At 35.7% G+C, this 142,213-nt stretch overlaps 12 protein-coding genes and 5 long non-coding RNA genes across 46 annotated transcripts in view; 7 read left to right on the forward strand and 10 right to left on the reverse strand.

Moving 5' to 3' along the window:
• The window catches only part of LOC112291166 (uncharacterized), a 3,505-nt gene extending 47 nt beyond the window's left edge, over window positions 1–3,458 (reverse strand). The window contains exons 1-3 of one of the 3 annotated variants that reach the window (XM_024538246.3): window positions 1,911–3,458; window positions 1,542–1,649; window positions 1–1,333 (exon numbers count right to left, since the gene is read on the reverse strand). The exon at window positions 1–1,333 is cut by the window's left edge and continues 47 nt beyond it. In XM_024538246.3, coding sequence (XP_024394014.1) covers window positions 192–1,333; window positions 1,542–1,557 — 1,158 coding nt within the window. In that variant the 5' untranslated portion in view covers window positions 1,558–1,649; window positions 1,911–3,458 and the 3' untranslated portion in view covers window positions 1–191. The other 2 variants (XM_024538247.3, XM_073538553.2) reach the window with 2 other exon arrangements.
• Window positions 3,459–16,606: 13,148 nt separating this feature from the next.
• LOC141046169 (uncharacterized) lies at window positions 16,607–19,726 on the reverse strand. Of its 3 annotated transcripts, none has more exons than XR_012218902.2 (5): window positions 19,591–19,726; window positions 19,285–19,333; window positions 17,918–18,697; window positions 17,574–17,817; window positions 16,607–16,909 (listed from the first exon to the last, which is right to left on the reverse strand). It is a non-coding gene; the product is annotated as an uncharacterized LOC141046169 (long non-coding RNA). The 3 variants fall into 3 exon arrangements; XR_016506425.1 differs by having other exon boundaries at window positions 16,608–16,891; XR_012218901.2 differs by having other exon boundaries at window positions 16,608–16,896.
• Window positions 19,617–24,757, forward strand: LOC112291623 (uncharacterized). 4 transcript variants are annotated; one of them, XM_024539302.3, is made up of 7 exons: window positions 19,617–20,270; window positions 21,500–21,734; window positions 22,841–22,880; window positions 23,245–23,340; window positions 23,568–23,785; window positions 23,957–24,043; window positions 24,179–24,757. In XM_024539302.3, exons 1-7 carry the CDS (start codon window positions 19,904–19,906, stop codon window positions 24,543–24,545), a joined length of 1,410 nt encoding a protein of 469 aa, XP_024395070.1. In that variant the 5' UTR covers window positions 19,617–19,903; the 3' UTR covers window positions 24,546–24,757. The 4 variants fall into 4 exon arrangements, with proteins under 4 accessions (XP_024395070.1, XP_090112133.1, XP_090112134.1 ...); XM_090256007.1 differs by having other exon boundaries at window positions 20,175–21,115; XM_090256008.1 differs by having other exon boundaries at window positions 20,175–21,115; window positions 23,583–23,785.
• Window positions 24,758–38,578: 13,821 nt separating this feature from the next.
• On the forward strand, window positions 38,579–42,451 carry LOC112291663 (uncharacterized). Its single transcript, XM_024539422.3, has 4 exons — window positions 38,579–39,743; window positions 40,172–40,882; window positions 41,119–41,464; window positions 41,693–42,451. The coding sequence occupies exons 1-4, from the start codon at window positions 39,426–39,428 to the stop codon at window positions 41,911–41,913; spliced, it is 1,596 nt and encodes a 531-aa protein (XP_024395190.1). The 5' UTR covers window positions 38,579–39,425; the 3' UTR covers window positions 41,914–42,451.
• Window positions 42,452–42,558: 107 nt separating this feature from the next.
• On the forward strand, window positions 42,559–44,083 carry LOC149987877 (uncharacterized). Its single transcript, XR_016506424.1, has 2 exons — window positions 42,559–42,990; window positions 43,463–44,083. It is a non-coding gene; the product is annotated as an uncharacterized LOC149987877 (long non-coding RNA).
• An 8,803-nt stretch (window positions 44,084–52,886) lies between these two features.
• On the forward strand, window positions 52,887–55,450 carry LOC112291272 (acireductone dioxygenase 1). The gene is made up of 6 exons (XM_024538443.3): window positions 52,887–53,060; window positions 53,701–53,809; window positions 54,133–54,342; window positions 54,476–54,600; window positions 54,736–54,806; window positions 55,000–55,450. Exons 1-6 carry the CDS (start codon window positions 53,049–53,051, stop codon window positions 55,082–55,084), a joined length of 612 nt encoding a protein of 203 aa, XP_024394211.1. The 5' UTR covers window positions 52,887–53,048; the 3' UTR covers window positions 55,085–55,450.
• Window positions 55,451–56,459: 1,009 nt separating this feature from the next.
• LOC112291271 (ADP/ATP translocase) lies at window positions 56,460–59,404 on the reverse strand. Of its 2 annotated transcripts, none has more exons than XM_024538442.3 (3): window positions 59,335–59,404; window positions 57,324–58,206; window positions 56,460–57,064 (listed from the first exon to the last, which is right to left on the reverse strand). In XM_024538442.3, exons 2-3 carry the CDS (start codon window positions 58,185–58,187, stop codon window positions 56,768–56,770), a joined length of 1,161 nt encoding a protein of 386 aa, XP_024394210.1. In that variant the 5' UTR covers window positions 58,188–58,206; window positions 59,335–59,404; the 3' UTR covers window positions 56,460–56,767. The 2 variants fall into 2 exon arrangements, with proteins under 2 accessions (XP_024394210.1, XP_073394932.1); XM_073538831.2 differs by having other exon boundaries at window positions 59,219–59,404.
• A 2,684-nt stretch (window positions 59,405–62,088) lies between these two features.
• Window positions 62,089–65,340, forward strand: LOC112291402 (ubiquitin-conjugating enzyme E2 28). Of its 2 annotated transcripts, none has more exons than XM_024538750.3 (4): window positions 62,089–62,527; window positions 63,523–63,650; window positions 63,965–64,069; window positions 64,475–65,340. In XM_024538750.3, the coding sequence occupies exons 1-4, from the start codon at window positions 62,458–62,460 to the stop codon at window positions 64,616–64,618; spliced, it is 447 nt and encodes a 148-aa protein (XP_024394518.1). In that variant the 5' UTR covers window positions 62,089–62,457; the 3' UTR covers window positions 64,619–65,340. The 2 variants fall into 2 exon arrangements, with proteins under 2 accessions (XP_024394518.1, XP_073394759.1); XM_073538658.2 differs by lacking the exon at window positions 62,089–62,527 and adding an exon at window positions 63,101–63,269.
• A 3,463-nt stretch (window positions 65,341–68,803) lies between these two features.
• LOC149987878 (uncharacterized) lies at window positions 68,804–75,730 on the reverse strand. 2 transcript variants are annotated; one of them, XR_016506429.1, is made up of 4 exons: window positions 75,601–75,730; window positions 74,592–75,478; window positions 74,138–74,291; window positions 68,804–73,843 (listed from the first exon to the last, which is right to left on the reverse strand). It is a non-coding gene; the product is annotated as an uncharacterized LOC149987878 (long non-coding RNA). The 2 variants fall into 2 exon arrangements; XR_016506428.1 differs by having other exon boundaries at window positions 74,592–75,730.
• A 1,754-nt stretch (window positions 75,731–77,484) lies between these two features.
• On the reverse strand, window positions 77,485–83,082 carry LOC112291418 (uncharacterized). 12 transcript variants are annotated; one of them, XM_024538774.3, is made up of 9 exons: window positions 82,599–83,082; window positions 81,147–81,305; window positions 79,697–81,035; window positions 79,413–79,520; window positions 79,195–79,260; window positions 79,022–79,087; window positions 78,536–78,853; window positions 78,267–78,409; window positions 77,485–78,078 (listed from the first exon to the last, which is right to left on the reverse strand). In XM_024538774.3, the coding sequence occupies exons 1-8, from the start codon at window positions 82,709–82,711 to the stop codon at window positions 78,269–78,271; spliced, it is 2,310 nt and encodes a 769-aa protein (XP_024394542.1). In that variant the 5' UTR covers window positions 82,712–83,082; the 3' UTR covers window positions 77,485–78,078; window positions 78,267–78,268. The 12 variants fall into 12 exon arrangements, with proteins under 12 accessions (XP_024394542.1, XP_024394541.1, XP_090112141.1 ...); XM_024538773.3 differs by having other exon boundaries at window positions 77,485–78,000; window positions 82,599–83,073; XM_090256015.1 differs by having other exon boundaries at window positions 81,962–83,069.
• Window positions 83,083–85,168: 2,086 nt separating this feature from the next.
• LOC149987879 (uncharacterized) lies at window positions 85,169–86,805 on the reverse strand. Its single transcript, XR_016506426.1, has 2 exons — window positions 86,406–86,805; window positions 85,169–86,116 (listed from the first exon to the last, which is right to left on the reverse strand). It is a non-coding gene; the product is annotated as an uncharacterized LOC149987879 (long non-coding RNA).
• Window positions 86,526–87,559, forward strand: LOC149987880 (uncharacterized). Its single transcript, XR_016506427.1, has 2 exons — window positions 86,526–86,626; window positions 86,800–87,559. It is a non-coding gene; the product is annotated as an uncharacterized LOC149987880 (long non-coding RNA).
• Window positions 87,456–90,433, reverse strand: LOC112291803 (uncharacterized protein At4g15970). 2 transcript variants are annotated; one of them, XM_024539709.3, is made up of 4 exons: window positions 89,690–90,433; window positions 88,970–89,338; window positions 88,436–88,744; window positions 87,456–87,768 (listed from the first exon to the last, which is right to left on the reverse strand). In XM_024539709.3, exons 1-4 carry the CDS (start codon window positions 89,708–89,710, stop codon window positions 87,568–87,570), a joined length of 900 nt encoding a protein of 299 aa, XP_024395477.1. In that variant the 5' UTR covers window positions 89,711–90,433; the 3' UTR covers window positions 87,456–87,567. The 2 variants fall into 2 exon arrangements, with proteins under 2 accessions (XP_024395477.1, XP_024395475.1); XM_024539707.3 differs by having other exon boundaries at window positions 89,796–90,432.
• A 24,005-nt stretch (window positions 90,434–114,438) lies between these two features.
• LOC112291004 (CBS domain-containing protein CBSX2, chloroplastic) lies at window positions 114,439–117,387 on the reverse strand. The gene is made up of 8 exons (XM_024537919.3): window positions 116,982–117,387; window positions 116,519–116,606; window positions 116,312–116,376; window positions 115,844–115,892; window positions 115,591–115,643; window positions 115,314–115,429; window positions 114,907–114,964; window positions 114,439–114,714 (listed from the first exon to the last, which is right to left on the reverse strand). Exons 1-8 carry the CDS (start codon window positions 117,213–117,215, stop codon window positions 114,601–114,603), a joined length of 777 nt encoding a protein of 258 aa, XP_024393687.1. The 5' UTR covers window positions 117,216–117,387; the 3' UTR covers window positions 114,439–114,600.
• A 3,082-nt stretch (window positions 117,388–120,469) lies between these two features.
• On the forward strand, window positions 120,470–125,794 carry LOC112291167 (uncharacterized). 4 transcript variants are annotated; one of them, XM_024538249.2, is made up of 7 exons: window positions 120,470–120,602; window positions 120,808–120,874; window positions 121,243–121,758; window positions 123,472–123,578; window positions 123,811–123,931; window positions 124,310–124,655; window positions 124,923–125,794. In XM_024538249.2, exons 3-7 carry the CDS (start codon window positions 121,338–121,340, stop codon window positions 125,560–125,562), a joined length of 1,635 nt encoding a protein of 544 aa, XP_024394017.1. In that variant the 5' UTR covers window positions 120,470–120,602; window positions 120,808–120,874; window positions 121,243–121,337; the 3' UTR covers window positions 125,563–125,794. The 4 variants fall into 4 exon arrangements, with proteins under 4 accessions (XP_024394017.1, XP_024394020.1, XP_090112136.1 ...); XM_024538252.2 differs by having other exon boundaries at window positions 121,251–121,758; XM_090256010.1 differs by having other exon boundaries at window positions 120,808–121,758.
• Window positions 125,795–126,025: 231 nt separating this feature from the next.
• LOC112291168 (putative NADH kinase) lies at window positions 126,026–130,224 on the reverse strand. 4 transcript variants are annotated; one of them, XM_024538254.3, is made up of 6 exons: window positions 129,535–130,220; window positions 128,656–128,709; window positions 128,142–128,393; window positions 127,624–127,704; window positions 127,066–127,217; window positions 126,026–126,887 (listed from the first exon to the last, which is right to left on the reverse strand). In XM_024538254.3, the coding sequence occupies exons 1-6, from the start codon at window positions 129,652–129,654 to the stop codon at window positions 126,524–126,526; spliced, it is 1,023 nt and encodes a 340-aa protein (XP_024394022.1). In that variant the 5' UTR covers window positions 129,655–130,220; the 3' UTR covers window positions 126,026–126,523. The 4 variants fall into 4 exon arrangements, with proteins under 4 accessions (XP_024394022.1, XP_090112137.1, XP_024394023.1 ...); XM_090256011.1 differs by having other exon boundaries at window positions 128,656–129,010; window positions 129,535–130,192; XM_024538255.3 differs by having other exon boundaries at window positions 128,656–128,700; window positions 129,535–130,118.
• A 290-nt stretch (window positions 130,225–130,514) lies between these two features.
• On the reverse strand, window positions 130,515–131,752 carry LOC141046166 (uncharacterized). 2 transcript variants are annotated; one of them, XM_073538632.2, is made up of 2 exons: window positions 131,351–131,752; window positions 130,515–130,847 (listed from the first exon to the last, which is right to left on the reverse strand). In XM_073538632.2, exons 1-2 carry the CDS (start codon window positions 131,616–131,618, stop codon window positions 130,708–130,710), a joined length of 408 nt encoding a protein of 135 aa, XP_073394733.1. In that variant the 5' UTR covers window positions 131,619–131,752; the 3' UTR covers window positions 130,515–130,707. The 2 variants fall into 2 exon arrangements, with proteins under 2 accessions (XP_073394733.1, XP_073394734.1); XM_073538633.2 differs by having other exon boundaries at window positions 130,659–130,872.
• Between the last annotated feature and the right edge of the window lie 10,461 nt (window positions 131,753–142,213).

Here is a 142,213-nt window from a genome sequence, read left to right on the forward strand (position 1 = left end):
AATCTTTTGATGTAATTCTCTGATTTGGAGATCTATAAGCAGACTAAAATTTTAGCAAACTATCTGAAAACTATCCACAATACAAGCTCGCTGGGACTTTGATTGAGCTGCATCTGCATTAAAAGAGATCTTACACCTAACTCTAAACCCTGTAACGCCTGACGCTTCACCAGAACTTGATAAAAACGTTTTCAACTGTGCAAACCTGAGCCAGTGACTTTGGAGAAGAAACTACCGATGCTCGATTTTCCGCCTCTAATAACCATCAATCTCAAAATAGAGTCTACCTCGATGCCGTACTCAAAGAGCGTCTTGTTGTCCTCGAGCTCAACGTCACCGAAGAGCAATTTCTGCTTGTGAATTGCAATCCCTTCCTTGATGTGCACCTTCTTCTTGACATCCTCCACTGTATGAAAGCTCTTCAAATCAATCACAAGAGACTTTCCGGCCACAGTCTTGACAAAGAAATGGAAAGAGCTTCCACAGCATTCGAAACAAGGGCAGTCATGAAGGTGTTTCTGCCGACGCAGGAGGAAGAAAGAGTCGCCCCGATTGACATTGAGTTCGCCTAGAGTTGAATCGTCCGGCAAATCTGCATTGTTCATGTCTCTATTGAAGAACCCGTATCCGTATCGCAACTTTAGCCGCTGATGGTATGGTGGAATTCCCTCCACCTGGTGCAGCATCGCCTTCACGTCGCGAATTGTGTCTTGCTTGCGAACCTCCAGGGTGACAGTCCTGTCGAGAATGACGATGCAGACCATCACTGGCATGAGTCCAACGGGCTCCATAGGTACCATCCGCAAGACGCTGTCCTTGGCAATGTTGTACTCAGTCAAGCTTTTGCCATTGAGAAGCTCCTCGTCGTTGTAAATTAAACGCTGTCTTACAGCAGGGGTCCCTTCTTCTTCTTGCATCGAAGACTTGACGCTGAAGACCGATCCATTCCGGCTCACTAAGACAGGAATTGTCTCATCCCTGGGTGTGGTCACGTAAATGCGCATGGTGTGGAACGTCTGGTCAGCAGACAATGCCCGACAGGCCATGCACTTGCACCACCACATTTGCAATGTGGAGGTGTTGTCAATTTGATAATCCTCCAACGCTCTGTCATCCTTGAGCAGACGATCCCCGTAGGACAGGCGTTGCAAGTTGGATGCGATAATTTCGCTACCCTCGATGGCTTTCTTGACAGCAGCAACGGTGTTCTTAGGGCTGGCGTCGATCTGAATGGATCGCACCGCGTCACTTTGCCAGTCCCTGGCCTCGATCAACATTCCTGCGGTGAAGTAGACAGGCTTCTCTTCCTCCACAATTGGACAAGCTTCTGCAGCTGCAAAGCATAAAACCACACGAACAGTTCGAGAGCAGCAACGAGATCAAAATTCTAATGCTGTAGCTTGGCACCTTTAGAGTCCACAAGCCAGCACAACAACCTGAGCTGCTAACCTTTTTTCTGTCGTGAAGAAGAAATGTGCACACATATGAAGACAAACATCACAACAGAGTCACGGCTACACCGAGAGCTCCCTTCATCACACCTTTTACAGAGGCCATGGTTACACATGACTGCTGAGTATCCTCCAACTGGTACGAGTATTGCACCGCCTCTGCTTCGCCATTACGAGCGTAAATAACGATCACCTAATCTACTTCAGCAAACCATGCTCATTCAGAAACCGCCCCCTCTGAACTCAACAGCGGAAGAGAAATTTGCAAGTGAGGCCCCGCTGGCCGTCAGTCATGGCTCACTGACCAATTTAGTGGTCTATGTAAAGACGAAGTCAGGGTGCTTGTACCCTGATGATTTAAAAATCGACGCTAGTTGGGCTTGCATTCACTCTCTTCATGCGCGCCCCTAAAGACCATTCTCCGATTTCACGACAATTCATACGGCGGGCAGTACATACCTGCGATCGACAACTGTGTCGAACTCCTGCCCTTCCACAGACTGTTGCAGCTCACTATGCAAAGCGGTCCGCGTTCTTCGGAGCGCTTGGCACCCACATCTTTACCACGCCACACCGTCTATATGACCACCACTTCCTCCTTCAGAGATCGCCGGTTCCACATCCCGAGTTCAGTCGATCCACCTTCCTCGGCGATCAGAATCTCCCCTTGGCCCCAATTCAACACATATCCCCCCGCCAACCTCAAAATGAAAATCCACTACAATTGATCGTCCAACCCTCATCGCCTACGCTCATGAGACGATTTCTCAGTTAAGTCCCTGCTCAGTCTCTTCTGCTAGCTCCAAAACTTAACCACAGACACTGGCGCACAGACAGACAACGCATGGCCGTCCGACGACGTCCTCTTACACTGTTGACAGTTGCTCATGGCTCATGTCCCAGGAATCGTTGCCCACCACTGTTCCCGCGTTCAGCGCATGAAACCACGTCCCTGTGCTGGTCACCAACTGTCTCGCGGCGCGAGAGTCCCCCACTCCCGTCACGCTGGCACGAAATCGGCCCCCAGCACTCCACCTCAGTTCCAGGTTTAGAGCCCTCGCCCGCGATTCTACACAAACTTTCGGGTGTTATTTTGTTTAGCCATTCATTCTGTCGTTCCTTCAGGTTCACTCGCTCAACCCACCTCAATCGTGGGAGCAATCTTTCAAGTCAATGGAATCGCTTGTCCTTTTGGTTTTGGGCTTTTATAAACGCCCGTACGGGAGCGTCAGAGGCACCTACTTCAATTGCGAAAAATAGGACTCACAATTCGCACTGCGATGAGCTTTGTCCTCGAGCCTGTGGGTGCGCTTCGATTTCATTACCTATTTTCTTGCAAGTTGGATAGAATCCAACTCGGATTTACCTCTTATGCGTGGCAGGCGTTGTGTGGGAATTTGATCAAGTGAAAGTCCACGACGGTAAATAGTGGTGTGAGAGGCTGCGACACGGGAGTGCCTTGAGGTGGGGCTTGGCAGCCAGAGGGCAAGAGCCATCCAGGCCAAAAATGGGAAAAGGGAACAAGTCGCATTTTATTGGACCGTGCGGCAGAGTTCGAGGGAGCGGGGCTCCAAAAGCAGGTTCATCTCAAATTTGTCCCATGCCTTTGAGCACTGCCTCGAGATGCAAATGCTTTCAGTGTAGGTGCCAGTTACAGTGTCGCTCCAGTGTCGCTCGGAACATTGCTGTACCGGTTCCATCATGATCTGCTTTAGGGTAAGTGCGGCTTCGAACCCGCACTTATTTCCAGTTCATTATTCAGTATTACTGGTAAGCAGTATATTATAAAAATAAATAAATAAAAAAACGATAGTTACATTAATCGATACACACCAACTCTCAGTTTCAGTATCAATCACAGCAATTGAACAAAGTCAAGACAATCTCCAACTGTCGGCTCTATTCTTCAGACTGTTATTTGTCTTGAAGACCTGCGCGTTAGTTCTCCAAAGAAGGTGCGAAACACAAACCAGATAAAATTGCGACTAAACTCAAAGCCTTCTCAGTGCTCAAATCGTGAATGGCAAGCGTCTCACAAACATCCTCAATGGACAGTGCTAATCATAAGGGGGGATAAATAGCGGCGAATATAGCGGGCAATCTATCTGAGTCCATCTGTGCCAAGTAAGCAACACCCAAAACCTACCAACTACCCCTAGCATAGTCAATCCTACCCGTATGGAATATATTCCTCTAGATTTGTACAAGTTCCCCAATAGAAAATTATATATTTATATATAAGAAATCCACGATTCTCCGGAGAACTTGAATAGAACGCGAATAGAAGGGGACGATATGGCACGAAAAAACTTCCGATGCGATATGGAACAGGTGGCACGCATCCAACCGCTGTCTCTCATGCCAGAGCATCGGGCTGCGTTCCCGATGTTGGGATTGCCGCGAAGCTTGCCTGGAATAGTTCCCACGACAGGTTTTGCAGTTGGTTCCCCCGGCGAATGAGAATAATGCTGAGCACTGAGCTAGCCGAATATAGACCACCTAGATGGATGTATTCTGTTTGAATGGATGGATAGATTGTGTGGAATCTCTGACGTGCTGGTAACCCTTGACTGTATTGGAATCACGTGGAACTTGGGATCATCATGGGAACGTCCAATGAGGTCTTTCGTTCCCATGGTTTCAATTGGCACATTGGTATTCTCTTTGTTGAGATCATGAAATATAGCCGGTGCTCTCCATAATATTTATTGTAGAATACAGTAAATACCATAGCTATAATATTTAGAGTCTAGTGGAGAAGTATTGTTTATCCTCTCCCCTTTTTCTCTTCTTGTATACAAGTCACAACCAAATCAACAGATTTTTATGTGTGAAGCTCTTTCTCCTTAGAAACCCTCTTGTGTGTATGACTTACTACTACTCTTGTGTGTGTGTATGACTTATTACTACTCTTGTGTGTATGTATGACTTATTATTACTCTTGTGTCTTTCTAAACATTCTCAATACGTTATCAGCATGACTCTCTTTTACACACTATCACAATTTTTTTTGCTCTAGTCTTTGACTCTTCAAACTTGTTGCTACCTTTGCTCAATGTCTGCCTCATGATCTTGTTCTTCTTGTTGGCCCCTCACTTATTAGCTACTTGCTTAGAATACTTGTTCCACTTTCTACTCTACTTGCTTAGAATACTTGATCCAGCCCAACTCTACCCCAACTTACTCTCTACTCCCTGTTGCGTCTCGCGCCTGCCGCTGAGCAGCCTCCAAACCCGCCATTATCGCCACTGCCACCTTGTCGCCACTGATGCTACCGCCCGTCGTAGTTGCCACCTTAACGTTGCCGCCCGCCACTGCTCTCCGTTGTTGCCGCCCACCATTGCCCACTGCTACCACCTTGCCGCCTTACCACTATCCGCTGCCGCCATCTTATTGTTGTTCTGTTGCCTTAATCTACAACCTCCTTTATATATATATAGATAGATAGATAGATATATAGATATATATTGAAGTTCAAGTTTATCATTTTATTTGAATTTATATTTTAAGGTACGTTTTATTTTTCTACTTGATCTTGTATTTTCTTTACAGATTTATTTATAATGAGTGCTTCAACATCTTCAACTACTTCTACTATGGTTCCAACTATTACCATTGCATCCCAACATTTTCAAGCTCTTTTATTTCCACTATTGACTATGAATGGAAATAATTATCTATTATGGGCAATAATGGCAAAAGCAAATTTATTTACAGAACAACTCTTGAATGCCATTATGTTTGAAGAATCTCCTATAATAAGTATTTCTATACCTCCTACTATTCATTGGAAAGCACTTCTTCTCCTTCATCGTCAACTTGTATCTGCATTACAACATCAATATTTAGAAATGGAAGATCCTGTAGAACTTTGGAAGAATCTTAAATCTAAGTTTGATCATCAAAAGACCATTTTTCTTCCAGGTGCACGTCATAATTGGACACATTTACGTGTCTTGGATTTTCCAAATTTAAATGCTTTCAATAGTGAAATGTGTAGTATTATCTCACAACTATGATTATGTGGACAAAGCATTTCTAAAGAAAAATGATTGAAAAAACTCTCTCTATATTTCCTCCTGTATTTGTTGTGCTTGCACAACAATATAAGAACATGAAATTTTAGAGCCATTCTGATCTCATGTCCTATCTACTTCTTGCGGAGAAGCAAAATGAGCTACTCTTGCGCAATGCAAAAGCTCGTCCTATTGGAACTACAGTTCCAGAATCTCATATACTTAATATTTCAAAATCTAAGAAGAAATTATATAAACATGGAAAACGTGCTCATAAGTATCAGGGTAGTCATAATCAAGACCATTTCTACCCATATGGAAAGAATAAACGTTCTACTATTAATTATAGTAGAAAACAAAAATGAGAGATGCATTCTTGTCATAAGTGTGGAATGATTGGACATTTGGCATATGTGTATCATATTTCAAAATATTTTATTAAAATATTCTAAAAAAATAAGAAATTACGAGTTGAGGCTCGTGAAGTTCATACCATGGATGCGTCCATGGATTCAATTGTTGTCCATGAATTAGAGGCTTATATGAATGATAGAACCTCTAATGATGAATCAAATGATGCGTCTATTGATTCTGCAGCAATTCATATTATCTTGCGAGATAGATAATTTTTTATTAAAAAATCTTCAACTTGGCAAACTAAAAATATGATGACCATGGTTGGAGTAAATGTGTTTTGTTTCCAAGAGGGCACAGCGATGGTAAAATTACCTACAAGTTCCATTATAAAATGTAAACATGCGATGTTTCCACCCTCAGCACCTCGGAGTTTGATCAGCTACCGAGATGTGTGTATTAATGGTTATCACCTCTCGATTCCCACTTTAAATAGAAAAGAGGTTTTGGTTCTTGTGAAGAACTATAAAGTTGTTGAAAAAGCTTTTGCTACAGAAAATGGTTTATACCAAATTGTGATTCGACCTCCCATTATATTTAATTTTACATCATCTATCTCAGAGAGTCGTGTTTCTCTCTGGCATGGATGATTGGGACATCTAGGATCCACATTATTTAGAAAGATCATTCCATGTATAACTGGACACAATTTAAAGCCTGTAGACATAGACTCTATGGAATTATGTCATATATGCGTGCAAGGTAAAATGATTACTCGGCCTTCAATTTGAAAACTTCCACAAGAATTACCACCAATGCTTGAAAGATTGTATAGTGATATTTGTGGTCTCTTAATCCAATATCATGACCATTTTGTTATTTTTTAGTCCTTGTTGATGCATCAGGTAAACAATCACATGTTTCATTATTATGAACTCAAAACATAGTGTTTGTCAATCTTATATCTATGCTTATTTGATTTTGGGCACATTTTCTTGATTATCCCATAAAAACATTGCGTATAGATAATGCAAAAGAATTCACATCAAAGTCTTTTAAAGACTATTATACTACAACACGAATTGAGTTGACATATTGTGTTCTATATGAACATGCTCAAAATAGACTTGCAAAGTCATTTATAAAAGTGTATAAAACTCATTACCTGGCTACTCCTCTTTCACGTAAATCTACTTGCACATATGTGGGATCATGCATTTTTACATGCTGCAGCATTAATACGCCTCCGCCTTTCTTCTCTTGAAATTATTTCACCACTTGAGCTCATTTCGGGTCGTGCTCCAAATGTATCTTACTTACGAGTATTTGGTTGCCGTGTTTGGATTCCAGTACTAGAACTTCAACGACATATCATTGGAACTCATCGACAAGAAGGCATATATATATATTAGTTTTGATTCACCAAGCATTATTCGTATTGTTGATCCATTAACTAGCACATTATTATGTGCACATTTGTAAAATTGCCGTTTTGAAGAAAATGTATTCCCATCTCTTCAAGGAGGAGTATCCAATCAATAAAGAAATAAAGTACTCATATTTGAAGTACCACAAACATTTACAATGAATCCCAATCCTAAGACATCTTTAGCAGAAACTGAAGTTGCTAAGATTTTGCATCTAAAATGGATCGCAGATGAAACACCTGATGGCTTCAATGATGCGCTTAGAATTATAAAAGTTCCTATTAATGAGGCTCAGAATGCACCTGCTCAGATTGTAGTGCCATTGACTACAATACCTCAAGTTATAACAACAACAACCAAAAGAACTCGTGGACTAGATAAACAATCATGTAAGAAGAAAGCTATAAAATTGACTAATCCTGATATTATTTTTTAAGAAATTACCACACATCTTGCAAGACTATCAATTAATGATGATATATCCATACATAATGTACCTTCAATTCCTATGAAAAACAATCTTGGAATTGAAAGGAATAAGAACAAGTTGAGTAAAGAATTATCTATTCTGTATTATGCTACAGATGATATTTGGGACAGACCATCTATTATGGTAGATGAATCATTTGCATATATGTTTATAGAAGCCCTTTCTTACGAGGAAGACGATCTTGAACCTCAAACCATCGAAGAGGCGATGTGCCGCTTAGATTGGTCAAAATGAAAAACTTCTATTGAGGAAGAGTATGCCTCTTTGCGTAAGAGGAAAGTCTTTGGTCCAATTGTAGACACTCTTATATCTCACCCTGTGGGATATAAAATGATATTAATATGCAAGTGAGATGCTCAAGGCCAAATAACTCACTATAAAGCTTGTCTTGTTGCTTAAGGATTTACTCAACAATTTAACATTGATTATGAATCCACATATTCTCCAATCATGGATTCAATTACATTTCGATATATTATTGGAATGATAATTCATGCCACCTTTTAGATGCATCTGATGGATGTAGTAATTGCATATCTATATGATTCTCTTGATGCAAATATTTATATGAAAGTTCTACCTGGCTTAGAAACAGGAACTTTAAATCGACCCGCTCTAGGAAAATATCATGGTATTAAATTATGTAAGGCCTTGTATGGTTTAAAACAATCCAGACGCATGTGGTATCAACATCTTCGAGATTATTTAATTACAAATAATTTTATAAGTAATCCACTAATTCCTTGTTTGTTTATCAAACGAGATAAAACTGATTTTGTAATCATCGCTATATATGTTGATGATCTTAACCTAGTGGACACTACATCTGCATGTGTTATAACTACAAACCTACTTATATGCGAATTTGAGATGAAAATGCTAGGAGAAATATCTTTCTGCATTGATCTTCAGATTATGCATCTAATAGATGGTAGCATTTTTTTCTACCAACTAACGTATATTAGACGAATATTGCAAAGATTTAATATGATTGATGCTTATCCATTATCCACACCAATTGTTGGACGTGGTCGTAATGGTCATGATTCATACCGTCCATTCGAGGAGGAGGAGGAAATATTGGGAGACCAATATCCATACCTTGCAGCAGTTGGAACACTTTTGTATTTAGCTACATCTACAAGATTAGATATTGCATTTGTAGTTAGTGTTCTTGCAAGACATAGTGCACGTCCAACACTACGACATTGGAATGACATCAAATATTTATTACATTATTTAAAAGGTACTGAAGACTTGGGATTGTACTACACACAATCCGCAGATCCAAAATTGATTAGATATTGTGATGCAGGATATAAATCTGATATTGTAACAACTAAATCTCAAACAAGATATGTATTCTTAAGACATGGAGCTGTAATATCATGGAAATCAGTGAAACAAACAATAACTGCAACTTCATCCAACCATGTAGAAATTATTGCCTTACATGAAGCATCTCGAGAATGTATTTGGTTGCAATCAATTGATAAATTCATTCAAACAACCTGCGGATTTTCATATGATTATTTTTCAACTATATTGTATGAAGATAATAGTGCTTGTATTGCATAGATGCAAGTTGGTTTCATTAAAGGTGACAGAACAAAGTATATTGATCTAAAATATTTCAGTTATACCCATGACTTGATTATTGATCAAGTACTTATAATTAAGAAAATTGAATCTACAAATAATCTTGATGATCTCTTCACCAAAGCTCTCTCATTAAGCAACCATCGTCAACTTACTTATGGCATTGGTATGCGGCGACTTTTTTTTCTTGAATAAGAAAGTTAATGAGCTCTTTAAATAATTAAAGAAAATAATGTTGTATTCTTTTTCCTTCATCTATGATTTTGTTCTTAAATAAAATAAGGTTTTCCTAGATAAGGTTATAATGAGGCAACAATTGTTGATCTTGCAAGACCAGAGAAAAGTATAGATTATAATTCTATACAAATTTTATATTATGTAAATATTGTCATGAGCGAGGAGGAGTATTGAGATCATTAAATATAGTTGGCACTCTCCATAATATTTACTATAGAATATAGTAAATATTATAGCTATGGTATTTAGAGTCTAGTGGAGAAGTATTGTTTATCATCTCCCCTTTTTCTCTTCTTGTATACGAGACACAACAAGATCAACAGATTTTTATGTATGAAGCTCTGTCTCCTTAGAAACCGTCTTATGTGTATGACTTACTATTACTCTTGTATCTTTCTAAACATTCTCGACACTCTTCATTCTTCTTTGGAATTAGTTTTTTGCAATAATAAAATAAAATAAAACTATAAAATCTATAGAAAAACTAACTAACTAATTAACAGGCTAAAATTTGAATTTATCTATACCAACCAAAGTATTAGGCAACATTGTACACTCTAATAGAAAATTCTATCATTTGTACGACTCAGTATTACTTAAATTTGAATTAATTTTGTATTAACATCCATTACTAATATGTGTCCATATTTTATTTTATAATATATATATATATATATATATATATATATATATATATATAATTTAATTAAGTTATAGTAAATTGGCTAGTTGTATCCTACAAACCAAATTATATAGTGGCATGTAAAAGGGTTTCTAAATAATTTTGGAGGGGTTATTTAGAAACAAAATTAAAGTCTATGTTTTTTGAGAAAATATTTATCTATTCAAGTAATTTGGAGATATTTAATTATACTATTAAATAAAATAAAAAAAAAAAACATCACTTCTTAATATGGAATTGTATGTTGATCATCCCAACTTATAACCAATTCTAGTATATTGTATTATTTTCTATTGACTTATAACAAAAAATAAATTATATTTTTTATTTGAATTATTTTTATATTTTTTAAAAATACAAGATAAATATATAAGAATTGTTTTTTTATTTTCAATATTCATCTATCAAATAAAACATGCAATTTTTATTTTTTATAATTTTGGTTGTATAATATAAATTCTAATAATTTCATAGTAGATGAGATCATGATCTAGCAAAAAAAAAATTGGTTCAAATTAAAAAAAAACTTGTAGATATGGCAATTACAAAGTGTATTTATATTTACATTATAAATTGTCATATTTTTTTACCTTGGTAAACCATGAATATTATTTTTTGGACCAATACAATTTATTTATCTAGTAACTTGGTTATATATATATATATATATATATATATATATATATATAATTTCTAATATTATAATTTATTACATTTTTTCTTTCTTTATTACATTGTGTAGTTATATTTGCTTTAAACATAGGAAGTTGTTAAAGCCACATTTCGATTGTGTTAATGCCACAATCTCCCTTCCCACTTTGTGATTCATTATGTATCCATCCTCTGTCTCCTACCCTCTTTCTAGATCCTATCTCCCATTCCGAGCTCAATTCCCTTGTCCTCACCCCATCACCACCCTGTCCCTACCCAATCTCAATCCCACCCTGTCCCTACCCAATCTCAATCCCACCCTGTCCCTACCCAATCTCAATCCCACCCTGTCCCTACCCTATCTCAATCCCACCCTGTCCCTACCCAATCTCAATCCCACCCTGTCCCTACCCAATCTCAATCCCACCCTGTCCCTACCCAATCTCAATCCCACCCTGTCCCTACCCAATCTCAATCCCACCCTGTCCCTACCCAATCTCAATCCCACCCTGTCCCTACCCAATCTCAATCCCACCCTGTCCAAGTTATAACTTTTAAAGTAACAACATGTATAAATAATATATAAAATAATTATGTATTATTATTTTGAATCCTTTTTATCATAAAATAAACTTGTTTATAAAGATATCTTTTTGGAATTATTCTTATTTCTATTTAAATAAATAGTTTTTATTTATGTTGATTGATAAATTGAAATATTTTTTTAATTTCAAAATTAATATATGTACCATAAAATCAATTATTATGAAAAACTTGTACGTTCAAAGTCTTATCTCACAAAAGACACATTAAAAATATAAAAGATTAAATTATTTATTTTTATATTTTAAAAAATATTGTAAAAACTATTTTAAAAATAATTAAAGAGAATTTTGTATTTAGCCCAAATTTTATAAAAATATAAAATGTTATAAGAAAATAATTAAATTTTTAAATTTTTTATTACATCCAACAATATTTTATATAGTAAAAAGTATAAAATATTATTGGATGTAATAAAAAAATTTAAAAATAGTATCAAAAAGTTTAATGTCATTGAAAGATATTATTAAATTTAATTAAAATATTTTGAAATCAAGGTTTAATTTTAGATATACTTGATATTTATAAAAAAATATTTTTTTAAGAAATTTTAAATATAATTCTTATTATATTTGAATTTTTGCAACTCAACTTATTTAAGATCTAAAACCATAAATCAACTAAACATATTTCATTGATTAATATCATTTTAACAACTCATTAAATTAAATTATTTCTAATTTTAGAAGTTAAAATTTTATTTTTTAAAATATGTATTTAAATATATATAATAGCAAAGAAAAAAATTAATTTTATAATAAATATTTTAATAACAAAATTTTAAATAATTAGATTCTTTAAACATTTATTAATTAAAAAATAAATAATTTTAAATGAGTACTAACATTTTATTTAATTTTAATGGGATTTTATTATTATTTTCTAATTATTTATAATATGATATAAATAAAAAGATTAGATTAATATAAATTTATTATTGCATATAATCGTAAATATTTTTACTCTGAATTCAAAAAAATGAACTTAGTTACCAGATTTTTTAAAATTTTATATCTAAATATAAATATATTAAAAAATACATAGTTAAATTCTAAAATTAAAATTATTTATTTCTTTAATTAAATAAAAGTAATATAAGTAGAAGTTGGATTGAGATTGCATGGAGACAAGATGGAAACATGACAAAATAGGGATGGGAGGACAAGGGCCTAGAATGGGATTGAGACTGGAGACATGAAATAGATAAAGAATGAATCATGAAGTAAAATGGGAGAGGTGTGGTATTAACAAATTTGGAATTTAGCCTTAACAACTCTCTAAATATACTATATATTTTTTAATCTTTATAATTTATTATATTTTATTTATTATTTATTATAAAATAATAAAATATTTGTTATGTATAATAACTTCATTTAGAATTATGAATCTTTCTTTGATTCTATATGAGTTTGATCAATATTTTTTATATATTAATGTCTATTAATAAAAAAGTGGTTTAATTTATTTTTTATTTTTTATTTGACATATTTATATTTTATCATGTTTTAACTTTATATACTTCAATTTTATTTATAGTAGTCATATTAACTCTTTTATATTATAAATCCATTTTTAATAGTATAATAACAATCTAATCTATTAAAGAATTGTATAAAATAACAAAAATAATGATAGTAATAATTGTACATTTAAAAAACATATATCTTTTAAAAATAAAAATAAAAATAGAGTATTTTTTATATGAAAATTCAATGATTTTTTATTTTTTATTTTTAAAAATACTTCTTCTTTTCTTTGTTTCCAACTCTTTTTATCTTAGGAATAAACAATTTTTATTTATATTGATTTAATGATATGAATATTTATTTATTTATTTATACATATGCACATTTATACAATTGGTTATTATATGAAGATGATGTTTTATTTTCAAATATTATGAATGATATTATTCATAGTATTGATATTGATTGTGCTAAAACAACAAATTTATAAATAATAAAGAATCGTGATTATTGTGATTCTTTTGTCATGGACATACATAATTATCTAGATAAGAAGTATTAAGTAGAAAATAAATATAGTTAGATTTGATAATATCTTATGGCATAGCTTCTTAGAAGCTTCATGGATACAAATTTGATTCTAGATGTGTTTGCAGTTGATTGATAGGTTAGAAATTTAATCAACAAGTTAGCCATGTATTGCATGTATTGGTAGCTTGAGATACAAGCTAATTATCTGTTGCATATATTTGAAACTTATCTTGCAAGTTAGATACATGTCTTGCAAGTTAGATACATATTAGAAGTCTTATGGAATGTTGTCGTATATCTCCTAGTTAATATATATATAGAAGCAATGCCTTTCTTGTTCTTAATCTAGTTTCAAGAGTGTCTACTCTTTTTTTCTTTAGCAATAGCCATTCTTTTTCTAATGCAATACTATTTTGAATGATTATCTACTCTTGTTTAATAATAAAAGAGTGTTTTGAATATTTTATTGTTGTAATTCATGTCTTTGATATTTTATCATCTTCATTATTATGTTATGATAAAATTAACAAAAAATATTAAAAATATTCATTATTTTATTAAATTTCATTCATTTCATGTATATATATATATATATATATATATATATAATTTTTCAAAACTACACCCAATATTGTTAAAGCCACATTCTTCCTTATCCTCTTATGATTGATTTCTTCTATCCTTATCTCTATCTTCTATTATAAATCCCTCCATGTTTATTTCTCTCCCTTGTTCCATGTCTCTTGTTCTTCATTCTTTGTCTCTTGTCCTTCATTTTATGTTTTTTAGTTATCATTTTTTATTCTCCATCTCAATCCCCCTCTCCCCTATTTTGTTCTCATTTGTAACTTGCCAGATCAATCACTTATTTTTTGGTACCATATATTGGTTTAAAATCTATTGCTTCAATTAGTTGTAGTATGCTATGTTAAGATCCAAACATCACTTTTTAAGCATGTACTTTTATCTCTTATTCAACTAGGAGGCATGAGCCTACTTATTCACTCATATAGCCTTCTAGTCATTGATTTTGTCATTCTCCACAATAGCCATCTCTTATTTTTTTGAATGAAGTAGCATCTTTTATATTTGACTTGACTACAAGTATTGTCTTTATGTTTGGATCTTTTTTGGTATAAACAATCTATGTATTCTATGGATCAACATCAAATCATTATATTACAAAATAAATTTTATATTGGATATAACACACTATTAAACATTTTTGTAATACATCATTTTTATATAGTTTGGAAGTCAAAGCCTTATTATTTGGGAGTATCATATGTAAAATCAAACTTTATAGGATTTAAATTTGAAGCCAAGCAAACATAGAAGCTATGGAATTATTACAAGTTGTAATTGTTGCTATGCTTGGAGATCTCTAAGCATTACACGTCTTAAGCAGGATAAATAAGTTGGCTGGAGTTGGAATTGTAAGTATCTCTATGTTAATGACCATCCTTACAAGAAGGATGTGGTACAATGCCAACAAATATTAAGGTTTTTTTTACAAATATTAAGGCTATAGTAGACTAACAAACAAAGAAAACCATCACCAAGGCAATATCTTGCAAAATTAAAGGACCAATGAGTTAAAGAAGAAGTCTATGTTGGACAGAAAGCTAATATCATGGTCATTGTATTTGTGCTTAGAAGTAGACAAGAGGCCAAAGACTAAAAACAAGTTGTTCTTTAGCATGTTTGCATTTGAGAGGGATGCACAGAAGACTATTGATTTTTGGCTGGTTTTATTAGAATTTATGTGAATAGTAATGGCAAGGAAGTGACAGGATAGATGGTGTTTGAGTAAATTAAAAATATCAGACAACCTAAGAAAGAGTTCATAGGCTAGAAAATGGAATGAAGTGAAGATGGAGGAGAGAGAGAGAGAAAAAAAAAAAAAAAAAAAAAATGATTAGAGACAAAAAATAAAGGATAAAAATATAATAGCAAAGAAAGGAAATGATGACGAGCAACAATGAATGAAGAATGGAGACAAGAATGAGAATGATTGAAGAAAAAGATGACAAATAACAATAACTGAAGAATAGGGATAGAAATAGACAAAATCAATCATGAAATGGTAAAAAAGAGTGTGGCTTTAATAATATTGAGGTATAGCTTTAACAACTTTTCAAAATATTTGTTTGAAACCTTCAAAAATTAAGGCATAAATGCTATCTTCATTATCAATTTTATTAAAGTAGTATAGAAGTTTTAGAAAATATCAATATTTAGTTTTTATGTTTGAAATTTAATATGTTCCTATAATATTGGATAATATAAGTAGAATTGACATCTTCAATATGTTTTATAAATTTTAGTAATAATGCTTGGTATATATATATATATATATATATATATATATATATATGCTATTTTTTCAATATATCTATTTAATCTTTCAATATATCATAAACACATTTGTGTCGACCTAATCTTGACATTTTATTCAACAATTTTTTTTATATTATGATAGATGATATGTCTTAAACATGAAATATTTATATTATACTATTAACATTTTTTTGCTATTACATTATTATTTATTCATTTCAAAATAATAAAAATATATTTATATTTTTAAAAATAATAATTTTTAAATAAATAAATAAAATTATCTATCAAAAATATTTTCGATATATTTATAATTAAAAATTAACTAAAATTCCTAAAATACAAGACATAGTAATATGGAAATTAATCCTAGAGCAAAAAATTAAAGAAAGAAAAGATATAAATATTTTAATAGATCTTCTCCATATATCTTGATTAAATTGTTTTGTATTTTTAAAAAATAAAAAATAAAAAAAGATAATATCAGATGATTGCAATTCAAATCTCTTATTTATGCTAAAGTGGATACACAATAGCTCATTATTGTGGCATTCATACACAAAATACAAAAAATATAAAAATACAAAAAATTATAGTCTTCTAATTTAATGATTTTAGAGAAATTAAACATTATCTATCTTAGGATTTTTGTATAATTGTCTATCTATTCAAATATGTGTATTAACATTAACATATTTATGAATAATTAAATTTAATTGTATATATCTATGATGATAAAAATATATTTAAAATTTAATTTTTTATACAAATAAATTGTCTTTCTTTCTTTGAATGAAATAAATTATATAAATTTAAATTATATGAAATATTTTATAGGCTTAGACTACAAGCACACTTCAAGTTGCTCTACGCATACTCATTATGCCTATACACACATCTAAGGCTTTTGATTGGTTCATGCAAATCATTTTTTCTTTATCTCAGTGCAAGTATCGGTCCTCTCCTTTTCTTTCTTGCTTAAGCATAGGTTCCAACTTTCTTTCTTTTCTTCTTGCTCCAATACGGGTATTGCATCTCTTCCTTTTCTAAACACAAGTCCTAGTGTTATGTAATATAAATTCTTATTTAAAAATATATTGGGCACTTAACTGTAGAAAGTAAATATAAAATGCAACAATAAGATCCTAGCAAGTCTAATAGAATCTTAATGAAATTCTAAGTAATCCTTAACAACCCTAATCAAATTTTAACCAATTCAAAAGAATTTACAAAAGAAAAATAAAGAAGTCATAAATTAATCTAAAAAAATAATAATAAAGAAATACTAAAAAAATACAAAAATCAAATCCTTAAAGAAATAAAAATATTCTTTTAAAATACTAAAAATAGAAATCATAAATAAATCTTAAGTAAATCTTAAGTAAATCCTAATTAAATCTTAAAGTAGCCTTAATCAATTCTTAATAAAATTCTAAATAAATCCTAACATAATTATAAACAAATCCTAATCAGATTCTAATGAAATTCTAATCAAATCCTATAAAATTCTTAATCAAATTCGAAATTCTAAATCAAATCCTAAACAAATCTTAAACAATCCAAAGAAAATCCTAAGTAAATCTTAATTACTTACTAAATTTATTTTAAAATCTCAATAAATATTAATCAAATCATTGATTATGTTTTAAATTTCACTCACATTTCAATCTACAAACAATTAAGAAGAGAATTTGTGTTTTTAAATGAAGAGAATCAAACTCACTTATTGAAAGAAAAGCTTCCAAAACCTCTTAGATGTCGATTGCCTTCTTTCTTCAATATGAATGTTGATCTTCCATTAGAAATTTCTCCTTATTGAACCATTAAATTACTTCAAAAATTGGCTGATGTGTAGATTTTAAAGCCTTAATTGTTCTCACTAATTTAAACTTTAATTGAATTGGCGGATGTTGAGAGATTGCAATAACCTTCACTAATCTTAAATTTCAATTCTTTGAGACCATAACCTACAAAAACTCTCATAACCATGAATCTAATCATTTGATTAATATAAAAAATTTCAAATACATTTAAAACAAACACAATTATAGATTAAAAAAAAATTACCTATAGATATACTATATCAGTTACATAATCCTCAAATTTGTACACTTTTTTTTATTTCTCAAAAATCTAAACTCATTGAATATATTTCTTATTTTGAAAAGTCGTCAAAGCCTCAATATGCCTTCAAATCACATGAAATAAATTCTTAAAAATCCCTTCACAAGTTTGCTCTGAAATTTTGCTCTCTAATCTATCAAACAACCCTAGCATCAATGTAAGTGTACAATTTTATGCCTTAAGGTTTGATTTCAACATTGGTTTGCAAATGGTCCTCTTTGAGTATGAATTCTTCATATTTTGAGGTGTTTCTTTGTTAAAACCTATTCTTAATTCCTTTCTAAAAATGCCTATGTTAATTTTTTACTTCATTTACTTTGATTTGGTTCACCTAAGTCCTTACAAAATAAATAGAAGTTTCTTCTTCAATAAGGCAATATTAACATTTATTAATTTTTAGTATCTCCTTGTCTATTATCTATATTTCTAAGATAATTTCCTAAAATATTTTCATTTAAGCTCCTTTATAATATAATCTTTTCTTTCTTCTTTTACCATATAGAAGTATTACCACACAACAATGGTCTCTTTTCTTCTCTTCCTTATCTTGATGCAGATCTCATCTCTCTTCTTTGTCTTCATCCTCTTTTCTAATAAAGATAAGGAGGATGGCACTAAGACCTTTGATGAGAAAAGGAGGGGAGGATCAAGACTCATGTTTGGATAAAGAAGAGAGGTGAGACTTGCATCGGGGCAAAGAAGAGATGGAGGAGGTTGGGACCCCTATCAAAGAAAGAGAGAGAAAGAAGAGAATTAGGAATGATCCTAAGACAAGGAAATAGAAATCTAGATGAATCAATTAAAAGCCTTAGGTGTATATATAGACATTATAGATATGCATACATCAACTTAGGAAGTTCTTGTGGCTTGAGCTTATTTTATATTCATCCTTTCCATCAAAAAATAACATATAATTTTATATAATTATAAAATATTTTTTAATTTTAAATGAATATAATTATTATCTATATAAATCTTTTATGCAAGTGTATGTATCTATGTATGTATGTATATATATATATATATATATATATGCATCAATTACAATCATTCATAAAGTTTTTCTTTTCATTAACTAACACAATCATGACTTAAGTTTTGATTCAGCTTCTAATACAATTTTTGTATTTTGTATATATGTATTTGTAATGTAATGATAATAATAAGAATCATAAACACAAAAAAGACATGCATTAAAGAGATAGACAAGGAACATAAACAAATTTTCTCATCAAGTCAAACTTTTTTCAAATTCAAATTTCAATTTCTTTTCACCAAAGATGTCTCCAAAGCCGTATGCAAAATTTGACCTGAAATACTGACGTAGTTCTTAAAGAGTGCTCACAAAGACAGAAACATCTGCAAAGCAAATTATAATCTAACAAATCAGCTCACATCTGATTTTTCCATTTTGATTTTCCTCACATTGAATGATGCAAATTCCAACACAAGTTCTTACTACCATATGTATGTGTGTGTGTGTGTGTTTACATATATATATATATATATATATATATGATTAAAAAGAGAGAGATGTGTGTGTTTATATATATATATATATATATATATATATAAATAAAAAGAGAGAGATGTGTGTGAATTTTGAGGTACAATACCAACACACAACCGACGGTGGCAAGCCGAAGCTTCCAAAGGCATCGAGAACAGCAACCACAGCAACCCCGTTGTCGACAACGGAAATTGAGGTCAATCGCAACCGTCTTCGCGTGCCAATGTGTATGCCCATCCTCAATCGCACTCACTCACTTACCCCCACTCCCGCACTCCCCCACGGCATCCATCCATCGATCCATCCCCGGAGTCTACTCCGACAACCCACTTTCAGAACACAGAGGTGTTAGGGTTTCAAGGTTTCAGGGTTTCGGGATTCCACACCCCCCACGAATCATCTAACCTCATTCTGCTTGCATGATTCGTGAGCATCTTGCATCAGCGAGCAGGAAGGAGAGCGAGCGAGAACAAATTGCGACCCGTGCTACAAAACTAAAGCGAGAACAACGCAGAGGAAGGAGGCATAGAAGGGGCTTAGAAGGGAAGGGGGCCAATTGGACGGGTACGACACTTCCCCTGTCCCTTGGATGGATGCACCCAAGCGGACGGCCCAGATCTGACGACACCCGTCCCCGTTCTCAGGCCTCAAGGCCTCGTCCACCCCTTTACCTTAGCGATGGTTCTCTATGGCTATGGCGGCTTGAAGCTTTGTTTCTCAGACCTCTGTTCATTCCAGTGAGTGTCTCTCTCTGGGACACGGGCCTCGCAGCGTATTCCTTCTTCGGTACGTGGCACTAATCCCCCGCATTGCGTTTTCCTCGACCCCTGAGTTTGCTTGTAGGGTTGCCCTCATGTCTGTAATCTCTCGTCTCCTGAGTTTTGTCTGGGAGACAAATAGGGTTTCATGTTTTATGAACGGGTGTGCGTGCCATGAGTTTGACTGAGTGCTGTGTATGGTGAGTTCAGGGGTTTTGGTATATTTGATATTGTGGAAATTAATGGTGAAGTGGAGATGTGATAATTGTGCGAGTGTGAAGTCACGCGATAGTTGTTTGTGGAGTTTTGACTTTACGGCTCACTTGGTGATTGATGGGTTATTGCTTTTGGGATAAAGCAAACTCTGATGCTCTTCTTTGTTGAATGTACTTTTTGTTTTCGTTTGTGGTAGGTTTTTGGTTGACCTTGGTCTTGGTTGCAGAACACCGTGTTTCTACACAGTATTTCTTCTTTTTGCGTATTTAATCGTATCATTGAGCGGTGTCTTTTTTTCTGTTTCATGAAGCATGTATTGTTTATCTCTGTTGTTTGATGCTCCCTTCGTTTCCCTAAAGTTTGTATCACATAATTCAGAGATTTTGGTCATATATTCTTGGGTATTGGTGCGTTTTTGGATTCTCATTTTTTATTCACTTTGAAGTGTTTGTGAGCTCCTCCATACTTATCATTGATATGGTTGATAGTGTTTGAGCTCGGATGTTTTACTGCTGTTTCATTGGTCTTTGGGTTTTGCTCATCATATTCGTATTTTGTTTATTTCGCATACAAAGTGGGTGCACCAATGAATTGTTTAACACAGGTTTTGCTAACAAATTCGGGTTACAACACACTCGTCACGCATGGGACTTGATTGTAGGTTCTTCTCTACTGTTTAGCGTTTCAAATGAGTGTTTTTCTGCAAATATGTCGAGACTTCTGCAAATCCGTCGGAGATGCTATGTCTGTGTATAAGTGTTTCAGTTTGGTTATGTAAGGGTATTATGCGCTTTTTTTAAGGGAAGAGTAACTTTACTTTGAGCAATGTGTTTGGGAGATAAGGGTTTTTCACTGGAATCTGATTATACTTCCTATTTGCAAGAGCTGATATGGACTGAGCGCTTACTTCTGACGGTGATGTCTTTGGGAATAACATGCTGGGACAAGAATGCTAATTCATTCATTTGATTAGTAATTGACGTTTTTCTTCCTCCCTTAATTATTTGTTATCGTGTGTTTTTTTCGTGAATATTTTTGCAGCTATTGGTGTAGTACTTCCCTTTCTGTGCAAGATGTCTCGATATGATGATCGCTACAGAGGCAGCGACAGGCGCGATGATCGAGGCGGAGGTGGAGGAGGTTACCGTGGTGGTGGTGGTGGTGGTAGAGGTGCCGATACTGGCCCTGATGCTGGAGCCACTCGTTTGTATGTCGGCCGTCTTTCTACCCGAACAAGAAGCCGAGATTTGGAAGACCTCTTCGCGAAATATGGGAGGTATGAATATTACCATTTGATCCGTGTGAGGTCAATGAAGAGATCTGTTGGATAGATGCTGGAAGAGCCCATTGTGCCTTCATATTGCCTAATTAAACCCGTAATGAGGTGGCATACTGGGATTTTTTTGAAGACATATGTTTTGATGCATCTTCGTGGAGAACAACACCGATGCAAGTTTTGGTGGGTTCTGGTGTTATGAGTTGGACATATGTCAGTGATTTTTTGCCGATTGGTTTTGTTCGTTGTGGAAGTCAGCATCCTTGACCACATTCAGGAGTTTCATCGTTTTGTCTTTTTTTAGCCCTGTACTACTCAGGGTTTTAGACTTTTAGTGGTAGTTGATTTAGGGGTTTTAGGCGATTGATACACAGGATCGAGCAAGATTCAATACGTCTATTTGACTCTGCGCTAGAAATCCTCCTTGTGCTGAAAAACCTGCTGTGCATCGAGTAGAGGCGTCTACTAGTATTCTAGCAGGTCTAAAACAAACTGTCATTGATGCGGCTAGTTTTAGCGAATTTCAATGGGAATTCAACGCAAGACTCGCATTGTGTATTGATTATGCAAGACCTGAAGGAAAGCAATTGACGGGGGTTGTTCTGTGTAAGATAAGATCACTAGGTAGGTGAATGACAGAAATAACGGTAGTGAAATAATGTCATTTGCAAGCACCTTGTAAGATTTGATCTAGTTAGTCATTGTTTGTGGAGGTGGTTAGTCCTACCTTGCAGTTGCACGTTACTTGTCACTGCTGAATACTGCAAGAAAATGACAGCCTCGACAATCAAGGCAAGGTATTGGAATGGGCAGGGCTAAGCCATAATTACTTGCATGATGTTGTTGAAGGTTGGTGGGCTCTCTCACGGCCTGGAGTTCTTTGGTGAGGGGTCTTTGGTGGCACTGGTGGCTTAAGCTCGCGAAGGTAGTTGGGGAGGCAGACAGGCGCATCGTAGGCGTGCTTCCTTGTATGTATGAGTGGCCGTCTTTACACGTACATTCATGAAGTGACGAGGGGTGGAAGTAAAGTGGTGTGTGATTCGTCTGATTTCGTACAATGCTCTTGACGTGGTGCGATGCTCTTTTTTTGGCGGCCCTTTCCGCAGAGTTCGAGACGTGGATGTGAAGCACGACTTTGCCTTTGTTGTGAGTATACCTCCTAAATACGTGTTGTTCTGTATATAGCGTTGACATTCTCCTCATGTGTTTTAAATATGGTTGGAGTTTATGCTCTCAATTGTGATAATGCATGATTATGAAATGGTCTGTGTACTTGCTGCCCAACCCAAATGATTTCTTTCTTTGTAAGAAAATAACGCCTTTTCACTTGTTTTGTATTCATTCCACAACGGTGTGGCGATTTTGACCTGAACATTTTGGTTTATGTATATTTGTTGAGTGTGTACCGTTTAATTCGTTCTGTCACTATTTATGTCTGTTAGGATTTTGTGTCTTATTATGCCCATTTATAGTCAAAGCTGCTCAATTTACAGCGTATTCAATTCTTCAGGAATTCGCCGATGCTCGAGATGCGGATGATGCAAGACATTATGTGAACGGGAAAGACTTTGATGGCAACAGGCTCATTGTTGAGTTTGCGAGGAGGGTGAGTGTTACCATTGATGTTGGAGATCATCTCTTTGGAGAATTTTTTTCCATTTTTTTCTTTTGAATGGAGACCTTGATATTCCTTGCTGTTTTTTTAATGGTATTGAATTGTCTTTAATGTGTAATGTTGTTTTCTGAAAGTGTGAACAGCGTAATGTAGCGTGGATCCTGTTAATATTGTTTCTGAATGACTCTGTCAACTGAGTATACTCATTTTTACTGTAGCGGATGATGGATCAGGGACCCCGCGGTGCCTCAGGTGGTGCTCGTGAATATCTTGGGAGAGGCCCGCCTCCTGGCACTGGTCGTTGTTATAATTGTGGAAATGATGGCCATTGGGCGAGAGATTGCAAAGCAGGTGATTGGAGGGATAAGTGCTATCGGTGCGGCCAGCGTGGGCACATAGAGCGTAATTGCCGCAACAGTCCAAGGCCGACAAGCAGGTGAGCTTCTAAGTGTTTTCCTTGCGACAGTTAATCAAGATATTGCTGCGAATCAGGCCATATTTTGCGAGCAGACTTATTTGGCTCAACCTCTAATGAAATCATTCGTTCTCTGCATTTTTACAAGTGTGTGCCATGTATCGAGTTTCTTATTGTGTGTTTCTGGTGCAGTCCGTCGCGTTCCCGCTCTCGGTCTCCTCGAGGGCACAAGAGGTCGTCTCGCAGAAGTGTTTCCCGTAGCCGAAGTCGCAGCTTCAGGTTTGTTCTCTCAACTGCTACCACATTTGGTCGAAGTTCATCTACTTAATATTAATTTCTTGCGCTTAACATAAATATGAACCATCGGAAACTAGAATAAGTCATTTTTGCTGATAATCTCTTTGATTTATTCAGTCGTTCACCTCCTCGAAGGGGTCGTAGTCCTGCTAAGGCTGACCGCAGTCCCATGAAGGATGATCGTAGTCCTGCCAAGGGTGACCGTAGAAAGTCAGATCGCAGCAAAAGCAGGAGCCTGACTCCTCTGCCTAAGGATGAGAAACGTAGTCTTTCTCCCAGCCCTGTCCCCAACGGGAGAAGTATAAGCAGAAGCCCCGGAGCTCGTAGTCCGAGTCCAGAGGCTCATCGTGGTGAGCAAAGTCCTCCACCCCGAGAGAAGAGGCGTAGTATCAGCCCTAGCCCAGAGCAAGACTTGGATAAGGGTAGTCCTGCTAAGGATCTTTCACCCCTACCTCGAAGGAGTCTTACTCCCGAAGAAGAGTGAAAATTTTCTTTGTATTTATTTTAGAAAACATGGTCATGGAGATGGAAGACATGCATGGTAAGAAGGGACCAGGTTTGCACAATCTGGCGTAGTCTTCTAGTAGTTAGTATTCCTTTTTGTATGTGCATGCATTGTGGACTTTGTTGGGTTGAGATGCTCAATTTTACTTATGACATCCACCATGACCTGTGAATGAAAATACTTTCATCAAATTGAGTGTCTTATATTCTGAATTTCTAAAATATGCTGGGATGTTTCTTTGCTTGAAATTCTATGTTTGCCTGAATGCATCCTCTAAGCTCTACAGTTTCTAACGAATTTTTGTACCCTTTTATGCCATGAGTGTTATACCCTCATTTCAGTTGTCGTTGGATCTCTTTATTAGCTTCCTTTTTTCTGGAATGAAGTCAAGGTGGAAAATGAACTAGAATTTGTTTGCCAATGGTCCTTGCATTGATTCCACAAAGTTGACAGTACTTTAAAATTGATTGGCCAGGTCATTTCTAAATCTCATTCTACAAAATTCCTGCTAAATGAATGTGTTTACTATTTATGTGCAGCATTCTTCCGAGAGATTTTAGCATTAACTCTCGGTACTGTTGCCCTAGGATAAATCAAACCAGCTGCAAGTTGAACACTGTCAATTAAATAAATACCTTTGGGAAAATACAAAACAATGTCATGGTGGGCTTGGTTGGCGAGACTTTGGAAGTATTTTTAGTAGAATTTTGGTCCATGTATAGAAAACATGATGCAACTCATATTGCAACCAATAAGATCCGTATTTTGTAAGAAGCCAATTGATCTGTAAGATTATATGCTTTACAATTTTGATAACTTATAATTGATATCGAATGGAATGATGCTGCACTTATTAGCCAATTTTTTTACGGATTAGAATATGAAGTAAAGAAATCGATGTTCAACTTATCTAATCCTCAAACATTAAGTCAAGCAATTGATTTTGCTGTGAAGTGCAACAATCAACTTTTTGAATTTCAATCTGAGAATTGCACAAGTGGGCCTCAACATTACTACAATTTGATGGAAATACCAACATCTCTTCAACACATATATTTAGAAGTAGAGGATATGCAAATCGATGTGGTATATGTTAAACTTCTTATCGAGCAAAAAAAAAAACTTGTTGCTGTCAAGAAGGATTATGCTTGTATTGTGGAGAATCTAAACATACTGCTCAACATTGTCCAAAGAAGTCACAAAATTATGAAATGAGGAGCACAATTGTCAAAGAAGACAATGTGTAAAAAAATAAATTTGTCCAGCTATAATAGGAACCGTGTGGCTGAAATTTTGTACAATTTCTAATGAAGGTCCTATCTTCTCTTCAAAACCTTCTTCTTATTTTATAAAAGATATGCATTTAGGACCTAATAATTATAAAGCCTCTACCTTGATAGATTCAGGAGCCTCAGCTTGTTTCTTAGATATAGAATTTAATAAAAGTCATAAAATATCGTTAGTACAAAAAACTAAACTTGTTCATGTAGAAGTCATAGATAGTCATCTATTGTCTTCTAGAGATATTACTCATGAAACACTTCCTATAGAAGTAGCAATAAATAGTCATAGTACTTACGTAATCTTTAATATAATTAGATCTATTTCTAATTCAATCATTTTAGATTTATCATGGTTAGAAAAGTATAATTCTTGCAAAGATTGGATTTTTTGTACTCTTGACTTCTCTAAAAGTATAACTAAGAATGAAATTAATTTAGTAGAAAGTAATAAATCTAACATAATAAAACTTGTGTTTGTAGATATGAGAGCTTTCTTGCATGCTACAAAAGAATGATCACCTTGTGTCATTTATGCCACACCTATTTCTAATGATGCAAAGACTTCAAGTGTCATTCCAAGCCAATATCAAGAGTTTCAAGATGTATTTGAGAAGAAGAATGTGAATACTCTTCTAGAACATCATTCCTATAACTACTTAATTAACCTTCAAGAAGGAGCACAATTGCTATTTGGACCAATCTACAGTTTATCAGAATATGAATTAGTTGTACTCAAAGAATATATTGAAGAAAACCTAGCCAAGAATTTTATATGCCATTCCAAATTGCTAAGAAGAGCTCTAATCTTATTTGTGAAGAAGAAAGATCGATCATTGCAAATGTATGTTGATTATTGAGGACTCAATAAGATTATCATGAAGATTAGATGCATTCTATCTTTGATATTCGGACTTCTTGATCAACTAAATCAAGCTATGATCTACACAAAAATAGATTTATGAGGAGCATATAATCTACTACATATTAAAGAAGGAGATGAATGGAAGATTGTATTTTAAACTAGATATAGATATTTTGAATACAATTTCATGCCTTTTGGACTTACAAATATATTGGTAGCTTTTCAATATTTATTGAATAATATTTTTTTGAAAGTTATTGCATAATTTTTTTATCTATTATCTACACAATATCTTGATCTATTCTAAGAATACAGATCAATATGAACTTCATATTTATTGTGTATTACAAAAATTAAGAGATGTGAGTCTCTATGCTAAGATAAAAAAGTGTGTATTCTACACTACTAAAGTTGACTTGTTAAGATACATCATTTCAAATGATGGACTTATGATGGATTCTAAGAAAATTCAAACTATTATGAATTGGAAGATTCCAAAAACGATAAGAGATATTCAATGCTTTTTGGACTTTGTCAATTATTATTGGATCTTCATCAAAGACTTCTCTTGAGTTCAAGCTCCACTTACACGTTTTCATATAACAAGTTATTTTGCTTAGGAATGCACTGGGCACCTAGCTGGGGAAGGTGAGATTATGTTTCACAAGTAGCCAAAAAATTCTAATAGGTTTCACCCATACAAGAAGAATATAATCTAAATTTCAATTCAAAAGTGCTTAAAATACTCTTCTTAGTAGTCTTAAACATACATACATCCCAATTACCTTATTACTTTTATATTTAAGCAATTTAGATTTTTCTTATAAATCCCAATTCTAATCAATGAGCTTTAACAAGCTATAACATCCAATCCGACTATCCACTTGATGTGGAATTTTGCATGAAATTGTCAATATAAGTCTTCTATATGATTAAGAATTTTTAGTCCAATCCAAATTACAAATTATGAAAAAACCTCCAAAAATTGAACTAATGTCACTCGACCACCAACTTAAAAAGTGAAGCAAAAATCTCAGCAATAATTTCTCCCTTTCCAATTATTAGCTTTGCTTCAAAATTGGTATGTAGCTTGATCTTCAAGTCATTCAATACCATGCCAATTTTCACCTTAATTTGACTGATAGATCTTTAGATATCATAGAAATCCTATCCAACCTCAAACTGCCACCTTTTGAAACCCTCTTGTGCTAAAAACTAGATATCTCTAAACCACGCCATTAGATTATCAAAAAAAATTGTATACACTTAGCACACCCAATTATCCAAAAATTATCAAGTTTTTAACTATAGATGTCACACTAATTATACAAACAAGCCAAAATTGCTAGCCCTAATTATATTATATGAAATCCAAATTACTGATACAAACCCTGACTTTGAACAACAATTGCTAAGTCTTCCAATACCCTTTTAAAACGATTCTTATGTCTTTGAAAAGAACTTCAAGCTAGCTCTCAAAATCTAATCTCTAATCTTCAAATGACTCCCTATTTTGCCCTAGGCCATTATTTTAGTGGCCAGAGGTCTGATTTCGACCCTGTCTCACAAATGGTCAATCTCTGGGTATCAATCTAATCTATCCGAAGGCTTTTTTTAGCCCAATCCTATTTTCAACTTAACCACAATATCAACTATAATAATTATTTATCTCTTCTAATCTGATTTTATTAATTTATGGTCTTTCTAAGATAGTAGAAGAGTCTCTACAACCTAGAAGGTAAAATTATTAACTAACCTTCAACCTACTAACTATTAAGATAAGAAAATAACCTAAGAGGATTTTATAAAAGCCATGTTTAGATACCTCAAATTATAATTGAATTAAGATAATTAGATATTAATTAAAAATTCAACTTTGATTACAATTTTACTATATAGTCGTATTACAACACGACAATGTTTGACTTGCAAAGACAAACTTGAGTGGAGCAAAGAAGCTAAAGCATCTTTTGAAGCTTTGAAGTTAGCTTTTATTTTTGTACCAATCTTGTATCATGTTGATTTTTCTAAGGTATTTTTTATGAAAACAAATGCATCAGACTTTGCTTTAGGTGTCATACTATTAGAAATAAGAATAGATGATAAACTTCATTTAATAGCCTTTTATTCCAAAAAAATTTCAACAGTCAAGATTAACTATGAAATTCATGGCAAAGAGCTTCTTGCAATCATGGATTCATTTCAAGAATAATATCATCATGTAGAAGGTGCTTCTAATCTAGTCGCCATGTATATAGACCACAAGAATCTCGAGTACTTCATATCAGCATGTATTTTGAATCATTGCCAAGCCCATTAGAACATGTCTTTATGAAGATTTGATTTTAAGATCACATATTGATCCAAAAAATAACAAGGTTTGTTAGATGCATTTTTAAATGTTCTTATCTTATACTAAAAGAAAGAAATGCATCTTTTGATCAACAAAGAATGATTCTCTTGAAGCCAAAGCATTTTCATCTTCAAGTAATGAAATCAACACTGATTGTTGATTCCACCTTTGTAAAATAAATCCAATTAAGTATGTCTTGTGATCATCTTATTTACAATATTAAGAATATTTCTTTTAATATCCAAGGTACTTCTAAGTTTGAGTTAAAAAACAACCTACTCTATTTCAAAGGTCAATTATATGTTCCAAAAAGAGAAGCATGATTATGTGTTCTTTAAGCATGTCACAACTTTCTTACAGCAAGACATTTTTGATACAACAAGACTTTAGAGCTTATATCCAAAGATTTTTGGTAGCCACAAATGTGGTAGGGTGTGAAACACTTTGTTCAGTCATGCAACATTTGTTCAAGATCAAAAACTCTCCGTCATCTACCTTACGGACTTTTTCAACCATTATCCATTCTAGAACAACCGTGGTCTTTTGTTTCTATGGATTCCATCATAGATCTTCCAATCTTAGATTCTTATGAATCTTTATTCGTAATAATAGATCATTTTACAAAGATGGCATATTTTGTACCATGTTCAAAATCTATCATAGGAGAAGAAATAACTAAATTCTTTCTTGACAACATCTATCGCTATTATGGATTATCTAAGGATATCATATCAAATAGGAAAATTCAATTTGTATCAAGATTTTGGCAGACTCTTTTCAAGATTCTTAAAGTGGATATAAAATTATCTTTGACATTCTATCCTCAAATTGATGGATAAACAAAGTGTGTTAATGCAATTTTGGAGTAATATTTAAGATGTACCATCAACTACTAATAAGACAATTGGATAATTCTTTTGCCATTGGCAAAGTCTGCTTATAATAATACAGTACATTCTTCAACAAAACAAACACCTTTCTTTGCCAATTATGGTTAACATCCATGACTTAATACTTTTGACTTTTTAAAAGTTGATAATCTTGTGACAGAAGATTTGGCAAATCGTTTGTCAAAGTTATATGCAACAATGAAGGCGTAATTAAAAAAAGCTCAAGAACAACAAAAGATCAATGTAGATATCTATTAAAAGAAACAACCACCATTCCATGTAGGTGATAAGATATGGTTACTTCATCATAATATCAAGATTACTTATCCTTGTGATAAGTTGGACTATTGTAGGCTTAGACCATTTCTTATTTCTGTACAAATTGATCTAGTTGAAATTATCGTTTATACCTATCGGAGTCAATGAAAATCCATCTAATATTCCACGTGTTTCTTCTTGAATCATACAAAACAGTGGACATACTAAGAAGAAGACAAGTACCACCTCATCCTTTAGAAATGAACAATAATGAAGAATTTGAAGTAGAAGAAGTCTCAGATTCAAGGCAATGCCAAAATAAGTTAGAATATCTTGTTTATTAATGTGGATACAATATTAGTGAACGCACATGGGAGCCAATAAAGAATCTTACAAATGTAGCAAAGAAGGTAGAGGCTTTTCATTGATGACATCCATCAAAATCAAGATGAAGATCTTTCCTATAAAAAAAACAAGATTTAGGCAAGATAATATTCTACTTTCAATCCTTGTTTGTAGCTTCTTTTTATTTGTGACACTGAGAAGATGGAAGATCAACAACCATTGGATTCGATTGAAGAGCCTTTGTTTGCTGAACTATTAGAGAAGACATTACGATTGTTACAACCTTCAAGATGATGCAATCAAGATGAAGATCCTCAAGAATGACATGTTTTCCTTCAAATAAATGGTAAGATACAACTCATTTGATATTATAACCTTAGAAGAGACTCCTGATGTTTGGTAATTTTATTAGGGATAGGAACAACTTTTGACAGTATTTCAAATATTTTATTTGAAGGAAGTTATGAAGGCCTCAACAATGATCAAATAATAAGGTGGTCTTCCTGCCCTGGTATGGGACACTATCGATGGTTGAGAGGCTTTATCAACCATCTTTGAAGAGAAAAAATATCTAAGTATGTGGCAAATATACCTTGTCATATCATAGATTTTTACAACATATGATGACTACTTCTTATAGATCTCATCCCTAGAAGGGAGGATAATATCATGGACATACACATATAAGCCAATAATTACTTGTATAAATAAATAGAAATAGATAGAAGTATGTAAAAATAAATTAATTCTATAATATCTTTTAAAAAAACTTCTTAGAAGCTTCATAGATGGTGCTTTGACTTTACAAGTATCCATTGTTGACTTTTAGATTAAAAACTTGGTCAATAAGTTAACCATGTACCATATATATTGATAACTTAAAGAACAAGCTAACTATGTGGCAATCATAAAGAAAAACTTACCTTGTAAGTTAAGGATTGTGTCCTACAAAGTCAATACATATTGCAAGTCCTATAGAACATCGTCATGTAGCCCTTAGTTAGATAGTATATTTATAAATAAGAATGAAGTCCTCTTCAATTTTTTCCATTCTTTTCTTGCTTCTAATCTAGTTTTAAGAGTCTCAAGTTTTCTTGTCTTTTGGCAATAAGCCATTCCTGTTTCTTTTTAATATATGTACTTTCTTAATTCTATTTTGTCACTTTTTCTTTGACATGGATTTCATTGGTTTATGCATCATCTTTCAGTTCTTGTCCTTGACAGCTATTAAATTAAAGGTTGTCCAAAACGTCAAAAATCAATCACCAATAAAACAAGGCGGATTCATAGTCTTGAGACTAACAAAGTTGATAATGTTATAAAGTAGAAAAATAAAAATGTCTAGTAAAGGAGTCAAGGGCTAATACTAGAGATAGCTATTATTTCTTTGAGACAAATGGCAGAGCCTCTGATAACTATAAAAAAGATGGACTAGTGCATCTAATGAAATTACTAAGAAAATAGCCATGTCGGGTGTTTGTTGATTGTGGCTCTAAAAAAAATTACATCTCAACTAAAATTATCAACCGACTTGGAATTAAAAATAAGGTAATTAATTCAGAAAGTGTATATCTTAAAGATGCCTAAAAAAATGTATCGAGTGAATGATATGAAAAAAAAAAGTCTTCACGTTGATTGATATGTACATCTTAAGAAAGAGATTTAAGGTAATAAAGTTAAGATATGATGTTATCTTTGGTATGTTATGACTAGAGGTGGAAAATAAGTGAGTTGATTGGATAGCAAGAACAATCTTCTTCAAAGATAGTAGATACAAGGTCATTCTTTGTACCTCTACATCAAGTGAAAAGAAGAAAAAAAACTACAACTAAAGACCTACTTGTAGGAATGACCTTTATAAAGAGACAAATACAACATAATCAATTAATATATATGGTGGTTTTAAATTTTACATCAATGGTAGGAAAGACAATTAAAGGAGTAGAATAGACAGATCAATTCATATAAAAATATCGAGATGCTTTTTCAACCGACCTATCTAATAACATGCGTCTTGATCGAAGTGCCTCATTTCAAATAAAACTATTATTTGGAGCCAAACTAGTAAGTCGACTAATTTATTATGGAACACCAAATAAACTTGAAGAGTTGTAAAAGACATTAGACAAACTCTTAGAAAAGGATCCCATTTAAGAAAGCAGATCAGTATGGAGAGCACATGTATTCTTTGCATCTAAGAAGGATAGTAGACTTTGGCTTTTCATCAACTATTGAGACCTCAATAAGTAGAATGTTAAGAATGCATATCCACTTCCATGTGTGGATGATCTTCTTGATCAACTTTGAGGTGTAACCATCTATAGCAAATTAGATCTTCAAAGTGGCTATTGATACATACCAATTGCAAGAGAGGATATATGAAAGATAACTTTTGTACGTACTATATATATTTTTATCGGCTTATTTTACCTTTTGGTCTTATCAATGCTCATAATTCTCAAAGGTTTTATTATATATGAAAATATTATCAATGAAAAAAACTACATACTTGTCCAAAAGATACTAAAATAATTTGTTTATGTGACCCATGAAAGAGAGAGGTATTGCACTGGCTACAAGATAGTCACTTCTATTGCAAATAATCAAAATGTGAACTTTGGAAGTTAGAAGTCTCTTCTTTAGGGTATGTAGTGACATCTAAAGACATACTCATGGAGTAATATAAGGTGAAAGCAATGGAGGATTGGCCAACCCCTAAAGATATTTATGAAATTTGCTCGTTTTTAAGCATGCAGTATATTATTACCATTTTGTTTAGCAATTTGTATACATTATTATTTCATTGATAAATCTATTGAAGAAGGATGTTCCATTAGAATGGAAACAAGAATAGCAAATCACCTCTAAAAAGTTGAAGGATGCACTTATTACTATTTTAATATTACAATTATATGATTTCAACCTTCCTTATATACTTGATATTAATACTTCCAACTTTGCTATTGGAGTGGTCCTTCAACAAGACTTTAGTAGGGGCCTTCAACCTATGGCATATGAATCTTGCAAGCTTAGAAGGATAGAGTGCAATTACTCTGCACGTAATTGAGAATAATTAACCATTGTACGCATGACAAAGATGTGGTAATACTATTTATTAGAAAAATTAGTGGTTGTTTAGACTGACCATCGATCTTTGCTACATGATTTGTACCTAGAAAATATGAAATCACAACATCATTGTTGAAAAAAAAAATTGTAGCTTTTTAATATTGAATTTGAATACAAGCAAAGACAACAACATATTGTACTAGACAACTTATCACAAAGACAAGTCTTGAAGGTCAAATCAGAAGATAAGACAAAAGTTGCTATCACTACTAGTATCATTTCAAACTTAACTAAAGAGACAGAATGGAAAGAAGCTACACATTGAGATGCTTATTTTAAGATGGTTAGTGATCGATTGAGAATAGGTGATATACAGTATCAAGATTACAATCTTAATAATGGCTTATTTTATTTTAAGAAGCAAATTTATATACCTAATAATGTTATACTTTGGATGCACATATTTCAAGAAAGACATGAAATTCTAATATCTAGACATCTAGGGTGAGAAAAGACTTTAGAACAGATCTCAAAGACATAATTTTGGATAGATCGAAATTGTGATGTTTGAGCTTTTGTGTACTCTTGTGACTCATGCCAATGTAACAAGACATACAATATAGCATCTCTTTGACTATTGTAGCTAATTCTATTATCTATGGCTCATTGAAAGGAGGTGGCTATGGATCTCATTATGTATTTGTTGCATATGTCTTATAATCACACTACAATTTTTGTCTTTGTTAATCAATTCTTGAAGCAACTTTATTTGGCCATGGAGTATTCAAATATTGATATCTTAGTGCTTCCACAGGGTTTCTTTGATACTGTCTTTTGTTACTATGGATTATCCCGTATCATTGTTTCAAATCAAGATCCATACTTCACAAGAAGTTTTTGGCAAGTCTTATTCAAGGTACTAGGTACACAACTTGCCATGTCTATAGCCTTCCATCCTCAAACAAATGGATAAATAGAGTATACAAATCACACCTTAGAAGATATATTGCATGCATTTGTGGAAATTCATCATAATATTTGAGATGAATATTTGATGTCCTTGAAGTTTGCTTATAATGATAGTATTCAAGCAAGTATCAATCATTCACTATTTTTCTTTAACACCAATCAACATCTAATTATGCTAGCAATACTCCATCGTCCCATTAATACCAACAACCTCACAATAGAGGAGTTTATACAATGGCTTACAATGGCCTTACAAAAAGAACAATATCACATTCTTACCATATAAAATCTACAAAAGTAATATGCAAATAACCATCGACAATACAAGACCTTTTGAAAGAGTGATCAAGTGTTATTTTTCAATGCCAACTTCCTACTTACTACATCAATCCAAATCCGTAAACTGACACCTTGGTGGCTTGGACCTTCCTATATTTCTGTAGTGATTTTTGATATTGCATACTACCTTGAGCTTTCGCCATATATTTAAGTCCATTTAATCTTCCATATTTTGCAAGTAAAAGAATTTTATACCAAGCCAAAGTACTTTTCAGATTGATATCAACCACCACTATTACCAGCTATAGTTGATGATCAATAAGAATATGAAATAGATAGCATTTTGGAGCATCGCTACCTTTATTGTGGAAGTGGATGTCTACAACTTCAGTACAAAGTTCTTTGAAAAGGTTATCCCATCTACAATGCAATATAAGAATATGCACATAACCTCACCTATTGCCAAGAAATAATTTGGAGATACCATTGAAAGCAAAGCAAGGACATTTTGGATTAGAGGAAGAAAATTAACTATAACATGGTATATATAAGATATTTATATTTTGACACATAGAGATAGATAGTTGGAACCATGTTTGAGAAGTTATAGAAGTTTCTAGAATTGAAGCTAGGTTAATGGATTATATAAGATTCATCATGGAACATTCTAGAAAGAGCTTAAGGCGGTTATTTAAGTAGGGCCTTCTATAGAACCTTCTAAAAAGAATTTAGAGTGGTTATCTAAGTAGGATCCATCATCTAGAAACATTCTAGAAAGTCTAGGATAACAAAATAAAGTATAAATAGGACTCGCCAAGTATAAATAGGGATATTTGCTCAGATATAGCTTCAGTCTTTTTCTTTCAATAAAATTTTGTTTGTATTTTTTATTTTTTTCTATTTTGTTCTATTTCTTTTTGCTTTGTTTTTTATTTGATGTTCTTTTTTGTTTACTTCTGTTCAATCTTGTTCTAGTCCATTTTGTCCTATTTTGTGATGGAATTTATGTTGCTATAGATTGAAAGGATTTTAGATCTTTAAGAGAATTTAATTTCTTTTCAATGTTCTTTGCAAGGATCTTTGAAGTAAAACTTATAGAAGAAAATTTGAAATCTATACTTTATATTAGTAATTTTTTTGCCAATTTTTATAACACCACACTTTTTGTTGATTTTCATTGCACCACATCTTTTGCTAATTTTCATTGTACCACACATATTACTAGCTTTCATTGCATTGCACTACAAACTAGAAACTTTACATCTAATTTCACATCTTCTTTCAATAGAATAAAGGCAAGTGGATGTTAGTCTCTCAATTCAACTCTGCCATTCTTCTTATCTTTACCAAAGCAATCACCTTTGAGAAGATCTAGAATATAGAATTTGATTGAAGAATGATGCATCAAATTTTGTCTTAGTCTTTGTATGCTTAAATTTTTTTAGAGCTTCTTTATTTTTTAATTACAATTTTTGAATAACTTACTTAAAGAATTTTGATCTTGATAAAAGTCTAAGTTTAGACTATCACTTTATATATAAGAGAAATTTGAATTAGGTTATATATCAAGAAAATATGGTTGATATATAGGTAATAATTAAGAAAAATATATAATTTTCAAAAAATAATGAAGATAAAAAGCTCTAAAAGATGAAAGATTGTCTAGAAATTGAATTATAGGTCAGATATTCTTCAACCATAATAAACCTACTTCAACAGTAGATGAGGTCTTGAAGCCAAGTATTCTCCTCTTCAAAATAGGAGTAGCATGCATTATTAGATTCTTACAATTTTTAAGCTCAATATTATTATTTGCAGAGATGTATTCACCTCTGCGCAAAATCTCTATATACCAATTCTTGTCCATGCTACAATTATCTAGTCTCTCTTTGATCTTGTAATAAATTAGTGAAGCCTTATCCAATTCTATTAACTTTCTTTCTTATGGCAATTGCATCTCTACTTCAAACATTGTAGAATCTTGAGTATTATCCAATATAAGAGCGCCAAGAATTGAAAGGACAAAATCTTAATATGAATTACAAATGATTTATAGTACAAAGAGATGAGGTTTAAGGAATAAATTTTTGAAGATCATTTATATGGAACAAGTAGATATTTTATTAATATTTAAATCACAAAAAAATGATGAAATAATAATATTATAAGTTGAAATTTAAATTTATAGGAATTTATTAGTATGAAGGTGGGATCTTGATTAAAGCTCACATACAATAGTAGGGTGACTTTTTTTGTAGGTATTTTGTGCAATAAGTAAGTTTAATTGCAACACATGTCTTTTGTGCAATAGATGCAAATACTACATTAGCTCATATACTAAGTGAGTTCTATTTTTACTATAAAAATCTCTCTTTCAGTCACACACACATATATATAATTTCTTCTTCAAATAATTATCAAAAGTGATTTCATGCTATATGACTTGTTTCTAAGTTATGGTTGTTGTCCTTTATGTTTAATAGTGCGGAGTTGATGCTTAAGTAGTATGTATGACCTCAAAATAAGCAATCAACAATATTTATATTATATTTGAATATAAATTTTGTCTCAACTTCTTGGTACCCTCTCTTCTTCTTTTATTCTTTCTTATTATTGCTTTCTCCCTCTCTTTCATAATAAGCCTTCTTTCATTAGATTCAAAAAAAATATACAACTCATACGAAGAATTGTACAAAGACATTCAAATCCATGTAGCAAATTGTGGCTATGCTATTATGACTAGGTGCTTAAAGAAAGACTGCAGCATGTGGTACTATTATGACTATAGCAATGGCTACAAAAGCATAGTTCTTGAGTTTTCTTGAAAATAGTGGCCAAAAAAATACATATAGTTCCAAAGAAATATATGTATATATCATTTGTTTTGTCATGCATTTACAACTCCTTAGTCTTTGACATGAATTAGAATACTTGCTCAAGAAGGATGTATTAATTTCTATTTATCTTAGTTTAATAACAAAACTAATCAAAAAGCCTTCAAAAGATTTTAATTAAATTTAGAATTGATCCAAGAAGCATGTAAAATGAACTAAGTTGTGGAGCATAATATATTTTTCTCATTAATTAGCAAATAAACTATATATATATATATATATATATATACACACAAAACCAACCAAGTACTATGATTCTTTTGAAATAATTGTAAATCTTAACTTAAAAATTTAAAATATTTAGAGAATTTAAAAATAAAATCTACAGAATAATTCAGGAGACAAAATAATGATTTAAGTTCTTTTCTGTAGTTGGTACAGTATTAAATATTTATAAAAACCACATTTTGTGTAAAATATAACCTTTTTGATGCTTCCTTGGTTATTAAATATTTATATTTTAAGTCAATGTACTAAAGTTTGTAATAAAAAATAAAAAATAAAAAAATATCGTCAAACGTGTATTTGGAATAACTTCAACAAAATAAAGATACTCCATCGTCCAACATAATGTCAAGTGATTAAAAAAACTAAAAAGAAGAACTAATAAAACAACCCTAAAGGCATGGAAAAACCCTAAAAACACGCCACAAGCCCACAAGCAAACGGGGAGGAAGAGTCGCGGATCTCCAGCGTGGAAGATTGCCAAGCTCGCGAGAGTGGATTGTGGGGCGAGGGTGGTGGACAGGGATGGATGTGTGGAGAAACGAGGAGGAGGAGCCTGGACCCGGCAATGGAAAAGGGCCAAAAAGGACCCTGCTGTTACTGCAGCCATAGCTAATGGAGAAAGCGCTGCTGCTGCTGCGTTTTTCTTCCAAATACAGTGTTGGATGATACAGTAGTGCAGTTTGGCTTGGCAACCTCGGTTGGATGAGGAGGATGAGCAGCAGCACCAGAAGTGCAGATTGCGACGAGTTGCTGTGCGTCTAATCTGGAAGCGGTCTAGTCTCCATCGTTGGCAAGGCTCGGAGTGGGTTTTATAGTTGAGCACTTGGGGTGAAGAATGCAGCGGGATGTGATAGAGCTTTGCTTCTCATTAGCTCTTCCCCTTTCCACTGTCTTCATCAGGATGCTTCACAGAAGAGAGTACCTGTAGGACGTGAGGCGGGGTAGAGTTAATGCAGGACAGGGGGACGTCACAAGGAGCTAGTCTCGAGAGCAGCGTCTGTTGTAGATTACTCCTGGTACTGGTCTTTGTTTTTATTGCACTAGGTGGTGTTTTGCTCCTGGGTTATTTTATTTTATTTTGTTTCATTTTTTCTGTTGTAGGGTTAGGGTTCTTCTGATGCTTGGATGTAGGATTGGAATGCTGCGTGGGCACAGGCCATGGGAGAGAAGATAACTCATAACTTTTGAGTTTCATCGCCGAGGAAGCACAAATTTGTGTCAGATAGCCGTGAAATTTCCGTGCAGAGGTGTTTGAAAGGGGATGAGTTGTTGAGCAGACGCAGGAAGATCAAAAATACGCTGGACTTTTCTTTGTCTTTTGAGTTCGTGGTGTTCGTATCTTTGACGTCTCTGAGAAGGATAGAGTATATCTGCTGGCATTCGGGTTCAGAACAGAAGTCGATTGGTCGTGCGGGGTTTAGCCGTCGTGATGGCGGACGATGCCCGGGAACGAGGTGGAGATTATATTGCAGTGGGTAATCTGGACGAGGATTCTCAGCCTTCGAATAGGAACCCGAATTCTTCCTCACAGGGCTACTTCTCGTCGTTTCCTGGGAGTATCAAGTATCTGGTATGGAACGAATTTTGCGAGCGATTCTCCTTCTATGGAATGAAGACAATCCTTGCGCTTTACTTGGTGCAACATCTCCGGTTGAGCGAGAACGAATCCACAGAACTCGTGCACCTCTTTATTGTCGCGTGCTATGCCACCCCGATCCTGGGCGCCTTCATCAGTGATTGCTACTGGGTACACACATCACATTCTTTCCAATTGACTTTGATTCCTCGTAAAAGGAATTTGAGCCCATTATATTGAATCAGTTCGTATGAGTGCACTTAAGAAAATTCTGTAGTGCTAACAATTTCATTGCCAAGTTGTTCCAGAGGGAGACATTCACTAAATGCTGCGGAACCATTGCTATGAGCCTTAGAGCCTTGTATTTTCCTTTTTGATGACATAATGTGAAGCTCCTGCAAATGAATCTATTACATATCAGCAGTGGTATGTAAACCATGATTATGTACTATCAATTCTTCCTGAGACATGGTTTTATCTGAGATCATTATGGTAATCCTTGATATTTACCTTGCTCATCTCTCCATGCTCACTTCTCATTTCTACCAACATGTAACTGTAGTTCTCTCAGGGGCTAACGGTTCATTCAACTTGTGCAGGGAAAGTATCGCACTGTTCTCTACTTATCAATGGTGTATTGCATTGGAAACTGGCTTATGGCTGCTTCTGCCTTGCCCAAGGCCGATCCCACCATACAGCGCACTCTCTTTTGGTCCACAGCGGGTGCCTTGGGGTTGATTGCATTTGGCACTGGTGGAATCAAACCCTGCGTAGCGGCTTTCGGCGGTGATCAGATTCAATACTCACTACCAGACGGCCCGACGAAGGAGCGTCTGCACCGTCAATTCTTTTCCCTGTACTACTTCGCAGTGAATGCGGGGTCAGTCCTCTCGACCATCCTGACCCCAGTCCTCCGGGCGGATTTCTCCTATGCAATTGCCTTTGCTGTCCCAGCTGCTCTCATGATGTGTGCCTTGCTCATCTTCTGGTTGGGACGCAAGACATACGTGGACCGTCCTCCAGAAGGCAACGTCTTTGCGGAGGTAGGTGGGGTTGTTGTGGACGCCATCAAGCTTCGCAGGAGCAGGGGGGGAGGAAGCCACTGGCTAGACAGTGCTAGAGCTAAACATGATCCGGGCGTTGTCGAGGATGTGAAGGGGCTCATGCGTGTGTTGGCCTTGCTCCTCCCGACTCCCCTCTTCTGGTCCCTCTTCGATCAACAGTCTTCCAAGTGGGTCTTTCAAGCTAACACTATGGATGGCCGCGTTCCATGGCTGTTCAATATCACCATCCAGCCCGACCAGATGCAGGTTCATAGCTTAAGCTTCTCCTCTCTTCTCAATGAAGATCAGTATTATTATTATTATTGTTGTTGTTGCTGCTGCTGTTTTTATTACTAATAATACATGGCGTAAATTATTGATCACAAACCCTGATCGATTTCTCTGAGCTCAAGTGGCAAGACTGAAATATTTTTCTGCTTTCGTTTGAGTTTTTGTATTGAATTTATACTTTTTTCGTTGGATTGGTTTTGTGTTTTATGCAGGCCCTCAATCCTGTGCTCATCCTGGTCATGATCCCCCTATTCGACCAAATCATATACCCATTTCTCGAGTACCACCGTTTCTCACTGCGGGCGGTGCCAAGGATGGTCATTGGGATGATTTTGAGTGCAATTGCATTCTTGTTTTCCGGCCTCTTGCAGCTGGCCATTGATAATCATGCAGCTTCGGGACAATCCTTGTCGATTTTGTGGCAGATCCCACAGTACGTGGTGATTACAGCTGGGGAGATCATGTTTAGCATCACGGGCTTGGAATTTGCATACTCGCAGGCCCCAGATTCCATGAAAGCCGTAGTCCAGTCTGCGTGGCTCTTCACTGTCTCGGCAGGTACAGTTATTTGGAGCCTTTCTTGAGTTCATTGCATATGAATTGTAGACGAGGTTGACATCATAACCAAACCAGTTACTACTGATACAGAACTCAAAGATCTTGTTATTTACTTTTTGGTTTTGCTATATCTTGGTGATTTGTGTCAATCAAGTGCGACCTTTACTAGTCATTCAACCCCTTCATATTATTAAGTGGAACTCAGCTCCTGTACTTCTTTTGTCACAGGCAACCTTGTGACTGTCGCACTGGTGGCAATTATTGGCAACAGCCTCTCAAAAGCAAACGAATTCTTCTTCTTCGCAGCTGGATGTGTGGTAGCGATGCTGCTCCTTCTATGGGCTGGTTCACAGTTTGTCTACAAGCAGCGAAGGTCACAAAGTTTCCATGCGCCTGTGGATGAGACTCTGATAGTGCATGCTACAGACGACCGTGCCTATGTGGGATGACGTCGCTCGTTTGACAGAAAAAGCTGTGAAAATAAGAAGGAAGAAACAACTACAGCTACTATTCTCAAGTTCATTTTATTTGTTGTCGAAATTCAGGATACAGCTGAATTGTCAGACCTTGAGGCATCCCTGCTGGATTCGTTCTCTTCATCATTTTTAGTAATTTTAATGAGCCAGTAATTCTCAGGTACAATCTCCAAGCTATTCGGTATGTAGTGGGTCTTGAGAGTTGGGGAGTGGCATCTGCCTGGGAGATTGCCAGGTCAAGGACTGGGAGTCATTCCACCAGCCTTCAATTGTTTCATTGATTTAGAAACTTCATTGGAATCTGTACATTGCTGAGTCGTACTGTGAATACAGCATACAAGTTGGGTAGTCCACAAGTGTGTTGCTAAGTGGCAGATACCACGCATTCAGACTGGTCCAGCTTTAGTGTTCCATATTATCATCATTATTTTATTTCCTTATTGAAGGATTTTAGAAGGATTTCGCAACTTACATAATGTTTCTGCTTTTAGCGGGAAATTGGCTACTGTAACCACTCATTGTGCTTGTGTCCACTCGTGTATACCCACTCTTTAGTGTCTTATACAACATTTTTCTGTGATGGTAATGTATACTTCTACACCATTTGTCATTTTATTGCTAATCTTAAGTATTTGAGAAATTCTAACAATGAATTTTATCTCTCTAGTCTTGCGCCATTGACCACCTAATAAAAAAAGGAGAAAACAACTCGCAATTCGCGTGATCTTCGGCTCGAAGATCTATGGTTGTTTGGGTATTACCCCAAGCTACATGACAACATCTTAGTGTTACTTATACTCAAGAGCAGTCACACAAAAGTGTTCTTCCTCTGATTCTCTTTGTTCTCAATGAAAGAGAAGGTCATGTACCTCCATCTGAAATGCCAGTGTGGTTGGTGATCTTGGAACATGGCCGACTCTGCCAGAACTGATGTCGTTACGACCTGGCTCCGGATGAGAGGTAATGGCGACATTGGCACTGTAATCAAGCACTCTCTGCTCTCTGTTGCTGCGACACTTGGGTTCCACGTCTCGATTGTGAACCCCGAAGGTTTCCTGCCAACGATTTACAGCTTTGTGGATTATTTGTTGGTGTGTCGTAATTTATATTTAGTATTAGTCTGCCTCAACGTTCAAATGCGCACGGGTGAAGCATGAGGCTCTTTGCGAAGAAACTGTTTTGATTTTTAAATATTTTCCCTGATGAAAGGTTTTGCCTCTTCGACGTAAATAGAATCGGTCATATTTACAATGTTGGGTTTCCAATTTGGTAGGAGGATGTTACTTTATTTTTGCGAGTTAGACGTATGTTAACGAAATTCGGCTTTGTCACCCATATTAAACTAGAGATATAGCAGCACGTGCTCAAATATGCGTCGTCATGTTAAATGTTTAGAAAGATTTGTCGATTTCCATCAATCGCTCAGGCTTACTGAGCCGTAACAGGGAAGGATGTAAAGAATTATGCGCGTCCCGTCGTGGATTTGACACGAACTAATTGAGATTGTTTCTGCTTGCAACAGAGGAATTTGCCTTAGTAGCGCTCAACTCGGGGCGAGGGAAGCACCAAGTTTGTGACACGTTTTCTGTGAGTTTGCACGGGAAACTGACGTTGCAGCAGGCATGGTAGCATTGGTGGATTGTACAATTTCCGCTCGGGGTTTTAAGAAGTAAAATGGTTCACACTCGGTTTTCTTTATCATTACCTAGGGTTAAGTTTAAAGACGACCAGTCAAGCTTCACAAATTGGTGTGTCACATCTGTTTCATCACAAACCGGGATCACCACGAAAGCATGGAGAGTAATACAGCGCTCTTCCCAACACATGTTGCTCGAATCCAGGAGGTTCGCTGTCATCGTTCTGCTTGCGTCACTTTCCAATCAGACTGCAACCGCGTGTCTTCGCTTCTGCTGCAGTTAATAGGATGAGATTAATGATATCATAGAGGACTTCAACCTCCAAATTTGCTGATGCATCGGAAGAGATCGATTTATAGCCGCCGAGTCTGAAGAAACTGTTCAGATCAACGACGTGTGTTCTGTGTTGATTTGGGTGGAAGAGAATCTTCAGCTTAAACATTAATATGAATTCCATTTTTGGACCAAATTGTGTCAAAATACTTGAAATCCTCATGATTTCTATTTTCCTGCAAGTGGATACATTTTTTTCTTTTTACACTCACTGCGCACGCGAAGATGCTTAAGTTATTGAAAATGGGTTTGCTACCTTAATGGTAGAAAATCAGGAATTAAATCAGGAATTCAATGCATTAAGAACTATTAGAGTTTCAATAATAATAGGAACACATTGAAAGCATTAATGTGCTCAGCGAAGTTAAGTGCTGAAAATTAGCACAAGGCTAGGTTCTAGAATAGACATATCTGTTGTTTGTCTTGTACTGCAGTTCTGCTCAATGCTATAATTGACATGGATCCTGCTACATTTTAGTTCAAGATCATGATTTTACATCAGCTTCTTGCATTAAAAGGCTCTTATTTCCTATTCCAGTTGTTTAGTTTTTTTTGTTTATTTGCTCTCTTAGAGGTAATGGCTTCTTTTGAATTTAGCCTAGATTGATTGCAGTCCAATCTAGATGGCAAAACTATTCTACATTACTTGATTAGTAGGTGTGGTGGCATTACTGCTCAACAATATGTGTAAGAGAGTTTTATTGTCTAAACTCAACTATTGTGCAATACTTCAAGACAATTGTAAGCATCAAAGTAGAGAATGGTATGGAAAAAGATCAAAGCGGAATTGTGGAGTCAATGGAGAAGAGAATTAACATGGGAATTACCAAATATTGTATCTTACAACATGGATAAGAAGAAAATGGAGCAAAATTTGAAGGTTCAAAGGATGACTCTAAAAGTCATTGGCTCTACTTAAAATAGTTGTGTAAGTTGTGTACGTTCTTTAGTTGTGTAAGCCTATTTTTAGCATTAAATAAATTTAGTATAGATAAATAGAAGGTGATAAGGAGAAGTATGTGTTGCTAATAAATAAAATCGTCTTAATTTCAATAAAAAGACTAAGTAGAAGCATCAACAATTCTATAATCTATTCTTTAATCATTGATCTACATAGGTTTCTTAATAACATTTTTTCTATATTATTCTCCTACTTTCATGCATATAAATGTGTTACTTTTGTATTTATTTCTATAGAGACTCTCTTCTAATATCAACTATTAACTATAAAAAAATAAAAATTAACAGCAATCATTTATCACAGAAATAAAATAAAATAAATTATAGAATTCTTTTTAATTCATAATTTGTTTCTTTTGGATAAACTTTTTTCATCACTTGTTTGTTATTTAAAATATGTTAGAGATTTTTTTATTTATTTTTTAAATGTAGGTATGTTATTACATCTATATAAATAATGTTTAGTTGCAAAAAAAATTATTATAATTACAAGTAAATTTCTTAAAATAAAGATAATTTTATTAAATAATAAGGTAGAATTAAAAATATTGCAAAATGAATATAGACAAATGAGGTACAATTAGCTTTGTACTTATAGTATATTTGCTTTTGTCTTGAATATAGCATCTTCATTATTCATCTTACATACTAAATAGATTTAATTTTATCATACATAATAAAGTAAATGTAGTTATAATATATTATATATATGTAATATTTAATATTTTAAAATAATAAATACATATATATTTTTTAAAAAAATTAAAATTTAAAATAAAATTACTAATAATTATTTAATTTTAAAGATAAAATATGTAATATCTGAAAATTTTAAAATTTTGAACCACTACTTTAAAGTCTAAAAATGTTACCATTATCTAAATTATTTTATTTTATTTGGTAAATAAATAGTAATTAGAATTTTTCTTAAATTTATAACTTAATGTAGAAATTTTTAATTAATTAGACTCTACTCTTGAAAGAATTTTTTTAAATATAATACATAATAAGTCTTTAATCTCTATATCTATAGATATTATGCTTCTTGAAGTTTTTATAAATATGTATATGTATATATATATATATATATATATATATGGTTTTAAATTATTAGTATTATATATCAGAATAATTATATATTTTTAATTTATTTTAAGACATGTTATACAATGTAACAAAGCTAAAAAAAATTATATACTATAAATAACTAAATAATAAAAAATAAAATAGTATATCTATTAATATTAAATTTAGCTATAGATAAATAAATAAACATATATTTATATACATGATAATAGATATTTTACATAAATCCATCTAAACATGTATTAATATAATTGTAAAAAAAATTTACAAGGACTATCCAAAAAATGATAAAAGTCATGACTATTATCTTTCAATTTCTTTTCTTTTTGCTAAGTTGAGAGTTGTGTTTATTTAGATTATACCGATTTCAGTATTTAATGAACTTATGCTACAGCTTTCATAAATTATAGTTACATCTTTTTCTAAATTTTTAATTTTATGGTTATATTTTCTATTAAAGAAACACAACAAATAAGACATAAGTAAGTATAAAACAGCAAGGTTAGACACAAGAGAAGTGTGGAATGAGATGTCTCTCGCTTCCAACATCTTTTACTAATAAGTAGAATTTACATCCATTTTAGCTAGTATTCATCTTACTTTCATCCAACTAAACCTAAGATTCTTCTTAACCTAGCTGCCACTTTGAACCCTAGCCGCCACCTATAATCCTAGCCGCCACCTTGGTAACTTTCCTTCATCCTTTTGCTGCCCTTTCACCATTAGTAACTTATCTAAGATAATATCTTTTACCTTCTAACTTATCCTCCATTTACTTTAATACTTCCACTTTGATATTGGTCAAAGGCTAATAAACCTAATGCCTTTGTCAATTTGTAATGTCTAGCCTTCACCAATGCATTTGTGAGCAAATTAGTAAGTATGTCTTTCATTGCACAATACTTCATGTCAATCTTCTCCCGTATGAAGTAATATTGAATGTCAATGTGCTTTGTTCTTGAATGATTCTTTGGATTTTTGACAAAAGCAAGGCATCCTTGATTGTTATATTTCATTAGAGTTGCTTCTAATTGCACAAGTTCAATGTCTTCTAAAACTTATCTTAGCCATATTGCCTTCATTACACCATAACTTGCTGCCATGTATTCCGCCTCTATTGTAGACCTTGCAATTGTTGGTTGTCTCTTGCAATTCCATGAAATTGCTCCCACTCCTCAAGATCCTCTTAATGGTTGCTCAATGAATTGGTCCAACCTTTGACATGTGTTGACTCACAATACTTTTTGTATATGCAAGATCCACTCTTGTACCAACCTTTGCATACATAAGTGAGCTTATTGCTACCTTGTATGGAACATCTTTCATTTCTTCTTCAATTTCAGTAAATTCCTCATCCGTAAGCTTCATCAACTTCAAATTTTCCTCCAAAGGTGTTCCAATGGACTTGCACTCCTCCATGTTGAATGGTTTCAACACTTCTTCAATGTACTTCTTTTGGCTCAATGTAATGATCTTCTTAGCTTGATCTCTCACAAACTCCACTCCTAAGCAATAGTGGAGTTCTCCCAAATCACTCATTCCAAATTCTTTTGCTAGCTTTGCCTTCAACCAATCCATCTTTTTCAAAGTATTAGTCAAGATGATCAAATCATCAACATAAAGAATAACAATCAGCAAGAAGGCTTTTGATTGCATCACATACATAGAATGATCAGCCTCACTTTTGACAAATCCCTCATTCACTAAAAAAAGTGTCGATACGTTGGTACCATGCCCTTGATAATTGCTTGAGCCTATACAAGGATTTCTTCAACTTACACACAAGGTGTTGCTTGCCTTCTTCAACAAATCCTTGAGGTTAATCCATGTAGATGTCTTCCTCCAATTTTCTATTCAAGAAAGCCGTCTTCACATCCATTTGGTGCATCTCTAAGTCCATTGCTGCCCCAATTGCTACAATATTTTTAATGGTGGTGAATTTGGCCACGAGAGCAAATGTCTCATTGAAATCAACACCAACAACTTGTGAATAACTTTTGGCTACTAATCTTACTTTATACCTCACAATATTGCCCATTGTATCCTTCTTTGTTCTAAACATCCACTTACAACCAATTGAAGCTCGATTTGATGGAAGTTGAATCAATTTCCATGTTCTATTATCCATGAATGATTTTTACTCTTCTTCCATGGCATTCTCCCACTTCATAGCATCCGTGGACTTCATTGCATCATATAAATTCAATAGATCAGCAAGAAGTACAATATTGGCATGTTCTTCACTTACTTGATAAAAAATGTGGTCCTTCCACCATTCACCATGTTGTTTTCTATCTCTCAAAGGATATCTCCTTTCATTTGAAGAAGACTCAACTTGTTGCACTCTATAATCACCTCCAACCTTCTTTTATTTTGAAGATAGTCTTTTCTCACTCAAAGATTTATAATCCTCATCACCATCATCATCAACATCTTCATGCTCTTCATTGCTGGTCTTAGCAATTGTAGAGGCCTTCTTGTCCACCTTCTTTGCCTCTTCATCTTCATTTCTACCTTTACAACCATCATTGTCTTTGTCTTCTTCCTTCTTTGCTGAATTTGAAGATAAGTCCATAAACACACTATTACTTCCACTTGGACACATCTCCAAGTGCTCACAAGCACTCTTGTGCTCCAAAAACTCAATATCACGACTTTTGATGATCTTTTTAGTCTCCAAACACATGATTCTATAAGCCTTTGTACCTTTACAATATCCAACAAATATACATTTTGTACCTTTTGCATCAAATTTTGATCTCATACAATTTGATATCTTTGCATATGCTATGCATCCAAAGGTCCTCATGTAAGAAACATAAGGTTTTCTCCTATTCCAAGCTTCTTCCGATGTCATTGATGTAAGTGCACTTGTAGGACACCTATTTCTTGTGTACACTACATTCACCAGTGCTTCTACCCAAAACTCATGTCCAAGGTGTTGTGCATGAAACATACTCCTTGTCATCTCCACAATGGTCCGATTTGCTCTTTCAGCAATTCTATTTTTTTGTGGAGTGTAAGGAGTAGAGGTTTGTCTTGCAATACCATGCATCTTCAAGAAATCATTGAATTGCTTTGTCATATACTCACCTCTATTGTCCGTACGCAATACCTTGATTTTGCATTCACATTGCTTCTCAACAAGTGCCTTAAACTTCTTAAACCTTCTGAAACACTCACTCTTTGCTTTGAGGATGAAAATCCACACCTTCCTTAAAAAATCATTAATGAATGTAATAAAATACCTTGTACCTCCTATTGATGGCATCTTCATAGGTCTACAAACATCAAAATGGACAATCTCCAATAACTTGTTTGTATGTGTTGCAACTCCACTTGGAAATGAGGCTCTTTGTTGTTTATCTTGAATACAACCTTTACAAGTAAGTGTCATAGCATTGTGGCTTATATAACCAAGATCTAAGCGACTTACCATGAATTGGAGCTCTTTCATTCTCTTGGCATTCAAATAACCAAGATGTTGATGCCAAATGCCAAACTTATCTTAATCTTCAGAAAATTCAACAAATGCTGCCACTTCAACTCCATTCACCTTCTTACACTTGATGAAGTAGAGGTTGCCATTTCTAAAGCCTTTTGCAATATGATCTCCTTCCAATGTCTTCACAAAACATCCATTCTTATCAAATTATACTTAATAACTATATGAAACAAGTTTACTCACTGAAAGGAGGTTTTTCTTCATCTTTGGTACATGTAAGACTTCCTTCAATCTGATCCTCTTGGTTTGGCCTTTCACAACAATCTCTATAACAATGGAGCCCATTCCAATAGCTTGTACTATGCCATTATCTTCCATGAAGATATTTTTTTTTGAAATCTCTTCATAAATGTCAAATAAATACTTGTATGGAGTCATGTGCTTGATGGCACCAGAATCAATGATCCACTTGGACATGGCAGCCATGGAAGTGCCTTCACTTGCCATGAATGCATAATCATCACCTCTATATTCATCACAAACATTATTTTTACTTTCTCTATCTCCTTTCTTAGTCTTGTAGCAATTTCGAGCAAAGTGACCTAGTTTTCCACAAATGAAGCAAACTCTCACATTCCCACGTTGGTTAGAATGACTCTCCTTGCCTTATCTTGAAAAGAGAGCCAAATCCTCACTTAGGGGTTTTTTTTTTCTTTCATCTTGATTACTTCATGGGCAAGTCTTGCCATTATATAATCTATTATGAGTTCTTTTAGCTTGATGGACTCCAATGCCACAATGAGGTAGTTGTAGGACTCAAAAAGGCTCATAAGTAAGTTCATGACAATATCACTCTCTTCTAAAGGCTTGTCAATAATTGCAAGTTGATTAGCAAGGGCCTTTATGTTATTGATATGAGCCATGAGGTCTTCACATTCTTCCATCTTGCAAGTGAAGAATTTCCTCCTTGTGAAGATGATATTGGACAAGTTCTTACTGTCATATATATTGCAAAGAGTCTTCCATGCTTCTGCTGGTCCTTTGCAAGAGATGATGTGAGAAAAGTTGGCTTCATCCAAATTGATGGCAATCATGCCAAAAGCCTTCTTTTCACATCTTTTGAAGTCCTTCCTCTCTTTAGCATGAGCATGCATACTTGGAAGCTCTTCACTTTCATCTACAATATCCCAAAGGTCCAAAGACGCCAACAAAAGCTCCATTTTGACCTTCCAATGGTATAAATTGTCACTTCTAAACTTCTCAATTACTCTCAAACCTTCACCCTCACTCGAAGCCATGTCTTAAAAGATGTCTATTAAAAATATCAAGAAAAGGAGTCTCTATGTACTTAAAATCACCAAAATAATTTTGCACTAGCAAAATCTCAAAATGCCCTCTTGTGAACAAATAAATTTTTCTTCACTCTAAACACTCCCAAATCAACTTTTGAAGCTTCTAACAAGTATGTGAACTCTAATCAACCTCACCATCAAGTTCTTCCACTCATAAAACTCACTTTCTCACCACAACACCAAAGACACTATCAAGGTCTTTGTATAAGGTCTTAATCATTCAATCCTAGGAGTTAAGAACCTCAAACTGATGTTAGAGATCTATAAGGCCCAAATCAGAACCTCTACAAGTCAAAATACAAGATTAGATCATACAATCTCTAACATCAGTAAACACCATAAGATATATTTCACACAAGAACAACAACCAACAAATGACTTCAACTTACTTGAATAACACAACAAAGTGTATGTGGGCCCATAACCTATTGAAGAAAGACAATAAGCAAGACATAAGTAAGTAGAAAACAGCAAGGTTAGACACAAGAAAAGTGTGGAATGAGATGCCTCTCACTTCCAACACCATTTACTTATAAGTAGAGTTTACATCCATTTTAGCTAACGTTCATCTTACTTTCATCCAAGTAAATCCTAGATTCTTCTTAACCTAGTCGCCACTTTAAATCCTAGCAGTCACCTTGGTAACTTTCCTTCATCCTTTTGCTGCCTTTTGACCATTAGAAACTTATCTAAGATAATATCTTTTACCTTCTAACTTATCCTCCATTTACTTTAGCATTTTTTACTAAACAAGTCATATTTTATGAAGTCTTTTATCTAAGTAATAAGAGAAGATGACACAAGTGTCAAATTTTATCAATCTTAGTATTTTATAATCATATTGTTCGAACTTTCTTGCAACTAAATTAATGAAATAATTGAAAGGTTATAAAGAACCATGAAAATATGAGAAAGAAGCTAAGGCTAAGGAAATAAAATAAGAGAATAAAATCTAAAATTGGTTAGAAATGGCTAAAAATATTAAACCTTATGATGTTTATAATTCCAATTTGGACTTATCTTTAGCTTTATATGATTTTTTTAAACTATATATGCTTTTTTATTGAAAGTCCATGCAAACTTATAAAAAAATTATAGGACTTATTTATATCTTTTCTTTTTCTTTTTTCCCTTGTTTTGATTAAAATTTTGTTTACAATTTGTCTTATAACATACTTACATGTTCAAATATATAAAATATTCTTTAGAAGTTTAAACTAAAAATTTAAAAAAAATAATGAAAAGCAACAAATTTAATTCTTTTGTCAAACATTCTAAAATAAATCATAAAATTTAGATGATTTCTATATGAATGAACATGCCACACATGTACTAATTGAGTTTGATAAAATCATGAAAACGTGGTTATATACAAAGTTTTATATATATATATATATATATATATATATATATGTTGTAAAATATGGGATTGCCATAAAATCAAGATGAAACATACATCATAAAAAAAATGTTACTTCAACTAAAATTTCATTAAATTTAATACTTAATTAGATAAGAACCTTGATTTGAAAACTTATTTTTTTTGTAAAAAGAAATAAGCTGTGGTTTGAAAGAACTTCACGCTACAATTTAGGGTTATCAATTCAAATCTCAACCATCAAATACCCCACAAAAATTCATCACCACTAGTTCAAAACAAAGATCAACAAACAAAACAAACACATCCACATCTACCAAAGGATTTTTCCTAATTCATGCATAGTGCAAATCCCAAAACCCTAATTCGTTCCAAAATCTACCCCCAAAATCAGCGAAAAGTCTAGATGATGCAGATGGCCTCGGAGAGAGGGTTGTGTCCAGGTGCATGCACCTGCGAGATGTATAAAGTAAAAGTAAAAAACAACAAAAAGCAAAGCTCAGAAAAGTAAACGAGGGCGAGGAAAGTAACGCGAGGTGGGCTTCTGGGACTCGGTGTGTTAGCCACCGTTGGAAGAGCGGCGTCCTCTGCTTTGCCAATTTGCTTTTTGCTACAGAGCGTCACGGTGGGATTCTCACCAATCGACCTCTCAGACCTCAACCCCACAATTTTGCATTTGGAGATACATCACTTTTTGACTCCCGTACTTTGCATTAAAATCGTGAGCCTCGTTCTCGCGAGAGCACTGTTGAAATCCAGCTCGTGTAGTTGTTGTTGGAGTTGGGAGGAGATTGAACCTCAAGACCCAAGCTGTGTGCAAATCGTCGGGATTTTGGCAAGCTCAAGTTGTGTATAGCTGGGCTGCAGTTGGATTTTGTGCCTTTGAGAGGGTTGCGTGAAGGGACGCGGAGGGCGACATGGGTATTGAGGTCTGTTTTCTGCGCTAGAACTGTTGGTTTTATTTTATTTTACTTTGTTTTTTATTTTTTTACGTAGTGTGAGGATGATTGTGGATGCGGTGTTACGATGGGTTTATTATTTTGATTTTGATTTTGATTTTATTTTTTGCGTATGAGATGGTTTGTGCTGAAATTGTCCGCGCTAACTTCCTAGATTTTGAAGCACTGCAAACATTGTTAACCCTAAGTCTTTTTGTCCGGAGAGTCAGTATAAATTCTTGAAATTTAGAGGTTGTAGAGAGTTTTCAATCTAGAGTTCCGAACAACCCCTGCTCATAGAATTGATAACCTCCGATGGCTTATTTGGAAAGCCCTCTTTATAGTACTTGTGAGATAATGCTGTGGTATATCATGTTTTTTTATCAGTCTTGAATTTGTCGAAATTGTTTCATTTTGGCACCAGCAGAAAGCAGTTCCCGTTTTTAGCAAGTACGAGTCCAGGAGTCCTTCGTCAAAGAGTTACTACTGTCTACTTAGGTGTGATCTAGGGTTTTTCATTAGCAATCAGGACTTGTTATTGATGCTCTCAATATACTAACTATAAATTCATGGTTTCCTGAAGCTGTAAAATGATTTAAGTTGCTCATAATGATGAAATTAATTTTTGTAGGTGCATAGACCACCCATGGAAGCGTGGTACATGGACGATTCAGCGGATGATCAGCGAAAGCCTCATCATCGCAGCCCACCTGAATATGTTTCTCTGGAAAAGCTTGCAGGTATCTTAATGACAAAAGCTTAGCTCATGAAATTACGTGCAAGTTCGTACTGGTCTGAATTTTATAGCGACGACGTGTTTCAAAAATAGTTGAAAGACTGGTAGTAAATGTATGTATCTATCTATAAATTCAACTAATTAGCAGCGGATTTCAGATCTTGAAATTTTTCCTGTCATCTTTCCAAGTTTGTTCTCCCCTGGTATTTGGCGTCGGTTTTTAGAATATCTTAAGCTCTTGAAATAAAAAATTTAATGGGCATCTTGGAATGTACAGTTCTGAACTTCTCTATAACTAGACTGATTTGTTGTGCTTTGCTTTTGCAGAGCTGGGTGTTTTGCATTGGGTGCTTGATGCCGATAGTTTCGAAACCGATCCTGAACTGCAACGGATTCGAAAAGAGAGAGGGTATAACTATGAGGATTTCATAGAAGTGTCTCCTGAAAGATTAGCCAATTATGAGACGAAAATCAAAAACTTTTATGAAGAGCACATGCATACGGACGAAGAGATTCGTTACTGTCTGGATGGAAGTGGTAAGCATCTTAAATCAACGTCTTTGCTACTTTATTTGCACAACATGCCTTATGCGACTCTGATGGGCTAGGATCGATTCTTCCTACATAAACACACACTTGCATTGCAGTTGTTGATGCAGTTGTTTTACAGGTTACTTTGATATTCGCGACCCAGAAGACCGTTGGATTCGAATATGGGTGAAGAAGGGAGACATGATTGTGTTGCCTGCAGGGAGTTACCACCGCTTTACTCTTGATGAAAACAATTATCTCAAGGTACACATAGCTACCTATCAGTAGCCCCATTCTAAAAAACAGTGACTGCAGATATGAATAAGATAGCTTATTCAGTGTTTAAAATTGTCCAATCCAATAGAACTCTGAAACCCTGTATTATTATATTCGTGGCAGGCAATGAGGCTGTTTGTAGGTGAACCTGTCTGGACCCCATATAACCGACCCCAAGATGAACACCCTGTGAGGTGAGTTTCTCAATCTAAGTTGATATCTCACTTATTTGTTGAATTCTCAATTACTCAACTGCGTGTTGACCCACTGTATCTAACTGTATTTGAAACATTCCTTTGACAGCTTCTTGTGATTGTTGCTCCGCTCTTCTTCCGCCGTAATGCGTTCTCAGTTTTTCTGATAGATTTCATTGTGTGTCTACTTCAGGAAGGATTATATCAACAACTTTTTGAAGACCCATTTAGACAAGATAGACGTGTCATTGTCGACCCAACATGCAGCGACTGCGTAACTTTAGACTATTTAAGTGTTCTTTTAGCAGAGTATTGGCGCTTGCATTTTTTTGTGGACTTCTAGCTTGGTGTTGGCATTTTACAGAGGCGTTTCTCAACGTGCATGCTATGATGAGCTTTCATGTCCTTGTTCTTGCTACTCTTACGGTACCCAACACATTCAAATTTGGATGCATACATGTACCAGTCTTTGAACTTATACAATGAAGCTTAGTAGGAAGAGCGGTAACATGTCCACCTCCTGTGGCATGTAGCACAGACCTTTTGACTTCAGAATGGTCAAGGGTGGCTTGCTACTGCAGCATTGCTTAGTTGGAGTTTATGAACTTTTCAGTGATGATTTGGAGCTTACTTTTTTAGGACTACACTCGTGAATTCTGAAGATTATTATCAAGCTAGTTTTTAAAAATCCCAGTTGCTATGGTTTTCCTTCCCTCGAGGATTATGTCTCTTTGTTAGTAAGAAGCGTAGTATTATACAAAACTTAGCTTTTGTATGTTGAACCAGTCATTCTCTTTTAAGTCTTTGCCTAACGCACCTGTCATTCGTTCATTGTTTAAATTCATTTGATCCCTCGTCTTTCAAACTTCATGGCGTTTTGAAATTCGCGCAAAGCATCGACACATTATCTCAGGTTATAAACTACGTCACCCGCCTGCAATGGTAGGAAATACATATAGCATTCGGTAATAAGGTACAACGAATAATTATTTGAATTGTCTTCCTGCCGAATCAATTTCTACAAGTCAAAACATCCTGCGTCGAAAGAAGTTATATTCATAACATTTATATTGTGCCATTCAAGCTTCTGAATGTAAGGTGGAATTTATGTCAAGTGAAAACCTTAGCTTTGCCAGGTGGAATTTGAGAGGAACGTTCTTAACATCCTTAATTTGAAACGACAACGAAAAGGAGGTAACCAGTAACGACAAACGAACAAACGAGAACGTTTAAAGACGAGTATGTGGTGATTTGTGACTACTTTTAATTGTCTGGAAACATCTAAGAATCTTTTTTCAGAAACAAGGTTAGGATCTACACTTCCAGTCACCAGTGGCTTGTTATTAGAACGTGTACCTAAAACCAACACTTATATGATGTCACATCCTCTAGAAGACCCAATGCCAGAACTGATAATGAAATACATCAGTGTGATATCCCCTTCTACTGTTCCTCACTCCGTCGGTTAATTCTACAATTCCCTTCTCAGGCTGAAGTGATTAGCGGCATGAAGGCAATTTCACATAACGAACGCTCTCTTAAGAGTACGAATTAAATTCTCATGCACGGGCGTCGCTTGGAAGCAAGTACTCTATCAAGCCATGGAAATTTCACACATTCAAAATCAAGCATACAACTATCCAACATCAAAAATAAGCGAAGGATTCACAACTGTAAAAATAAATTAAGACAACCACTGCGTGACTTAACGCACAAAGAGAAAGCCACCAGGGGTATCAAACTTTCTATAAAAATAAAATTGGATTTCTATGAAGCAAGAAAAATAATCGTGTAACGTAGATGCTCCATGAGGCCTCCAGGCGCATTCAGAATAGCATAAAGCTCCACGCTACAAACTAACGTTCTCCGTGCAGAAGAACAACCAGGTCTCCTCATATCAAAAGTTACCAGCACAGGTCAATCGCCGTCAAGTAGTTATCTTCATCATCCGCTACAAGCACTTAGCCGCTGCCGCCGGAGTAAGCCTTGCCCAAAAGTAATATCTGCAACTGATCGTATCCGGATAACACTCCAGCTCCTGCCACCGCACGCAAGATATTAGCACCAGCGCCCTTGAACAATGACTTCGCTCCTTCCTTCGCCAAAATCTGCCTAAACGCATCCATGGACCCGTTGTACTTCACTGCCTCTCCGGAGGTCATCATCATCCTACGCCGAACCGTGTCGATGGGGTATGAAGCCAGACCCGCACCGATCGTGATACCCCATCCCAACAAGAAACTGGCCAAGAAGTTGCCCTGCAAATCCAATAAAACCAGTCACACCCATAGCTTCAGACGCATTCCCAATCTCGCTACATCCATAAAGCTCTATTTCGTTTCGCCACACCGAGCAAATCTATCAATTAGCAGCAATTCAGCTTACACGCTCTAGCGGCACAACATCCCTTCCCTCATTCATACACACAGCATCACCCCATGCCATCCCATGCAATCGTAAAACAGTTGAACAGATCCCAAAAATGACTTTATGACTCGGACATGTGCAAAACCCCACCTCCAAGTTGCCCACCAACACCACTGGCTTCAACGAGTCGTAAATTCCGAAGTACAGGCCCCTGTACACGATGATACCCGCGCAAGAGATCGCGAACCCTCTGTACAGTCCCGCAATACCGTCTGTCGCCAAAGTCTTCTTGTACACGTCCACCAGTCCATTAAACTGCCGCTCGCCTCCTCCTTTCTTCGAAGACTTCGCATCGTTCGCCAAACGAGTACGTGCGTAGTCTAGAGAGTACACAAACAATAGAGATGACGCTCCCGCGGCACCTCCAGATGCCAAGTTGCCGGCGAACCATTTCCAGTATCCGTCCTTGTCCTTCTTGTACCCGAACAGAGCCTTGAAGTAATCTTTGAATGCAAAGTTCAAAGCCTGCGTCGGGAAGTATCTGATCACATTCGCAGTGTTCCCACGCCACAGCGACATCATTCCCTCGTCCTTAATGGTTCGGCTGAAGCACTCGCCAATGCCCTTGTAAGGGTGAGACAGACGCCCGGACTTCAGCATTTCGTCCTGGTTCTGGATCAACAGCTTCACACGCTCGATGGGCGCAGCTGCTGTCTTAGATACCGCGGCCGACACACCCCCCATCAGAAAGTCGGTCATGAACGAAGCGAATGTCTTTTCATTCGCAGCCGGAACGAACACCTGGCTCGACATGTTCCTCCCGCCGGTCACGTCGATGGGGCACGGGGAGTTGAATCCCGTCTGCCTGGGCAGAGCACCGAGCTTGGCAGCGGCCGCGAAAGGAGTGCTGAAATCGTAGGCGGGGTACATGGCACGACTAGGTGTAAATCTGGAACCCAGGTATGATGTTCCACCCATCTTGCTCACCACGCTGGGGCAACGCTGGTCAGCCATTGTCAGAGATGCTCAATTCCTGCACGAACGGAAACTACATGTTGTCAATAATGCATTTTTTTTTAAATACCATAATGTTTCTCACTGAAGTACGAACAAGACACATCTGATTACAACATTTGGCACAAAGAATCAAAAGACATGATTAATTGCATGACATCCACGCGGCTGCGGATCTGAGCTACCAAGCGCGGATGTAAAGAGCTCGATGTTTGTCTATTACATGTTGAGAAACACGTCTGATGAAATTTAGCATAATTTTTGATGAAGTCCATGGCTAACAGAGTCAGGCACCGGTATTGCACATCAAGAGGCAGATAGATCTGAAGTTCTACCCTACTACCCGAACACGAATTTGACATCGGTATGAGAGAAGCGACCAGGACAGGTAACCGACAAGTCTCTCCAGACCAGAGAAATCGACACACCAATCCAATTCCTGCGAAAAGACGAAAGACATTCGCATCGTAACACTATGAAGTCACACAATCCTCGAAGAAGGTATTCCTAGATGTACCGAAACAATTATTCTTATTTCGAAGCCATAAACATCGCTGTTCGTCTGAACAGGAGACAATGAGCTTGCATATTCCAAATCTAGTCCAGAATCACAGCATCTCGACGATGCAATGACTGAGAACAATGACCGCGCGTCCAATCAGTCACAATCCACGTCAAAATCATCTTCACTAAGCGAAAAACGACTCCATTCACAAATTAAAAAAACCTAAACACTCGACTGAAGAACATCAACCCCCAACAACCCAACAACGTCTAACCAGCAGGACCCTCCTACACCACCCCAAAACAACCACGCGCTACAAGACAGCATTCTAGACAACCCCGAAGCACAGAAACACGCCACACCAGAAACCATCTTCACATTCCATGCCGCGATTACAGGCACCTCCTAGAACGGATCTAGATCACCCCATGCAAAAAAAAATTAAATTAAACTAAATCAAATCAAATCAAAAGTATCACAAACCAAATCGACGCCTAACTACACAGATTCTCTTGCCCTCGACAACCTGGCTGAGCGATGAAACCCCAGCATCGACCCGATCGAAGCAATCGAAACGAAGCACAAATAAGTCTAGATACTAAGAACCCAAAAAAATCGCAGAAGAAAGAAAGGGGAGAGTACCAACACGCCCTGCGAAGAAGGGCAAATGGGTCAGCTGCGGCGATGGAGCGCAAGCAGGGAGAGCAACACAAGTAGCAGAGAGAGCTTCGGCGCGTGCAGAGCTCGGCGTCAAATTGCTTCTCTCGTCTTCGCTACGCAGCTCCGTCCTGCTCGCTACTGGTCGGATCCGAGTCTGGCGCCGGTATCCGGTTCCATGGTGCGTTCGGGGCAATGCTGTCCACCTGCGGGGACCGGTCGTTATCGCTCCGATTGCCGGTGGTGGTGATTTCTTAAGGATTTCGAGCTGCACAACGACTGCGGATACGGTGACTGCCAGGGTCTGTTGAGCGTCTCCAGCGGTCCCCTGCACCGGTATAATACTGAACACCCGGCTACGTCTGTGTGTGTACGCGTGGTGGCATCGTAGAATTGAGTGTTTCTTTTCGCGTAGCGCTGGCCTGCATCGATGAGTTCCACAAAGTGCTTTTAGAAGTATTTTTCGAATATTAAAAAATAAAACCCTTTGCGCACCGTTTTCATACCGTGTGGAACAGTACATTGCGTGATTGAATCATATTGATGAATGAATGTACATTCGTTCCTCATCCAGAATGTCTGAAACCCATGGCCAAGTGTACATTTGTCCTAGACGGGAAATTAATAACGTGCTCATTTTTTTTTATATTATGTCAAGAAAAAAAACAACAATAATAATAAAAATAATAAAAATAATAATAATAATAATAATAAGAAACCAAGCTCACGAATTCTCAGTGTTTTGTAAGAAGATCTAGTTACATAATTGAGAGAAGAAGAAAAAAAAAAAAAACATTCAAAAAACAAAACAAAACAAAGAATTGTAGCATGGCTTCATAATTGAGATTGTCGTTACAATAATAAATTCTACCATTTGTCACTGGAATTCGTTGATTGGATTCTTATTATTCCTTCGACAAAAAAACATATATTTATTAAATAAAAATCTAAATGTTGAAAAAAATTACCATTCAATTTGGACACATGTTTCACTTACACTAGAGTTTTAAATAATTAATACCTGATACAGAAGTAGATTTAATGTGGCTAGCAACAAAATTGGGTGAAATGATTTATAAGATATGCAAAATCTGCTCACATGAACACAACCACAAACATTGTGTTTAAAATGTAGTTTATTATCATCCTTTTTTATTTCACTCTTTCTTGATTTGCACTGAATTACATGCTCTTCTAATATCTAACTTGGAACAGGTTTCAACTTTGTCAAATCATTAGCAAAAAGTTATATAATAGAAATACAAGAATAATATTGGTGATGAATGTTATGTTGAAACCAAACAAATCAATGCAAGTATATAGAAAATTTCATTGAATTTAGTAATATATATATATATATATATATATAGTAAGGAAAATGACAATATTTGATGTCATTTGAAGAATATTCTAAATTTCATGTGCAAAGATATTGATATGTTACAAGTTAAACTCTACACTAAACTATTAAAATAAAAGGTTGTGCACCTTCTCAAAGATAAATTGCAATACAAATTTGTAAATGTTACATCCCCAATTGATATTGCTACACTCTATGTGACCTCCACACAACTTAAATTAACTAAAAAGTGCACTTCTATGCTGAGTGGGGTTTGGCAACCTAATATTTAACACCAACATTGATCCAAAAATAGAATGATATAAAATAATAATAATAATAATAATAAAATCATTGAAATGAACAAAAATGAAAGCAAAAAAGAGAAAAGAAGCTTGCAACATATTTTTTCACAAAATATTAACTATCTCTCTCTTCATTGCCACCCTTTCTTAAAGGAAAGAAGAGAAAAAATGTGCAAAATAAAGAGGCATATTATTAGCTAGTTGTCTATAAGGACACATGGGGTGAAGAGATATCAATCAAGGAAGCATTAACTATTCTCTTACAATATTGTAAAGATGACATTTTAGCATAATATTTGTATTCTTTCTCTGTATATAAAAAGTATGCCTAGGAAGTTGTTGTGTAGCGCTTGTACATGTCCGTACAGTCTTCAAAACATATTTGAAATGAATTTGAAGTCGTTAAAGTATTAAGATATATTTGTATACTTTTCCAAGTAAAAATATAAAAAAAGAAAAAACATGACAATTACATCTAAAAGAATGACCCCCAACTTAACCCAATATTGGACAACAAAACAGATCCAACATCATATTCTTGACTATACATTCTTATTTACCTCATGTGTGTGATTAGACAAAAACCCAAAACATGATATCCACAAACAACTACAAATTGCACATGCATTTTACATCTTAATGTTGACATATGAAAATACAAAATATGGCATACACATACAATAGATTTAAAAAAAAAAATAAATCATGCACCACCAAAGAAAATCTTCATATTCTCATGCAATGAACTTCACAAGCATTATTAGCTGGAATGGAATCAGTGAGAATATAAATTAACAAAAAAAAAATTAAAAAAAAGTAGATGTCGTCACCAAAGTCCAAGAGCGCGTGAAATCGCCGACCGATGCAAGCGATCGGGGCCTATCCGACGTGGCAGCGTGCACCGGGCGGCTTGAGGGGAACGGTGAGGGGCACGAATCCCGGGGCGGACCGGATGAGAACCCACCCGCGCAGCCTCTTCATCGTCCCTTTTTGCCCTGCCCTGCCCTGCCTTGGCTGGGAGACTGCTGACTCTCGCTTCGCTGCATTTCTACGCCATCATCTCTGCCTCGCTCTCTCGCTCTCATTCGCTCGCTCGCACTCTCGTCTCCTTGCCTGCGCCCCTGCTCTTCCTGCCGCTGCTCCCCTCCCCCTCGGCCTCTGTTTCTCTTGCGCTGGACTGCACTTGCGCTGGACTGCACTTGCGCTGGACTGCACTTGCGCTGGACTGCACTTGCGCTGCTGCATCACGCGGCCCTTGCCTTATCCTTTGCTCTGGCCTCCGACGCTGTGGTGACGGAGAATTGCTGGTGTTTTGCGTCCCCTGACGTTAGGGTTCTGCGCTCTGGGAGATTTGTATCGTCCGCAGATCGGGGGCTGGGGGACTAGTTTGCTGCTGTGAGCAGTGGGTGGTGGTCGACAGTGCGGTAGGGTTTGTAGTGGTGTGCCGGTGAGTGGCTGCGCCTGATGGCCTCCAAGCGTATTCTGAAGGAGTTGAAAGATTTGCAGAAGGACCCCCCGACATCATGCAGCGCTGGTGAGACTGCCGACGTTGTTTTTTTGTTTTTGTTGAATGCTTGTTTCTTGGAGTTCTCCTGTGTTTGTTCGGTTCCGTGTGAGTGCTTGGAATCTGGACTGGAGTTGGCGTTGTGGTGGTGGTGGCGGTTTCTCTTGATCAGTGCTGGTGTCGTCGTTGGGCTGTCCGAAGGATGTCGACAGCTGCGTCTCCTCGGTTTTTAGTTGCCCAATTGTAGAGGGTAGAGGCCGAGAATTCGAGGTGCTACGAGTCATCGCTCGTGATGTACGGACTTTGATCCATAGGTCCTTTGAGTGCGGGCACGGGTCTACTTCGTCTTGGGGTTCTTGATGTTGGATGTTGCGGGTGTGGCCTACTGTGTAGGCGGGGTACGATCTTCTGTGAGATTTGGCAAGTCTGATTATGTTCGTGAGTGTCCCAGGTACGTTTGTGGGAACGGACAAGCTTGGTGGATCTTCTGGCTGCTACAGTTGATGTGGTCATGGTTTTTTGAAGTGTGTCGGGTCCACCTGTGAAGGTGTGGTTCCTGCTGTGTAGTAGTCGGGGGAATTCGTGGGGTCGGGAGTCTTTTTGGAGTGCGTAGAAACGGCGTGTACTGCCTGAAGGTGGGAAGGTTGGGCGTTTGTTTAGTCAGCTGACGTTGCATTTGTAGTGGTGAGCAGCGCGGTACTTTTCTGCCAAGGCTGGTTGCTTGGTTATGTTCATCCACGTTGATAGTTCAAGATTTCCGCATGGTTGTAAGGTACTGGTGGGTGTGGCTTGAACCGCGTAGCTGTTTTGGAATGACTTGGAGTCGTGGTGGTCTCCAGATACAGTGCTGATGAGATGCGTGAATGTGATTGTCAGCTCACTTGAGCGCAGGGTGGTAGAAGGAAATGTGTGGAATATGGGCTTGGCAAGTTTAAACATGGACGATAGTTTTGTTTTGGGGTGAGATGTAGTGGAAGATGTCATGGGTGTCGTCTCACTGGGTGGTTGCGGTTGATGTACGACAGGGCCTGTGGCCGAAGATATGTTCCATTGGCAGGCTACGATAATGGGACCTCCAGATAGTCCGTATGCGGGAGGCGTGTTTCTGGTCACTATTCACTTCCCCCCCGATTATCCATTCAAGCCCCCCAAGGTAGGTCTGCTGGGTCATGATTGGGGTTTGGTGGGATAGAAGCGTCCTCCGCCGCGCAACTATGGGCGCGTGGCAGGATTGCAACCGATGGGTGGTGTTGCGGGTGCACGAATTTGTCATGACAGTTGTTGAATACAGTTCCAGTACGGGCATGAGTGCGTCGAGAGGTGTGGCTTGAGTCGATCATGGTGGCGAAGGTCTTGTGTGGGTGGACGTGAAGGTGGGGGTTGGCGCGCAGGCTGGTAGTGTTGGAGTTTCGAGAGACGACGGTTAAGTTACGTTGGTTAATCTGTTCGTGGCAATTGCGGCTGCAGGTTGCGTTCAGGACCAAGGTTTTCCACCCCAACATCAATAGTAATGGGAGCATCTGCCTGGATATTCTGAAGGAGCAGTGGAGCCCTGCTCTAACCATATCTAAGGTGCGTTGGTTGTACACGTCGTTGGAGCTGTTGTTCCGTGAATGTTGGTCTTTGTGTAAGCGAGGATGTGAGGTTGAAATGGTAGGATGGTGGGAGGGGGGTGGGCACATGCAGCCGTGGTTGACGTGAATGTGCAGCGAAGGCGTGTGCCAGTAACCACCACGTGGTCGTTGAATTGATAGTTGTGGTGGTGATTGTGGGTGTGGTTGGATTTGTTGGGAGTGGGTCGGGATAAATTTGGTCGGTTTCTGCATGGAGTGGGTCCGGATTCTATGGCTGCATCTTCTTTACATAAGCACCGTGATGGGGTTGAGGTTGGCGTAGAGGAACACGGGATTGGGTTACGAGAAGCTGGGATGGCACGTGACGGGATGGTGACGTGGGTGTGTGAGTGGGTTGGTGCAGGTGCTGTTGTCAATCTGCTCATTGCTGACAGACCCAAATCCGGATGATCCCCTTGTACCGGAAATCGCTCACATGTACAAGACAGACAGGCATAAGTACGAGAGTACTGCGAGAAGTTGGACTCAGAAGTACGCAATGGGTTGAGAGCGGGAAGCTGCGGCTCTAAGGCTGCGAGCACGGGTGGGTTTGGCAGGACGTGAATGCGAGTATGACGTCTTTAGCATTTATGCGAAGCTGAGTGGGAGGTAAAGATGACGGTTACCAGATGGCCCCGAGGGTCCTGATGATGGGACTTGGAGATATTTGCGTTGTGGAGCCATTGTGTATGTTGCAACAACATATTGATAGGGTAGTGAATGTGTGCTGAGGGGTTAAGTAGTGAGATAAGTTAAAAACTGTTTGGTGCACGTGTGTGGCATCTTGTGGTCGAGGTCGTAAGGATCATAGGTGCACCACTGCCTTGCTGTTGCAGCGTTCATACGTTTGCCAGGTTTCATATATTTATGAGAGGAGATGGCATATCCTGTGTGTTGGTGCGCATCTTGTGCTGTTTTGGGTGGAATCAGGACCGCATAGTTGAGTGTTGAGAGAACAGAGGTTGGCTGGTCATGTGATGGGGTCTTTGGATGTCTGTCGCAAGTGTATACGTGAGGCAGGTTCCAATTGCTAATCTCAACTCCAGTGTGGACGAGGGAGGAAAGGAATTCTTCTGTTGAGGGCATTCGGGGTAGAGAATGGCGTCTTTATCCGTAGACATGGATGACTAAATAGGGAGCAGGCTGGAGGCGTGTAGGTAAGGCTATGTGTACAAGAGCTCCTGTAGTTCTTGTGCTTTTGCTGAAGTAAATAAATGCGTTGAACGTGCACTTTGTGTTGTGCTGTGGCAATGTGGCATGTAATTCGGATACATATCTTGTTTCTGAAATATGTGTGTGTTAATTCTAATTTAATTTACTACATTTATTTTTGTGTGTTTTTTTAAAATATTTGTGCCTGTATACATGCATGTATTCATGTGTATGTGAACGTTTCCCACATAAATTGCAGGCTGAGTGTTCTAAATTTAAATAATTGTTCATTGTGTGCGTTATTTACTGCAACGATTATTCATTGTGCATTTAATGTCTGATGATATCTTCTAGATTATAATTGCATTGCTTTTTTTTGGTTAAGTCAGTCTGATATTTATCTACATCGTCTGTGTAAATTTTCAATTCGAGTTGGATGTAATCCTTTTCAAGCTTTTAATTACTTTTATTAAATACACAAATATACATGTAAATCTTTCAATCTGAACATAAAGTGACAGTAGTGTGGACAAGGTGGAGCCATCAATGTCATATCTCTATTTTGTCTGTATGATCTTGCAGTTTCAAACAAGCAAATCAAGTGATTCCGTTTTTAAAATACACCATCGTCGATTGAAGTATACCCAAATTTTGTACCATTTTAGCAGTTATACTGTGATATCGGTGAAGCCTGCCATTATTATTCTGCTGCGGACGACATCGATTCCCGATTATTTATATGTACGACAAATTGAAGTGTATTGGCCCCGTTTGCGATAGGTATCTCAAAAATCAAATATACATGTGAACATAGATACATTTATTTTTATTTTTATCTGCTTTTGTTTCTGTAAACAGTGTGATAACCACAGTTTCTATCATCCAGCACAGTGTAGGTTTTAAGTTAGGATTTGTATCAAATGTTAGTGTTTAGTAACAGATACAATCATTTGTAACAAAATACTTTAGAGCTGTGTTATATTAATCCAGAAATAAATAAATAAATAAATTTCAAATATATGATGTTTATACTATTTTTGTATTGAAATAATTTTCTCTATGATCTTATTTACATTAGTTAAAATTTCAAGTTAAAAAACAATAAATGATTTTAACTTCAATACAAGTAGTAGAATCACTATCAATGAAATCTTTGACAATGGTTATGTAGGAATATAATAGTAAATAGAAATGAAATGAGCATTGGAAATTATAAGATGCTCAATATGACTTATGCCTTAATTCACTAAGTATACTCCTAAGTGACTCATTTACAAGCTATCCTATGGTTCAAACCTTCATGGTCCATGGCATTGTAGACTTGGTCATTTGAACTATTAGTTGACTTATCATATGACTACAAGACAATTTGTAACATGTGCTTCTTTTCAACAACGTTTAGAAAATATGTCTTTCTTGTATCCTTGGCAAGAATTATAGAAAAAGAGTTCCTAAACGTTCACGAACATAGATGACACACATTCTTGAGCTTAGTCACAATTACTTGTGTAGACCTCTTCTATCAATAACAAAGGATAAATACATTCTCACATTTATTGATGAGTTGTAACAATTTATGTAAAGCTAAAAGTAAAATATTCTATTAATATTAAAATATTTAAAATTTATTGTTGCAAAAGAGTTGACTTCCACTTTTGCTTGCCTACAAATAGATTAGAAAGAAGAATAATGTCTAACAAATCTTGAGAAATAATCAATTCAAACAACAAATGAGATTCTTGGTACCATTTCTAGTATGGTTGTAATATACAAGCTTCAAGTGAAATAATTTTCTAAGAATATAAATAAGTGTTGGATTAATAGTCTCAAGCATTCATTATCTTGCTTATGTTAACAAGTCCAACTTAGCCTAGAATCATTGAATAAGTTTATCAAATCTTATCATTGCTATTAATATTGCTAGTAAATAGGAAAAAGTGTTGGTAGCAAATACTTATAGATATATCATGCTCATATTGATAAGATCACACAAAAACATATATAATATTTTCTTATTTTTCAATAAAATCATCTGTTTGATCCATATTGGTTTTTCCAATAATAAGAAGAGCTAATGGATCTTTTTTAGAAGAACAATTTCCTCAAATATTTTTTGTGTACAAAATAGTATTGTATTTAATCTATTATTGCTTAAGTATAATTTTTTTTTAAAGGAATATTGAATGATATTGTGTTTCTTCAAACAAAAAATAAGAGATATAATTGGTGAATGTGAAAAATGTTCATTATTATTATTATTATTATTATTTAATATTTCATATGAATCAAGTTGTTCACAGAGCAATAATATGCATAAATTTGGAGTACATGGTTTGAAAATCACTAAATTAGAACAAGTTTGGAAGTAAACTTATCAATTGTTATCACATATGTAAAACAAGGGTCACAAAGTATATATCTTCAAATACTCTAAAAAAAATTTAATCTGTAAAAACATAAGGTAAATTATAGCATACCATAAAACTATATTTAACCTAAATTCAACCTGGATCTAGAGATGAATATTTTACTATAAGAAGAAATTATTTGTTTTATTTATAGAAGATATTGATTTGGAGACTAATACATAATATAATTAATTGTATACTTTTTAAAAATTGGACAATGTTTCAAAATCACTTCTGGATTCTTATTGGTTATATTATATGATTAATATTGTAAACTCAACTCCCTGTTTCTTATGTTTTGATTTTCTTGTATTAATCCTAATTCTAATCTCTTTATTAAGTTTGTATAATTTTAAACTTATATATATATATATATATATATACTTATGCAAATTAATTGTTCATTTTTTCTCTTAATATCTAAATCTCAGAACCAATTTATTCTATTATGCATACAATGTATGTTTAAATTAAAAGCTCCTAAATCATCAAAGAAATTTGTCAATAAAGGTTTAGTCCATTCAATGGATATTGAACCACAAATGATCACAAGAATGTTTAATCTATTTATTCTAATCTTTTTACATCCAATAATGAAAACAATACATATTTCAAACAAAATCTACCAAAGAAGATGTTTAAATCACCAAATTTATATACAACTTATGAACAATTTATAAACAAAGTAATATGTTATTAACTAAAACAAAGATTACTTTAATGACCATCTAATCAATAATTTATTTGTATTATTTAATGAATATATTATGTATATTAATCCTATCTAACAAATAAATATCATCTTCCACATTATCTTAAACGTCAATCTTGTTTTATTATCACTTTCTTTATTAGAAATCGCTTCCTCTATTTTTAGAGAGATGGAAGCATTATGAGTTCCTCCCATTAGAAGGAATTTAAAGTTAAGAAAGCAAGGCTACTTGGCAATTGGGAGAGTGATTTACAACCCCATACAGTCAATTCTACATGATTATGAAAGCTCTCTCAGTCTCTCAGTTTAGATGCTCATGTTCTAAATTCTTGAGGTTGGTGCAATAACTTAGATTTAAGGTTTGTATATTCTTCAATTTTACAAGTGACAATAAAAGAGCATCAAGATTCTTCAATAGTCATAAACAAAGGTATTTAAGACATATTATTGCACCATCTTCCAACTTTGGCAAAGATGCAAGTTTATCACATACTTGTAAATCAAATCTTACAAGAGCTAGAAAGCCATCTTTTCTACCAAAAGAAGTTGGTAAAGCCTCCAAAACATCACAATCAAAGATATTCAATCTCACCAAATTTGGAAGATGATCTAGAGTTGGAAGTGAGACCAACATTGAGCATTGTATAAAGAAAGCAGAAGAGGGAGGGAACACAAGCGGTTTGGAAGAGAAACCAACCCCCACATGAAAGCTCAAGGTATTTCGAATGCTGCTGGTCATCACTCAACTCTGGAAACTCTGGAAGTTGCCAACCATTTCCAATGAACTTCAACTTCTGGAGCCTCTTTGATGCCGTCAGCTGGGAACAACATTGTTTCCAAGGAATTACCATTCTAGACACTCGAATGTTCCAAGCCAACCAAGTTGACGAGGTCCCACACCACTAATTTCCTTCTGAACATTTTGGAAAGTCCCTCCCAAAGACTCGTTCTGAACAAATGCTTACTTCCATCAATATACAGGATTTACAACCTGGTGAGGTGAATTAAATTGGAAGGTAAGTAAGTGAGACGATCACAGCATTCAAGATACAGCTCCTCCATGCCGACCAACTTCCCGATTGATTGTGAGAGCGTCTCTATATTCGTCCAAGTCAAACTGACAGAGATTTTATGTCTCTAACATTCTTCAGTAGCGAATTGATCTCAGTCCTTAGATCCAAAACGCGGATGCTGTGAAGATTGTTGAAGAGTTTCTTGGAAATTGACCTCAAAAGATTGTCTCGTAATAGAACTTGGAGCTCTGGGGCATCCAGTTTGGCAGGTTGCTCCTTCAGCTTTGTCAACATGAGAGACAACCTGCAAACTAAAAGACTTGTCCTCCTGCCTCTGCCTAGATCCTTGATGAGCGGGAGACCAACACGCCCACCAGCCTACACGCTTCTAGGTTCGGATCATACTCAGACTTCTCTCCCACAATTCCTTTCCCTCTCTACAACGGCAACAAATCTTCGTATATCCCAACTTGGCAATCCTTTAGTCTTTGATCGATACTTCCAAGCTCATCAAAACTGAGTTTGAGTCAACTGTGCAGCCGCATTTTGTGATCCTTGTCTAAAATATCCGCATATTTTGCTTCTACAAAGACAACTCCTAAAAGCCTCGATTAGCTTCCCTGCAAACACACTGCCAATCACTTTGAGCGCCAGCAAAAGTCCACCACATTTGCCCATCACGTCCTCAGCTAGCTTTTTTAGCTCCAGAAACACACGATTGGTCCCTCAAAGTGCTTGCCATCAGAACAACTTCCAAGTGTTCTCTTCATCTAGCAACACAAATTTAAGCTTTGTCACATGGTTTTTGTCCAACACCTACTCTATGCAAGTGGTGACGAGGATTTTGCACCCCGCTCTTGAGAGGACCACAGATGCCACCGAGCGTAGCACATTTTCTTCCCAAACATCGTCCAGGACAACAAGCATGTTCTTCTTATCCTTAAGATCCTCACTTAGCTCTGTTTTCATATCATCCATGGGAATGTTTTGGCGGGCATCTGAGCAATCAGTGATCTTCAATGAGGTTGTGGAAGAGACTCCCCACCGACAAGTCTCTATTGATAGTGAACCAGAAGCAACCCCGTGTGAAGTGCACTCGTTTGGCATTGTCATAGAAGACTTGCTGAGCGGCAAGCATCTTCTCTGCCCCACCTATTGCCAAGAACCCTATCATGAGTGTGTTCTGGTCCAGTAACAACTTCTTTGCTTCTTCCACATTCCCATCTCTTCCGAACACCTTCTCCATATCCACGCCGCACGGCATGTTAGTGGAGGTGGAGACTTTTGGCAAAGCACTAGTATGTGTGGAAGTCAAGCGGATGGTATCCACTTCACTTGTGATAGATGATATCGCAGCCATTACATCCTCTGACTTTCTTTACCCGTATTGAGACTTGTCAAGTGCTAATTTGGTAGCACAGGCCAACTTCAACCTCTCTAAATGAAGATAAATCTCATTTGACTTTGTTTTTGTTCATCGAGCAGCTTCATCATATTTGCAGAAGTCTCCGAGAATACTGCAAAACCCACAATTGAAGCTTGTGACAGAATGTTGCTTAGCAGCTCCTTCTCCTTCACCAGCTATCTGGAATTAAGAAATTCAGGAATAGTGAAACAATTCCTTTTCAGGGCTTGCAACATGTGCTTCAAGCAATCTAACCTCATGCGCAAACCCTTCAACCAATTTCCCACCGCAAAGTTAGCGGTAGATGGATTAATGCTATCTACAATCGGCTTTAGCTCTATCAGCATCGTCTCCAGCTCCGCTGTGTGCTTGTTACATTTCTATTCCAAAAGCGCCACCTCCTTTACCATGTTACTCATGAGCAAACTACACAACATGGTGATGAAAGGAGGAGACATCAATACTTATCTATCTGAAGCAATGGACATCAGGAACCAACTGAAGGCGTTCAGGGAGGTAGTTGAGGACAAGACATTGAACAATATTGTTCTCAATGGACTACCAAGGAGTTACGAGATGGTAATCCAAAGGATCACGTACATGACAAGCCCATCCTTTGAAGAAGTTATGAAAAAAATCCTCACATAGACACACCAAGTGGTAGTGCGAGAGTAGAAGCTCGAACAAGACAAGGCACTATTAGTACACTTCTAGCGACCGTTCTTTCCAAGATGAAGAGGTTACTTCTAAGAAGAAGGTCGAAGAGGACGCAGCTATGGTCGAGGATCTGTACCATTCCACAACAACAACCATTATCACAATACAACTGTAATTCTCAGCTGAGAGGAAATGCGTCTGGACACCATTAGGGTAACCTTCCAACTGCTTATCCTAATAAATCTGGACAGTTTAGAAGTCCCAGAATTGTAGTATGCTATACATGTGGAAACCTAGGCCACATTGCGAAAAATTGTTCTCACATGAAGTACTATCCTAGTTCAAACTACAATAAAGGAAACTATGCAGGAGTGATAGAGTGGTCTTCACATGCAAATTTGACCAAATACCAAAATCAGCATTGGTACATGGATTCTAGAGCTAGTAATCATGTCACAAGAGTGAGAGCAAAACTACAATGGATAGAAGGGAACTCATCTGGTCACACTGTAAAAATAGCCGACAATGGTGTTCACCAAGTTGGAGCCGCCGGCTCATCTATTGTGAAAATAGTCTCAAGTAAAATAAAGTTGGGAAATATTCTATATGTGCGGACTTTGACACATAGTCTCTTATTAGTAGGATCATTGATTGATCAAGGTCATATCATAGTGTTTACCAATTTGCAATGCATTATTCTGAACAACCACAAGAAACAGATAATATTAGCCTTAGGAAGACGAGATCCATCAAATGACCTCTGTAGATTTACAAACAAATCATTGGAAGCTAAAGTAAACTCAATATTATTAAAATGAGATATACGACTCTGGCACCAAAGATATGGACATCTTCATTACGTAGGTCTTCAGCACCTTTCAAGAGCAGTAAGGGTCATTGGACTATCCATGCTTGGATACACGAAGGAAATCTGTGGAGATTGACTTGTTGGACGCCAACACACAGAGCGCTTCTCAAAGACAACATCACATAGGAGCACATAAGTATTGCAACTAATTCACTCTGACCTTGTTGGACCTGTTCAAACTCCGTCATTAGTTGGATCAAGATACTTTGTTGTCTTTATAGACAAATTCTCCAGGAAAAGTTGCGTTTACTTTATAAAGAATAAAAGCGAGACATTTGGAAAGTTTAGAGAGTTTAAATCAAGAATAGGATCCAAAACATGCAAGAAAATACTGATGCTACAAACAGACATGGGAGGGAAATACCTATTACACGAAGTTAACAACTTCCTAACAAACCATGGCATAGTAAGGCAGCTAACTATGGCAAGGACACCTCAAAAAAATGGAGTGAGTGAAAGATGGAACAAAACCTTGGTTGAAAGAGCTAGATCAATGTTGGCTGTCTACCAATTGCTCGGATTTCTGTGGACAAAAGTCATCAATATAGCCAACTACCTTGTAAATATAAGTCCCACAAGAGCTTACCATGGTACTACACCCAAACAAAGATTCTTGAAAACAAAACCTAGAGTGGACGCCCTAGCATACCTACACATACCAAAGGAGAGTAGATCTAAATTGGACAACAAAACACTACGTTGTATCTTCGTAGGCTATGATGAACACTCAAAAGCGTACAGAGTCTTTGATCCTGTAAAACGCAAACTCTATATTAGTTGTGATGTAGTTATAGATAAGAGCCAAGTAGGCTATGACAAAATAAGCCCTCAAGACTTTAAAATGGAAAAACTCGCCTCATTCCCAGATTAGGAATCTAGAAAAATTGAAGCCGCCAAACAAGTAGAATTCCCCGTCGCTCAAGACTTATCCGACAACGCACCTCCAACTTCTAGTTCCACTAATCAATTTTCAAGTGATAGCAATGATGACAGCATTGGACACCACAACCACGCGCAAAGTTCACTTGCGCAGTTTCCAGAACACAAACTGACTTAATTGAGAGAAAGATAATACCAAATACAAGAACAGAGACCAAGGAGCAGATTCATTGACAACTATTTACTGACGACAGAAAGAATAGAATTTGAACCTGAAATCTTTGAACAAGCGATTCAACACAAAGGATGGAAAACCACGATAGATCAAGAGGTAGATTCCATAACACAAAATCAGACTTGGCATCTGGTTGATCTACCTGCGAGAAAGTCACCCATATCTACAAACTAGATTTTCAAATTGAAAATTGCATCAAGAAAACAGGCAAAAAAATTGAAGGCGAGGCTCGTAGCCCGGGGATTTGAATAAGAAGAAGAGATTGACTTTGGTGAAACGTTCGCACCTGTAGTTAGATAGTCCACCATTTGGAGCATAATTGCATTAACTCCAAAGAAACAGTGGAAACTGCAGCACTTAGACGTCAAAAGCGCTTTCCTCAACGGGAAAATTGATGAAGAAGTCTACATGACAGTACCTCCAAGGTTCCAGAACGAAATGAGACGAGGCAAAGTCTATAAATTAGAAAAGGTATTATATGGGCTATGTCAAGCCCCAGAGCCTAGTACAGCAGGATTGATGGATACCTTCAAACACAAGTACTGACCAAGAGCAAAGAAGACCCAAACCTATACTTTTCTATTAGCAATGACAAGCATACTGTGGTAATATTCTATGTAGATGACATCATCATAACAACCAAAAACGACATAATGCAAACATTTGAAATAACCAACTTGGGTGATGCAAAGATTTACCTTGGAGTAGAGCTAATATACGACAATTGTGCCATTTATTTCCACCAACGAAGGTACATCCAAAAATTGCTGGATAAATTTGGGATGACCTCTTGCAACTCCTTACTAGTATCAATGAACCCGAAATGAAAACTTCAAAAGGAGACTAGAACTCCTGCAATTGACCCACACATGTACAAAAGTTTAGTTGGGGGGCTGCTCTATGCCACCATGAATCGCTGGGATATCCAATACGCAATTGGCTGTGTCTCAAGATTCATGAGCAATCCACAACATGATCATCTAATCGCAGCCAAAAACGTATTGAGATACCTCAAAGGCACGATGAATTACAAAATACTTTACCCAACAACAAATGATAACAGACTTCTGGTTTTTACACATGCGGACTGGGCGGGGGAGATAGATACAAGGAAGTCAATGTCTAGAATTCTGAATAAATTAGAATCAGCACCTATAGCCTGGACAAGTAAATTGCAACCCACGTTATTGTCTTCCAACGAAGCAGAATATCGAGTTTTGTCGGAAGCAGCAAGAAACATAACCTACTTTCAACGACTATTACAAGAACTCCAGGTGAAAATACCAGGACCAACCCCCCCCCCCCTACTCTGTGATAATTTCAGTACTATCATGCTTGTTAAGAACCCAATCATGCATCAAAGAACAAAGCACATAGAACTAGAACATCACTATATCTGAGAGAAATTTGAAGAAAGAAGTGTAGAGGTCAGCTACATCTCTTTCAGCAAGCAAATCAGTTTACCAAACCCCTCGCACAACATCAATTTATTAGAAATAAAGAACAAGAAGGTCTTGCAAAACTGCCTATAGAAAACTAAGAATCTACAATAGAACCCAACATCACCTATCTGAGTTTTAGAGAGGGATTTAACTCAGAAGGTACAAAAACCTAAACTAAAAGACCTACAAAAACCTCAGCATCCTCCAGAGTCCAAAAATTCTTATGAAATGCCTCACATTAATCCAAAATCTATTCGGCACACTCGCACTAAGATAAATAAACCCGAGGGCAAACACCTCTATTGACTACATAAAATCTCCTAGCATTTATAGTAGAACCAAAACTACATTTTTTCTTCAACACCACCGCTTCGCCTTGAAACTTTATGGAGGGCTATCCTCCAATGACGAAGTCTTCGCCACCACCAAGAAATCAACCTCAACGATTGCATCAACGAATTCATCACCACACTCAGACTCTAACTCGCATTGTGCATGTGACTCTATCAACCGTCTGAAGAAATGGAGTGACAATAAGTCACACAGTCGTTGGAGCACTTCAACGAGTATCCACTATGCAAGGAGAAGAACCTCGACCTGCGATCAATTTTTTCAACTTAGAACACAATTCTTAAGAGCTCTAAAGCATAGATTAAAAAAAAAAAACAAAAAAAACAAAAAACAAACAAATGTAAAATAAGTCGAGCTTTGCTCCTAACAGGTTTATGTTCATAAGCTTGTTTGTAACAGTTGTGCCTCAACATGCTACTTTAGCCATGGCGGGGCCTTGCAAACAGTGCTTTTGAATCATTCCTTCACTTCTAATTGAGGTATCGCAGCAGATATCGTCCTTACAACACCGACTTCACATCCTCCACCGTGCAGATGCGAGCTGTGCAATTTGAAGTAATATGTTTTTGCTACGTGTCAAGTGACTACAAAATCTCATGGGTACTGGTGGTTTTGAGTAGTGAGCTGGCGTTGTAGATTTCCTCGCATCACCGCTTCGACGGCGTTTGTGCCTGCGGTTATCGTCACAGCCTCCGCCAGTTTTGTAGATCAGAAGGCCATTGAAATTAGATCATTTTCTAATTCAACATTGAACCTTGAGTACATATGACAATCAAAGCAAGGTTTAAGCAAAGGTGACTACTAAAGCCATTAGCAGTTCTGTAACAAGTTCAGTGAATGAGAAGAGAGGATACAAGTGAATATAATTTCATCAAATATATATACATATACTGATATTGTTTATTTGTAGCATTCAAATCTGAAACGCTTTACAAGGCTAAGAATTGATTTAAATGAAAAATAGACACACACTTGTTCATTTATTTTAGTATATTTTATTCAAAATAAAAACAGATAAAGTTCATGAACGTACCAATAATCTAGCTTACTTATCTAGTATATTTTTTTCTACTGCGAATATGAGGAAAATACATGTGTGTATATATCACAGAGGGCAGACAGATGTGAAGTATAAACAATATATTTACAACTAAATTACCAGACTTGTATCTGGGCTGAAGGGAATTAGCCACCACAATACAGCATTGCATAAGGGAGGATTGGACCCGTTGGATAGTGCGCGCCAATGTCGGTACCGATAGCTACAGCCGAGAATCTCCAGATCGGACACACCCAAATTGTTGAATTCGGTAACAAGCTTCATGAAACGACCCAAGTTGCCCTCACAATTCTGCGCGCATAGGTTCGGACCACATGTCGGCAACCTTACCACACTCATATTACCGACTTTCCGAAACAGCAACACGCAATGCAGAACTACAGCCATGCAATCAAAAGCCTCGGACAGCGCACCCAAAGCTTAGAAAATGCCAGTGCAGGACTGAATTGGTAACACGTGCATGAGTATCATAATGTGGTAGCTCGACTGCTGGATCTGCAATCCAACAGGTGGATGTGGATTGAGGTATAGCTTGGGCTCTTTGTTTTCCCTCGCCTTACTTTCCCGGAGGGCCGTCAACACTTTTGTATTCAGATTATCCAAACCAACCTTATACTTTCGAACTAAAGAAAGATAACTCTTGTTTAGGCGAGGGATTGAAGGACTCGGCGCGAAAGGTCAAAGACAACAGCGTTCAAAAAAATAACTTGAGAATAAAAAAGATTCAGATATATTTAGAATGATCTGCATGGAACTTCTACCGAAAATGATGGCTTTGTACGCTAGTCTACGAGAATTAAGAATCCAAATGCGATGCCTCACCTCTACATCGGGAGAAAATGGAGGCTGCGGATATATTCGTTGAAATTCCTGCAATGATGTACATGTTTTTAAAAAGGTCAAGCTCTTGGAATAGGAAGAGGAAAATAAGGATATTCTTGACACCAATGTTGTAGGTGACTAAACAGCGGCATCTGATGCTCGGCGGTGCATTGTCCCATGGGAACTGTCAATCTGAAATAAGTTTAATTGTTCAGCGCGGAAGTCATTCATGATCTTGACGCGATTACTTGGAGTCAGATTCTGGAAGTCCGATAAGAGTTTCAACGCTGTTGACACAAGAAGGGCATTTCGGAAGAAACATAAATAAAGTAATATACATTTGAAAAAGGATAATCTCGAGTCTTGGGAGTAACCGGGAAGATAATAACGGTTGCAAAATCAGCAAACCTGTCCCTGTTGCAAGTGTGTCGACAATTATTTGTGAAGACTGATATTTGTGAAAGCTTCCTCACTAGTACAGCGAAATTTACAGTTAATGTCACTCATAGATGTCGATCACGTTTACAATTCCGCTTCAGAATTTAACTATTGACACAACTCACGATTTTTCTGCATAACTGCAGAAAATGACTAGCTAAATGATAACCATCAAGTCTCCAAGACCACCCTGATTCTACTGAAAATCCAGAATGGATTAGCAGTGTCAATAACCACTGTTTACCAGCCTAAACCCTTATTCTCCTCCATCGTCTTCCTGGTAAGATAAAATGCAAATAGACTGATTGCATGAAGTGTACACTGGCAACAACCTCTTGCAGAGTTCGCACAGCCCCATTTGCCATCCCAGAGCTCAACACTCTTCAGCTTTGTTTCATCCGATTGTGCAGAAGGGTTAAACATCTGTCCGACTCCTTATCTCAATTTCCTGAGAACCACCAAGTTACCATTTCACTTTGATACAAAGGTTGCACCAACTTGTCCGCATTCACCAGCTATTCGAGATCTATTCAAGCAAAAGCAATCAGGTAAACATTTCAAAACGACTCACAGTAACACACATCAGACTTTGACCGACTGCAGGAACAAAAATCTGCACCAGCGCACCTAAACCGTATACTAATGACCAACCAAGACAATACATTCTAGGCCCAGCTCATATTTGAAAAGACTATGTAAAGGTAACTCTCTCACCATCAATGAGGTGGGACCCCACTCATATTGGGAGCCTGCTGGTGATGTTGCTGCGGTTGTTGGTGAAGGTGCTGCTGTTGCTGTTGAAGTATAAACTGGTGCTGTTGCAACATATAAGCGTTATATTTATCTGTATTTAACGCCTGCACATTAAGCAAACAGCGGATAAGACTTAGCGCCACAGACGCCCAACAGAAATGCCAGTGGTTTACGCAGATTGCGAGAAATCACTTCAGTCACAAAGAATGCTGCCGCTTTTAAACCCTAACCTGAGTCATTGGCATTGACTGATGCTGATGAGCTGTGTAAGTATTGAAATCCATATCACCGGGTTGTTGATAGCGGAGGTCATGTGGATCAATCATGGAAGATGTACTTGCCATATTACCATTCAGAGATGGCCCTGCATGAGACTGCATAGACATCACTGCTCGTCCTTGTGCGGCCATGTCCATCATTCCCATCCCGAGACCCATTTGTACCATCCCCATAGAAGGAATTGCTCCCATCTGCGGCATTTGCATGTGCTGTAATCCAGGAGGCATAACCATTGGTGGCAACGTCATACCCGTCCTAATTGACATCATCTGCTTCACTCAAATTTAAAAATTAGTCCCTCAAATAAGCGAACGCACTATGTGCACAAACAAACGAGCCCTAAAAGTTTAATCTAATGGACGCTATTGTCACACAAGAAGCTCTCTTTACAATTCTCTATACAATAGCTTTCGTAAAGAGAATTGTTGAGCAAATACCTGGAGCTGAAGCTGAAGCATTTTTAGGTATTCAATTGCCTCATCCAGCATGGATGCCTTGTCCGTCTGCCATACACATACCACTTCATGATTATCTGGACTATGAAGAATGTAATAGAAAGTGCAAGTCATGAAATGTTGACTACAAAGAATGGCAATCAACATGTGCGCACCTTGTTAGAGTTTGGAATAAGCTCCTGCAGTGCTCTCATCTTCTCATTTATTCTGTCTCTTCGACGCTGAAAGGCCAAATCCAGAAGGAACACGATGAATGAGGAGATGGTCGAAGCAAATTCACCCCCTTGAGTTTGGGGGAAAGGGCAGCGATGTGTGTGCGTAATTATTTTCACATACACCAAAGAAAGACTGGAATTGCGAAGGATCAACTTACTCTCTCTGACTGATTGTGAACTTCAGCAGCTCTGCTTCTTTTTGTGGTACTTACACGACCGGTTGTTGCAGGTTTTTGTTTGGTGTCCACAGACTCGTCTTCCATGTCCTGTGATTTATTAAGCAAAACTACTCAGTGAAAAACAGAACGATGTCTCTATTGTAACGTGTACGTCAGCTGTCTTTGTGTTAGCAAGCATGACGTTTATGATACAACACACCATCTGAGATCAACGACTACTTGCTGCTTCAGCAACTTCAGTTTCACAGAAGAATTGTACTCACTTCACTTTGGCATTCGGGTTCTTCTCTTTCGCTTGACTTCCTTTTCGTGCCTGTAACAGGCTCTTTCGGTGGTTCAGCGCTAGTCGCATATCTACCTGAGGAGGATGTGATGGTAGGCTCCTGAATATCAAGGTGTTGTGTACAATGAGAGGCTCCCTTTTCAGAAGAGGCTAGAACGGCACCATTAGTCACACCTGATAGCCGGCAGGTTTCTTGATCAGGAGTTAAACTCTTACAATCTCCTCCAGAAACAACACAATCACGATCTTTCGTCGGTGACAAACCAGGTGCGGATGGCCATCTAGATTCCTCAACATTATTGATCTGCTCCCTTTCCAAAACTGCAGGTTGTGTCTTCACTTCCTGGTGGGATACCAACGGCCCCTGTCCTGTGGTGGTAGACTCAGCAATTGAAGACTCTGTTGATGTACACGCCTCTATGATCGGTCTACAACCAGGAAGACCCTGCTGCTGTTTGAAACGTCCACAGGGCGGGGGGGTGCAGTTCATACCTGCCAGACTATGCAAATTTGCTTTGACCATGGCTGCAGGCCTCGAAAAGTGAGAGAAATTCATGGATCCAGGTCTGCTGGCTTGAGGCGTGTTGGACGAATTCGGTATCGGAGATCCAAGAAGCATTCGAGGGGGTAACATCGGACTGGAAGGGGATGCGGACGTGCTTGTGGATACTTTTGCAGACGTCAAGTAACTTGTCGCGCATTCACTGGAACCATTTGGTGAATTGGGATTATGTGGTTGTGGCCATCTAGGAAGAGAAGAATGTTGTTGCGGAGAGTGAATTGTACGCACTTTACTGAAGGCCTCCACTCCAGCTTGAGGAAAAAAACCTGCCGCGCGGCCAGCACCTAACAGCATCGCAGCATCTGCAGTGGTCCCTCTGTTACTTCCACCATCGAGCCCTGAAGCTCCTGAAAACGAAATGCGCGGCGATATCTTGGTAGATCCATGTGCAAAGGATTCTTTAAGCAATTGCGTGTTGGCATCTGGAAGCTCCCCAAAGAAGTCAGAGCAGTAATTCCTCTCCAAGGTATCATCCAGTGGATACTGTAACCAAGACACCATTTCGTCGCTATCGACATCGATGTTGTGGGGCGGATGTGGTTCGGTGGCTGTTTCATTAGCCACAGCCTCTGGTGAAGCACCAGTCTTTGGAGTATCCGGTTTACAAGGGGTCACTCCATCTTCAGTTTCCTGTCCACTGTTCCACCCCGATGAGTAATTAACATCCCACTGTGACTTGTTACCTTTACAACCTTGACCATGCATGCCTACATGTTCATTATCATTCCAACCCACTCCCAACGTATCCTGATCGGGCCTGACACAAACACCAAATGTAACCAGCTCGTGAGACCAAACCCAATGTCCGCAATTCACACCGATAACACGAACAAGTCAATCCACGATAAGAAGGTACTTCGACGCTTACACAGGTGCCAATGCTAACTGAGAGAAGTGGATCTTCATTGACCTCACGTCCTCCCCTTTCCAATTCACTGGTCCATGAAAGTCATTTGAGGGAATCACGACATCGAGCATGTCGTTATTTCTGTCCCACTCTGGCACACAGAGACTCATAGTCCGACAACTGCATCAAATCGCCACTACAAAATAAATTTAGAAATTTGCAAGTTCCTTCCAAATATGAATCTGGCTTCATTGAAATTATACATGGTCGAATTAATGAACATCTCCAACACATGTCCTATTCATTCACACACATCAGATCTCACTGCTGGACCCTTATTCGCCATAACGTTCCTCACCAACCAGATGACCTAAACAGGCTCCCCAAGAAGTTTAGCGCCCTGCATCATTTAGTACCAAAATTGTGTTGACCATCTCCAGTACAACTATAACTCAAGAACAAGAAGAGCACAAGAGACGACAGAGACGGGCCACCGCAAATTCCAGTCACTTCGCTGTCGAAGAACTGGTGAGGTCGAAACACGGTACCGAAGCTTCGCGACTCACATTCATCCTTGAAGGAGACCCCCCCTTTAAATCACCCAAGCTACGTCACCATGAAACAAGAACCCGTCCTTCCATTTAAGTTGCAGGCTTGTGACTCTATCTGATTTGAGCTGCTAGAGTCACAAGCCAATATCTAAAATGCCACACAGATCCTGCGACCAATACTGTTCGATTTGACCCTCCACCACAGACAAACGGTTTCTCAGAAAAATTAAAAATAATTGATGCGATGACCACTTTAAAACTGAGATGACAAGTTCCGAGAGTCACCAGTTATCCTGCACCACAATCTTTGTTTTTGAGGGCACTCAAGGCGCCCTTCGCAGCGTAACAAATTTGAGCAGGACACACCACTTCGCTTACGAAGTCTAAACCAGCCAAGTTCTAAGCCCCCACGTTCAACGCTCCCTACCAACACATCACCCTAGCCTCCACACCCGACTTCCAGCCCAGCCACAACTTCACAGCCTTTTCCACAGAGCATCCCACGATACCACCCGCGCATTTACACATTCACCACCATGGAATCAAGTAATCCTCTCCCTGGCAGTATTGCTGCACTCCACTCTCCTCCTCAAGGACCACTCTCTCACCGCAACTGGTGTACCACTCCCCTCGCTGTCACACATTTCAAACCTCCGCCATCGCTCAAACCCACCCCGAATCACATCATCCCACAATCTACAATCTCTTCTCTTCTCCTATTACAATCGTCTCACGCCCCACTTCAACCCCACAGATGCATCATCGACCCACTACCCACCCACCCTCCCTAGCTCCCCAAAACGACGATGCCAATGCAGCGGCACAGCTGGCCCTCCCAACCCCACGAGACTACTTACTTACAAAGAAAGCTACGATTTAGTGACCATAGTAAAGAGGAACCAAGACTAGGCCAAATCACCACCTGATGAAGAGACGTGACCAAGAACTCAATGAACCATCATCGCAAATCACGACCCCTCTCCTCCTTCCCCCCTCCTTTCCTCCCTCTCCTCGCTCACGCTCTCTTTCATTCATTCATTCACTCACTCACTCACTCACTCACTCATTCACTCTTTTCCCTCTCTCTCGCTCTCTCTCTCGGCTTGTGCCCTCTCCCCTGCGTCGTGAACGCTGTAGAGAAAGTTTGTTTGTGCGAATCAGCAGTGGCTATGTTGAGCAGTCTCATCCCTGTCGTGTCCTCCGCTGTGGCCGTTCCCTGCTTCCTAATAGGCTTTTCCGCTTCTTCTTCTGCTTCTTCTTCTTCTTCTAAGTGCTCTGCCTCGAAGCAGATCGACATACAGCGTCCCAAATGTAGTGAGCCAGAGGACATAGCCGACGACGAAGCAGCAGCAGCAGCGATGGCGACGCTGCGCAGTCCAGTGTCCGATCCGAACCTACCCGAAGCTGGATCCCAGGCTAGGGAGTTGCCTCGGCATGGGAATAGGGTAGGAGCGACATCCTTCCAGCTCTGCGTCGGTGCCAGACCTCCCCCGCTCTATCCCCACCCAACCATTCTCCCCCCTTTCCTATTATGCCCTCCTCCTTCCATCCATCCATCCATCTACCCATCCATGTATTCATCCGCACATCCGCGTATTCGTTCACCTGTTCGTTCGTTCTTTCATCCATCCTTGTGCTCATTCATTCATCTGTGACACATTCGTTGCACTAAAAATCTGGGCTCTCCCCACCTCGTTCTCCAACTGAGGACTCATTTGGTTGTCCAAAATAAATAAATAAACTCCCTATGTTTTTAATTATTTATTTATATGTGTTTATTTTTTAAAAAAAGAACCCTCGATTCCTATAGTCGTAAAAATCAAATTTCGTTTTTTTATTACAAAAAATATTTTCTCAAATCTACATTGTGCTTTTGATTGATACTTACAAGATAATCTAAAATGCTTTTTTTCTTTTCATTTATTTTGATAATTTTCGGAACCGAATTTAATTTGTACTATTCAACAACCGCATTACACTGCCACATGATGGATGTATCAAAAGTATTACTATATATATATATATATATATATATATTCTGCTATTATCATTGGTGGAAAGTCGAAGTGTTTTTATTTCTTGCGACCCAAAAAGATACCAATAGAAAAACAGCAAAATCATTTCTTTAACAAAAGTTAAAAAATGAATTCTTGCAATTCCATACATTTAGTTCATATACCATGTATTACATAATTGAATATATATATATATATATATATATATATATATTCACAAAGTAATAGTTTTCTTTTTCTTTTTTTCAAAGTTTTCTAGAACTATATTTCCACCCTTATTTCTTTTTCTTTAAAAAAAATTTTAGAAGATCCTCAGAATACTCGTGCCTGTGGCTGTGCTTTATTCTCACTCACTTCAATCGATATGTTGATATTTCCTTGGTCTAAAATGCCTCCAGTGGTTAGTTCTGCACCACACTTTTGTTGGTCGGAAAAATAATGACCCAAGCCTCTCAATTCAAAACATGAAAATTTGTGGCACAAAAAACAAGTTTGCAAGTAAAGGACGAGAATAAATTTTTAAAATTAGAAATTAAAAAAATTGAAACGAGAAGTTTTTCAAAAAAATGATAAGTTAATAAATAAGTGAATATGTAAAAGAATTTGGTTCCATAAACAACCACTGTGCTTTATACAAGTTTTTCTTTTTTCTTTTCTTTCAAAATCAGTCAACAAAGTCCTTCCATTTTTACAAGAGTGCTTGTCATGGAAGATTTCATGTCACTTTCTCATTCCTATTCATGTCTTGTACAAAAAGAAACATTCCCACTTCCAACCCAATAAATGAAAGACGAGTAGGTGTGTAAGTTTGTAAGTGGACGTGTTTGTATTTTGCCAATTTCCCATTTTCCACAAGATAATGTGTGAAAAATAGCACTTTTATTTATTTATTTTAGGGGTTGTCCATTCCACCCACACACATTGGGAACCAATGGGGCGTGTATTTGATAAAAGACCCAAAATTCAAATGATTGTTACTTGCATGTCAAGCCACGAATATAAGATTTCCAAGGGGAAGAAAAGGTGAGATGATCTCCGGGACATGGAGGAATGTTGTTGTGGGTCATCTAATCTAATCTTAGAATATAGAAATTCAATTGAGGGGCGGTATTTAAATTAGGGCACGGTTTCTAAAGCTAGGAGCGCCGGCTCATAAAAGCCTTTTGGATGGATGTATTCATGGATGAATACAGCGTGTTATTCATTCATCGACGTGTCCGCGTTGTGGAGGAGCGGCGTGAGATGAGATAAAGTGGGGAAGGGCGATGCTGAGGATGCGCGGAAGCAAGCCATCGCCAGTGGCCGCGGCGGGCGGCGACACACGCTTGTGATGACCGCATGGCGATGAAGCAGCGATGCGGTGTGTCGCGCTTCCATGGTCTCGGCCGTTCGATGGGGGCGCGTGGTTTCGCGAAAGTGGATTTAGCGAAAGGTTGCAGTGATTTTCGGGAGGGAGAAGTGTTTTTATTGTCTCGGGGTTCCAGTGAATTGTATCCTACTGTTGTTAGGGTGCGTCGATTGGATGGACCGGACCCTCGGACTCGCCCTTCGGATTGGACTGAGAGTTAATCCGGGTTAAAAAAAATAATTACACGTGCCGCCTTGCATGTGCTGCTGCTTTGCGGTGGAAGCTGACAGGTGAGGCGCCGCAGGCTGCAATGGAACAGGATAACAGTGTGCTCAAATTTTGTCCTACTTTCTGGTTTCTATTTTTAGAACACATGTACGATGAGTTTCTTGCCACTCGTGACTGCTAGAGACACTTTGTGTTGGACTCGACCACTGCATACACATTGATGAATTGCACAGTGAAAGATATCTGTGAGTCGGGAGCTGACGCATGTTGGAGTTTAGATAGCAGGAATGGTGCCTATTCAGCGAGGGTGCGGTAATTCAATGAAGGATTGATTGTCTGGTTCTGCGCTGGGATTTTAACGCGGTTTCTTACTCCGCGCTTTACTAAAGCACTGACGCTTTTTCAAGGGCCGAGCTCATCCTTGATTTTGATTCTGCTTCTTCGAACCCCCATACCCCCTGCAGCGGAAATCGACAATACTGCTATTTTCCTTCCACGCACTGCCCACATGCCTTATTGCCCTCAAATTGGGATCCAATACAGAAAAATCTGTAAGGAGGGTGGCGTAGGGTGATCAAAGAGGCGTAGGCTTCCTCAGTGATAAATATCCAGTAGCTACTTGTAAGCGACTCATATTAAAGCTAGTGATATGGCTAGCACTGAGGCAGATCCTCGAGTGGCCAACAAAACTGCATTTCAATCACATCCTCTTGGATGAGTCTCATTGCTGAGCGGAGTCCTCTTCCCACCGCTGTGTCCTGCTACACCGAGCGTTCTCCGCCAAGTGTGTTGCGCCATGATTTCCTGTAGTCGTGGTAGCAAGAGAAGGGAGAGCCGCCATGCTCGTACCTGCACAGAAGCCACCCCTTTCAAGCATCCTCAGCTACTCATTGTTCCATTCATTAACTATGTACTAGAGGAGTATGCAATGGATAGTAGCACCAGATGGTTAGATTCGAAGCGTTGTAACTTTGATAACTACTTGTAAGTAAATTATACAACGAGGAGTGGCCCACAAACAAAAAATATATCCCAGATGCCCTGCAAGACCCTAGCCCCTGGAACTGCGAGTAACCAGAGGGACAAAAAAAAACAAAGTCGTAGGGTTGTGATGATGGGTGCAGCTCGTGGAACTGACCTGGGTATGTAGGTCCTGTAAGGAGCATAAATGGCTGCTGTAGATATCAGCAGGAGCCTGTGACATCCTGCCGGTGATGAGCTAGCGAGCGGCGGACGAACTTTGACCTCGCAATTAGCACAGGAATAGGCTTAACAACCCGATCTGGCAATCCTACACGGACCTCCTCCATCACGCCCCGATTCGTACTAGAGCGCACTGTTCTTGCCATGACTCGCAGCGTAAGCAGGGATGTGATTCTTAACAGCTTTGCTGAATAGAGTTGGGCAGTTCAATAGTCATTGGTTGGTATTCAGATGAGGATAATATTCCTCGATAGTCGTGAACAGAACCCTGAGAAAATTCCAACTATTCAAGCTGACAATTTAGAATTTATGTGGTGGGCTGTCCACAGCATCAACGGAGGTCGCTGCCGGCTCCTGACCCGTTCTGGATTAATTCGCAAAGCTGTACTTGTTCCCTAAGAAGACTGACCTCGCTACGGTTAGCGCAGGAACCTTCCAGTAGCTATCAGCGGGGCTCTACCGCAGTAGTGGGCTGATTGAGATGATCGGCTGGATATCAAAGCAGTCTCGGTGGTGAAAGGACACTCTCAGCACAGTGGGGCCTTGTGTAAGGTGCAGAGGGTACGTTACGGGAACACGTACCGCAGGTCCATGAGCCGAAAGGACGTCCAGGAATTTTCTCTGGATAATGAATTGTTCAACAGTATACACAGAATTGGAGAGCAATCATGGAATCTAGAGCATTTTCCCAGCGACAATGTTCGAGAGGTAGCAAGTTACTTCACAGACTTTATACATTCAAAACGTTTAGAGGTGGCTGCTGGGTAATTGTTGGCAGTTAGGTCGTAAGTGTCTGCTTAAACCGTGAACACTAAAAACCAAATTGTTAGTTCAAGCGGCAAAAAATCATTTAAGCAGCACTCATACGAACAACTATAAAGTGGAAATGAGGGGACTTGGCTGGCCATGAAGACCGGGAATAGCACGTGAGAGGGATGCAAGGCAAAAAGCACGATAATCAACAGCAACTAACATGATAGTCTCAAACTGTAATCAAGGATCTTGTACATTGATTACGTTGTAAAACCAGTGCACAGAAATGAATGCATGCTTTTACAACACAGTATTCCCATCATGGTATTCCCTACTTTATGACACTATGGTTTATCTTCAAACTTTGAAACAAGGCACTGTCTAGGAGCCCGCCAATATATTCTCTGATGGTATTTCATCTGTGGTGTTAAGAGCTTGAATCGTCTCCAATCCTCCATTACAAGACGCAAGTCCATCAGCTTTCGCTGAAGCCCTGTGCAGCAGTTGGCATGCATCGTGCAGACCTGCTCGAAGTTGTTGCTGATCTGGGGTGACGTCAGAAACCATACTTGAATTAATTTCTTAGAGAAAATGAACACCTATTCGGCTAGATCCACTGACATTCAGAGGTCAGTTTTACAATGAATAGAATGCAAGACTTATTCAGCACCATCAAATTACAAGTGACATCGACAAACATGATCACCAGCTGCAAGCAAAGTTAAACAGTAGTGTTTGTGTGGGAAATACTTGCACGTCGTTCAAGATCTACATGCAGAGAGCAACAAGAAGGAAAACCTATTAAAAGAGAAGCGGGGCAGCAACAGCAGCAAGCGGGATATAATAAGTAAATAGATCAAGTGAATAGAATTGAATAGGACCACACAAAACAGCTTCCATGCGCTCAAGTGTATTTTTCGAGATGAATCTAAATGATGATAGAGGTAGCAGTCATATCACATTCACAAAATCGACAACACGACGCGTATCAACTACTGCTCAGGATTATACGCTTGAATGGGAGGCAATTGGTTAAGTGATAACATCTCCAACATCGTGCAGCTGATTAAGGCTGATTCTATACGGTATCAAAAGTCAAGAAACTGATTCAAAAATTGTGAAGGCATGTATTGAGGCACTTAGTCTCATCAAATCAATCAGTTTATACAACTCCAAGAACAGATCAAACAGAGAGTTTAGTGTAAGCCTTGCCTGGCAGAATCCGCTGAATTGGAGGGTGTCCAGGAAACGAAGCTGAAGACCAATATCCAGAAAGTCTTGATCTGTCTTAATTTTACCAAGCACATCCTGATCATGCAAACCTGGATGATCTACCCTTGACATGTACCAATAGTTGTAAAAGTCAATAGTGCGTTTGTTGGACCGTGCATACACAAAACCTCCATTTGGCCTATTATTCATGTCTTCAGGTATGCCTGTGTATGCATCGCATGCTATCTGAAAGTCCGCAAATTTGTCGAACCGAGGAAAGGGGTTACGAATCCACATAACATCTGCATCCTGCACAAAGGTCACGACACGCATCGCTCATAGAGGTTCAACAAAGTAACATAGATGTTGAGCTTGACATCAAATTATCGAGTAACTTATTGTATAATCCTTAAACATCACAGATACGATGATGAACCACAAATTTCTTAGATCACCAAACCCGTCGGAGAAGAAATAAACCCAAGCCAAGCTCGACAGGACGGTACCGTTCAGTCAAAGATACAAAGTTATTACCGAAAAGACAAAGTTGAACCCCAATTCGAGGACAATTTTGAGGAAGTATATCCTCCTCCACATCATTTTCAAGTAATCCTCGGTCATAAAAAACTTCTCCCCAGAAAAGTCGACATCCTCCGTCTTCAACATGTAGCAGAAAGCATGTAGCAGTTTACACTTATCATACGCCACCAGGTCCAAAGCAACGATCACCAGGTGATCAAGGAGCTGAGAGGTTTCTTCTCCAGAACGAAAGCTCTCCAAATACAAGTCTATCATTGTGTTGGGTTGCGCCCATGCTTGATTTAACGTTGTCAAAATTATGGTCCTATCAGGCATGGCGGCTCTCTCCAAAATATTCTCCAAACCTGGAAACTCAACACTAATCTGAAGCCAGAGAAATGCAGATGATTAGTGGCGAACTTCTGTCACATCCGATGCAGGTCCTCTACAGCAGCTCAAAGTAAATTATCATACACAAATGAATTAATAAAAAATCAAGCAATTACGGATATCGCATCTTTCTTGTTTTAGATTACAGGAACGCATAACAAGGAACCGTGAATTAATGCCACATCCCGGCGTGATCCCTATCAAGAGGAGAAAAAAGCACTGAAAAGTGCAGGAAAGGCCCACACCCACAGTCTTGAAGCTCCACTACCAAATGTAGCCCTCATATGATCCACTCTGGCTCAGCTAACGAAGCGGGATCAAAACACTACACACGGCAGCACTCACCCCTGCTCCACTAAAGTTCATCACTACCAATCGTCTTGGCACGCATACATCCTCACCCAGGGACAAGCAACTCTTTCTTCAAGAAAACCTCCAAGAGCGCACATACATGGTCACCGAGCTCAGCCGGGGCGCTCTCTCTCCTCCAGGGCAGTTCATGCCTGTCGCGAACCACATCACTGCTCTGGAATTGCGAATGGTACGCTTCAAAACCGCGTCTCAGACTGTGCTGCATCCATGATCCTCCGGCTGCATACATCATTACAGTACAGGCCACAGACACAATTGCGAACCACGTTATGACGGTCCTCACCTTCCATTGACTACTACTCCACAATCCCATCTCCTGCGTCTAAACCCAACTACTCATAAACCCTAAATAGGACAGTACCACCTGCGGGAATCACCCCAGTCCACCATACCCATCTCTAACTCCATCTCCACAATACCCAACCTCTTCTGGAACTACATAATCTCCACTCCACCATTTGCAACAACAATGCCTTCGGTGACACACGCTTCTTTCTATCCCGCGTCGTGCAGTGCTTCCGCGAGTGGATCCAAACTTCGAAACTCTAGCTGTAAAGCACTACTTCGTCGAAATCATGCAATAAGACTGTATGGAAGTGGGTATCTGGAGATGGCTTTTCACATGCACGGGACATGAAACTGGCACGCGGGGCGAAGCGAAGCGGACACCACCAGCACGGATTCCATGGAACCTGAGCTCTCTCTCAAGGTGCTTGCTACGTTCTCAAAGACATCCGGATGGATTATATCCCTATTTCCCTTCACACAGGTATCTGGATAATTTACATGTCTGTTTCGTTCACACCTGCTTCTGAGAGAGTTGGTACCTTCAGTTCTGTTCACACCTGGTTGGAATACCTTCGCGATTCGGGATGCTCGCCCTGGAATTGTACATTTGGAAGGGTTTATAAAAAAAAAAACTAGTTAAACTTGTACCATTGTCACAAAAAATATGCAAAAAATTAATTATCTTCATTCAAGGAATTATTCCTAAAATTTAACTATAAAAAAGCAAAAATTGTGGTAAGTCATTTAATCATGTGTTTTATACACAGATTTATATAGAGATGGCTGTTGCTTGATAATCAACACTTGCCTGAAAATCAACAAAGCAAAAGTCTGAAAGCCATGAAGAGCTCAAACTCTAAGTGCAAGTAAAATTAGAGTTGCAATAAGAGAGACATCATTATTAATGAATGTATCATAAATAATGTAATTATTAAAAAAGATAGTGGAAAAAAGCCGCATCACTATATACTTTATTAAAGAATCCTCTCTTCCAGCAACAACTATTCTAATGCATTGTATATAAGGCTTACTCAAGATATGTTTATTAAGACAACCAATCAAAAGGCCAATTTGATTCTCTAGTTTATCGTGTTGATTTATACCTCCTTGACATTGTTGTAGAAAGAGAGATTGCCTTGAAAAACACAAGGCCTTTGGCTCCTACTAATTGCCCTAATTTCTTATCAAAAACTTTCAAAACATATAAAATACTTAATAAAACATGAATTTTTTGTAAATTTTCTTACTATTCATATTAATATCAAATTCTTTCATTAAACGTTTATAAAACAAATATAAGAAAATCCATAATCTTCTTTGATAGTCCTTAAATCTCCTTCCAAAGAATGTTATTATGTTTTCAAAATTCTAAATCCTATTTTATTTCTAAATCCTAAATCTTAAATCCTACTTTTAAGTCTTAAATCTTAAATTTTATTTTATTTGAATTTTTTTTATTTAAAAAAATAAAAAATTAGATTAAAGATTTCAAAGGATTAATATCATAAATTACCACTAACTTGTGGCTTATTCTTTTTTAGAAGAAGCTATTAAGAGGATGAAAATATAGAAGGTTTAGACATCAAGTATCATATTATTATGAAAAAATATTATTTTTTTGTCCATAGACAATAAATGCCCTCATCATCCAACTTAATCCTCTAATGTAAGCATTGTAGGACCAACCTTCTAAATATCTTGAATAAATAAATTGATGATTTTTAAAAGAATATTTTTTTCTTCCCTCTCCTATATGCCACCATGAGGATTCAAACTCAAGAACTTCTAGATGCCACCTAAGCATCTTATCATCATTCCTTTCTATAAAATCCAAATTGCTACTTGATGTCTAAAGATTTAAATTTTCTTCCTTTAAACTTATTATTCAACCTCTTTTCTATTTTTAAATCTCAATTTTTAATAAATTATAGTTTTTTATCTACAAAAATATGTACACCTATCTATAGCACTATTAAAAATATATTTATCAAATTTTACATTAAATAGATATTTTAATTATTAGTTATCTTAAGTCCTAATTCTCTTCTATAAAATTATTTTTTAAAATATTTATGATACTTCTTATTAATAAGATTTATATATCTATATCTATATATAGATAGATATATATATATATATATATATATATATATATATATTCTAAATATATTTTATTTACAATTTAATAATTTAATAATTTTTAATATCTAATTATTTTTTAAAATATTTTATTTAATAAAAAAAATAAATATTAAGGGCTAATGTATTTCTTAGTTCTCATCTAGTTTTTATATATTGTGTGCAAATACAATACAACATCTACCCCCTCAAATCTTATACATCTTTTGATATGTGCCATTAATCCTTCTCACTTTCTTCAAAAATTGTCAATATTCTTTTAAATTCTTTATTTTTTTGATTTTTTTGATTTTTTTGTTATAAATAGCCAATATATTTTTTTTTGTTGAACCTTATATCTCTTTGTTTAAAAACCTTCACTCTTTTCCTTATCACTAGGTTTTTGATAATGGTTCCATTAAATTCATGTAAAAAATAAGTAGCATTGTTATCAACTATAGTTATCACATAAAGCTCTAATCACTTCTTTTCAAATTTCTTTGCTATGTTATATTGATGGATCAATCTACTATTCTAAACTAAAGTCTAATCTCCAATTTTTATAGGTTTAGATCTTAAGTGGTGAATCTTATCAAACCTTTCTTTATTCTTTAATCAAATTGCTTTTAACATCTTTTTTGCTGCTTCTAAATCTTTTGGTAATCTCCCTACTTATTGAATTTAAAGTTCCAATAAGCTTTCTCTATCAATTCTATCTTTTTATGATAAAAAAAATCCGTGTAATATAAAATTCTTTAATTGGTATTATTGATTTTTGTCCTAGCATCAATTCAATGGGTATATAATTGATTACCATACTATGAATAGTCCTAACATCTTCCAAAAAAAATAGAAGAAATTTTTGCCATTGCATTGAATTATTTTTATAAGTTTTTACAAATGCATTAATGATACAAAGATGACATCTTTTACTATTACTTTTGACTTTTGGATTATAAGATATAATTAATTTTAATTGAATTATATATCTTTTGAAGAATTTCTTTACTTCTATTATATCCAGTTATCATCTATTTGTTCTCATCCTTCCAATGCTTTTGTATTGGCTAAAGATATTTTTTAATACAAATCAATATACTTCTTTCATAAACTTGGTCCTTAAAGTTCTTTCTTCAACAATATTTGATAGTTCTTCTTTTTACCAAAACCAAATATTTCATGCTTCAAAGTCTAGATGCTATAGCTATCAAATCAATCATCTATTAGAAATGTATAAAACGTGGATGGATAGGTCAAAATTCATCCTTGTATTTAATCTTGGATTATACTAAGTAATATTTAAAAGAGTCTACAAAGTCCTCTACATATTTGAATAATCCTTTCCACTAATACCTTTCTTTGATTTTGATATAAGTAATTCAAATTCTTTTATACCTAATTCAAAATATGTCATGAAATTCTTTTAGAATTTTAATTTTAGTTATGAAGTATTCTACTACCTACAATAGGAATTTAATACTAATCTTTGGTTTTTTCTATAAAAATCCATCTTTAAAAATATAGTTATAAGATTGATATCAAATATCTTTAAATATTTTATCCATCCAACCTTCTTGTCTCTTTATCATGATCAAATAAATTCTAATATTCTTAAGCCTCTCTTCAAATAAATCTTTCTACAAGACTTGAATCCTATCTTTAAGGCTTAATTCTTCAATAGCAAATGAACATCCATAGATCTTTTTATCTTCATCTTCTCTATCTTTATGAGCTATTATCTTCCCTTTATCAATATATCTAGTTCTAGATAATATATCTGCCATCAAATTATCTTTACTAATAATTTGTTTTAAAATTAGATTTAATATCCAAATATAAGCTATCCATCTCAACATAAAAATACCTAAAATATAACAATTACATATCACACCAAATATAGATAGATAATGCCTTTTTAAAACTACATTATTTCTAATCACATAATTTCTCGCTTTTAAAGTTGCAAGTACTTCTCAAAGTTCATGCTTAATTTATAGACATTTCTTTTGTTTATCCATAAGAATTTCGGCTCCAATTCTTATAATAAACCTCTTTCTTTTTTAATCATCTTGTCTAATAGTCTATCCAATTGCTATTGGACTAATATCCACCATCACTACTATTAGCTTTCTACATTGATAATCCATTTGTTTAAGGATGAATAGTGAAGTTAAAATTTTCTTCAAATTTTCTATAGCTTCTTCATGTTCCTCTTTTCAAATAATTTTTTATATTTTTTTAATAATTTGTATAGTAGTTTTGAAATATGGACAAAATGAAGCACTCAAATATGATAAAACATACATATATCCAAAAAAAATTTAATTTTAGTAACATCATTGTATGCTTTTATTTTGAATATAGCATTAAAATTTAATTTCCTACCATATTTTTTATACGAATGTTCCACAAAAGTAAATCAATTCCAAAATATCTTCTATAGAACCTTCATAGACAGTGCTTTGACTTTATAGGTATCCTTAATTGAATTTTTAAGTTAGAAACATGGTCAACAAGTTAACCATGTGCCATACATATTGATAGCTTGAAGAACAAGTTAATTATGTGGCCCACACGTAGAAAACTTGCTTTTTAAGTTAAAGCATATATCTTACAAGGTCAATACATATTAGAAGTTTTATAGAACATTGCCACGTAGCTCCTAATTAGATAGTATATATAAAGGCAAGAATAAAGCCTCTTCACTCTTATCAACTCCTTTCTTGCTTCTATTCTAGTTTCAAGAGTCTCAAGTTTTCTTGTCTTTTTGCAATAAGCCATTCTAGTTTTTTTTTAATATATATACTTTCTTATTTCTATTTTGTCACTTTTTTTTTAATACAGATTTCATTGGTTTATGCATCATCTTTTAATTCATATCCTTGATAGATTGACAAGAGTGTACTTACAACATCAGAGCTTTGTCTTGTCTTGATTAAGAGTGGATTATCCTTTTTCATGATAAAGCATAAGCATATTAGAAGTTACAGATTACTCTCTTCTAAACTAATATTGTTCTTAGTATTTTCTTTATCTTCAAGTCCTTTCTTCTACTTGTCTTGAGCGATATTAGATATTTTTTTGAGTTTTATTATGTCAGAGTTTTTTGAAATGAAGAGTGTAATGGCACAAATGCAAGAACAATTAAAAAAGTTGATGCTTATGATGCATGAACTTAGCTTACTACTATAATGATCAATAAGAATGGTAGGAAGTGAGGATATAGAGATGATTAGAGCTGCCTCAACATTTGCACCAAATCATATCCCTCCACCCATGGTGGAGCATCCTTCAAGTGTTAGAGAACTAAGAGTTGTCCTGCTTGAAAAGTTTGAAGGTATAAGATCTAAATTTCGAAGATTTATCAATCAAGTACAACTTGTGATTGAACTTCAACCTCAAAGCTATTCAACTCCAAGATCATAAGTTAGATTCATTGATACACTTTTTTGAGGTTCAGCACTATCATAGTTTTCATCTTTTTTTGAATGACAAGATCCATTATTAGATAATCTAGAGATATTTTTGATAAAATTTTGGTCCATGTATATAAAATATGATAGAGCTTATGTTTCAACAAACAAAATCTATATTTTATAACAAGATAATTGATTTGTAATATTATATACTTCACAATTTTGACAACTTGTAACTGATATCAAGTGAGATGATGCTGTACTTATTAGCCAATTTTTCTATGGATTAGAATATGAAGTAAAGAAATTGATGCTCAACTTACTTCATTCTCAAACATTGAGTCAAGCAATTGATTTTGCTATGAAATATGACAATCGAATTTTGAATTTTGATCTAAGAGTTGCACAAGTGAGCCTCAACGTTATTACAATTCGATGGCAATACCAACACCTCTTCAATACATACATTCAGAAATAGAGAATATAGAAATTGATGTGATACATTTTAAACTTCTTATCGAGTAAAAAAAGATTTGTCACCATCAAGAAGGATTGTACTTATATTGTAGAGAATCTATACATATTAGTGAACATTATCCAAAGAAGCAACAAAACTACAAAATGAAGAGCACAACTGTCAAAGAAGACAATATATCAAAAAACAAATTTGTTTAGCAACAATAGGGACTGTGCAATTGGAATCTTGTACAATTTCTAATGAAGGTCCTATCCTCTTTTCAAAATCTTCTTCTTATTTTATAATAGATGTTCATTTAAGACCTAATAGTTATAAAGTCTATATCTTCATAGATTCACGAGCCCCAGCTTATTTTTTAGATGAAGAATTTGTTAAAAGTCATAAAATATCATTAGTACAAAAAACTAAACATGTTCATATAGAAGTCATAGATAGTCGTCTGTTCTCTTCTGGAGATATTACTCATAAAAAACTTCCTATAGATTTAGCAATAAATGGTCATAGTAGTTGTATAATCTTTAATATAATTAGATCTCCTTCTAATCTAGTCATTTTAGGTTTATCGTGGTTAAAAAAATATAATCTTTATATAGATTGGATTTTTCATACTCTTGATTTTTGTCAAAGACAAGAACTTGATAAAGACAAAAAAAATAAGTAAAACTTCTCTCAAAGAAAGATGACAAAATAGAAATAGCTAAATATGTATATTAAGAAAGAAACTAGAATGGCTATTGCCAAAAGACAAGGAAACTAGAGACCCTTGAAACTAGACTAGAAGCAAGAAAGGAATTGATAAGAGTGAAGAGGACTTCACTCTTATCTCTATATATATTATCTAACTAGGGGCTATGTGGCAATATTCTATAGGACCTCCAATATGTGTTGACTTTGTAGGATACATGCCTTGACTTACAAAGCAAGTTTTTTTATATGTGGGCCACATAGTTAGCTTGGTCTTCAAGCTAATAACATGTGTGACACATGGCCAACTTGTTGACCACGTTTTTAATCCAAAAAGTCAATTAAAGACACCTATAAAGTCAAAGCAGCATCTATAAAGCTTCCACGAAGCTTCTATAGCAAATATTATAGAATTAATTTATTTTTCCTTACTTTTACTTACTTCTACCTATTTATATATGTAATTACTGGCTTACATACATATGTCCATGATATTATCCTCCCTTTTAGGTATGAATTCCATGAGGAGCAGTCATCACATGTTGAAGAAATCTATGATACGACAAATTATATTCACTACATACTCTGATCTTTGTTCTCTTCGAAAATGATTGATAGGGCCTCTCAATCATCGATAGTATCCCCATACCACGGCGGGAAGACCACCCTCTTATTTGATCGTTATTGAGGCCATCATAACTTCCTTGAAATAAAACATTTGGAACACCATCAGGAGTTGTTCCTACCTCTAGTAAAATCACCAAACATCGGGAGTCCCTTCCAAGGTCGTGATACCAAACGCGTTGTATCTTCCCATCTATTCAAGGAAGAATATGTCGTTCTTGAAGATCTTCATCTCGATTATGTCATCTTGAAGGTTGTGACAATCGTAATGTCTCGTCTAGCAAGTCAACAAATAAAGGCTCTTGAGTCGAATATGCTGGTTGTTAGTTCTCCATCTCCTCGGCATCATAACTACAAAGAAGCAACAAACAAAAATTGAAAGTAGAATGTTATCTTGCCTAGATTTTATTTCTTTTATAAGGAAGGTTTTCACCTTGATTTTGAGGGATGTCATCGATGAAAAGCCTCTACCGCCTTTGATGTATTTGCAAGATTCTTTACTGGCTCACATGTGCATTTACTAATATCATATCTGTGCCAATAAACAAGATATTTTAATTTATTTTGGCGCCGCTGTCATATTGTGGTTCCGCTATTATATGAAAATAATGTAATTATGTACTTAATATATAATTTATTAAGTAACATGATGAGAGCCATGTTAGTAGATTTTAGTTGGTTGTAGAATATAATTTGATTATTACTTTGAAAAGAGGTTGTTTAAAAAGATTACTATAGATTTTTTATAACTTTGATAGTGGCTTTTAAGATTGGTTTTGGTTGATAGTAACTTCTAAATATTTAGAATCACCTTTGTTAGACATTGGTGACATTTGAAAACTTATTTTGGTTCTTTTATTTGATATTTAGAGCATACATTATGTAAATCTTATAAGAAAAAGGATTGAAGAAGGATTTTGGTAGCAAAGGGAGTAATAAGGGCACTAATATAAATGAATGGAGATGAAAAATAAAAATCTCCATTCCTATTGGTCAAAAATCATGACCAATGGACTTTGAGGAGGCTGCTCGAGGCCATATTAGGGATTAGGATTAGTTTCTCGAGCCCATTCGAACTTTGAAGGCTAGGGTCAGAAGGTTTAGGTTTTTGATTAAGGTTTTGGTGCAAGTTTTGTGTCATTTGGGGTTTTTATGAAGAAGTTATAGGCGCTCAAAGTTAAGGTATTAGTTTTGGACCTACTGTCACTCTTTTGGGCATAACGCACGCGTACAGACGGCAATTGAGTATCGGCGACTGCGACTGGAGAGAGCACTTTTGCAGCTATACTTTTTATATACTACGTACTGGATTCTAAGTTGAAATGAAGGAGTTATTGGATTTTGAAGTCAGCACATGCAATCTAAGGGTAGTAAGTAAACCGATTTACTAGTGTTTGTCTCTTGAGCTATATCTTGAGCAATTTGATAAGGTTTTAGCTCAAAATTTCAAGGAATGTGTAATTTTATGTTACTAAACTTCATGCATAAGTTTTATGACATTTGGAGTTCAGGTTTTTGAGATATAAGAAAAATAGTTTTTTGGGTGCTTGTAAATTAGGGTTTGGAGTGTCTACTAGGGTTTCTTAGATGCCAAAAGATCGGATGTGAATTTGCAGTTGGTTTTTTTTTGTGGTAAAAGTTAAGGATAAATTCTACCTATCTTGTAAATTTGAAACAAACTAAACGGTTAGATCAATAGTTATGATTTTCTAAAGTTCGTAGCAAGAAAACCCCTTCGCGGGAAAAATATGTTTTGAAGGGATTTTATTATATTTGGAGTTTTATACAAAAATAAAGGAGTTTTGGAAGCTAAAAAAAGAATCATACAAAGGTTTAAGGTACACTCTCTATAGCTAGATACCAAGTGTATTCTTAGATAGCAAATCATGCCATACAACACCACCTTAAATCTAAAACTTCTTCTACTTCAAACTCTTTATTATTATCTACTTTTATAGGAGGAGGTGAAGGTTGTCTTCTTCTTGGTATATCCATTGTCTTGTATGGTTCAAGAAGAAACACATGGAATACTGGATGGATTTTCATTGACTTTGATAGGTGTAAACGATATGCAACTAGATTGATTTGTGCAGAAATAGAAAATGATCTAAGCCTTCGATAGTCCAATTTATCACAAAGACAAGTGGTCTTGATATTGTGACAAAGTAACCATATCTTGTCACGTATGTGGAATGGTGGTTGTTTCTTTCGATAGACATCTGCATTAACCTTTTGTTGTTCTTGAGCTTCTTTTAATTGTGTCTTTATTGTGCATGTAGCTTTGACAAATGAATTGCCAAATCTTTCGCAGTAGGATTATCAACTTTTGAAAAGTCAAAAGTATTAGGTCATGGATGATAACCATAATTGTCAAAGAAAGGTATTTGTATTGTAGATGAATGTATTATGTTATTGTAAACAAATTTTGTCAATGGCAAAAGAGTTCTCGAATCATATTGTTGGTAGTTGATAGTACATCTTAAATACCACTCCAAAATTTGATTAACACGCTCTGTTTGTCCATTAGTTTGAGGATGGAATGCCAAAGATAGTTTTATATCTACTTTTAGAATCTTGAAAAGAGTCCGCCAAAATCTTGATACAAACTGAGTTCTCCTATCCGATATAATATCCTTAGATAATCCATGATAGCGATAGATATTGTCAAGAAAGAGCTTAGCTATTTTTTCATCTATGATGGATTTTGTATATGGTACAAAATATGCCATCTTGGTAAAACAATCTACTATCACGAGTATAAAATCATAAGAACCTGAGATTGAAAGATCCGTGATGAAATCCATAGAAAGAGAAGACCATGGTTGTTCTAGAATGGATAATGGTTGAAGAAGTCCGTAAGGTTGATGATGAGGAATTTTTGATCTTGAGTAAATATCAGAAGATTATACAAAATCTTAGATTGCTTTTCACATTTGTGACCACCAAAAGTCCTTGGATATTAATTCCAAAGTTTTATTGTATCGAAAATGTTATGTTGCTGAAAAGTCATGATGAACTTGAAGAACACGTAATTAAGCTTCACCTTCTGGAACATATAGGCGTCCCTCAAAATATAATAGATTATTCTTGAATTCAAACTTAGAAGTATCATGAGACTTTGAAAGATTTTCCTTAATATCACGAATAAGAGGATCAAAAGACATACTTGATTGAACTTGCTTAATGAAAGTTGAATCAACAATTAGTGTTGATTTCATTGCTCAAAGGTGAAGATGCTCTGGCTTCAAGAGAATTATTTGTTGTTGATCGAAAGTAGCATCTCTTTTCTTTGGTACAAGGTAAGATCATCTAGATTGTGCATCTAACAAATCTTGTTGTTTTTTTGGTCAATAAGTGATGTTGAATTCGAATCTTGACAAAGACATACTCCAACAGGCTTGGCGAAAATTCAAAATACGTGATCACATAAAATATTCAAGATCCTTGTGATTTGTATACATGGTGGTTGGGCTAGAAGCACCTTCTATATAATGGTGCCATTCTTGAAACGAATCCACAGTTGTAAGAAGTTTTTTATCGTGGATCTCGTAGTTGATATCGACTATTGAATTTTTTTTGGAATGAAAAGCTATTAGATGAAGTTTATCATCTATTCCCATTTGTGACAATACAACATTCAAAGCAAATCCTGATGTATTTATTTTTATAAAAAATGGTTTAGAAAAATTGACACGATATAAGATTGGTGCAGAAACAAAGGCTGTCTTCAAAGCTTCAAATGCTACTTCCGCTTCTTGATTCCATTGAAGTTTATTTTTACAAGTCAAATGTATAAGTAGAGCTACAACTTGAAAGAAGTCTTTCATGAAGATCTAATAGTAGTTGGCAAATCTCAAAAAATATTGGACATCTCTTATTATTTTTAGAATCTTCTAATCTATAAGCATTTGAATTTTCTTAGGATCCATCATAAGTCCATCATAAGTCCATCAATTGAAATGATGTATTGTAAGAAGTCGACTTGAATAGTGTAAAATATACACTTTTCTAACTTGACATAGAGTCTCGCATCTCTTAGTTTATGTAACACATGATGAACATGAAGTTCATATTCTTTTGAATTCTTAAAATAGATTAAAATGCCATCTAGGTAACAAATAATAAAATCATCTAAAAACTCCCGAAAGACATCATTCATTAGATGTTGGAATGCTGCTGGTGCATTTGTAAGTCCAAAAGGCATGACGTTGTATTCGAAATGTCTAAACCTTGTTCGAAACACAGTCTTCCATTCATCTCCTTCTTTGATGCATTTCAAAGTATGTGCTCTTCGTAGATCTATTTTTATATAGATCTTAGTTTGATTCAACTAATCAAGGAGTCGAAATATCAAAGGTAGCACGTACATGTTCTTGATGGTGATTTTATTGAGTCCTCCATAATTGACACACATCCGCAATGATCCGTCTTTTTTCTTCTTAAATAAAATTGGAGCTCTTGTTGGATATTTGGAATGGCATATGAAGTTCTTGGCCAGATTTTCTTTGATATACTCCTTGAATTCAGCTAATTTATTTTGTGATAAATTATAGATTGGTCCAAATTGTGGTTGTACTTCTTCTTAAAGGTCAATTGAGTAGAGTAGAATAGGTAAATAAACTTTGTGATAAGTTATTGGTTGGTTATTGACAACCTTGAGAATTAGAGTGGTCGTTAGGTAGTTTAGCTAGTAACAGTAAGTTGTTAGTAGAATAAATGGTTAAGAATTCAAAGGGTCATAACCATTGGAATCCGCTGGCTGATGGATCATCTTTTTGGTAGAATAAATAGGTTGAAGAAAGAGAGATCGAGAGCCAGACTGAGAGTCATAAGCCGAAAGTCAAACTGAGAGTTGTAAGCCGGGGTAAGCTTGGTGCTACCTCTTTATTTTTTTTATTATTTGCTTATAAAGAATGGTGATTGGGAGAAATATTGTTGAATTGATAGTCGTAGAATGGATTATAGATTGAATTAAGATGGAAGTAGTAAGCCTCGGTGTTTTGTAGTTTGATACTTGATTTCAGATAGCCAGAATATAGTCAATTGAGACACTAACAGACCCAATTCATATAACTAGTCTTTTCCCGTGTTTGAACCCACCTCTATTAGTTCAATTACTTTGGTCTACTGAAGCTTGAACGCAACGAAAATAACATTTTGGTGCCACTACATGAGAAATGATAACAATATGAAATATTAGAAATTAATTGTATGGGAGATGGAATTATATATTGAATGAAAATGTGAGAAGAACCAATTTTAGGGTTACAAATATATAAGTTATAATTCAAGGTAGTATTGATTTTGTAAAGAAGAATGAAAGATTATGAATAATAATCACGGGGGGGAAGGATTATCAAAGATATAATCGACAAGCGAAAGAAAGACAAGAGTGATTACGTATAAGAAATAGCATATGGGAACGACAAAAAGGAATTGCAGGTCCAAGAAAAACCAAAGGAAGAAAAATTTCGATTCAAATAGTAAGGAGACCAGTGATAACACGAATGGTTGCGGGAGTGCTAGAAGTACCAATTGTAGTACAAATGAGAGCAGTAGGAGACCGAACTACAAGTGTGGTACCATTGCTTACTTTTAGTGGTTAGTTGGGCTCTGATCTCGATCATCATATATCTCAATTCTTGATAGCCTGTGTGGCTAATAATGGTAGAACTGAAGACATTTGGTTGAAATGATTGCCAGTAACTTTAAAAGATACAGCTTTTGAATGGTATATTTGGTAACCAGTGGGTAGATTTCTCAATTGGAAGGCCTTGAGGAATGCCTTTCTAACCCATTTTAGACCAATTGGATTTGAAGATTGGCTAAATCCTAAATCCTAATCCATAAACCTAAACCCTAAACGTGGTCATTGTAATATAGTGCTAAGTATTCTTGCCTATCACGCGGGTGATCCGGGTTCGATCCTCAACAGCGACGCCAAAATATTGTTCTTGTTGCGTTCAAGCTTTAGTAGACCAAAGTAATTGAACTAGTAGAAGTAGATTTGAACAGGGAAAAAGACTGGTTATATGAATTGGGTTTGTTAGTGTCACAATTGATTGTATTTTGGCTATCTAAAATCAAGTATCAAAGTACAAAACACCGAGGCTTACTACTTCCATCTTAATTCAATCCATAATCCATTCTATGACTATCAATTCAATAATACTTCTCTCAATCACCATTCTTCATAAGCAAATAATAAAAAAAATAAAGAAGTAGCACCAAGCTTATCTCGACTTATGACTCTCAGTCTGACTCTCGGCTTACGACTCTCAGTTTGGCTCTCGGCTTACAACTCTCAGTCTGGCTCTCGATCTCTCTTTCCTTAATTTATTTATTCTACCAAAAAGATGATCCATCGGCCAGCGGATTCCAAAGGTTATGACCTTTGGAATTCTTAACCATTTATTCTACTAACAACCTATTATTACTAACTAAACTGCCTAACCATCAATCTTATTCTCAAGGTTGTCAATAACCAACCAGTAACTTACCACAAAGTTTATTTACCTATTCTACAAGCAGTCATAGGATTGATGTTTCGGAAGAGTGTCTACATTTTACTTCTCAAATATATCTTAAAAAACTTGATATTGGCTTGGAATGCCACTTAAAGTCTTTCCACCAGTAGAAACAAGTGTGGCATAAATGATACAAGGTGATCTTTCTTTTGCAACATGTAAGAAAGTACTTGCACCTACAAATGTAGGTTTAATTATACTAGACTTATGACTTTCTACTTGATTAACTACACTCTTAGTTATACTTTCAGAAAAGTCAAGACTACGAGAAGTCTAATCTATTTTAGAATTATATTTTTTTAGCCATGATAAACCTAAAATGACTGGATTAGAAGGAATTTTAATGATATTAAATATTACAAAGCTACAATGACCATTAGTTACTATTTCTATAAGAAAGGTTTCATGAGTAACATCTCCTGAAGACAATGGATGACCATCTATGACTTCTATATGAACAAGTTTAGTTTTCTTCACTAAAAGTATGCTATGTCTTTTAGCAAATTCTTCATCTAAGAAACATGCTGAGGCTCTTGAATCTAGAAAGGCATAGACTTTATGATATTTAGGTCCTACAATAACATTTATTGTAAAACATGGAGAGGATTCTGAAGAGAGAATAGGACCTTCATTAGGTATTGTACAAGGTTTCAGCTGCACGATCCTTAATATAGCTGGACAAATTTATTTTTTGACATGTTATCTTCTTTGATCGTTGTACTCCTCATTTTATAGTTGCATTGTTTCTTTGGGCAATGTTGAACAGTGTATTTAGATTCTTCACAATATAAATACAATCCTTCTTGATGATGATGAGTCTTTTCTTACTCAATAAGAGATTTGAAACATACTGCATTAATTTGTATATTCTCTACTTCTGAATGTATGTGTTGAATTGATGTTGGTATTGCCATTGAATTATAGTAACATTGAGGTCAACTTGTACGGTTCTCAGATCAAAATTCAAAAAGATGATTGTCACACTTCATAGCAAAGTCAATTGCTTGACTCAATATTTGAAGATGAAGTAAGTTGAGCATTAAATTTTTTAACTCATATTATAATCCGTACAGAAATTGACTAAAAAATGTAGCATCATTCCACTTGATATCAGTTGCAAGTTATCAAAATTGTGAAGCATACAACGTTATTGATCGATTATCTTGTCGTAAAATATGGATCTTGTTGGTTGCAACATAAATTACCTTATGTTTTCCATACATGGATCGAAACTTTGCCAAAAAAGCCTCCAGATTATCAAATATTGGATTTTATCGTTCAAGAAAAGATAAAAACTATGTTAATGCTGAACTTGAAAAAAACGTACCAATGAATCTAACTTACGATCTTAGAATTGGATAGCTTTGGAGTTGGAGTTCAATCATAAGTTATACTTGATTGATAAATCCTTTAAAATTTGATCTGGAGCCATCAAACTTCTCGAGTAGGACAATTCTAGGTTCTCTAATATTGGAAGGGTGTTCCACTATAGGAAAAAAAAGACATGATTTGGTGCAAATATTGAAGCAGCTCCAATCATTTTTATATCTTCACTTCCTGCTAATCTTGTTGCCTTTTGTGGTGGTAAATTGAACTGATGCATCGCAAGCATAAATTTCCTCAATTGCTCTTGCATTTGTGCCATTGTACTCTTCATTTCAGCAAGTTCTGCCATGATAATACTTAGAAAAAAAAAGATGTCTAATATCTCTCAAGACAAATAGAAGAGAAGACTTGATAACAAAGAAAATATTAAGGACAATATCAGTTTAGAAGAGGGTAATCCACAACTTGTAATACGCTTATGTCTTATCAAGAGAAAGAAATAATCCACTCTTAATCAATATTAGACAAAGCTTTGATATTGTAAGTGTCGTCTTTTCAATCTGTCAAGAATAAGAACTTGATAAAAATAAATAAACAAGTGAAACTTTTCTCAAAGAAAGACGACAAAATAGAAATAATTAAATATGTATATTAAAAAAGAAACTGGAATAGCTATTGCCGAAAGTCAAGAAAATTAGAGACCCTTGAAATTAGACTAGAAGCAAGAAAGGAGTTGATAAGAGTGAAGAGGGCTTCACTCTTATCTCTATATATATTATCTAACTAGGGATTATGTGGCAATATTCTAGATGATCTTTAATATGTATTGACTTTGTAAGATACATGCCTTGACTTACAAGGCAAGTTTTTTTACGTGTGGGCCACATAGTTAGCTTGGTCTTTAAGCTAACAACATGTGTGGCACATAGGCAACTTGTTGACTACGTTTTTGATCCAAAAAGTCAATTAAAGACACCTATAAAGTCAAAGCAGCATCTATGAAGCTTTTAGAAAGCTTCCATAGCAAATGTTATAGAATTAACTTACTTTTACCTACTTTTACTTACTTCTATCTATTTATACATGTAATTACTTGCTTACATGCGTATGTTCGTGACACTTTCTTAAAAATATAACTAAGAGTGAAATTAATCCAATAGATAGTTATAAATCTAGCACGATAAAACTTATGTTTGTAGGTGCAAGAGCTTTCTTATATGCTGCAAAAGAAAGATCACCTTGTGTCATTTATGCCACACATATATCTAATGATGCAAAGACTTCAAGTGGCATTCTAAGCCAATATCAAGAGTTTCAAGATGTATTCGAGAAGAAGAATGTGGATACTCTTTTAGAACATTGTTCCTATGATTGTTCAATTGACCTTCAAGAAGGAGCACAACTACTATTTGGATCAATCTATAGTTTATCACAAAATGAATTAGCTGAACTCAAGGAATATATTGAAGAAAATCTAGCCAAGAATTTCATATGTTATTCCAAATTGCCAATAGGAGTTCCAATATTATTTGTGAAGAAAGATAGATCATTGTAGATGTGTGTTGATTATCAAGGACTCAACAAGATCACCATCAAGAATAAATACCCTCTATCTTTGATATTTGGATTTCTTGATCAACTGAATCAAGCTAAGATCTACACAAAAATAGATCCATGGAGAGCATATAATCTACTACGTATTAAAGAATGAGATAAATGAAAGACTATGTTTCAAACCAAGTATGGACATTTTGAGTACAACGTCATCCCTTTTGGACTTACAAATCCACCGATAGCTTTTCAATATTTAATGAATTATATTTTTTGAGAGTTTTTGGACGATTTTATTATCTATTTTTTGGACAACATCTTGATCTATTCAAAGAACATAGAGGGTACCTATTCTTGATGTGTTACAAAAATTAAGAGATGCGGGATTCTATGCCAAGATAGAAAAGTGTATATTCCATACTATCCAAGTTGACTTCTTAGGATACATCATTTCAAATGATAGACTTATGATGGATCCTAAGAAAATTCAAATAATTATGGATTGGAAGATTTTAAAAATGGTAAGAGAGGTCTAATATTTTTTAGGCTTTGCCAATTATTATCGAATCTTCATGAAAGATTTCTCTCGAGTTGAAGCTCCACCTATACATTTGATGTACAAAGACAAACTTGAGTGGAGCAAAGGAATTAAAGCATCTTTTGAAGCTTTGAAGTGAGCCTTTATTTCTGCATCAATCTTGTATCATGTTCACTTTTTTGAGGCATTTTTTTATCAAAATAGATGCATCAAACTTTGCTTTGGATGCCATATTATCACAAATAGAAACAAATGATAAACTTCACCTAATAGCTTTTCATTCTAGAAATTTTTAACAACGAAGTTTAACTATGAAATCCTTAATAAAGAATTTCTTACAATCGTAGATTCATTTCAAGAATGGCGTTATTATCTAGAAAGCACTTCCAATGTAGTCACCATGTATACGAACCATAAGAAATGTACTTCATGTCAGTACGTGTTTTAAATCATCGCCAAGGCCATTGTAGCATGTTTTTATCAAGATTTGATTTCAAGATCACATATCGACCTGAAAAGCAACAAGATTTATCAGACATTCTTATCTGACACCAAAAGAAAGAGATGCATCTTTTGATCAATAAAGAATGATTTTCTTGAAGTCAAAGCATTTTCGTCTTCAAGTAATGAAATCAACATTGGTTATTGATTCATACCTTGTAAAAAAAATCCAATCAAGTATGTCTTCTGATCCTCTTATTAACAATATCAAGAATCCTTCTTCTAAGTCTCAAGATACTTCTAAGTTTGAGTTCAAAAAAAACCTACTCTATTTTGAAGGTTGATTATATATTCTAAAACGAGAAGCATGATTACTTATTTTTCAAGCACATCATGATTTTTCAGCAGCATGACATTTTGGATACAATAAGACTTTGGAGTTTATATCCAAAGATTATTAGTGGCCACAAATGTAGAAGGGTGTAAAAGACTTTGTTCAGTCATGCAATGTTTATTCAAGATCAAAAACTCCCCATCATCGACCTTATGAACTTCTTCAACCATTATCCATTCTAAAACAACCATGGTCATCTGTTTCTATAGATTTCATTGTAGATCTTGCAATCTCACATTCTTATGACTTTGTATTCATAATAGTAGATCGTTTTACCAAGATGGCTCGTTTTGTAACATGTATAAAATCTATCATAGGTGAAGAAATAGCCAAATTCTTTCTTAACAACATCTATTACTATCATAGATTATCCAAAGATATTATATGGGATAGAAAAACTCAGTTTGTATGAAGATTTTGGCAGACTCTTTTCAAGATTCTAAAAGTAGATATAAAATTATCTTCGACATTCCATCTTCAAACTAATGGATAAATGGAGCATGTTAATCAAATTTTGGAGCAGTATTTAAGATGTACCATCAACTATCAATAAGATAATTGCATAACTTTTTTGCCATTGGTAGAGCTTGCTTATAATAACACAGTACATTCTTCTACAAAACAAACACCTTTCTTTGCCAATTATGGTTATCATGTACGACCTGATACTTTTGATTTTTAAAAGATCATAATCCTGCGATAGATGATTTGGCAAATTATTTGTCAGAGTTACATGCAACAATGAAGGCGTAGTCAAAAGAAGCTCAAGAATAACAAAAGCTCAATGCGGATTTCTATCAAAAGAAATAACCATCATTCTACATGGGGGACAAAGTATGCTTACTTTGTCACAATATCAAGACTTCTCATTCTTATGATAAGTTGGACTATCGTAGGCTTAGACCATTTCCTATTTCTGCACAAATTGATCTAGTTGAAAATATCGTTTACACCTACCGAAGTCAATGAAATTCCATCTGGTATTCCATATGTCTCTTCTTGAACCATACAAGACAGTGGACATACCAAGAAGAAGACAAGTGCCACCTCTTCCTATAAAAATGGACAATAATAAAAAATTTGAAGTATAAGAAGTCTTAGACTCAAGGTAGCACCAAAATAAGTTGGAATATCTTGTTCATTGATGCGGATACAATATTAGTGAATATGCATGGGAGCCAACAAATAATCTTACAAATACAGCAAGGAAGGTGGAGGCTTTTTATTGATGACATCTATCAAAATCAAGATAAAGATCTACATTATAAAAAAAACAAGATCTATGCAAGATAACATTCTACTTTCAATCCTTATTTATAGCTTCTTTGTATTTTTAACGCTGAGGAGATGGATAATCAACAACTAGAGATTTGACTGAAGAGCCTTCATCTATTGACTTATTGGATGTGACATTGCAATTTTTACAACCTTCAAGATGATGTAATCGAGATGAAGATCCTCAAGAATGACATGTTCTCCCTTTAATAGATGGCGAGATACAACGCATTTGACATCACAACCTTAAAAGAGACTCTCGATATTTGGAAATTTTATTAGAGGTAGGAACAACTCTTGATGATTTTCCAAATATTTTATTTGAAGGAAGTTATGAAGGCCTCAAAAATGATCAAATAATAGGGTGGTCTTCTTGTCCTAATATAGGACACTTTCAATGGCTAAGATGGCCTATCAACTATCTTTGAAGAGAACAAAGATCGGAGTATGTGGCAAATATAATTTGCTGCATCTTTGATTTTTTCAACGTATAAAGACCACTCCTTGTGGAACTCGTTTCTAGAAGTGGGGGTAATGTCATGGACATACACATATAAATCAATAATTACTTATATGATTCAGATAATAGTAAGTAAAAATAAATCAATTTCATAATATTTTATATAGAAGCTTCCTAGAAGCTTTATAGATGTTATTTTGACTTTATAAATATATTTAATTGACTTTTTAAGTTAAAAACGTGGTCAAAAAATTAACCATGTGCCACATATATTGATAGCTTAAAGAACAAGCTAATTATGTGGCCTACATGTAAAAAACTTGCTTTATAGGCTAAGACATGTATCTTGCAAATTCAACACATATTAGAGGTCCTTTAGAACATCGCCATGTAGCTCCTAGTTAGATAGTATATATAAAGGCAAGAGTGAAGCCTTCTTCACTCTTCTCAACTTTTTTCTTGCTTCTACTCTAGTTTCAAGAGTTTTAAGTTTTTTTGTCTTTTGGCAATAAGCCATTCCAGTTTTTTTTTAATATATATACTTTCTTATTTCTATTTTGTCACTTTTTCTTTGATATGGATTTTATTGGCTTATGCATCTCTTTTAATTCATATCCTTGATAATATGCTTCTTAATAAATATTTTATAACCATTTGCATCAATGGTTTTATTTCTTTCTTCATATTTGCAATCTTTTATTGATATATCATCTAAAAATGAAATGATCTTCTTTAACATAAATTCTTTTGATATGTGATTTATTTTATTTTACATATAAACCATTGAATTACTTGCATCTTGAAATAATGTACACATCTTCATTAAATCCAAAAAACTTTTTATGGTTGTAAGGTCTCTTTTTTATTTTTCCAATTGAAATTGATCATACCTTGAATATAAGCAACTAATAGGATAGATAGTATAACAAGCAAATCGTTTCATTATTTCATCTATCATTAGTCTAAATTTCATATTTTTAATGGTTATTTTATTTTAAAAAATTACTAAGAGATTTTCTTAAGGTAAGTTCAATTTTGGCATTCAAAATTTTTCTTTTAAAATATTCTTCATATCAATAGATATTTCAATATAAAATTAATGTTTATAGACAAGATTTTTACTTTTGGTCTTCTTTGATGTATCCTTTTCATTTTCTTTCTTCTTCTTTGATGCTTTCTTCTTATTGAAAAGTTTAATAGAATATTTTTGTTGAATAGCTCTACCTCTCTTTTCTTTAATCACAATACCATATGAACTATGAACTTGTTGATCTTCATTTGAAAAAGCTCTTATGATCATAGCATCAACCACATTTTTTCACCTAATTATTCTTCTAATAGTCTCAATTTTTTTTATAATATCAATTATTAGTAAATTAACAATCTTCACTTTTCTTTGTCACACTTTAATGGCATAAGACTTTTCTTCTCTTTTAGATATGATCTTATTCTTATTTTTTAGTTCTTCTATCTATTTTTTTATACCTCTTTTTTCAAAGTTGGTTCTTAAAAATTTATCAAAGCTTGAAAGTCTTATCTTTCTTCTTTTGAAATAAACAATACCTTCTCTTATCATTGCTTTATAGTTATTATATTTATTGTGCTTGTAGCCTAAACTATTATACCACATACATCTTTTCACATATCTCTTAGATTATCTTGAAATATTTGATGTATTAAGCTTTTGAAAACTTTTCAATTCTGTCATCTCTATCTTCAAATCTTTCATGCTTTTGATTAATTCTTTGGGTGCTTTATTATAAGTAACCTTGTTCATCTTTTGGATTGATCAAGAATTTTGGACAATGGGCACTAGATCGAATTGTCTTAGATAACCACAAGTCTTGAGCTTTTGATACTTAGCTAAAAGTCTAATTATCTCTTTTATATTTTTTCAATTATTAATAAAATTATTTTCAAATATCTTATCTAATAAGTAAAAGAGTAATTTATTTTTTAAATGATCATTTGTTATTTGTAAAAAATAACTCAATTTTTTTAGTGTTATGTAACTACTTTTTATATTTTAGTAATTGAACAAAATTTCTTCTTGAAATCTTTAATTAATTTTTTTAAGCCCATTTAACATCCATGCCTTTACTCAATCTATTCTAAAAATAGTTTTTTGATCATTCATTTTTTATCTTCTTTAAAAAATTATCCTTGAGATATTCCACAAATTCACTCTAAGAAATGAAGTCTTCATTTAACTTTTTTATTCTTTCTCTAATCTCAAGAACACTAAGATCAAAAGTAGAAATCATTTTTATCTCTAGAACTTAATGTACTTTCATCATACATACCAAGATCCTAAAACATTTGGTGATATTTTTTTCTTCAAATCTTCTAATCTTATCAATCACAATGTGGAAGACTTTAGTGGTACCTTTGCCACTCTTTTGAACTTGTTGTCATTGCTCCATAAATTGCATAAATGCTCAAAATAAGTCGTTTGAATCTACTCCTTTTGACATTCCAAATCTTGAATCACTATCTTTCATTACTTCTAGTAAAACAATAAGTGCCTCAATGCAATCTTAGTAGAAGTACCAATATATCATAGACAAAAAGATTGCCTTGAAAAAATATAGGGCCTCTAGTTGCTATTAATTTCCCTACTTTTTTTATAAAAACTTGCAAAATATATATAAAATTCAATAAAATATAAATCTTTCAAAAATTCTCTTGTTTTTCATATTGTCAACAAATCCTTTCATTAAATGCTTATAAAACAAATACAAGAGAGTCCAAAATCTTCTTTAATAGTCTTTAAATTTCTTTCTAAAGAATGTTGTTATGCTTTCAGAACCCTAAATACTACCCTATTTCTAAATTTTAAATCTTAAAACTTAATTTCAAATCTTAAACTTTAAATTTTATTTTATTTTATGTTTTTTTATTTAAAAGAAAAAAAAGTTGAGTTGAAGTTTCTAAAGGATTAATGTCATCACACTTTAGCTACCACCAACTTGTTGCTCATTCTTTTTTAGGAGAAGTTACATAATAATCTATGAAGAAGATACATATTTATAAGGTGTAGATGTCACACATCATATTATTATTAAAGGAGATTCATTCCTCTTACTTTTAGGCAATAAGTGTCTTTATCATCCAACATAATCTTCTAATATAAGCATTGCAAAACCAACCATCTAAATACCGTGAATAAATAAAAATTAAATTAAATTAAATTAAAAAGAATATTTAAATATATTCTTTAATAATTAATTATCATAAATCTTAATTTTCTTCTACAAATATAATTTTTTAAGAACTATGAAATTTTTTATTAATAATATATATAATATTATCTTTAATTATTAATTATTTCTAATATATAGTTGTTTTTAAAATATTTTATTTGATAAAAAAATACAAATTAAAATAGATGTATTTCATATTTTTTATCTAATTTTTATATATTGTGCTTAAATACAATACAACAATGTGTTTTATTTAATAGATGTTTTTTATTCTTAAATGTGATGAATTTAGTTTCTTTCAATTGCTTGATATAGATATTTGATTCTTTTTGTTTTTTATAAATTTTTTGTTGATTTCATAAAAGAACAATTTGGTATTTTTTTGTTTTTTTAATAATCTTTTTAATATATTTTGGAACCTTCTATAATATTTATATAAAATTATATTCACATATATATATATATATATTATAAGTTTATATATAAATAAAGTAATTAAATTGTAGTGGTTTTATTAAGCAAATTAGAATATTTTAATAATATATTCATAATCTTGAATGGAAGGAATAATAAAACAAGACTTCATTTATTTATTTATTTATAATATATCTACAAAAAAAATTAGAATATTTATTTGAATAGTCAATGATAGTTTAGATAATAAATCCTTATCTATAGAATTTGATTAATAATATAATGAAAAAGCTTATCATTTTATAAATATTAAATCTTAGATACAAGAACAAAAACAACTAGCATGTATAATAGATAATAATAAGTTTTTTTCTAATCAATTATTACATTTGTCTAAATACATAGAAATGACATGAGTGCTTCAAAAAATACATAAATTCATATAACCTCTCATTTTGAAAGTTATAAATACACATTTTCTCATTTAGAAAACCAGAAGTTGGTCATTCTTTAAAATGCAATGAAAATAAGCTATGAGTGGAGAGGACTAGTTAACCAAATTTGATTTATAAAGTAACTTCAAATATCAGATCTTGAATTGGAGCTCCTAGTGTTGTATTCGTTGTAATTTAGTTCAATGAATTGGCATTGTTTAAAATTCAGATAGTTTTTCTGCAATTTCATGTGCCTTGTCTATAATTTTACTACATTATGAGTTGGTATATTTTGACTTGTACAACTCACAAGCAACTCATGCTTTCAATGAGTATCATCTGCAATAATCACACAGTCCAATATAGATGTTGGAATCTATGTTTCAAACTTTGGGCCCCACCTGGAATACAATGCATTTCCACTATTCTTCAATCAACTTTGGTGTGCACTGTTCGATTTTTAAAAAAAATTGTTTTCAAATCCCAATCCCAATTAATAAACGGTGCATTCCCAACGTCTCTCTCAATGGATTGCACCAATTAGTCGACAATGAGTAAATAAATCCATAGCGTGCATGGACAGTGGAAGAATTAGTGTATCTAACAACCCTGAGGTAACGTCACAGTGGTGCAACACCTACAATACATTATCAGCAAGATCTTTGAAGGCTTGCTCGAAAAGAATTAGATAACATCTACAAACTAAACAATACTTATATTTCTTTGAATATATCTTCTGCAGCTTTCTTTCCTCCAAGCGCATCTTCAGCAGTTCGCTTCATATACAGTGCAGCTCTAACGACATTACCTCTTGTCAAAAGACCCACCTGTGATATAGACGAGATTTCCACTATTATTTAAAAATATGTCTGGACAACTAAGGAGGCAAGAACAAATGCTAACGAAGCTAGGCAATCCATTCAAACAAAGAACAGTACCTAGCATGTAGCTGAAGAAATCTACTGCCAAATTCATATTAAACCAGACGGTGTGAGAGGACAGGTACTAGATTCACTCACCAATTTACCATCCTGATCAACAACAGGCAAGCGCCTAAATTTGGTATCCAGCAAAACTCTGCCACATGCATAAAATCACCATATATTAGCATCTCGAGACCATTTTTTAACATCTTCGTGAGACCTACAATTTCTAACACTTCGCGACATAAAAAGCCTACTTGAATAGGTGTCACAGCTACTACTAAAGTGTTACTATGGTTTCATTTTCAGAGCATATTCCTATCCAAACAAGTTAAGATCCCTGGACTGTGCAATAGCCTACAACAGCAAAATAAGGTTACATGTATATTGGATCGTCGAGCTTCAACGACTAAGAAAAGCTTAATTTTCATACTTAATGATAGTAAAGCTATATTGCATTCGAGACAAAGAACTTATCAAACGCAGGATCAGAAATAGCTTACTTTGCTGCATCTTCAAGGTTGGTTTGTTTACGAACAACGAGGGGTGATGGGGTCATCACATCTCCAATTGTCTTTCCATTAGTTTTAACTAACAATTTCTGGATCTCTTTAAATGCCTGAGGAAGTGCAACCCTTATATAAGTTGGTCACAATCATCTGGAGAATTCTATTAACTATAGAGAGCAAAAGAGCTAAATCATAATCGATTCATTCTCAAAATATAGTAAACTCGAACTACAAAAGTGCTGGAGCACTTCATAAATTGACTGAAACTAACCTTCCACGTCCTGCCTGCCTCCGGAAATAAACTAGTTTCAGGTTGTCTTTGCCCTATCAACCACAAAGAAAGTCTACAATCACTCAAGTGCATCTTATTGAAACCAAATTCCTGCTGTGCATCAATCACCAAAACAATTTGAACCATGCAAATGTTGCCCAAATTAAAGTGCAGCATTGCCAAGACTATCTTACATAGATGTGCGCGCAACCACGTGAAGTTAAGGAAATCAGAACCAGTTTATGAGGACAACCTGATATTGAGTCAAGCGCTAATAGATCATAATCGGAGACAACCCCCACCTACATCGCACATGAAACTGTTACTCGAAGAAGCACAACTTAATACAAAGTCCTCGAACCTAACTTGATGGCAAAAACTTAAAAGTAGCATCTAAACACCCCAAGAAACCAGAGTAAGAACAAGCACAAATTTGGCGAGGTGTAAAGATACAACATCGTTCTGAAGACAGCCAAAAACAGAGCTCGGTAAAAGATTTATGATCTACCTCTCTAGACTCAATAATATCAGTACAGTTACGACTCGAAAGCTAAAGAAGACACACACAATCACAGGTCGCCAAAATATGCTCAAGGTCGTTTTGTACTACATCCACATATCATGGAGAAAATAACTGAAAAAAAAAAAAAAAAAAAAAAAAAAAAACAGGGCTACTTCCTCAGACCCACAAGATAACTAGAGACGGAGCCTGTCAACGTACCAAAGCTCCAGTGTCGTCGACCACAGGCATCCCAGTGATGCGCCTATCGACAAGGACCTCTAGTGCTGCAAGAAATCCCATTAATATTTAGTTACTCTTTCTAACTCTAGGCAAGTCTTCAAATGAATTCATCTAAAATTGAAACTTAGAGAAGCAACCAAACAACTCTCTGAGAAAAAACAAGAAAGGACCTTTATGCCTGCATACCTTCATCTATTGTGGTGTTTTCTGTTGCACAATATAACTCCGTCATAGGTGTCATGAAGTCACCCACCGTATATGACTCGTGTTTATGCTGCACGATGTGTCAGCTCTTTAGAGAACAGGTAATAAGCTTCCAATTTCAAGGTGCTCTAAACCTTCACTATCCCAATTAAATAAGTGTTGCATTACTGGATAAAGAGCAAAACATCCAAAGGCGTTCATAAAAACCCCAACAATTGAGGTATTAATACTTAATGTTCGAGACGGACTGTTGCTTGCTTGCAGTCTGGGACACAGATGCAATTCTTCAATAGCCATTCATTGATTGAAAACCTTACAACACTCTGACAGAATGCAGAAAAGAGGAGAAACGGATAGGTTGGCCGAATTGGTGGCAATTGAGAGCTTCCAGCAATTACCAACAACGAGACACATTAGGTCAAGGGTTCGCGAGGGGCCAATATACCGGAGAAGGATTCTCTACCAACGCACTCCGTGTGACTGGAAAGCTACTTTCCCTGGACCGCGCATTCACTTTTCCCAAGACCACCGACGTATCCACCACGCTGGATACATTCTTCCGACTGGGCAACTGCACCAGCTGCGGCCTGGCGGTGGGCGATGAGCAAGGACCCAACTCCCTTCTACCCACGGCAGGCATCCCCATCGCCGTGCTCGAGGCCACCACCATGGCCGCCATATCTGCTCCTCTCAGAGCTAACACCACCAACTTCCGCAACCAGACAATTCACCCACCAAGCAATCCTGAGAGCTTCGATTCGCGACCACGCAGTGTGAAGCAATCTATCCTCCGAGGACTCAGTGCGACTGCTTTTTCCACTCTCACGTCAATCTCGTGCAAGCTCGTCGTGAGAGAGCTAATGGCAGCAGCTTGTAAGCTTTGCTGGAGGATTTGTGCCACTGAAGCCTGAAACGCTTTAGGCCTATGTGACCACTAATTGCTGGACGACGGGGGCTCATATATCCGGGTGTCTCTCGGATCCGGGTATATATACTGATGACGTGGTGCACATCCAGAGAGAGCTGCAGTGGCTCATCGCAGCCGCTCATTCTTCCAGCATCCCTTCCGATCGTCTCGGATGCTGGCCCTTTTCACACCTGCTTGGGAGTTTGTCAACACCTGGTCATCCAATTCTGTCCCTTGATGGATGGATGGTGGTCTTTCATCCAACTGTCTCATTTCCATTTGATACTAAATATAGTATCGCTTTTTTCGGCTTTCTAGTAACATTCATGTTGTTTTACATATGTCATCCAAGTATTGTCTAATCGTTTTGTGAAAATCAAGATGTAAATCTTCAAAAGCATAAACAAGATTAAGTGTAACAATTGTGAAAGGACTACTAAGAAGACAATTGATTTGCGGTGAAATTGCTTGTTAAATAATATATACATATATATGGGAATGTCAAATATATCCATGAATTTACTAAAAATACCCACCTTTAATGAAGAACATGGTAATCATGATGAACATGGTTGGTTTTTATTGGTTACAGATCTAATAATGGAGAAATTAATCTAGAAATCATTAAAAAAAAATCACAATGGTTAGGATAGGTGGATTGATTTAATAAAAACTTAGGTCTATTTAACATTTATATATATATATATATATATATAGTACTCTCACTTCTTTTAACGTTAAATATAGTAAAAGTATATGTTGGGATAGATTACAAATAATTAATGACAAATCATACCTACACATGTAATTGATCTAATTTTCATTTTGGATTTCTTCTCACATAACCAATCATAAGAAAAAGAAAAAGAAAATCCTAATCAAAGATTTGTTATATAATTTTATGTATTTATAGAAAGATGAGATTCAATCTAATAACATGTTATTCTAGCATACTAGTAAATTAATTATTAAATAGTCCATCTGTCAATTCTTTTTGGTTGCAGCTTTTAAGTTACAAATATATGACTTGGTAAATGCGTGGCTAAAAATAAATAAAATACAATATTCTACAAAAAAAATATTGAATGAAAATAATGTTCTGGTGTTTAGACATAATTACTAAAAAACCAAACAAGTTTGGACAACAATACAAATACTTTTATCACAATACAAATAAGAAGAGGCGATTCAGATAATAAAAATAACAGTTCTACAATAAATCCCCAAAAAAACCCTCATTATATATTAGATATAAAAAAACTATAAAAATCATTTTATGTAAAATAAATTAACTAATTAACTAGATGTTAATATATATATATATATATATATATATATTGTACATCAAGGTTTTATACAATAAAAAAGGGTAAATTGTTGGAAAAAAATAATTAAATCACCTTTTGATTTAAAACTTTGAATTTTATCACTAAACACATAGATACGACAACATAAAGTAATTTAGAAATAATTTCTACAATATCATAATTAATTAATTAATTATTTATTTATTTTACACTTGCCGTTAACATTAAATTTTAATTTTAGATAATTATCTTTGGTGTCAAGAGTAGAAAACTTTAAAAAAAACATACAACTATTTAGTTTTGAAACAAAGCAACAAATTATTTTAAAATATGTACGTGTATTTAAGCAATTTTTTCAATAAAATGGTGTAAATATAGACAAACTGAATGTAAATTTACAACAAAACTTCTTAACATATACTATTTATTAATACAATTTATGAACAAGGATAAAATTACAAATTTCAAAGTATAGATTTTGTAAATTGCATGCAACACACATAATTTAGATGAAATTGAAACCAGTGTAAATATTTATTATATTAGTATAGGCATATAATTATTATTTCTATTTTATTATCAATCAAATTGAAATGTCCCCTTTTTTTTTTGTGTGTGTGTGTATATATATATATATATGTATATATCTAACGAATTAACCTATTCAATACATTGGTGGAGTGAACTTTGTCATAATTTCAACATATCTATTTATCCTCAACATGTCTACACCAAAGTCTACTTCACCTCCACCCACTCATTACAAAAGAGAGTAAACACATGATTTGAGGCATTCTTAAGATCCTTTGAAATTCACATGTGAATTTCAAACTTGAGAATTTTTGGTGTTTGGAAATGTTGTACACAAACCTCACATTCACATATGCATGCATACATCCATACATCTAGATGACCCATGTATCATGTATACATGATGTAAGCATGTGTCACCATAGCCACAAGTGACATGAATTCTTTTGGAACACTATCTAATATTTTTAGTCTATTTAAAGTTTGATTATTTCATATTAGTTTGGTAATTAGCAGTAGATAACAACACATTATAAAATACAATAAAAAATTATTTGATTTGATTTGATTTGATTTTAATTATATATATATTATGTTTAATTATTCAAATTATTATTATTATAGCTTATATTTCCATTTTTCATATTCTATTTGTGCATGAATATTAGTTATTAATTTTTGAGGAATATCAACAAAAAATAAAAGAAAAGAGAGAAATCATTTCAAACAGAAAGTAGAAAAAGGGGTATGTTGTTAAGATTTATTAATATTTTATTTTGTAAAGACTGTTTCTTGCAATTCATATTAAAAATTGTGACTGAGTCATTGTTGGTAATAGTTTTAAAATCATAATAGATATAAAAAAATACAATCAAATTAATTTAAAGTTGCAATAAAACTGTATATATATATATATATATCTATATTCTTCTTTGTATGTTGTATACTTGTACATAAGATTAAAACATATTATGACATTAAAATAAATTTTTGAAGTAACTGATACTCTATAATAAACAACGCAGTGCAACAACGCAGTGGATATATCCCTCTCCCGCCCTTGTCAGTGTGAATGCGGCTATCGGACTGACGTCATCTCCACGGTCGTAGGGGCGGAACCCCAAAGGCGCGGCGGTGGGGATGGGGTGGGTGCGCGTTAAGATTAGGGCAGGACGAGGGTTCCAGCTTCGCGCTTCTTCTCGTGACTGGCCCTTGACTTGCCTTCTTTGTCTCTGGAAGACTCTACACTTGTGCGTGTGTGCGTGTGTGTGTTTGTATGCGAGAGGGGAGGGAGGTTGGACTTCTATCGGCATCGCCATTGGTACGCAGCACATGACTGGGCCTCGTCGCTTTGCCTCGCCACTTCTCCTTCTTCTTTAATTCTGGCATATCATTTGTGTGGCGGAGTCATTAATTTGTGGCGACTATGGATCTGCGCGGATATGGTGGGCGGGGACTGTCATTAGGTTTCTAGTTGTGCTGGAAATCTCATCTTCGATAGCCTTAAAGTGGTTTCGGATGTACAGGATCGAGTATTGACGGCGTATCGAGGCGTCTGGGAATACCGGCAGTAGATTGCAGTGGTGGACTAAAGTAAGCAAGCACACGTATGGGATGGGGGGACGATTAGAGGTGGACAAGGGAGTTTCGGAAGAGTTGGGTTGTGGTGGATGGGCGTTGGTTTTGAGGAGGGTTCTTGATTTGGCAGTAGGCGCGGTTTTGCCAAGGGGAAAGGATTGAGGCTCTCCGTTGGAATACTATGGCTTAGACTCGGAGATAGGTTGGTTATTCGTTATTTTGGGTCAGGATTCGAAGCGGTGTTAATATGTGTTCATAGTGTATTCCGGCTTTTGATATTAGGAAAGAGGGGCTTGCAATGCTATTATTTGTCATGGGATATGGTGGTATGGGGAGGAAGTCGTGCAGGGCGACTGTCGGTTGTCATTGACGGTTTTAGTCAGGTGCACAGTTGCAGGATTGTAATCGGAAAGAGGTTCTTCTAGCAACCAAAAGAAAGAGAAGCTCGCCAAGGTTTCTTTTCCAGGTGCCGGGGTTAATGCTTGACAGTATGGGAGAACGCGACATGCAGTTCGGTATGGCTCCTCTGCATCACAAGGACTATCATTCTCCCCACCACAGCCGCAGCCGGGATGGTGTGGAGAGGAGCAGCCGCGAGTTTGACTCATATCCTGATAAGGACAGAGATAGGAGTCGTGATAGGTGGAGAGACCGGGAGCACGAGAAAGAGAGAGACCGATTCAAAGACAAGGAGCGAGGTCGTGATTATGACAAAGAAAGGGACAGAGGCCGAGAGAGGGAACCCTACGTTGAACGCAACGGGCATGGCCATATTGGGTCGGTGGGTCGGGCTGGGATGGTGGGAGGTTTCTCTCACCAGAATGAAGGGGGACCTGGAAGTCGTGACCGAGAGATTCATGGCACTCGCGACGACCGGGAAGACAGACACGGCTCTGCAGGTTTGCCTTTTATTGTGCTGCACGCATCTGATGCCAGTAGGCCAAGGTAGTGAGCTACATGTCAGTCTTGTTTTTGTGAGGAATATTCTCGATTCTGAGACGAGACGCGTGAATAGAGGACTGCGTGGACGGGTTTGCATTGAGTCACGACCATCGAGCGTATCCTCTGGAGCACAGAGATCCAATGAGATTCCTTGTATTCCGTGTATGTGTTGGGCGTTTCTGGACCACTATACGGGTAGAGACCAATACGGATAGAAAACTGGTCATAAGCTTCCAATTCATGGGTTCCACCTGTCAAGCCAGAGAAAACTTGCGATGGGGTTTGCAGCATTGTGTACAGCTGCCGGTGGGCAAGTTGGACATCATTGCTGCCCTTGCTGAAAGCTGGGGTTAAGACTACTGAAGGGGTTTGGGGCTGACGATGAACACCAATGATGAGATGGATCTGATCCAGACAATGTGTGATGTGGTGTTCGAATAATATCAGTCGAAACCTAGTACAAGTTCTGCTCCGCACTAGATTTCTCTGTCCACCTCCAAGTGATTCTACCGTAGACTAAGGTGTAACTGATGATTTACATGAGGGAAAATACGACGATTTCAAGTGAGGTTTTGCTGGCATGCATTGGTTGGGACGAACTAAGTACGACAGTGAGAGTATGTTTAAGCATCCTACGGTGGGGATATGGTTGGGGGGAAACGGTGGGGTCAAGAGGTTGAGAGTGTTGCCTTGATGAACTTCATGCACCTCGGCAATACGATTAAGATTCTTTGGAGAAGCATTCGCGGCTAAGGCATTTTAATCGGAGACCTCTTTCTTCAGTTTATATGGTTAGTCATGTGTGATTTTGCTTCGCGAATCACTTGTTTGTGGCATCACCATAAGTTCTGGACTCAAGCTAGCCATTAAATCTATTCCAAGGACCTCGTCATCTCAGAAGTCACTCTTTGGTGTAGAACCTCCGTGCCGCAAGGTCTCCCGATGTGCTGAGGTGTGGGGGCTGGAGACTGTTACATTGGACGGAATGCGGTCCAGGTTTGTGATTTGCAGGGCATACAACATATGTTCGTTGGAATAGTATTATTCAAGAACATTGGGGCATGACATAGTGGGCTTGACGATCTCGAGGGTTTGGAATGTACGTGGGTTTCAAGGATTAGTCTGTCGATTATTAAGGGGTAACTTGAAGCTATAGCTATAGCTGCTGCGATATCACGGTTACCTCATGTCTTCGATGGGACTTCAATCGGTTTCGATCTCTAGTCTTCATGGGATTGTGGAGGTTTTGTGTGGTGTGGAAGTATATTTATTGGTCTTTGGTCTAGACCATTTAGTATTGAGAGAAACCATCAGCAACACTCTTCCCTTCGATTACTTGATTGTGAGAAACGCCCCTGGTCGCATGGCTCTTGCCACGCTGAAGAAAACCAGATGTGCTGGATTCTGGCTGAAGCAAACAACCTTTGGGTACACGATAAACACCCAATGACTTCTGGAGTATCATGAACATGGGGCATTGCATTAAGTTTATTCTCTGTTTGCTCAATTTTTTCAATGTGCGAGAAAGGTTTTGGTAACTTAATCCAGTGGAGAATCAGTGCCATGTTGTTAACGTGTTCAGGAAGGTGTGCAAGTTTTTGCAGTGTGTGGATATTAAAGTTGCTGAGGATACGTTGTAACATTCTAAATTGTCTTCTTTACTTGTGCAGGGGCGACGGTGGGCCTGGAAGCAAATACGATTTATATTTCAAATCTTCCAGAGAGCGTCACAGAAGACAGCCTCGCCGCTTTACTCAGTGAGACGGCAAATATCAAGGTTCATCATCTCTATGCCCTGCTTGTGTTATCTTGGTTGCCATGATTGCTGCGGATGTGCGAACGTGTCCTGATTCTTTGCTCTCGTGTTTTGTAATTAAAATTTTCATTTTTCTTCTGTTTTTTTACCCAACTCGCAACGCTTGTGTATCTCTTGCCAGTATCGTTTCTTAGTGATTTCTTCTAAATTTTTCCTTTTTGAAAGAAGAGATTTTAATTATTGCGATATGCAGGTGGATAGGAAAACAGGAGAACCCATGGTAAAATTGTTTGAAGACAAAGTGGGTGGTCGAGAGGCAGAGGTTGTCTTAGACGATCCTAGATCTGGAACAGGCATTGTCAGCTGGTTTAATGGTATTCAACGTTGTCCCTTCCGCTATTATGATATGTATTGCTGATTCTAACTTTGGACTCTTATCCTATATTAGCTATTTATTACAGGAATACATACAATGTGAAAACTAATTTCTGGACTTATTCCCTTCTAAGCGTATTTCAACTCTTGATGACTTGTTCAAGTCAACCAATTGGTAGGCCAGCTTCATTGTGTTGCACTGGAGCTGTAGAGTATAACTCTGATATGTATTGAGCAGCCCTTCGTGCTGATTGAATTTACCCAATTTCATTTTGTTTAGGTTTGTCAAGTCCCTGCCTTCGCATGTGTCCTATGGACGCAGGTTCGATTATGCTGCGCAACTTGGAATGAATAGGTTACTGTATTGTGTATGACAGGGTACGACTTTAAAGGAAGTAAAATACAGGTTTCCCTCGGACATGCTCCCCCCCCGGTGTCCCGTTCTAGTCATGAAAGACAAGGAGACCCCTATGGTTCTCATTTTGACAGAGATAGCCATCGGTCAGGTTACCGTGGTGGCAGAGGTCGTGGAAGATACCCAGATCGCATGCCCATCCCTGGTCCAGCTCCACCCGGGATTCGGCGTGGTGCTTCAATGTTTGGGAGGGGAGGATTTGCTTCACCCGGAGGATTTAATGACTTCCCTACAGGTGGAGAAAGTTTTGGGCGCAACAATCCGAATGTTACCCCAAGAGAAGGCGACTGGATATGCTCAGAGCCGACGTAAGGAGTCTGCTTTCCTAACGCAAGCTTCAACTTTGAACTCATGATGTTTTCAAACCCAATTACAAACTATTTAAAAATATACTATGCTTTCTACGTGGATATGATTAGTACGAGCAATTCGCCACCAAATTACCTTTTAAATTCATGAAGTACCGGAAGGATTGATGTGCAAATTTTTCATCATTTTGTTCACAATTACAGTATACCCTACCTGTTAGCTTAATATATTTCTCTCTTCTGATTGGTGGGTTGAAATTTGTCCAGATGTGGGAATTTGAATTTTGCGAGAAGAACCCACTGCAACAACTGCAACAAACCGCGGAGAGATATTGGAGAACTTGGGATCCGAGTCAATGGAGGTTTTAGCCAAGGTGGTTTCGGTGGGCCTCCTCATGCCCCATTTATGGGAGGACCAGTTATAGGCGGAAGGGAGCTGCCCAGAGGTTTCAGTGGGCATGGTGAACCTCCTGGGCCTTGGGGACGTGGCAGGTCAAGCGATTTCGACCATGGGTCCTTACCCCCAATTTCAGACAGGATGTCTGATTTCCGATCAGTCAGGGATATGAGAGATCGTGATATGTATAGTGGTGGTGGTCGAGAAATTTTCCGAGAAAGGGAACGATTCCATTCACGACCCCCTTTCGAAAGAGGGGTCGGTCCCATGGATCGAATGCCTCTGGAACCTTTTGTTGATAGAGATAGGGAGCGAGGTGATATTTACCGTGAGAAAAGGATGCTAGATGGCGTGGATCACAGAGTTAGGCCAGGGAGCCCTCCACGATCACGCTGGGGACGAGATGACAAAGACCGCAGTAGCTCTCCTGGTCGGGGCTTGTATCGCCCAGACAGACACCGAGATATGCGTCGAGAGGAGAGGCGAGATCGAAGAGATGCTCCCTATTAAATGAAAGCACATACTTGTGCTGCTGAATAGCTTCCATTGTGTTTTGCCAAGATGTACGCACTAGCCGTGGATGTAGAGAAATTAGGCAATTCTTGCATCCATAACTGAGGACACCAAAAGGTTTCGGTACCTCTGTTAATCATGTGACAGAAGATTATCCTTCTCTTGTCTCAATGTTTCCAAGCTATTCTTGGGAACTTTTGAACGCCAATTCATCCAGCTCTTAACAGTCCTTAACGGCTTCGATCAAGATCCTGTCTCTAGTTACGTCTCTGGAGCCGTCGTCCCCTAAACGTGATGTGCAACTTGCAAACCCATAATATAGGCCAATTTCTTCAACTGAGGTATATGCTATTCAGTTTTTACTTCGCATAAGCATACCCTTTTTTCTCTGAAAATGAAATTGCACCTACTCAGTTAATGAAAAATCGACAAATAACTGACCTTCAACCTGAGTAGCTAGTTCAGAAGAAAATGTTGTTGGACAACAATCCATCTGTGTACACCGTTTACATTCCTTACAGTGTTCTCTACAACGTATTGGTCTTTTAATGTATCAACACCTAGTCACTTCTTTCACTGTACGAATTGTGAGTGTAAAAGTGCCTACTTCACAGCAATTCACAATATCGACCTACTTCGACTGCTTCACATAAGTTTATCTTCCTGAAACTGTCTCGCTTGGCCACATTAGAACTAACCAAGCTGCAATTTTTCAACAGGTTGAACCAGTAAGAAGAAAAGAATTGTAACGTCTACCAAGAGAATAGACAAATAAATTGCCAATCGCACAAACAATGACCGTTGGCGTCAGAAGTACTATATACAAGCACTACCTGTGAGTTAACCGAAAGCAAAGGCTTTGATTTGGTCATGTGGAGCTACGCACTGTGTAGGTGCGACATGGTTCGTATAAGTGAAGGATCATGATCCACTAAAATTTAGATGCAATAGCCGCACTTCACTTCTGAGCCCAAAAAATACGTAAAGGAGGTGCACAATTTGATACACCAATCTTGCTGCCAAAACTGATGGGATAGCAAAGATGAGACCCATCAACATAGATAATGCCTTTCCTAGAACGCCAATCAACCTGTAATACATGATCGTCTTCAACAAACCCTTTCAAGAAGCTTGTATACTTCGGGTGTGGACTGTTGGGCTCCCTTACCATATACTGCAATTTGGAGGACAGGAGAGGCATCACGGTTCCACCAGCTGATTTCATTGCTGCTGTTGAGCCTGTTGCAGTGGAAATACGTAACCCACTTGAACGCGAGTGAATGACTGGGATGAGTAGTTCCTCAGTGCTTTGCTTCTCAATACTGTACCAAGATCATACGAAAATCAATATCTCCCAGGTGTAACCTACTTCCGACATTGCCATAGCTGAGAGATTAAACGGTATCATTTTCCTTAAAATACTATCCAGACACTTCATATCCAACCAGCCTATTTCCTTGCATGTAAAAGGTAGGACCAAACACAAAAGAAGTTTCGCACCTAAAACTGCAGCGAGATATTGCAGCTGGACTTGGATGCGCAATAAGAATATCATTCAAGGCAGGAGTGTCAATCTTGACCCCATCAATGAATGTCGCAATCCTTGTTACCTCTGCTGGCTCCATCGTTCCGTTAAGAATATCATCGAGCATCTGATGTAATACCATAGATGTACTCAAATCCACCAGTTTTAAAAGAATACCGGAGGACTCATTAAATCAATGGAAATCGATTAGCGGGATAAAACTCATTCGATCCCGAAAACAAATGAACAAATTATTAAAAAGATCAAAATAGCTAACACAAAGTCCTTCAATGCGCAACAGATCCGAAGGCTATCCTAATCCTCAAAACAAATTAACACCTAGAATCTTCAACAATTCTCATCCAAAAGACTTCAAACATTCAGCTCTCATTAACTTCATTAGCGAATCTTGATGACCACACTTGATGTCCGCCAACGTTCAACAGCAATATCGCGCAATGACAATAACATCTAAACCTCGTCACCAAGAAGCAGAAAATAATGTAGTGAACTGTACAAATGTGGTTAACTACCTGCTCGAAATTTTCTGCAGTTGCTCCACAAAGGTGGCCAGAGCTCCGATTCGCATCAAAACGTCCGAGATTTTCCTCAACCTGCCACACAGCGATTATAGCGACTCGTCGATCGTCATTCATAAAAAATCTGCAAGACCGAGCAAAAGCCATACTCTTCTATTCAACACTTTTTAAAGCGCTATTAAGTAGTTTATTGAACAGAATTAGTAGCAAAATTCCGTCACTAACGAATATAGATCCTTCATGCTTATTTCAAAATATAAAGGTGGAAGGTACCAGAAGAATCAAGAGAACAAGATATATTTTACCAAAAAGCAGTAAAAAATTCTCAGGGGTGCCATAAGTTAGAAAATCGATGCATGTTTCAAGTACTAGCGTAATGGTGCCAAATAGGACTAAGCCAAATGTGAACTTAAGGCGATTTGAGACCTTCAAACACTCCCAAAAGTTGTGCTCAAATTACATCATGAGGAAACCATACACTGGAAAACCTGTCGACGGGTTGCATAACAAACCTCATCAATTTGAGTAGGATCGGAATTTACGCCCAACACAGGAATGGAGCTATCTAAGTAATGACTTGCTTGAAGAAGTGTTCCATCCCCTCCAACAGTGATCACTAAGTCTATATCGCGGATGGGAGACTGTAGTTCATCCCTTAAATGCATTTCGAACTGGATATGAGCTTGCCGGCGACTAAGAACATCTTTACACAGTCGAACAGTGTGCTCATGAACCCTGTGCCTGTCTTGAAGGTTGCCCACCATCTACACAATACAAACTCCGTTGAATCAATCATCCACAAAGACATCTTTGTTACTTATGTCGTAGCACCACTGCCCATACACCCGTGTCATCACTGTGTATAATATCAAACACTATGTGATCATGGCAGAGTGTCTTAATGACACCAAATTGTTGGGCGCTTATAAGATTTAGAAGAGGATGATTGTTAAGGGCTGCACTAGTAGCACAGTGATGGAGGACAACAGTTGCGGAGGAGGATATTTTAGTGTCAAGTAGCCACACCTGGATGGAACCGTATTCATGCTGGTGTGAGGAATTGGAAAGCACCTGCATCGCCTGAAAAATTAAGTGTTTAAGGCTACATTTTACTGTCTTCTTTCTTGAATTCATTCCTAATAAGATGGTCTAAAAGAGAACACATTCAATGAAGCTCACTGCTTCACTACGAAGGTTGTAATAGTTTTACTTGCTCAAGTCCTTTGGGCACATTGGACATGTAAACACACGTATAAATGCACAGTAAGAATCTTCTGAGCCAGTGGACCGGCCTTCGATCCACTGGTATCAAACGTAATGGGTTGAAAACCTGCGGTCGACATCTGATCTAAGCTCGCCAAGCAACTTCGCAACATGCTCACTGCCGAATACAAAAACGGATGAGAAGTGCTATCAAGCTGCGTTGACAGCCGTAAAGTATTTTTTCGAAACCTAAACTATACTTTTCAGGGAGACTAGCTACATATAATATCAAAAGTGAATAGAAGTGGCATTGCGAGTCAAACGAGCAGCCAATTCAGCTCAAAAGCGAACACAGAACCAATTACAGCTAATCCAAACACTCTTTCTCGAAAATCTCATGTGATTTACACCGAAAGACTACAGAAAGCTGTAGAAATTTTACAAGAATCGTGGGAGTTGACAAAATAACATTTCAAGGTCCTCTTCCAAGGCAATTCATTCTTACGATTTATTCTCATCAAAGCTATGCTTTCGAGCGACTGTGAACCAGGGTGTGTGTAACGCGAATATTAAACCCCAAACATTGCGCAACCGGGACTAACGCAGAACGATATGCGTGTCGAATTCTGCTAAAAAATAGAGGTTATAGTATGAAAACAATATGAGTTCCACGAACCAGGAGGAGTATAAAATTTTACGTACCTGAGGTTCCGACAAGAAACGCGTGAAAGATGGGTCTTGGTGCCTCGCCACATACATGTCATAAGCGCTGCGTTTCGCCAGTACCAAAACTCGTCGCATCCTTACAGCCATCACTGACATTAAAATTCAACCTGCCACTACCTCTTGTTTCTCCAACAACACATCACAATCTGCTGAAATTTAGCCAACTCCGGAAACCTAAATTGCTGTCTGAATCCTGCCGCGAAATGTGTTCAATCAATCCTATTCACTCGAAGCACGTTCCCAGCTGGATTGCTCACGCATGGAGGTTTCTTCGAGCAACCAGACGCATTTCCGCTCCCACTTCTCCTTGTGGCCAAAACAATCAGTCCAATTGACAATACCAAACACCACCGTCGTATCTCTCCCTCTCAATTAGCCACAGCTCACGATCTCCTCTTCAAATCCAGACGTAGCGAGCCACAATGCGAGCTCAGGCTCCACAATGATCAAGTGCATGCAATTCACGATTCCATGCTGAGTTTGAACGGTTCCGAGACGGATTCCGACCACGTCTAGCCTGCGAAAATTGGAGCAGAGCAGAGAGGCGAGATTGGAGCAATCTACCATACGAGTCCGTCTTTGGAATGCATCGTCCCGCAGCAAATCTGTCGCAAGCGTAGCGTCCTGCTGCGCTGCGGTCGACGTCCCCCTGAGAAGAATTTGCCTTTCGACCTCAGCACTTGAAACCCTAATTTGACAAATCTTTGTGGGATCTTTTCGATGCTTCGCTTAAGTGATTTTTGGACCGATAATTTTCGAGGGGTTAGGGTCTCTATTTCAATTGACAGAGTATATATTTATATATATATATATATACATTGACAAACAAAACCGAGTACAAAATCTGAAGTGCCAACTTTCAAGAGCAATTACAGAAATTTCAATGATTGCTTTATAAATCTGAAAGTTACATAGAATAATACACACAGTCTTGTACACATGTACAAAGTTGCACATCAAATTGATAACTAAACATCCTTCTACAAAGTCAAATCAACAACTATGTCTTGTACTCAGTATTGTTCAAAGAAAATCTTCAAACTTCAATATTTAGTTCAATAACCTTTTGCTTCCAAAACAACTGAAATCCTTCTTGGCATACTTTTGTAGAGTTTCTCACAATCTTTTGCATCAAAACTAGGGTAAATACTACAAACATTCTCCCACAATTCTTGAACACCTCTTGGCCTTGGAGTGACTTGGCTTAAACGCTGTTTGAGAAGGGCCCAAAAATGTTCCATTGGATTCAAATCTGGAGATTGAGTTGGCCATCGAAGGAGCTGAAATGGCTGTGAAGAGAGCCAAAACTGAACACTTTTTGCCGTATGTTTGGGATCATTATCATGTTGAAAAACCACCTCAGTAGGATCTAAGTTGTAATTTTGTGTGGTACTTTGCAAGTAGGTTTCTAAAATTTTTTTGTACAAGTATTGTTCCATTCTACCTTCAATTTGATACCAAGCACCCGGCCCAAAAGCAGTCATACAACCCCAAATCATAATTGAACCACCACCATGTTTGACAGTTTGACTAACATGTTTAGATCCAAGTCGTTCTCCTTCTCTCAACCAACACCAAGACCTACCATCTGAGTTGATTAGGTTAATCTTTGTCTCATCACTAAAAATAACCCGTCTCCAATCATCAACGGTCCAATTTTTGTATTTATGAGCAAAACTCAACCTTGCAAGAACATATCTTTTGGCAAGTAGAGGCTTCTTTTGTTGCACACAAGCACCCAAACCAGCTTCTCTCAAACCACGCCTCAAGGTGATGTCTGAGAAGTGTTTACCTGTTTTTTCTCGAAGTTGTTTTGCAGCTGCACTTGCCGTTTTGAGACAACCAGCAGTGACAAGGTGCACACCAAGTCGCTTCTCTTGCTCTCCTAAAACCTTTGGACGTCCTCCTCTTTGCTTTTCTATTTCACCACTAATCTCCCTCCTCAGATGAGCTACTGAAGACTGACTCATTCCAAGTGAGTCTGCAACTTTTCTTATAGAAACACCACTCCTAAGCTGCACCAATTCTTGGTGCTTCAATGATTCACACAACCGAGGCATAGAGATACAATTGACAAATCAACTTTCACTATAGATAGTACACAACAAGAGCAACACAACAAACAAAAAATGCCCTCAAATCTTGCAACAACGAGTGTACATTGAAATTTCGAAATTCAGCAAGAAGAAGCAACCAAAACTGAGTACGCACGTCTGTGTGCTTCTACAACACTTTTCTCATAAACCCTACCTCAAATGATAATGAGATTTTTCATCCATATAGAAGACTGGATGAATATACACAATAAAAAAGTAATTCTATCAATTGACTTATGTGTCAGTTGGAAGGATCAATGAACTATGAGTGTTCAGATTTTGTACTCTGTTTTGTTTGTCACTGTATATAAGGGAATGTTAAATAGACCCAGGTTTTTACAAAATTGACTCACTCTTGATGAAGAATATGGTAATCATGATGAATGTGGTTGATTTTTATTGGTTGCAGATCCGGTAGTGGAAAAATTAATCTGGAGTTTTTTTCTTTTTTCTTTTTCTCATGATGGTTAGTATGAGATGATTGATTCAGTAAAAACTTGGATCTATTTGACATTCTCATATATATATGTTTTGTTTTGGTACTATACAAAGAAAATATTTACATTGATGGATGGAAATAAGAACACATTAAGCTTCTTAATATGCATATTTATGATAGTTTGAAATAAAATATAGGTATTATAAGTTAAATGAATGTATAGATTCCCACATGTATTTATTAACAAAGGAGTTTTCAACAACTGCAAGAACATACTACTTTTCTTTTATATATTTCTTTGAGTTGAATCAAATTCAGATTTATCAAATGTAATATTTCTTTAATTTTTAATTTTTTTTCCACTTTAATTTGGATATACAACAAAACTTGTCTAATTCATACTATTTTAATTTTAGATTTGAATATTTAATTTCTTTCTTTCTTTCTTTCTTTCTTTCTTTTCTCTCTCTCTCACTCTATATATATATATATATATATATATATTGCAAAAATGGTTGATGAGTTATACCAATATATAGAAATTTGGAGAAAAAAAGTAATTTTCAAGTTACATTGAAGCATCCAAAACAATATCAAATTAGAGAAACAAAAATTCTTTCTTTTTTTTTTTTTTTTCTCTCTCTCTCTCTCTCTCTATATATATATATATATATATATATATATATATAATAATAATAATAAATAGATTAAACTTTATTTTTTAAAAAGATGGATATTGTCATATATGTCTTCTTGATTTTAGCATTGATTTCAAAGAACATAAGTACTTATGTCAAATTTGATATAACCACCTTAAAGAGGTTACAAAGAATATCCATATTTTATATTAAAAGATATTTTTATTGTGGCACAGCCGCATCAATAAGCAAATTGCACAATGTAGTGTTTGAGCAACCCGACAAATGACAAGTGATAGAGATCACCTACCTTACCTATATTCTAATAGTTTTTGCCAATTAAATTAATTACCCAAAAGTTGTGGCTTAGTTAGTTGGAAGTAATTATAAAATTTATGTTTAAAATCTAAAATGGAGAGGGATATATAAAGCATATCAAGAACATTTGTAAGGTGATATAAATTGGTTTCTTCAATTAGCATGGACTCATATTAAATGGGGACCGGAAAGATACAAGATCATATATGATTTTGGAAGTTTTAAGTTTGTCCTCACTATAATTAATATGCACACATATATAGTAATAATAATAATAATAATAATAATAATAATCATAATAATTTTTCTCTAACATAATATATTTGGAAGACAAAAATATTATCAACAAACATGAGCTATCTAATTACTAAAATAAATATTTGGAATCTTGGATTAAGATATATTAGCATGTTAATATAGAGTATCCTATGCTTGGACGACTACCACTTCTACTACCATTAATTCTTATCTACATGTCATTGATTCTTAATTGCAAAGAACCTCTATAGCTTGATAAATTATAAAAAATATATTTAATTTTAAGTAATATAAATATTCATTCATCTTTATGAAATGGACTTGGTGAGAGTAAAAAGTATCATGCAATAGAAGTTATTGCATTATTAAATATTGTGTTATATATATATATATATATAGATACATATTTAATCACTTGATTTAGAAGAATTTATGAAAAATATTGGAATTTGACTTAGAAATTTAAATTCAAATTAGTTTTAAAAATAATAATTAATATTGCAAGAAGTTTTTAATTTTCATTTTTAGGCACATTGAAATCTTTATAAAAAATTATAATTATTTTTTATGAACAAAAAATTTAAAGCCTAAATATTAAGATTATTTTAAAAAAATGAATATGGTATTGAATGATAGATAAAAATGTATATTTTTACAAATATATTTTTTTATTCAAAAAAAATTTCATGAAAATTTTATACCAAAATTTAAAATAGATTCAATATAATCTAAATAAGTTTAAATTATAAATTTTTAGGAATATATATCATTTTTTATATAAAGAATAATTATTGTAATAATACTATCATTAAATAGAATTTGGATGATATCTAACTTATAATACATACATTATAGACAAGTTTTGTATTTTATCTATAATTAAATTTAAATATATTATATAAATTATTATTTAAAAAATAAATCATGTTATAAATTTAATAATTATCACGGATATACATATAAATTCCAATAATTACCTAAATGATTAAATAGAAGTAATTAAAAATAGATTAATTACATAATATCTTCTAAAGAAGCTTTATAGATACAACTTTGACTTTATATGTGTTTGTAATCGATTCGTAAGTTAGAAACTTGGTCAATAAGTTAGCCACATGTCACACATGTTGATAGCTACTCAAACAAGCTAACTATGTGGCGCACATATAAAAAACTTGCCTTGCAAGTTAAGACATGTGTCTTGCAAAGTCAATACATGTTGGAGGTCCTAAAGAATATTGCTATATAACTCCTAGTTAGATAGTATATGGAAGCAAGAGTGAAGCCTTCTTTACTCTTGTCAATGTTTTTTTTATTCTTAGTCTAATTTCAAGAGTCTATACTCTTCTTATCTTTAGCAATAGCCATTCTAGTCTTAATACTATATTACTTTTGGATTGAATATTTTTTCTTCTTGAATTATACAAAAGTAATAGATTTTCTTTATTTTGATTCATGTCCTTGACAATAATATATAATTTTATTTAACAAAAAAAAATATAATATATATAAATATATTTTTATATTGAATGATATAGTTTTAAAAGATTTTTGCATTTTTGAATTAGTGTCCTTTTATAATTTTTTTAAAAAAACTTATATTTTTTTATTTAAATCTACTATTAAAATAAAAAAATTTATAATTTTTTATATAAAATCTTAAATTCTAAAGAAGAAATGTATGATAGACTATTAATTTGTTTGCCACTTAAAAATTCGACAAGATAATTAATATTATAAGTTTATAAAGAAATTCCATATAAATATAATAATTTAATTTTTAAAATATCATAAATTAATATTTTTTATGTAATAAGGTATGGATAGGATATTTGTATTATTTGTACATAGGAATATGTAGGTGGAGTAGTTTTTAGAAAAAAAATTAGAATTTAGGTTAGGATAGTAGTTCATGTAGGATCCACCATAGAACCTTTTAGAAAGGCTTAGGACAATTATCATGGTAGAACCTACCTCTAGAATCTTCTAAGAGAGTAGTGATCTTCGTAGAGCCCACCATTAGGAACATTTTAGAAAGTTCCAAGATAATTGAACAAAGTATAAATATGACTAATTAAAGACATTTGGAACATTTGGTCAAGTATGGCTTTAGATTGTTTTTCTCAATAAAATTTGGTATTCTTGTTCCATTCTATTTGATTTTGTTTGATTCTATTTTCTTCTACTAAGTGTTATCTTCTAAGTTCAATTCTATTTAGTTACTTTTAGTTTTATTCTGATGTGCTTGATCTTATATTGTGTCGAGATATTTGTTGTTATAGATTTGGTTAGGTTTTAGACCTTAGAGAATCCGGTCCTATTTAATTGATATCAGAGCAAGTGTTAGTTTGTTCTTTGGTAGTGACTTGATAACTATCATTTATTTGAAAGTCAATTATTATGATATTATTGAATATTATTTTTGGAATACAACAAGCTATTTTAAGAAGTTAGTCAAGAAGGGAGAAGGTATTATAATAACAAAGTTCAGCAAAGAAATTGTAGCATAGGAGATATGGTGGAGCAATTCCAGATGGAGACTTAGATACAACACCTCTTAGGTGAGATAGCTATTTTGCAAGGGCAAATAGAAGCTTTTAAGACAAGGTGACTTAATATTTGCTAGGTTAAAATTGAGCAAGCTTGATACATACTCAAGAACCTTAAGGTAAGAAGATGTATGCCAATGGCTCTTCAGCATGCGACAGTACCTCCAATTATCTAAGACAAATACCAACAAAGGAATTATATATGCTTCTAGTTATTTGAGAGGTGCAGCAACCATTTGGTGGCAATATTGAGATTAAAGCTATAGAGCTCAAAGCAGATTTGGTGACTAGGATGAATTTGAGACCAAATTTAGGAATCAATTTTGGCATATCAATACGAAGAAGTTAGCTTGTGATTAATTGGCTAACCTTATACAATCCAAGTCAATATAAGATTATATCTCTCAATTTAAGTCCTTATGACTCCAAATTGGCAACGTTTTGGAAGCAAAGATGATGGATCAATTTATACAAGGGTTGAAAACTGTGGTCTAGCAAGAGATAGAATTAAAAGATCCACAAATATTTGAGGAGGCAATTAGAATTGTAGAGAAGGTCGATGCTATAGATTTTAGAAATTGTAGAGTAAGACATATAGTGTGGAGTGCTATGCCCTTAGCCAATATTGTAGTGCAACAACCAATGCCAATAGAGATTGATGCTTTGCAAAGACCATTGATACCACAAAGATGACAAATATTGGCACAAAAGGGATTGTGCTTTTATTAAGAGGAGCCAAACCATCAGATTAGAGACTATTCAAAATGTCAAAGTTCAAGCACCAAAAATTCATATAAGATTTATAATCTTGAAGGCCACTAAGTTGATGAAGAAGTAGAGTAGGAAAAATGAGGCTCTTTTGTAAAGGTACTAAGGGCCAGTGTTGGAGATAATTATTGTTTCTCACAGACAAACGACATGGCCTCAGACAATTATGAGAAAGGTCAACTAGTATGTCTAATAGGTTGACTAAGAAGACAACCGTGTTGAATGCTTGCAGATTGTAATTCTACAAAAAATTACTTTTCAATTGCAATTGATAATCGACTTAGAATTAAAACAAAGATGATCAAAATATGAAATATATATTTAGTAGATGATTGAGAGAACGTGTTAAGCAAAACAAATGAAGAAGAAATTCTAAGACTAAGTAACACATATGCTTTGAGAGAGAAGTTCAGAATAACAAAGCTTAATTATGATGTTATTCTTGGTATGCCATGGCTAGAGGTGGAGAATAAATAAGTCAATTAGCTAACAAAGACAATCTCTTATAAGTATGGAGGATATATAGTGACTCTTTGTTACCATGGGGAATACCTATACTCTTTGCATCTAAAAAAGATAGTGGATTGTGACTTTGTATCGATTATTGGAGCTTCAATAAGTAGACTATCAAGAATGCATATCCACTTCTATGTATAGATGATCTTTTTGACCAATTTTGAGGTGCAATCATCTTTAGCAAATTAGATATTCAAATTGATTATTAGCAAATTCCTATTACCAAAGAGGATATAAAAAAGATGGAATTTCATATGTACTTTAGACATTTTGAGTGGCTTGTATTACCTTTGGTCTCACCAATCCTCCAATTTCTTTTATAGATCACATAAAGAGATTATCTGGAGAACTTTTGGATAAATATGTGGTTTTCTTCATTGATGACATCTTTGTGTATAATAAAATCTCTGAGAAGCATGAACAATATTTATGAGAAGTGATGCATCGTCTATGTAATAGTCACTTCTATTGCAAGCAATTAAAGTGTAAACTTTGGAAGCTGGACGTCATCTTTTTGTTGTATATATTGTCTTTTGAAGGTGTGTGTATACAATAAGATAAGGTGAAAGCAATGGAGGATTGGCCAACTTCCAAGGATGCATCTGAAGTCAATTCATTCTTAGACCTTGATGAATATTATCACCATTTTGTTCAACAATTTGCACATATTACTACCTTATTGATAAGCCTATTAGAGAAAGGTGCTCTATTTGAATGGAAATTAGAATAACAAGGGGCCTTTAATAGATTGAAGGATGCACTCATTACTGCTCTAATATTGCAACCATATGATCTCAACTTTTTTTGCATACTTGACATTGATGCTTTTGACTTTGTTATTGGAGTGGTCTTTCAAGAAGACTTTTATAGGAATCTTCAACTTATGGTCTATGAATCATGTAAGCTTAGAAGAACAAAGCACAATTATTCTACACGTGATTGAGAGCAATTAGTAATTATACATGCCACAAAGATGTGGCAATACTATCTATTGAAGAAGGTAGTGATTATTTAGACCGACCATTGATCCTTGCTACACAATTTGCATCTAAAAAATAATAAATGATGACATCATTGTTAAAAAAAATAGTTGCAGTTTTTTGACATTCAGCTTGAGTATAAGCAAAGACAACAACATATTGTATCCGTCAACTTATCACAAAGACTAGACTTGAAGGCCAAATTAGGAGATAAAGCAAAAGTTGCTACTATTAGTAGTATCAACTTAAATCTAATAAAAAAGATAGAATAAAAAGAATCTATATATTAAGATACTTATTTAAAGATAATTAGCGATCGACCAAAAGAAAGCGATATATAGTATCAAGATTATAGTTTTATTGATGGCTTGTTCTATTTCATGCAGCGGATTTATATACTTGATAATGCTATACTCTGGACATACATACTTCAAGATGGACATGACATTCCAATATCTTGACACTTAGGGCGAGAAAAGATTTTAGAACAGATTTCAAGAACATGGTTTTGTGTAGATTTAGATTGTATTTATTGAGCTTTTGTACACCCTTACGAGTCATGCCAATATTACAAGACACACAACACATCATCTTTTAGACTATTAAAGCTAATTTTACTACCTACAACATGTTAGGAGCAGGTGACTATGGATCTCATAATGTATTTGGTCCAAATGCCTCACAATCATATTACGGTTGTTTTCTTTGTGGACCGACTCTCGAAGCAACTTCACTTTGTTGCAATACACTGTGATATTGATGCCTTAGCACTTGCATAAATCTTCTTTAACTTTATCTTTTTTCAACATAAATTACCTCGTGCCATCATTTCAGATTGAGATCCGTACTTCCCGGGGAGTTTTGGCAAGCCTTGTTTAAGCTACTCGAAACATGACTTAATATGTCTATGACTTTCCATCCTTAAATAAATAGACAAAAGAGCATGCAAATTTGACCCTAGAAGATATGATATGGTTATTTGTGATAGTTTATTATAATGATTGGAATGAATATTTGATGTCCTTAAAATTTACCTACAATAATAATATTCAAGCAAGTACTGTTAATTCACTATTCTTCTTTAACACTAATTAGCATCTTATTATGCTAGCAACCATCTATTATTCTATCAACACCAATAATCCAACAACGAAAGAGTTTATGCAATGGCCTACAACAGCCTTGTAAGAAGCACGACACCATCTTCTTACTGCAAAAAATTGACAGAAGCAATATGTAGATAACTATCAACAATACAAGACCTTCCAAGAAGGTGACTAAGTATCAAGGACATGAACTAAAAGATGATGTATAAACCAATGAAATCCATTCTCTTATTGTTATACGATTATATGATAAAAATATGACTAAAATGATTTTTTAATTAATACTCTATTATATTAGTTCAATAAGAATTCAAAATATTTTAATAAAGATTTTATGAAAGTTTCTTAGGCTATTTTCTTGTCTTAATAGCAAGTAGATAAAATTTAGTTAGTATTATTACTTTTTAGGATATAGAAATTCTTTTATAACCTTAGAAAGGCCATAAATTGATAAAATTAGAATAGAAGAAGTAAATAGTTGATATAGTTGATACTAAGGTCAAATTTAGGGTAGGATTGTACTAAAAAATCCTTAGGATAGGTTAGATTTATACCTGGAGGTCGACCGTTTATGAAATAGGATTGAAATCAGACCTCTAGTTACTAAAACGACTGCCTAAGACAAATTAGAGATTCATTTGAAGATTGAAGATTAGGATTTGAGAGCTAGCTTAGAGCTCTTTCCAAAAGCATAAGGATTGTTTTTGTAGGATTTTTAAAGACTTAGCAATTGTTATTCAAAGTTAGGATTTGTATTGGTGATTTGGATTTTATAAAATATACCTAGGGTTGGCAATTTTGGCTAGTTCGTACAATTGCTATAACTCCTAAGATTCAAAATTTTAAATTCTTTGGATTATTAGGTGTGCTAAGTGTATACAAAATTTTGTTGTAATCCAATGGAGTGGTTTAGAGATATCTAGTTTTTACCACAAGAAGGTTTCGGAAGTTAGCAGTTTAGGATTAGGTAGGATTTCAGTGATATCTAAAGTTCTATTAGTTGAATCAAGGTGAAATTTGGCATGGTATTGTAAGACTTAAAGATCAAGGTGCATGCCAATTTTGAGTTAAAATTAATAGTTGGAGAAGGAGAAATCACCACTAGAATGTTTACTTTTCTTTTCAAGTTGGCGGCTGAGTGACATTAGTACAATTTTTGAAGGTTTTCTCACAATTTATAAGTTGGATTGGGCTGAAAATTCTTGAGCATATAGAAGACTTACATTGAAAATTTATGCAAAATTTTATGTCAAGTAGACAATGAGAATAGAAGTTACAGCTTATTAAAGCTCATTGATTAGGATTGGAGCTTATAAGAAAAATCTAAATTGCTTAAATATGAAAGTAACAAGGTAATTGAGGTTTATGTATGATTGAGGCTACTAAGAAGAATATTTTTTAGCACTTTTAAATTGAAATTTGGATTATATTCTTCTCACATGGATGAAACTTATTAGGATTTTTTTCAATGTTTGTAAAACGTAACCTCACTTTTTACAACTAGATGCTCGGTGCATTTCCATGCAAGACAACACCTTACACGACACCATGTCAAAGAAAGAGTAATAAAATAAAAATAAAGAAGTATGAATATTAAAATAAAACTAGAATAGCTTATTTCCAAAAGACAAGGAAACTTAAAACTCTTGAAACTAGAGTAGAAGCAAGAAAGGAGTTGACAAGAGTGAAGAGGGCTTTAGTCTTGTCTCTATATATACTATCTTACTAGGGACTATGTGGTAATGTTCTATAGGACTTCTAATATGTATTGACTTTGTAGGATACATGCCTTGATTTATAAAGCAAGTTTTTATATGTGTGGGCCACATAGTTAGCTTGCTCTTCAAGCTAACAACATGTGTGGCACAAGACTAACTTGTTGACCACTTTTTTAACTCAAAAAATTAATTATAGATACCTGTAAAGTCAAAGCAGTGTCTATAAAGCTTCAAAAAAGCTTCTATAGAAGATATTATAGAATTAACTTATTTATACCTACTTATATATATTTCTACATATTTATATAGATCCTTATTTGCTTACATGTGTATATCTGTGACATTACCCTCCTTTTTTAGGAACAAGTTCTACAAAGAGCAGTCATGATATGTTGAGGAAATCTATGATACGACAAATTATATTTGCCACATATTTAGATCTTTGTTTTCTTCAAAGATGGTTGATAAGGGCTCTCAACCATCAATAGTTTTTCATACCAAGGCAAAAAGATCACCCTGTTATTTGATCATTATTGAGGCCTTCATAACTTTCTTGAAATAAAATATTTAGAACACTATCAAGAATTGTTCCTACCTTTATTAAAATTACCAAACATCGGGAGTCTCTTTCAAGGTAATGATACCAAATCCATTGTTTGTTTTGTAGAAGTATGTACCATGTTACTATAAGCAAATTTTGCCAATAGCAAAAGAAATGTCCAATCATCTTGTTGGTAGTTGATGATACATCTTAAATATTGTTTGAAGACTTAATTAACACGCTCCGTTTGTCCATGAGTTTAAGAATAGAATGCCAAAGATAGTTTTATATCTACTTTTAAAATCTTGAAAAGAGTCTACCAAAATCTTAATACAAACTGAGTTCGTCTATCAAATACAATATCCTTGGATAATCCATAATAGCAATAGATATTATCAAGAAAGAGTTTAGTTGTTTCTTCATATAAAATAGATATTGTACATGGTATAAAATGTGCCATCTTAATAAAATAATCTACTATCATGAATATAGAGTCATAAGAACTTGAGATTGAAAGATTCATGATGAAATCCATAGAAACAAAAGACCATGGTTGTTTTAGAATAGATAATGGTTGAAGAAGTTCATAAAGTCGATGATAGAGAGTTTTTGACCTTAAACAAATGTCGCATAACTGAATAAAGTCTTTCACACCCTTCCACATTTGTAGCCACCAAAAATCTTTGGATATAAGCTCCTAAGTCTTATTGTATCCAAAATGTCATGCT

The sequence above is a fragment of the Physcomitrium patens genome, chromosome 14 (assembly GCF_059467195.1).
Source record: "Physcomitrium patens ecotype Gransden chromosome 14, ASM5946719v1, whole genome shotgun sequence".
NCBI lineage: Eukaryota > Viridiplantae > Streptophyta > Bryopsida > Funariales > Funariaceae > Physcomitrium > Physcomitrium patens.

What these genes read in the sequence shown, in the direction of transcription:
- LOC141046166 (XM_073538632.2), bottom strand. Translation starts at nt 131,618, where the DNA reads ATGCCTCGGTTGTGTGAATCATTGAAGCACCAAGAATTGGTGCAGCTT. An exon ending in ACAACTTCGAGAAAAAACAG is followed by an intron (nt 130,848 to 131,350) that starts GTAAACACTTCT and finishes CTCTCTTCACAG; the next exon opens with CCATTTCAGCTCCTTCGATG.
- LOC112291623 (XM_024539302.3), top strand. Translation starts at nt 19,904, where the DNA reads ATGATTCGTGAGCATCTTGCATCAGCGAGCAGGAAGGAGAGCGAGCGA. An exon ending in CGCAGCGTATTCCTTCTTCG is followed by an intron (nt 20,271 to 21,499) that starts GTACGTGGCACT and finishes ATATTTTTGCAG; the next exon opens with CTATTGGTGTAGTACTTCCC. An exon ending in CTCTTCGCGAAATATGGGAG is followed by an intron (nt 21,735 to 22,840) that starts GTATGAATATTA and finishes CCCTTTCCGCAG; the next exon opens with AGTTCGAGACGTGGATGTGA.
- LOC112291167 (XM_090256010.1), top strand. Translation starts at nt 121,338, where the DNA reads ATGCTTGACAGTATGGGAGAACGCGACATGCAGTTCGGTATGGCTCCT. An exon ending in AGACAGACACGGCTCTGCAG is followed by an intron (nt 121,759 to 123,471) that starts GTTTGCCTTTTA and finishes TTACTTGTGCAG; the next exon opens with GGGCGACGGTGGGCCTGGAA. An exon ending in GTGAGACGGCAAATATCAAG is followed by an intron (nt 123,579 to 123,810) that starts GTTCATCATCTC and finishes TGCGATATGCAG; the next exon opens with GTGGATAGGAAAACAGGAGA.
- LOC112291803 (XM_024539707.3), bottom strand. Translation starts at nt 90,029, where the DNA reads ATGGGATTGTGGAGTAGTAGTCAATGGAAGGTGAGGACCGTCATAACG. An exon ending in CGGCTGAGCTCGGTGACCAT is followed by an intron (nt 89,339 to 89,795) that starts GTATGTGCGCTC and finishes CTCTGGCTTCAG; the next exon opens with ATTAGTGTTGAGTTTCCAGG. An exon ending in AATTCAGCGGATTCTGCCAG is followed by an intron (nt 87,769 to 88,435) that starts GCAAGGCTTACA and finishes ACGTCACCCCAG; the next exon opens with ATCAGCAACAACTTCGAGCA.
- LOC112291663 (XM_024539422.3), top strand. Translation starts at nt 39,426, where the DNA reads ATGGCGGACGATGCCCGGGAACGAGGTGGAGATTATATTGCAGTGGGT. An exon ending in TCATCAGTGATTGCTACTGG is followed by an intron (nt 39,744 to 40,171) that starts GTACACACATCA and finishes CAACTTGTGCAG; the next exon opens with GGAAAGTATCGCACTGTTCT. An exon ending in TCCAGCCCGACCAGATGCAG is followed by an intron (nt 40,883 to 41,118) that starts GTTCATAGCTTA and finishes TGTTTTATGCAG; the next exon opens with GCCCTCAATCCTGTGCTCAT.
- LOC112291271 (XM_024538442.3), bottom strand. Translation starts at nt 58,187, where the DNA reads ATGGCTGACCAGCGTTGCCCCAGCGTGGTGAGCAAGATGGGTGGAACA. An exon ending in TGTTGGTGGGCAACTTGGAG is followed by an intron (nt 57,065 to 57,323) that starts GTGGGGTTTTGC and finishes TTGGATTTGCAG; the next exon opens with GGCAACTTCTTGGCCAGTTT.
- LOC112291168 (XM_024538254.3), bottom strand. Translation starts at nt 129,654, where the DNA reads ATGTCAGTGATGGCTGTAAGGATGCGACGAGTTTTGGTACTGGCGAAA. An exon ending in ATCCTACTCAAATTGATGAG is followed by an intron (nt 127,705 to 128,141) that starts GTTTGTTATGCA and finishes GCTGTGTGGCAG; the next exon opens with GTTGAGGAAAATCTCGGACG. An exon ending in ATATCTCGCTGCAGTTTTAG is followed by an intron (nt 126,888 to 127,065) that starts GTGCGAAACTTC and finishes ATCTTGGTACAG; the next exon opens with TATTGAGAAGCAAAGCACTG.
- LOC112291272 (XM_024538443.3), top strand. An exon ending in TTCTCTGGAAAAGCTTGCAG is followed by an intron (nt 53,810 to 54,132) that starts GTATCTTAATGA and finishes TTGCTTTTGCAG; the next exon opens with AGCTGGGTGTTTTGCATTGG. An exon ending in CAAGATGAACACCCTGTGAG is followed by an intron (nt 54,807 to 54,999) that starts GTGAGTTTCTCA and finishes TGTCTACTTCAG; the next exon opens with GAAGGATTATATCAACAACT.
- LOC112291402 (XM_024538750.3), top strand. Translation starts at nt 62,458, where the DNA reads ATGGCCTCCAAGCGTATTCTGAAGGAGTTGAAAGATTTGCAGAAGGAC. An exon ending in CCCGACATCATGCAGCGCTG is followed by an intron (nt 62,528 to 63,522) that starts GTGAGACTGCCG and finishes GATGTACGACAG; the next exon opens with GGCCTGTGGCCGAAGATATG. An exon ending in CTGCTCTAACCATATCTAAG is followed by an intron (nt 64,070 to 64,474) that starts GTGCGTTGGTTG and finishes GGGTTGGTGCAG; the next exon opens with GTGCTGTTGTCAATCTGCTC.
- LOC112291418 (XM_024538774.3), bottom strand. Translation starts at nt 82,711, where the DNA reads ATGAATGAAAGAGAGCGTGAGCGAGGAGAGGGAGGAAAGGAGGGGGGA. An exon ending in TTATTCCAAACTCTAACAAG is followed by an intron (nt 79,088 to 79,194) that starts GTGCGCACATGT and finishes TGTGTATGGCAG; the next exon opens with ACGGACAAGGCATCCATGCT. An exon ending in AGTCAATGCCAATGACTCAG is followed by an intron (nt 78,410 to 78,535) that starts GTTAGGGTTTAA and finishes CTTAATGTGCAG; the next exon opens with GCGTTAAATACAGATAAATA.
- LOC112291004 (XM_024537919.3), bottom strand. Translation starts at nt 117,215, where the DNA reads ATGGCGGCCATGGTGGTGGCCTCGAGCACGGCGATGGGGATGCCTGCC. An exon ending in AAACACCACAATAGATGAAG is followed by an intron (nt 116,377 to 116,518) that starts GTATGCAGGCAT and finishes GATTTCTTGCAG; the next exon opens with CACTAGAGGTCCTTGTCGAT. An exon ending in AACCTTGAAGATGCAGCAAA is followed by an intron (nt 114,965 to 115,313) that starts GTAAGCTATTTC and finishes TGCATGTGGCAG; the next exon opens with AGTTTTGCTGGATACCAAAT.